This window comes from Erpetoichthys calabaricus, chromosome 9 (assembly GCF_900747795.2).
Source record: "Erpetoichthys calabaricus chromosome 9, fErpCal1.3, whole genome shotgun sequence".
Classification (NCBI taxonomy): Eukaryota; Metazoa; Chordata; class Cladistia; order Polypteriformes; family Polypteridae; genus Erpetoichthys; species Erpetoichthys calabaricus.
The window spans coordinates 175,281,611-175,425,789 of record NC_041402.2 but is presented as its reverse complement, the minus strand read 5'-3'; the positions used below and the strand labels follow the sequence as shown (position 1 = coordinate 175,425,789).

Genomic DNA, 144,179 nt, shown 5'->3' with positions numbered 1-144,179 from the left:
CTAATTTTGTTGTACCTTGTCACTCATGTGCAACAGTAAATCACCCTTAGGACTCCTCTAAGGTATGAGGTACTACCCTGGGTGGAGAGGAGGACCATGTCACCAATCATCTACTCTTCTATTTCTCCCACAGCACTGAGAAGACACCTATTGATGGCACTAAACTCTGCCCCTTCCGGTTTCCCAGCTACATATCATGGGGGCGGCGGAAGGAGGTGTCACTCTGCCAGCAGATTACTACACAGACAGATCTCCTGTGATATAACCTCGGTCAAATAGGGCAATTTTGCTTGGTTTGATTTGTTACCTTTGACAGCATTGGGCGGCCTGTATTTTTCATTAAAACTGTCTGACGTAAACAGGGATGACCAGGTTGGTGCCCCAACATTTCTTTGTCTGGGACTTGCAAGTCATCACTCATCCACATCCTCTGATTGTCTCATTTCTTAATCTGTCCTTCTTAGTAAGTCCACACTTCTGTCTCCACATTTCTCATTTCTACCACATCCAACTTCTTCTTGTGCCTCTGTCTTAGTTCATTGCATCATTGCTGGTCTTACCACAGTCCTTTAATCGTTACCTTGACTCTTTGATCACACAATACTCCCAATACCTTATTTCCAAGTGTTCCATCCACAATGCACTTTGTGGGTTATCTCTGTTTTCATTTCTCCATCTTGGGGTATCACTGATCCCATGTTTTTACACTTATTGTTCTTTTTTCAATAGCTCTCCCTACATTCTAGCTTCTGAAACTTGACCATTATTAAACCTCAAGTATCTTGTCTTCTTCATATTTATCTTCAATCCTTTATCCTCCCAAAGCCCTTCTTTGTTCTTCTAACTTGCTCTTCCTCCTTTCTGTTGCAACAAAACACAACATCATCAGTGAAATGCATGCACCAGGGAGATTGCTCAACACATCCATAATCACATCAAATGGATAAAGGGAATAATGTGAACTACCACAGCTATGCTGATAACACACAACTGTATTTATCAATAGCGCCTGATGACCCCGACTCTCTTGATTCACTGACACAATGTCTTACTTGTGTTTCTGAATGGATGAGTAGTCATTTTCTCAAATTAAATAAGGAGAAAACAGAAATTTTAGTGATTGGCAATAATGCATATAATGAGGGTATTAGAAATAAACTTGATGCATTAGGATTAAAAGTCAAGATGGAGGTAAAGAATTTAGGGGTAACTATTGACTCTGACCTGAATTTTAAATCACATATTAATCAGCTTACTAGGACAGCATTTTTTCACTTAAGAAATCTAGCAAAAGTTAGGCCTCTTATTTCATTGAAAGATGCTGAGAAATTAGTTTGTTTTCAGTCAGCTAGATTACTGTAACGCACTCCTCTCAGGACCACCCAAAAAATGACATCAACTGATTGCAACGCGTGTAGAATGCAGTTGCTAGAATCTTAACTAGGAAAAGAAAAACCAAGCACATCACTCCATTTTTGATGTCACTACATTGGTTGCCTGTGTCATTTAGAATTGACTTTAAAATACTGCTTATGGTTTACAAAGCCTTAAATAATCTGCTCAATCCTATATCTCAGAATGCCTTTCACCTTACACTTCAAATTGTAACCTTAGATCTTCAAATGAGTGTCTGCTTAGAATTCCAAGAGCTAAACTTAAAAGAAGTGATGAGGCGGCCTTCTGCTGTTATGCACCTAAAATCTGGAATAACTTGCCAATAGGAATTCGCCAGGCTGATATGGTGGAGACATTTTAAAAAACTCATTATTTTAACATGGCTTTCTCATAGCTTCTTTTTAGTTTAATCCTGATACTCTGTATATACATTTAATTATCATTATCATTCCTGGTGGCTCTGTAATCTGTACTAACCCCTACTTTCTCTTCTGTTCTTTTTCCGGTTTTCCGTGTTGGCGACCTGCGCCACCACCACCTAATCAAAGCACCGTGATGTCCCTACATTGATGGATTAAAGGCCAGAAGTCCACATGACCGTCATCATCAAGTTTGTCTATGTGAACCCTGAATACCATGAGGACTTATTGTGAGGTCATTGGTGTTAGGTAGAATGCCTACAGGGTCTGGGCGGTCTTGTGGATGTCTGGAGTTTTTGTTTTTTCTGTCCTCCCTGGCCATCGGACCTTACTTTTATTCTATGTTAATTAGTGTTCCCTAATTCTATTTTCTTATTTATTTTGTCTTTTTTCTCTTTCTTCATTATGCAAAGCACTTTGAGCTGCATTATTTGTATGAAACTGTGCTATAGAAATAAATGTTGCTGTCGTTGTAGACCTTTCTCTCTAATGTGCTTTCAGACCTCTTGACATGATACCCTAACATAAGGCTTCTCCAAATAAAAAGACCCCATATGCAAGCCTTTCTGTTTTTCTCAATTCTTTACTATGAAATGAACTCTGTCTATGGGAAAATTGCATAGAGATGTTCCTCTGGGGTGGCACAGTGGTAGCGCTGCTGCCTTGCAGTAAGGAGACCTGGGTTTGCTTCCCGGGTCCTCCCTGCGTGGATTTTGCATGTTCTCCTCGTGTCTGCGTGGGTTTACTCCGGGCGCTCCGGTTTCCTCCCACGGTTAGGTGGATTGGCGATCCTAAATTGGCCCTAGTGTGTGCTTGGTGAGTGTGTCCTGCGGTGGGTTGGGGCCCTGCCTGGGATTGGTTCCTACCTTGCTCCCCATGACCCTGTTTTCGGATTCAGCGAGTTGGAAAATTGATGGATGGATGGATGGATGTTCCACTGTCTGGCAGAAAACCAAACTACTCCTCCTCCTCCTCCTCTGTGGTGGTCTCTTTCTTGATCCTCATCTCTATTCAATTTTACTTTCACATTACAAATGTACCCATGTTAGGTCAGCTTAGTAAGTGAATCAAAAATTGTCCAGTATACGTGTGGTGGATATGTCATGCATTGGACTGACAGGTCATCTGAGTTTGAATTATATCTGTACCCGGCATTTTGGCAAAACTAACTCTTACCCTAATAGTGTTAGCAGTTATGTTGTCTTGCATACAGTGTGCAATGAAATTGTTACCAATCAGCTGACCTGATATACTCCTTGCTCCTATTTCCATACTAATGAAACTATTTCAAAATTAAATAGATACTATATTAGAAAGATACTGTAAGTGAGCAAACTTCCAAATTCAGCAGGGGATCAAATATGTATTTGCCCCACTGTAGACTTGCATTTTCATTTCTATTCAGTTGCCTTTTATTTTATTTTTTCGTACAGCTTATCCTTCATTTCTTCAATGTGAATTATCTGACAATCCTGGCCAAAGTCAACAAAACATGCTTGGGATACAAGTAGCTTTACGCTTTCTTGAGAAAGACACCCACTGATCCATAAGTCGAAGGATTAAGTCAGTGACAGCCATTTGTAATTGCCCCTGAAAAACCGCAGAGCAGCTTTGCAAGATTGAATTCCAAAGGCACCGTTTGGAAGTCCCATCTCTGGCAGTGCCTGCTGTTCATGAACTTATTCATTATTTTGGTAGGCTGAGGTCTCAGTATAAACTTATGGACCCATATTTAATTCTAGACTAGTACTTAAAGCCTCTGCATTGTGGTTTTTATACAAGTGTCACAGTTATGAAGTCATACCACTCCTCCTGCTTTTCAGTTCATCTCAAAATAGAATATTTTTTCCAGAGAACAGGTAGGCTAAACCAAAGGTGACCTACTTCTAAGCAATGAATTGAAACTGGAAGTAGATTGAGTGGTAAAGCTGTCACCAGCTATCAGCAGAAAAAATCAATGCAAGGCACTAAACTGCAGCTAGTATGACATACTGCAACAAACTATGAAGCTGCTGCAGGTTTGTCAGTGAATAGCATAACTGGTAGAGCTTATACAGTATATACAATATTGCACTGAATTAAGATAAGAGTATAAATTGTCTGGAAAAGATGTTGTTAATCATCTCAACCCCTAACTTCATTTCACCATGTTGAGTGGAAGCTGTGCCACTGAACATGAGGCTGATATGCTGGGGAGGTCATCCTTAATATAACTGCTAGAGACCCCAGTATTAGTGTAAGCTCCTTCCCATACTTGATTCCTCTCCTCTCAGCCTCAGTAGCACTAAGGAAACCGATTTGTCACAAAATTCACAAAAACTCAATTTGTTTCCTAATCATTGTATAGTATTAAAGGCATTAGCCCTACAAAGAAGATCCACCAAAAATAAAGCTTTTAAGGGCTTAGCCTTCCCTAGAATCCTGCGCCTTACGGTCAGCACAATTTCAGCTCTGCTTTTAAATGTGATGTATTAAAGAGGTGACGGCTCTTACTTTAGTCCTCATCCCAAACATCTGTTTAATCCTGGATTGCGAATACATTACAACATTCAATGCATGTGCCCTTTACAGTCCACTGTGGAAAGCAGGGAGTTATTGGTGAAATACAGTACGTGGGCCAGATAGGGCTTGTAGTGCCATGGGTCTCAGTACTTGATCCATGAAGTGCAAGGGAGCACTTCTTCATATCAAGCTGTTTATTATGTCTCACTTTCAGACTTCAATCCATAGATGCTAGTGGGCATCTTCCATCCATCCATCCATTTTTCAACCCGCTGAATCCTAACTACAGGGTCACGGGGGTCTGCTGGAGCCAATCCCAGCCAACACAGGGCACAAGGCAGGGAACCAATCCCAGGCAGGGTGCCAACCCACCGCAGGACACACACAAACACACCCACACACCAAGCACACACTAGGGCCAATTTAGAATCGCCAATCCACCTAACCTGCATGTCTTTGGACTGTGGGAGGAAACCGGAGCGCCCGGAGGAAACCCACGCAGACACGGGGAGAACATGCAAACTCCACGCAGGGAGGACCCGGGAAGTGAACAGTGGGCATCTTTATTTGCTATAATTGATGGAATGTGAAAAGCATCTACTGTCATCATCATGTTTGTATTTCTGTCTGTTTGAATGAAATAACTCAGCTGGCAATGGACAGATTTTGTTGAAATTTGGAAATTTGTTGACAAAAATCCACTTGTTAGGAACGTCTACTTTGAATAGTTTGCTTCTGTTGGGTTAATTTATTTTTGAAATACAATTATAATTTCAATTTCGATTTGTGATTTGAGCTATTATATTGCCACCATTTTGTTAACACTTTTGTTGATTCCTTTTGCTAGGACTGCCCTGCTGTCCTCAGAGATCGTAGCCTGTTAATCATGACACAACTAGATAAAAGGTCATCCAGGAAGGTTCTTCCTCATCCAGTTACTCAGATTGCAACGTCTTTAGAACCTTTTTGAAAACAAAAACAAAAATCTTTGTTTTGTTTCTTTGGTTTTTGAACTCTCTTCATTCTTTCTGACTTCAGATCTTGGCTTAGGTTACAGACAGCTGTACTCCTGGTTCTCACATTTGCTATGATTTTTTGACTATTACCTTGCCTTCCAGTTATCTCTGATGCCTTGTGCCTGCTGGGCATAATAAATACCATTATCACTTAGATATCTCAGACAGAGACATTTTTAAAATTTCAAAAACTAATTTAAAAGCTTTGGCAAGCTGTCCATTTTAGAACAGAAAAACATTTTGTGTGATTTGAATTACTCATTGTTTTAATGTTTCACTAGGGGGCTGTGCCCCCTGCTTGCTTCGCTTGCCAAGGCCTGCACTATTTGTCAGCCACTTTGCATCTCTGTCGCTCGCATTGCGAAGAGAGGGGCTGAACGTACACCAAGGAGACGCGGTCGCTCCTCTGAAAACCCCTCTTAAACGGTGATACAAGGGGAAACAAATATATATTTTTTACCTCCTCTTTGCTCGATCAGCTGCTGGCTTGTTGCTGCTGCTGTGCCGCATGATCAACATCTTGTGCAATGCGCTTTTGTTATATAACCTATGTCCATATATTTGATCTCTTTTTGCTTTTACCTTTTCATCAATATCGCATTGAATTTTGATTCTGTGTTTGTGAATTACATCGTGACAACGCAACATATAACTGGCCGTGAGTAAATATCGTTTCTTTCTCTTTACACAAACTGTGTCTGACAATAGCAATCACACAAATGAGAAAAGATTTCTCTCTCTCTCGCGTATGTGGATTTCACTTTCATCAAACAACAAATCTTTTAATTCTCGCGGATATGCCTCTTCATTGGGAAGAAACATGACTTTTTTTTTCCCTGATGGCAACATGAATTAGACGATCTACAAGTCTCCGACTTATAGTTTAAATCCGAACAATATTTTCGAATCTCTTTTCGCTGTTCCGTTATTTCACCGAGTAATAATTTCCGTTTGTTTGTACTAATGTGATTTTTATTATCATTGTTTTGAGACTTTCGAATTTTCGTATTTCCATTATCACTAACCTGCAAACCAAGCAAAAAGTGAATTACCTAGAAGTCAATGAAAGTGAAAAGTAGCACCCGAAGCATGGCTCTATAAGCCATTATGCCTACAGTGAAAAACGTGAACTTAATATTCATGCTAAAAACTATCTCAGTGATACATTAAATGAAGATTCTAATCTACTCTCTCTATATAAAATCCTAAGCCTAAAAGTGCAACGATTTTGTGCAACGATTTTATGTGACATTTTTATGTCACTTTTTTGTCACGCTTTAAATCGAGCTTAACAAATTCATAAACAAGAAGTTCACAATGCAATACCAGTAATCACCAACAAGAATGAAGAAGAAATCATCGACCATAATAAAATAATGCACACATTTAGAGATTACTATAAGTCTTTATATTCCACTGAGCCCAAAGAAGACAACACGCAATCTAATGTATTTCTGGATAATTCACAAATACCACAAATAGATGCTTTAAGTGCTGAGGAACTGGATAAACCTCTAACGCTAACAGAATTACTAGACGCTATAAAGTCACTACAAAGCGGGAAATCATCAGGCCCTGATGGTTACCCCGTAGAGTTTTATAAGAAATTCTCCACTCAGCTAGCTCCACTCTTATTGGTAACATTTACAGAAGCTAAAGACCACCAAATACTACCTCAAACATTTCGACAAGCATTAATCACCGTCTTTCCTAAACAAAATAAGGACTTGTTACAATGTGCATCATATAGACCAATTTTACTCCTGAATAATGATGTTAAGATACTCTCAAAAATCCTAGCTAGAAGGATGGAGAAAGTGCTGCCCTCGGTAATATCACAAGATCAAACTGGATTTATTAAAGGCCGACATCTATCTTCAAATCTCCGACGCTTGTTTAATGTTATATATTCACCAGCAAAATCAAACACCCCAGAGATATTACTATCATTAGACGCAGAAAAGGCATTTGACATGATCGAATGGAATTACCTTTTCACTGCATTGGAGAAATTTGGGTTTGGCCCGAATATTTGTGCTTGGATCAAACTACTGTATACCAGTCCAGAAGCTTCAGTTTGTATTAATAACATTTGCTCAGACTACTTTAAACTAGAACGTGGTACCAGACAAGGATGTATCTTGTCGCCACTGTTGTTTGCAATCGCTATTGAACCACTGGCGGTTCACTGCCGAAATTCTTATCAGATAAAGGGGATTGTCAGAGAAGGGCTGGAACAGAAAATTTCTCTATATGCAGATGATATGGTCTTATATATATCGGACCCAGAAAACACTGTCCCTGCTGTTTTAACAGCACTAACAGAATTTCAAAAGATATCTGGTCTTAGAATTAATCTGAATAAAAGTATACTCTTTCCAGTGAACTCACAAGCATATAATATTAAATTAGACACCCTACCTTTTACCATAGCAGATCAGTTTAAATACCTAGGGGTAAATATCACAAGTAAACATAAAGCTCTTTATCAACAAAATTTTGGCGTCTGTATGGAAAAAATTAAGCAAGACTTGCATAGATGGTCAACCCTTCATCTCACTCTAGCCGGAAGAATTAACATTGTTAAGATGAATATCCTTCCTAAACTTCTCTTTTTATTTCAAAACATTTCAATATATATCAATAAATCATTTTTTAAACAGTTAGATTCAATAATAACCTCATTCATTTGGAACTCAAAACACCCACGTATCCGAAGAGCGACCCTACAAAGACCTCAGGCAGAAGGTGGCATGGCTTTACCTAATTTTCAGTTTTATTACTGGGCAGCAAACATACTAGCCATAAAAACCTGGACACAAATAAATGCACATACACAGGCTTGGTATGCAATAGAAGTAAAATCCTGTAGTACTTCTTTATATTCCCTGCTCTGCTCTCCAATAAATGAAAGTTATTGCAAATATACTAATAACCCAATTGTGCTTTACTCACTCAGAATATGGAACCAAATTAGGAAGCATTTTAAGATGGAAAATCTTTTATCAGTGGCACCTCTGCAAGGGAACCACCTCTTTCAACCTTCGCAAGTATATCCAGTTTTTAATACCTGGAAAAGTTTTGGGATTAAAATGCTCAGAGATCTTTATATAGACAACATATTTACATCTTTTGAACAATTACGTTCAAAATTTAACCTCCCAGCTACACATTTCTTTTACTATCTTCAAATTAGAAATTTTGTTAAACAGAAATTGCCCGATTTCCCCCACCTTGCACCCTCCACAATGCTGGAAAAAATACTGCTCAATTCCGAGGAAACAAACACTATTTCCGCAATATATAAAATCTTATTAGAGTCCCTACCTTTCAAAGATCCAAGAGGACATTGGGAAGAAGATCTCTTAATCAATATATCAGAAAAGGAGTGGAAGGTAGCAAAGCAGAGAATTCACTCGAGTTCTATATGCGCAAAGCATAGAATTATTCAACTAAAAATTATATATCGAGCTCATCTGTCTCGCTTAAAACTGTCCAAAATGTTTCCAGGCCAGGATCCAACCTGCGAGCGCTGCAACCAAAAATTTTTAAGTGCCTCTCAGACAGCCTTAGTATCACAATCCCTCCTAACCCACTAACAGCTGTGTTTGGTGTCCTTCCAGATGGACTGGAATTGGAGAAGGACAAGCAAACGGTGATTGCATTCACTACACTCTTGGCACGCAGACTTATTTTGTTAAATTGGAAGAATCCTAATTCTCCTCTTATAAGTCAGTGGGAAACCGATGTTTTATATTATTTGAAATTGGAAAAAATCAAATTTTCAGTTAGAGGATCTGTACAAAATTTTTTCAAAACATGGCAGGATTTAATCAATATTATTTTAGAATAAGAGAAATAACTATTATTGCATTTAACTCCCTTCTCCATCTCTTATTTATATAGATATTTACTTCTCCCCTTCTTTTGTCTAATGTTGCCTTATTAAAAAGCTTAAAGAAATTTTCCTTTAGCTAAGCTCTCCTTCTCAGGGGTGGGGTTTGATTTGTTCTCAAATTTGTTGGGTTATAAATTGATCTGTTTGTATGGAATGATTACAATGAAAATTAATAAAATAAAAATATTAAATCGAGCTTATTTTAATATGTACATACACTATATATGTTTGGTATCATTCTTTTCAGAATTTATCGAACTTTAATTTGATGTTGTTAGATTTTCAAGTTCTTATTCCATTTTTTAATTATAAACTAAAATATCAAGAACCCATGTCCCATGAGACTTTGTGCCAAGAGATTTAACTATGCCTGGGGCCGGAAATAAAAGTCAAAGAGTAGGACAGCTGCTGTACAGGCTTTTAAATGTTTGAAGTGCTGTGTTAGATGCAGATCACACGGCATGGCAGCAGCAGCAGCTGATCAAGCACAGAGGAGGTAAAAAATAACTGTATTTGTTTCCCATTGTATCACCGTTTAAGAGGGGGTTTCAGAGGAGCGACCGCGTCTCCTTGGGGTGCGTTCAACCCCCCTCTTCACAACACAAGCGGCATAGGTGCAAGTCGGGGGGTTGGCGAGCAAAGCAAGTAGGGGGTAAGCCCCCTAGTAATTATATTTTTTTCTGAGATTATCATTTATCATTAAAGTGCCATGATGATCTGCTATCCATCACGGTCCATTACGGCCAATGATTTTAACTTGAGATTTCAGCACTGATTTTACCTCTCCATCAGGTATTTCTAGCAAACAATTTATGTGTAAAAAATATGAATTATAATTACTCATAGATCCTCTTAAAATATTAATTATAATTAGTCATAGATCCTCTGTAACTAGCAACTAACAATAATGCAAAAATGTAGTTTTAACATGACCTGAGTTGGAATATTGTCTTTGAAAACTATTTCAACTACTGCAAGCCTATTTGGGCTTGGTTTTTAACTGTAAGATACTGAAAATTGCCATTGAACAACATGTTTTTAACATACTCTGCTAATACATGTAAATTACATTCTGTTATTCCTGTTATTTTTGGAAATGAGTCATTGTCTTTAATAAATAAAAATGTGATATCTGTCTCTTTGATGTATAAATAAAAATTAATAAAAATGTGTCAACTTTCAAAACTGTTAACTAAGCTCCTGAATGTTATGCGATGTGTACATTTTCTAACCTGTTTTTTAGATATAAGTAAAAAAAATGAAGCTTATAATGGGTATATTTTTCAGGGCAGCTTACATTTAAAATTTAAATTTGTGATTCGTATTCTAGATTCCCAGAGGAGGAGAAAAGAGCCACTCCATTGGAGCCGAAGAAGAAATTTCAAACCTGAAAGACTCTACATGTTTTGGACTGAGGTGTCTATAATGTAAGTGCATGACCTCTATCTAAATCCTGACAACAATTCAGGTAAGACAAAATAGATTAACTTCAGCCATTTTAAATATATCCTTGTGTTTTTTTGTCAACCGGTCTTTTGCAACCCAATAAGGAGTACAATTTAAAGTAACAGGGTAAAACACAATATTGTTCAATACATAACCCAACAAATAAAAGGTGAGTAGGCAGTTTAGGTGACTCACCCAGGCCAGCAAGTGAGTGACTGACCTGCACACATCTGACTCTTGAGCTCAATGGTATTATTACTACAACCCAAAGGAAGCAAGGGAATGACTGCAGCCTGATGTGACAAAAATGAATAAATAAATAATAAATAAACTGCAAAAACAGAAAGGGGCCATTCTCATTTCAACACACTTATTCTTACATAGCACTCAGCTTATATCCTTTAGGTTTAGAAGTATAATAGGCTCTCACTCAAATACTCTCATATTCAGTCCTTATAAGTAATGTCAGCATGTGAATCTTCTACTCTTCTCTCTAAAGGAAAAACAAAATAGTATAATAAGGATCTCTGCTTCTCTAGTGCTGCAGGGGCTGATATATAAAGATAAAGCAGGACTCCTCTGTCTACAGAGGCTACTGCCAGCTATACTCAGCACCGCAGAGCTCAAAGAAGGTTCACACCAACTTGATACATCTTCTAAGATCTAACTACAAAATCTAGGTGGCCGAGAGCAATACAGGGACTTAATTAAAAGCAAGCTGTACTCACCTATTAATAATAGCACCATTTGTAAAGTCTCCTATCTTCAAATACATTTTAATTGCCTGCCCAAGCCAATTCCACTGAGCTCCTTTGGGTCCGTGAGCAAAGTATGTCCTTCAGAGGCAGCTGTGCAGGGGGCACAGTGGGCAAAGGTTTGAAACTGAGGGATTGCGCTTGTAGATCCTTGCTCATTTATTGTGGCAATAAATCATTGATCAGATAAATCACTAATTCATTGTGTGCCCCAGCATGTCCTGTTCAGTTCAGATATTGACTACCAGTGAATTTCATAAAAAACAGGCCATTCAATCCCATTGTATCTCAGAAAGTCTTCTACATATACATACTGATTCCTACTGTCTATGTAAGTTTGCTCCCAGTTAGTTTTGACCCTGGCTCTCTTTGTGCTGTGTCAGAGATGAGCTAGTGGCAACCAATATGTCACTTTCTCACCCTGTTTAGAAACTAGCTGTCTATATGACACTGACGCTTTCTCTGTCATTGTCGCTGACTCCCATTAAGTTCATGAGTTTTATTGTGTGTGTGTCTCACTTTCAAGTTCCACCACCTGCTGTGAGTGTAGCACTGGTTCACTTCCAAGTGAGATCTTGAGGTCCCTCACAGTTACTAATTTCTGGTGAGCATGAAAGTCATATCCGAAACAGATGTTGTTTCCAAGTGTTTGCCAAAGTCACCTTACATCACCTAATATGACTTTCTACTTCAGTCTATTCTGTTTGGAGTGTCTGTGATTGTTTCCATTTTTTTAGAAAGTCTGCTTCCATTGGGAAGCTTCCACTAGGATCCCTCATTAGGAAACATAATGTTAATTTTCACTCGTATGCAGATGACACCCAATTATACCTTTCATTTAAATCTTTTTGTTGTCTTTAATTAGTTGTGTTAGTGAATTAAAGGAGTGGATGGATGAGAACTACCTGTCTTTAAATAAAGACAGATAAAACTGAGATGTTAATTATTGGAGGGAATGACACTGATCACAACAATATTCTGTCATCATTAACTCAGTTGGAATCACCATTAATTTTACTGAATCAGCCTACAATCTAGGAGTTATCTTTGACTCTAGCATGTCATTTAAAGCGCACATTACAAAGTTGTCCAAATCATGTTTCTTCCATCTTAAAAATGTTGTTAAATTAATTCATGCATTTATTTCTAGTAGGATTGACTACTGCAATGTGGTGTTCACTGGATGTTCAAATTGTTCTTTATACAGCCTCCGGTTAATCCAAAATGCTGCGGCAAGAATTATTACAAGAACAAGAAAATACGAACACATAACTCCAGTTCTTAAATCCTTACACTGGCTCCCGGTTAAGTTTAGGGTAGACTTTGAAATCCTCCTTTTAAAATATAAAGCCTTAAATGGCTAAGGTCCGGCTTACTTGCCTGAACTTATCATGACTTACAAACTTGAGTGCACATTAAGATCTCAAGACGCCGGTCTGCTTATGATTCCATGGGATAATAAAATAACAGTGGGAGGTTGAGCTTTTAGTTAAAGGGCCCCCGAAGCTGTGGAATGGTCTGCCTGCTACTATAAGAAATGCCCCTTCGGTCTCAGCTTTCAAATCCCGGCTGAAGACTCACTACTTCAGTTTAGCACACCCTGACTAGAGCTGCTGATTAACTATACAGACTGCATCTCTGTTGTTAGTCATTAGCACTAAAACATAATATGATAGTTAGTTTGTTACTAACCCTCACCTATTCTGTATCTCTTCTTGGTACTCACATGTGGCACTTGGTGCCACTGCCCATCTACCAAGTTGTTTTGCCTGTCTAAGATAAAGTCATCCCTGATGGAGGATAGCAGGAATTGTTGGGTAGAGGGGTCCTTTCATCAGATTGGCTTTCTCAGCTGTGGAATGGCCAATTGGGGGAGGCAGCTTGATGGCCAAGGTCTCCAAGACTCTGAACAAATCCAAATCATATTATGTGATATCATCTACTGTTAAGTTCTGCTCCATACTTGCAATATTTTTATTTTTTATACTATATTGAGTATCACTTGTGTTCTGTTCTGTGTATTGTATTGTAATGACCCCCATCTTTTTGACACCCACTGCACGCCCAACCTACCTGGAAAGGGGTCTCTCTTTGAACTGCCTTTCCCAAGGTTTCTTCCATTTTTTCCCTACAAGGATTTTTTTGGGGGGGTTTTCTTTGTCTTCTTTGAGAGTCAATGCTGGGGGGCTAGCAAGATTGCAGGGCCTGTTAAAGCCCATTGTGGCACTTCTTGTGTGAATTTGGGCTATACAAAAATAAATTGTACTGTGTATTGTATTTTGCTTTGTCCTGGGTCACATCCATTGTGCCTCTGCAATTCTTCCCAGTTCCCTAGAGTGTCCCAAACTTTCTCATTTCTCAGTTTTAGCTAACCAGTCACACTCACTCCAACCTATCAGCCCCTTAGTCAACTCCAAGTACAAATTGCTTCCCAGTTCAAATAACAGCTCATAATATATTACTTAGTCACTTCTAAGTTTAGAGAGTGGATTCTTTTGAGTCGCCCGATCAGTTAACCCTTATAATTTTTGAGTCTATAATGTTTTATTTAGATACAGAAGGAGTTCTCTCAATTCTCTGGCCATCCAGTCCTTCCCAGTGTCCACAAGTCTCCTCCCAGTTCAGTTATTGATGGCCTTTATATTTCTGACTGTTCCTCTCAGACAAAACCCAAATTTATTGTGTGTGTGTACCATGGATGTTGTTCCCTTGACATAGTTCCTCCCATTGTGTCCTGTAGTTCAGACACTTCTTCCCTGTATGTATGAATTCATAGAGAGACTCCTCATCTTACTGGTCACAAAATCACTCCCTGGTGTCCATGAATGCTCTCTCAATTTAATCACAAACTGAACTATCTTTCCAGTTCATTATGTCCACTGTTAACTTAGTTTCAGTATGTCCCTAAATGTTCTCCTATTTCAGGTCATAACTTGCATTGTTTCCCAGTGCTACTGTTGATTTGAACTAGTCACTCCCAGTGGATTCCCATTTCAGACATTGACTCTTCATGAAATTCCCTAATTTCTCAGGGAGCTCATTCATACAGTCCATGAATTGGCTCCCTGTGCAGTCACTGACTGCTTTTATGTTTCCATATCTCATCCATTGGAGTTTCCTCTGAGTTCAGCCATTCAGTCCTTGTACACCAAGTCTTCTTCCAAGCCCATAAATACAAGAACAGACAGAACAACTCAAGCTGGCTTTCATAAAGCCTTTGCAAACTCTGTTTGAGCAGTTCAGATGAAAGACACTGCTTGAATTTTAAAGGCTTTGGAGGTCTCTAAAGAGATCCCTGGCCAGCAGTAAGAGTAAGGAGGCATGGGCATTGCTGCACTCTTAGGCATGTGCTGCTGGTGACAGCAGGCCTGGATGTGTAACGAGGCACATGCGAGACTTCCATTTGCATGTTCTGCACAATTACACTTCCTGACTCATCCATAACTGCTGCTCTGGGGAGCACAGTGTATATATCGCATGATCAATCACTGGAGTTTAATTCACTTTTCATGCCTACACTTTGCAGACTGGGACATATGTGGGAGCTTCTTACCTGTATGAGCAATGGTGAGTAAAACATTTTGAAAAATTAACTTAATTAGTTTTATTCAGCTAGAGGGCACACGTGTCAATGAACATCGGATTCAATACCTTCAGAATACATGGCACCCCTCCACTTATACCTTAAGATAGGGCATATGTTGCTTGGTCCTAGAAACACCCACTGAAAGGATACTCAGATAATGTAGTGTGAAGGGTGCTTTACAAAAATGATGGGAAGTGTACTTTGTTAAATATGTGTACTGTACAGAAGCAGTAGATCATGATATAAAAGGAGATTAGCAAAGGAATTGCCTCGGATATTTGAACAATAGAGAAAAGAAGGTGGAGGTGAGTGTGCATTGTAGCTGCCACAGTTCTTAAAGATCTTAAAGATTCTTAAAGGCTTAGTGATTAAGGCTGACATTGACACCACACAACCTTGAGTAAGACAGCATTTCAGAATTCTCCAACCAGAAATAATATTTTTTTCTATGTTACTTACCCCATGTACACTGCTCAAAAAAATTAAGGGAACACTTAATCATCCCAGTCTAACACCTTCAGGGATATCAGTCTGAATCAATATCACCTGCTTGGATGTAAATGCAAGTGACAACAGGTGCACTGGAGAGTCAAGAGCAAGACAACCCCCAAAAAGAGAACGGTTATGCAGGTGGTGGCCACATACAATTGCTCTTTCCTTATCCTTCCTGACCGATTCTTCTCTAGTATTGTGTTTTGCTCGTGTCCTTGTCACTACTGGTAGCTTGAGGTGGTACCTGCAGCCTATTCAGGTTGCACAGGTAGTCCAGCTCCTCCAGGATGGCCCATCCATACATGCTGTCACAAGAAAGTTTGCTGTGCCTCCCAGCACAGTCTCAAGAGCATGGAGGAGATACCAGGAGGAGAGCTGGACAGGGCATCGACCCAGCAGCATAACTGGTATCTACTCCTCTGTGTGAGGAGGAACAAGATGAGCACTGCCAGAGACCTACAAAATGACCTCCAGCTGACTACTGGTTTGCATGTTTCTGACCAAACTGTCACAAACAAACTCCATGATGGTGGCACGAGGGCCTGACGTCCTCTAGTGCAGTGTTTCCCAACCTTGGTCCTGGGGACCCCCTGGCCCTGCAGGTTTTTGTTCCAACCAGCTTCTGTTTTTAATTGGACTCCTGGGCTAATTAAGTGATGTGCTATTTCCCAAGTTCTGTGTTTTGGGAACAATATAGAAATTAGAAAACTAAGTTTGGTAAAAAAATATATACATATATACAGTATATATTAAAATGTACCAAGCAGTTATATGGGAATAATGTATTTTTTTCTTTTTAACAATATTTTCATCTTGATTTTCATTCTACTTTTCTAGGTGTTCTAATTGTAATCCATTATTTACTAATTAGTGGCTCTGATGCTAAAATAGTTGCAGCCTTTGATTATTCAGTGTGTTGTTTGCCAGCGTGTCTGCTCTGCTCATTTTTAATTGTCATTAATAAGATAAAACGAAGGGGAAAAACTGCACAGAGAAAAGGCAAAATATAATGAAATCAACAAAAGAGAGTTAAGCATTTAAATCAATAGCAAAAGCAGAAATATTTCTAAATGTCTTATAAAGGTAAAAATCATGCTGCTGTGCTTTTCTGAATGTAGAATAAAAGAAAAATAATACTAGCTAATTAAATGAGATCAGCGTTATCAGGTGTTGTCACTGATTATGACGCTGGTTGGAACAAAAACCTGCAGTCACAGGGGGGCCACAGGACCGACGTTGGGAAGCACTGCTCTAGTGGGACCTGTGCTTATAGCCCAACACCGTGCAGCTCGATTGGCATTTGCCTGAAAATTTCACAATTGGCAGCTCCACCATTGCCACCCTGTTCTCTTCACAGATGAGAGCAGGTTCACACTGAGCACTTGTGACAGATGTATAAGAGTCTGGAGACACCGTGGTGAATACATTACCCAGCATGACTGGTTTGTTGGTGGGTCAGTGATGGTCCAGGGAGGCATATCCTTGGAGGGTCACAGAGACCTCCACATACCCTGACTACTGTTTGGTACCAGGATAAAATCCTCAGAGCCATTGTCAGACCTTACACTGGTGTAGTGGGCCCTCAGTTCCTACTGATGCAGTTCACTGCCCGACCTCATGTGGCCAGAGTGTGTAATCAGTTCTTGGATGATGAAGGCATTGATGCAATTGACTGGACCTCACATTCCCCAGACCAGAATTCAATTGAGAACCTCTGGGACATTATGTATTGGTGCATCCGACACTGCAAAGTAGTGCCACAGACTGTCTAGGAGTTCACTCATGCCCTGATCCAGGTCTGGGAGGAGATCCACCAGGATCTGCAGTCTCATCAGAAGCAAGTCCAGACATTGCTGGGAATGCACACACGTACATGGGGGCCATACACAGTACTGAGTCACATTAGGAGTTGCTGTGCTGAAATTCACACAAGTTGGATCAGCCTGGAATTTCAGTTTTTGACTGATTTTCGGTGTGACGATGAATTAGCCCTCAATGGGTTGGTAATATTGGTTTAATCATTTACATCATTACATCATTTTGTTCTCAATGAATTACACAGTATTACTCAGTAATGATTTTCCACTTGAATATTTATCCGATGTGTGATTTAAGTGTTCATTTAACTTTTTTGAGCAGTGCATTTTGATACATAATGGACAAGAAAAAAATGTACATTCATGTGCTCATGCAGAATGGAGATAACAAAGTTTCTGATTGAGCAAGTGTCTATAGAGGAGGCCAGACATCCACAGGTAAAGGTTAAAATCCCAAGGTACTCCAGATGTGGCTTACTGCTATAAATACAAATGGAACAATGGGAGATGGGTCTACAATTCAAATGCTTGTTCGCATTTCAGTGTGTTCAATGTATGTTCACAAGAGTGTTTTCCAAAAGTGGTCAATTCAATCATATTTTAGTAAAAATATTGTGTGCCTTCAACCTAATAACATATTGATTGTACTACACAAGTAATGTGGCTTCTTCCATAGAGGTCTTTGATATTGCTTTGGCCACCATAAATGTCTATTCTTTCAGAACCTTTACTATCGCCATTCTCCATGAAAACATATAAGGTTTAAAAATTTTCTCAGTCATCAATACAAACTCCATGGGGTAAGTAACACATAAAAAAAGCATCATATTTTTGTGGAGTACTCCTTTAACAAGTGTTTGCTGCTGGAGGATATCAGATTACACAACTGAAATGCAGGCAATTACAAATTACATGACTCTCTCACAATTTCATATTTTATCATGAAACTTTTTTGAGGTTGACACATTTTAGCAGCCAATCAAGAAGGAGCATCTTTCCCAATCTGTCATGGAACAACAAAGATAATATTAAATATTTATTTGTGCTGGCTCCAAAGTTCCACGAAGTCCTGAAAATACATTTTCCTTAGTTGCTCTTCTCTGTTCTTAATTTTCTTGTAGATCTGATTAGGCAACTGTATCTTGTTTTCGTATTTGTCTCTGAATGCTTCCATCTGAGAAGGGGCCTTGTCTTACAGCTCTTATTTCTTCTAATATTCCTAGTACAAAGAAAAATACTTTATGTATGGCTAAATGCAATCTAAATCTTTGCGTAGAATATGATTATGTATCAAGAAATTAAACTTGTCTTCATATTGTTTCAAAGAAAAAATGATAGAAATTTAGTAATCATTGATTTTAGTGGCTGCAAAATACATTCCCCTGCAGAATCAGAATGAAGACCTTTACATAAGCAATGTCACATGCATGCACTTAGGGGACAGCTGAAGGGCTCTAGTGACTGCAATTCTACCGCCTTTCCAGGCTTTGGCCAATGCCTTTCACTCTTCCTCTCTCTCTGCAGATCGGATGATTGATGGCTGGAATACCACTGACATCACTTCTGGAGTCCATCCACCTGTTCCTGTCAGAAGCACCCAAGACCGGAAGCTATGCCATCTTGGGGTGGTTCTGTTTGGAGCTCACATGTGCAAAGGCAAATCTTGTAATAATTTCAATTTTTTGTTGATTCTTAAAAAACAATTATACGGAGTGACCAGGGCGGTACCCCAACTCTTTATTGTTGTCATCTCTTACTCTTACAGCATATAAAAAGCTTTAGCTTGTTCATCCTGAATGACACTATAAAAATGAATAAAAAACGAACTGAATGTTTTGCTTACATTTTGACTGCAGGAAACTTGAAGATAGAAAAGAGTCAACCAGTGACTTTGGATAGTAATGCAAATTTCAGTTCATCACTTACTCTCTGTATGACCATCATCAATTTAGTTTTCCTGCCTGTTCTTGCCCTGTGTTAGTCTAGTGTCCCATCCAGATTCGGATCCTCCCTTGCATCTGATAGAGTCTGACTCTGTGAGATCATGTGATGGATAAATTGGATTTATAAAATTGAAACATGGACTGTAAACTGTAAAATTTAAGGCTAAAAGGTAATTAACAAAAGCAGGTACATTAACTACTAAACTCTTCCTGGCATAAATTTGACAAATTTGATTTTAAAGCTCATCAACTCACTGTGTGACCATGAATGAATTCTGTAACTTGTCTGTACACACACTTTAGACATATGACAAATAATTGTTCTATACTTGCCATATCTTGGACTGGAGTTGTCTTCAAAGTTGATTCCTCCATTGTGTCTGTTGTTGCAAGGTTAGGCTCCCACTCCTCAACATCCTGCAGTAGATAATATTTATATTTTTTTACAATTTTTAAAATTTACATTTTAAACTGCGCGTAAATGGCATTTATCTTGAAATGGCATTCAATACATAATCTGTCATTGGTATAAGGTTGATTTCAAAGGTTACTGATCCATTGTGTGACCTGGAATGAGCTTCTTATTTTGTATGCAGTCACACTGTAGAAAAACAGAAAACATTTGTTATATACTTGCCATATTTTGGACTAGTGCTCCTTCCAAGGTTAGTTCTTCTCTGTTGTCCGATTCTGCTGGAGTGGGCTCCTGTCCTTCAAGATCCTGTAAAAGATAAAGAGGGTTTCGTAAAATGAATAGATTGGAAATACTCAATAAACAATTGATCGCAAGAGAAAAATTGATTCTAAACTGGGTTTGTAAAGCATTTTGAAGTGATACTCAACAAAGAATGATTTTATATAAAATACAACTGTCACCCTGCTGTTGGTGTAGCTTTGTTTTGTAAGTTAACTGATTTGTTGTGTGACAATGAATGAGTTGCCTACCTTATGTGTACTCACCTTTGTAGCAAAATAGAAAGCATTGTATACTTGCCATGTTTTGGATGGGTGTTTCTTCCACAGTTGGTTCCTCCCTTACTTCTGATGCTGGTGGAATGGGCTCCAGTTCTTCAAGATCCTGCACCAGATAATAAACAGGATTTCGAAAAGATTAATGGATGATTGGATTGTAAAGCACCATGAAATGATGTTTAAGATAGAAAGGTGTTGTATTAAACATTACAATAGTAACTGTGCATTAGTGTAACTTTATTTTGTAAGGTAAATAATTCTGTATGTGACATTGAATGAGGTGCTTAACTAATGTCTGCTCACATTGCAGAAATAAGGAAAACAATTATTCTTTACTTGCCATATTTTGGACTGGTGATCCTTCCAGGGTTTGTTCTTCCTTTACTTCTGATGCCGCAGGAGTAGGCTCCAGCTCTTCAGTACCCTGTTATGGAGAAAGAGGGTTTTGAAAATTAATAGATAGCTACAATGTAAACTGTGCCTGTAAAGCATGCTGAAATGCTGTTCAAGAAAGAAAGGCAATATACAAAGAAAATAGCTGAATGGATATCATTGGAGTAGCCTTGTTGATTTTAAAGATAATTAATTAATTGCATGAAGCTGAGCAAATTACTTAACTTGCCAGTGCTCAAAACACTCAAATGTGAAAAAACATTGCTCTAAACTTGCCATATGTTGGGCTGGTGGTTCATCCTCGGATGGTTCTTCCTTTGTGCCTAGCGCTAAACTGTTAGGGTCTGTCTCCTCGCACCCCTGCAACAAACAAAATGGGAAGGATAAATTGTATAATGTGCATGTAAACATTTTTTGAAATGATATGTGAACTAGAAACTCTGCGATGGGCTAGTGCCCATCCAGGGAGTTTTACTGCCCTGGACACTATGATTGCTGAGATAGGCTCCAGCTTTCCCATGACCCTGCTCAGAATATAGCAGGTGTGGAAAATGGATGGATGGGTGGATTAACTATGGCCATTTGTGACCATGGAGGAGTAACTTAACTAACCTGAACTCACACTTTCGAAATATGGAATACTTTATTCTGCACTTACACTGTGTTGGTCTTGTGTCACTTCCAGTGTTGGCTCCTCCATTAAGTCTGATGTCATGTGGATCGTCTGTAACTCACGAAGAGACTGTAATGGATAAAATGGATTCAGAATACTAACGGATTGATTTCATGCTGTATATTGCAGGCACACTGAAATAGCATTCAAGATGGAGTGTTTGTAAAAACAAACTTCATCCATTTTATTATCATAGATGCATGTTTGATTTAATTGAAATAGGGAAATCATTTTTTCTAAACTTGCCTGGCTTTGAATTGGTGTCTCATCCAGGGCTGGTTCCTCCTTTGCATCTAATTGTGCTGTTGCATACTCCTGGTCTTCAGCTCCCTGTGATATTGAAAGTGAGATTTAGAAAACTGATGTATGGACAGATTTTTGACATATACTAACAAAGCAATTTAAAATGGTTAAAGTAAAAAAGTCTTTAGATAAACTATTAGGTTATTGTTAGTCTAACTTTTGATTGATTGATACTATGAACTTAAGTGACTTCCTTTATTTGTCTAAGCTTACACTGTTGGAATAACTGATTGTTCTATACTGTACTTGCCTCATTTTCAGTTACTGTTCCATCCAGGGCCGTTTCCTCCTTTGTATCTAAGGCTGCTAGTGTTAGCTCCAACTCCTCAAGACCCTGTAAGTTATAAAGAGTGTTCAGAATATCAGTTGCTTGAATGGATTCTAAGTGGTACGTTTTAAGCACTTTAAAATAATTTTCAAAAGAGAACTCAACATCTTCTTCTTTTGGCTGTTCCCATTAGGGGTTGCCACAGCGGATCATCTACTTCCATATCTTTCTCTTCTCTGCATTTTGTTCTGTTACACCCATCACCTGCATGTCCTCTCTCACCACATCCATAAACCTTCTCTTAGGCCTTCCTCTTCTCCTCTTTCCTGGCAGCTCTATCCTTAGCATCCTCCTCCCAATATACTCAGCATCTCTCCTCTGCCCATGTCCAAACCAACGCAATCTCGCCTCTCTGACTTTGTCTCCCAACCGTCCAACTTGAGCTGACCCTCTAATTTCCTCATTTCTAATCCTATCCATCCTCGTCACACCCAATGTAAATCTTAGCATCTTTAACTCTGCTACCTCCAGCTCTGTCTCCTACTTTCTGGTCAGTGCCACCGACTCCAACTCATATAACATAGCTGGTCTCACTGCCGTCCTGTAGACCTTCCCTTTCACTCTTGCTGATACCCGTCTGACACAAATCACTCCTGACACTCTTCTCCACCCATTCCACTCTGCCTGCACTCTCTTTTTCACCTCTCTTCCACACTCCCTGTTACTCTGTACTGTTGATCCCAAGTATTTAAGCTCATCCACCTTTGCCAACTGTACTCCCTGTGTCCTCACCTTTCCACTGACGTCCCTCTCATTTACACACATGTATTCTGTCTTGTTCCTACTGACCTTCATTCCTCTCCTCTCCAGAGCATATCTCCACCTCTCCAGGGTCTCCTCAACCTGCTCCCTACTCTTGCTACAGATCACAATGTCATCAGCAAACATCATAGTCCACGGGGACTCCTGTCTAATCTTGTCTGTCAACCTGTCCATCACCATTGCAAATAAAAGAAAACTCAACATAAAGTGTATAAATACGAAATGTGATAGGATGCAATATTAGTGACATAACCTGAAGGTAAAAGAGCATTAGTCTGACCATGAAATCATTGCTTAACTAACCTGAACTCACACTTTCGAAATATGGAATACTTTATTCTTCACTTACACTGTGTTGCTCTTGACTCACTTCCAATGTTAGGTCATCCATTAAGTCTGATGTAATGTGGACTGTCTGTAACTCACGAAGAGACTGTAATGGATAAAATGGATTCAGAATACTATTAGATTGATTTCATGCTCTATATTGAAGGCACATTGAAGATGGAAAGATGATAAGTAAAAATGAACTTCGTCCATTATATTATCATTGATGCATGCTTGATTCTATTGAAATATGGAAATCATTTTTTCTAAACTTGCCTGGCTTTGAATTGGTGTATCATCCAGGGCTGGTTCCTCTTTTGCATCTAATTGTACTGTTGCATACTCCTGGTCCTCAGCTACCTGTAATATTTAAAGTGAGATTTAGAAAACTGATGTATGGACAGATTTTTAACATATACCAATGAAGCACATTAAAATGATTAAAGTAAAAAAGTCTTTAGATAAACTATTAGGCTACTGTTGGTCTAACTTTTGATTGACTGATACTATGAACTTGAGTGACCTGCTTTATTTGTCTATGCTTACACTGTAGGAATAATTGGTTGTTCTATACTTGCCCCATTGTCAGTTACTGTTCCATCCAGGGCCGGTTCCTCCTTTGTATCTGAGGCTGCTAGTGTTAACTCCAACTCCTCAAGACCCTGTAAGTTATAAAGAGGGTTCAGAATATCAGTTGCTTGAATGGATTCTAACCGGAGCGTTTCAAGCACTTTAAAATAATTTTCAAAAGAAAACTCAACATAAAGTGTATAAATATGAAATGTGAGGATGAAATATTAGTGACATAACCTAAAGGTAAAAGAGCACTAGTTTGACCATGAAAAAATAACTTAACTTGCCTGTGCTCACACTGCTTATATATGGAAAACATTGTTCTGGACTCACCCTAGGATGGAGTGGCATCATGTCCAAGATTTGCACCTTCCTGATTACTGGTGCTGCTGGGATAACCCGAGACCCCCTAGACCTTACACAGTTAACTGACTTACTGTATGTTGTTACCCTAAATGAGCAAACCTGTTTACAGTCACGCTGAAAAATACAAAAAAAAGAAACAAGCTTTTTTTTTAAGGCAGCAGAGCTCCAGAAGCCTGAGCAGGAATCCATCATCATCATCATCATCATCATCATCATCATCATCATCATCACAGTCATTATGGAGTTTGCACCTTCTTTCACTTTTTTCTTTCAGATACCTCAGTTTCTCTTTCACATCACAAATAAGTGCAGTATGCATCTTAAGTTGATTGGCATCCCTAAATTGACCTAGTCTGAATGAATATATTGATATGTTTGTCTGAATGGACCCTGTGATGGACTGCTACCCTGTCTTTCTACTGGTGCTGCCTGGGTAGACACTGGCTGCCTTGCGATCCTGATTTGAATTAAGTGGATCTGACAACAGATGAATGAAGCTTTTTATACTTGCCCAATGCTGAACTGGCGTCGTATCCAGTTCTAGTTCTTCCTTTGCATCTGATGCTACGGGGACAGGCTCTAATTCCTGAAGACCCTGTAAAAGATAAAAGTTTCAAAATATGAATGTCTTGAATCAGTTCTAAACTGTAGCACTAAATAATAATATTTAAAATAAACATTTTGTATAGTCAATATCCTAACAAACTAACACTGTGTCATTGATGTCAAAGTAAATTGCCTTTGAGCAAGTTACATATCCTGACTTGGCTCATACCATACAGCAGGAATGACAAACTCAGTTTCTGGAGGTCCACAATTGCTACAGGTTTTTGTTCCTGACACTTTCTCCATTATTAACCAATTACTAATGCTGATGGATGTAACTGTAGTCACTAATTAAGGAAGTGGCAGAAATGGAAACCTGAAGTCACTTTAGGAGTTGGACACCTCTGCAGTATAGATATATAAAACAATTGCTCTGCATGTGCACAATGTTAGACTGATACCCCTTGGTTTCTGCTGCCTGGGTATTTTCTAAGTCTCTAATGAAATTGCATAATAAAACAACTATATGGATAGATTTAATATCAGGTTTCTTAGAAAGGTATCTAAGGTAGGAAAGTATTAGAAAAAGATTTTTTTTTAGATCATTATTTGATATTTTTATTGTCATTTTAATTTTTTGAGCTAGATAGATAGATAGATGTGAAATGTAGTACCTGTATATGATAGATAGATAGATAGATAGATAGATAGATAGATAGATAGATAGATAGATAGATAGATAGATAGATAGATTATATGGACTATCTATCTATCTCTTTTCGCTGTTCTGTAATTTCAGAGTAATAATTTCCATTTGTTAGCGCTACTGCGATCTTTACTATCAGTTTTTTGAGACTTTTGAATTTTAGTACTTTCATAATCTTTAACCTACTCTGCATTTATGTATCATTTTGCATTAGAGGTATTGGTTGCATTATACGTTTTCGTTCTTTTAGGCTTTGAAATTAACACTCAAATACTTTTTAAACTTACACCTTTACACTTTTACTGTAACACATTAGTAAAAACAGTATTTGGAATTACCTTTTTGTCAATATCGCATTGTATTTTGATGCCGTGTTTGGAATTACAGTACATCGTGACAATGCAACGTATAACTCCCAGTGACTGAATATCATTTCTTTCTCTCTACATGAACTGTGTCTGACAATAGCATTCACACGAATGAGAAATGATTGAACCGTGTGCGTGGTTGTAAATGTTTTAGATGTGGGCAGGACTTTTCCAAATCTCTTCGCTTAAAGTCTTGTCTTGCGGAACTTGAAATTATCTGTCACGGGTCTTTAAATTATCTCTGAGGTTGTCTCGTCTCAGATTTTTCTTTTATAATTTCACTTTCACCAAACAACAAATCTTTTAATTCTCGCGAAAATGCCTCTTCATTGCGAAGAAACACTACTTTTCCCTGATGGCAACACAAATTAGACTATCTACAAGTCTCTGACTTAAAGTTTAAATCCAAACAATATATTTGATCTCTTTTCGCGGTTCTTTTATTTCGCCGAGTAATAATTTCCGTTTGTTTGCGCTCTGTGTGATTTTTACTATCGTTTTTTTTGAGACTTTCCAATTTAAGTACTTTCATTATCTCTAACCTGCTCTGCATGTGTATCATGCCGTTTTTGAATTCTTTACGATGTTATACTTTGTCATCTACTCATTTATTTCCGGCCCCGGGCGTGGTTAAATCTCTTGGCACAAAGTCTTGTCTCGCGGGACTTGAAAGTATCTCTCCCAAGCTAAAAAGTCTCATCTCGTCCCAGGATTTTTTTATTTTTATATATCCATAAATGTCATAAATACACTGTTTTACAATATGTGCACCATCTCTAGGCTTTAATCAATGCTTGAAAATGTATATATTCTGTATATTTTAACTCCTTTATCTTCATGTTTCATGTTTTGGATGCTGATGTGCAATTAGGAAATTAAACACAAAAAGCTTAGATTCAGCTCTACACGTTTCACCCAAGAGAGAGCAAATCAACGCCTCAGAAATGTCCTTGGGGGGACAAGCTCCCTGTTGCACTGATGATGTCAGAAAAAACACACACTTCTTCATGTTTCCCGCAGCTTTCTCTTTTCTTTGAAAGCTCTCTTAAGTAGAGCAATGTGTCTGTGTGAGTGTAAGGTGGTGGGGGGGAATGGGGTTGTTACAAATGTATATTTATATATGGTAAATGTGTTCATGGGATAAGTTGTGCTAGTCTAATGAACCACATTCTAGTGACTTCAAAAACTCCCTTTCGTACTGGGGCTGATGGAGGGTTCAAGGACTCTGTTGAGGCCGGCTATTCCATTTGTGCATTTGTTATATTTATATTGCAAAAGAAGAGTTCCTTTCTAATGTTAATTAATTTGAAGTTTCAATATGCTATTTAACACTGAAAAAAGTATAAGCAAAGTGAGTGTATCCAGTTACAAAAAAACAAGACCAAATAGGAGAAACTACTGAGCTATGGGCCTTCTGATGTGGGTGTCATTTCCCGCCTGTCTGCTTGGGTAACTCTGCCACTTTCACACTTTCCAGACAGTGCATTAAAATGTTCTTTATTCTGACCCCACATTACTCTCGTGACTTTGGACCTCTCATTCTGTCTTCATTCTCCCCCCTCCAGATGTGTGTTGTTTCTGGCCTGTGAGAACCTTTTAAATCTTCCTGATGTTATGGTTTTTTCAGCCACTTGACTGTGACTTAAGTATATTATGTTATTTAAGGATGATTTTGTTGTCTTTATAATTCTTATTCAGTATTATAGTGTATTTAATTTGGCAGTTTTGACACTGATCAACAAAAAAGACTCTTCAAATGTGAAAATATTGCAAAGTAGTCTAAGTCAATTACAAATATATAACACAAAATAATTGATCTCATAAGCATTCACCCCTTTCAAGTCTGAATGGCAGCCATGATGGCCCTAAGCCTGTTTGCATAGGTATCTCTCTCTCTCTTTTTATCCATCTTTTTCTTGGCAAAGCTGCTCAAGCCTTGGCACGCTCCATGGTGATTGCTAGTGAATGGCCTTTTTCAAGGTTAGTCACAAATTCTTTCTTGGATTGATACTTGAACTTTGACTCGGCCACTCCACATTCCTGTGTAACTTTGGTGTTATGCTCGGGGTTGTTGTCTTGCTGGAAAACAAATCTTCTACCAAGGTCCAGGTTACTTAAGGACTGCATCAGGTTTTCCTCCAGGACTTCCCCATATTTTGTTGCATTCATGTTATCCTAACAAGTCTTGCAAGCCATACTACAGTGAAGCAGACCTACAGCGAGATGCTGCTACCTTCAAGGTATAGGTTGTTTTTGATAATTTGCATTGCTTAGCTTGCATCAAACATGGTGTTAGAATTTTGGCCTTATCAGACTATAGAACTTTCTTCCAGCTGACTTCAGATTTTCTCAAGTGTCTTCTGTTTGCAAGAGGTTTTCTCTTTGCTACTCTCCCATTCAGCTGCCACTAGTGAAGCACTCAGCCAACAATTGTCTGCATAGTCTCTCTGATCTCAACCACCATAGCTTGTAAATCCTGCAGAGTTATTATAGGTCTCTTGGTGCTCCCCATCACTCATCACCTTTTTGCATGATCATTCAGTGTTTGTAAACGACCTGCCCTAGCAGATGTAAAGCTGCTCCATACTCTTTCCTCATCTTCATAATTGATTTAACTGGACTCTAAGGGATATTCAGTGACTTTTAGTGATATTTTATTGTCTCCATCCCCTAACTTGTACTTTTCAATCATTCACAGAGTTTGGTCATAAAACTAACTTACTGCAGTTTAAAAGACACTTTAGAATGAAGCTTTTGTTTACTTTAGCAGAAGACCAATTCATAGAAATTAATGGGGGCATGCTACAAATATCACTTCATCTTCGAAGGTCAATGCTTTCTAAAAGTGTGACCCAGATGGGATAGCACATTAGATGAACCAAGTGAACAGAAATGAATGAGTGAACAGACTACACCAGATCCTTTCAATCCTTTTTTTTTTTTAAATGTTATTATGTTGTCAATCACCCAGTATCTGTATAGAATACTAATTACCCCCTTAGATTCGTCAACTGGTGGAGCACATTTGCCTGTCAATAGCTGTGATTGGTGATTATCAAATGGACTCTCGCAGTGGCATATTGACCTGTTCATTGAAGGACAGCATCATCATCTTTTAACAGTTAGCAGGCATGAATATAATAAAGTTATGTTGCTGTACTTTATTTGTTTGTAGTACCAGAGACAGCCATACAGCATCTGGTGTTATCCCGGTAAGCCCTGACTCTAAGCTTAACAAGTGTAATGTTAATAGCTGCCCTACAAAGTGACCTGCAAGGAGGGTCTTCTTCAACCATTCCACCTTACAAAGCAAAAAAATTGATCCAAACAGCAGATACACACCATGCAATAACAAAATCAGACCCAAAAATAGAAGTGTGTGCTGGGGTGATGGAGGTCTGATCATTGCTGGATGCTCGTCTGCTATTCTACATAGGTGCTGAGTGATGCCCTGCTTCTCTTTTGAAAAGATTGGGGTACGTAGGTGTTACTAATGATCGTTACTCCAAACCACAGATGACTGTTCCTAGTAAAGCCCCAGAGCTCTGCAATTATTTAATGCTTCAACAATCAGTATGGGAAAAACTTCATTGTGATGATTAAAGCCAAAGTTCTTGAGATTTACATAAATTCAGATGGAATTTAAAACTTCTGCTCACACAGGAGTGGTCGCGAGGACACTAAGATTCACACCGTCCTAAGATGGCGATTTGTTTATTTTATTACAGGGACCCCAGGGACACACCAAACCTTGACCCAGCATGCACACACTCACACACAGAGACACTGATAAGTTGCTCAATGACTCAATCAATAATAAAGATAATAAAGTATATATTAATCAAATAATGATGAAACACATACACAAAAGCTCTTCGCAGTTCCCGGTGATAATTATTTACATAAACAAAACCAAACTAATCAAAAGGCACTACTCAGTAAACAATTAAACACTAACAATAAAGTCCAACAGAGTGTAATACAGCAGGTGCAGATGACGATGGAGTGTGGAATGAAAACACCCTGTGAACCGCCCTCTGAATGAAATGTAAAGTTTTGTCCTACCAGGTTCCAGTTGTAGCACAAAAGATTTGGTGTGATTGGGAACGCACCCCAGATGAAGACATATCCAACCAAGATGAAATCACATGGACAAGCTGGCACAGGACAACACGTGCATCTAGGAAGAACTGAAATCCACTGTTGTTGTAGTTGTAATCCAATTGTGTGTGAGGCGTGGAAACAAACACATACAGTTGATACTCATCATTCTCTGTGTCTACTTGGCGCCTTTTTAAAGAGCCCTCTTAATTACCCTTTGTCCCACAAACCTGTGCCCTCTGAATCTGCCCAATTGCATAATATTGCGAGGGTTGCTGGGAGTTGCAGGCTGTTTTAAGTAGCACTGCTATAAGCCCTATGTGTTACCTTAAAACTCAGAGGAGGGGTGCACCCTTTCTCCACAGACCATTGGATACTGAACAACTTTTTAAATAAAATGTTTTCTGATATTTTGTTTCACGCTTTCACTCAGGTAATGCTTAAGAGCTGAATGAATATCTAATCATTCATCTAACCATTTACTGATTCCACGTAATACATTTTCTGGATTATGCAGTTTGTTGTGTTTCTGCGAAACGTGGCTAAATAACACCATCCCAGATGCCAACGTGGAGCTACCCGGGTTTAGCACAGTTAGAGCGGACAGAGATGCAAGTACCTGTGGTAAGCACAAAGGAGGAGGACTCGCTCTCTATGTTAATACACGGTGGTGTCACTCTGGACATGTTAACGTCAAAATCTCCACTTGCTGCAGGGATATCGAACTGTTGGCCGTAAGTTTACGTCCCTACTATTTGCCCAGAGAGTTTGGACACGTCATTGTTGTTATTGTATACATTCCTCCTCGGGCAGACGTGGAGTCAGCGAGTGACATCATCCATTCCGCTGTTGCTAAGTTACAAACGCAGCACCCTGAGGCGCTTGTGCTAATCGCTGGAGACTTTAACCATGTGACGCTGGACAAAACATTACCTGCATTCTCCCAGTATGTGGACTGTAACACCCGGGGAAATAAGACTATTGATTTACTGTATGCAAACGTTAAAGACGCATACAGCGCCACCCCGCTGCCTGCGCTTGGGAAAGGAGATCATAACCTGGTTCAGCTTCAGCCTCACTATAAACCAAAAGTTAGAGTCCTACCTGTAACCACACGATCATTCAGGAAGTGGACCCCGGAGGCTGAGAATACTCTGAGAGAACTTTTTGGAACTACAGACTGGGATATCCTGCAGGGATCTCATAATGAGAACATTGAGGAAGTTGTTGACTGCACTACTGACTACATCAACTTCTGTATGGACATTGTAGTTCCAGTAAGAACAGTACGCTGCTATGCTAACAACAAGCCATGGATTACAAGTGACATCAAGGGCTTTTTGAATCAGAAGAAAAGGGCTTTTAAAGACGGTGATCAGCATGAGCTCAAGCGCGTGCAGAAGGAACTCCGAGTCCAACTCAGGGCGGCGAAGGAGCAGTACAGGAGAAAGCTGGAGCAGAAGTTGCAGAATAACAGCATGAAGGAAGTGTGGGATGGGATGAAGATCATCACTGGCTGCAGCTCGAAGCGGGGGTACCACCATTGAGAGAGACGTGAAGAGAGCAAACCAAATGAACAACTTTTTTAACAGGTTTGACCACCCTAACCCACTCTCACTCTCACCTCGGAGTACTGCACCCTCCACACATCCTTCTGCTGATACCAGCATAGGAAAAACATCCCCACCCATAATAACAACAGCGCAAGTGAGCAGAGAGCTGAGGAGACTTCGTGCCAGCAAAGCAGCGGGTCCAGATGGAGTATCGCCACGACTGCTGAAGGTCTGTGCATCGGAGCTGGGGGGTCCTCTACAGCGCATCTTCAACCTGAGCCTGGAACAGGGGAGAGTCCCGAGGCTTTGGAAAACATCTTGTATCACCCCAGTCCCAAAGGTATCACGTCCTAGTGAGCTGAATGACTTTCGGCCTGTTGCTCTGACATCACATGTGATGAAGACCATGGAGAGGCTGCTGCTTCACCACCTTAGGCCACAGGTTCAACACGCCCTTGACCCTCTGCAGTTTGCATATCAGGAGAAGGTGGGAGCGGAAGATGCCATCATCTATATGCTACACCGATCCCTCTCTCACTTGGACAGAGGCAGTGGTGCTGTAAGAATTATGTTTCTAGACTTCTCTAGCGCCTTCAACACAATCCAACCTCTGCTCCTTAGGGACAAGCTGACAGAGATGGGATTAGATTCATACCTAGTGGCATGGATCGTGGACTATCTTAAAGACAGACCTCAGTATGTGCGTCTTGGGAACTGCACGTCTGACATTGTGGTCAGCAACACAGGAGCGCCACAAGGGACTGTACTTTCTCCGGTCCTGTTCAGCCTATATACATCGGACTTCCAATACAACTCGGAGTCCTGCCATGTGCAAAAGTTCGCTGATGACACTGCTATCGTGGGCTGTATCAGGAATGGGCTGGAGGAGGAGTATAGGGACCTAATCAATGACTTTGTTAAATGGTCCGACTCAAACCACCTACACCTGAACACCAGCAAAACCAAGGAGCTGGTGGTGGATTTTAGGAGGCCCAGACCCCTCATAGACCCAGTGATCATCAAAGGTGACTGTGTGCAGATGGTGCAGACCTATAAATATCTGGGAGTGCAGCTGGATGATAAATTAGACTGGACTGCCAATACTGATGCGCTGTGCAAGAAAGGACAAAGCCGGTTATACTTCCTTAGAAGGCTGGCTTCCTTCAACATCTGCATTAAGATGCTGCAGATGTTCTATCAAACAGTTGTGGCGAGCGCCCTCTTCTACGCAGTGGTGTGCTGGGGAGGCAGCATTAAGAGGAAAGACGCCTCACGCCTGGACAAACTGGTGAGGAAGGCAGGCTCTATTGTTGGCATGGAGCTGGACAGTTTAACATCTGTGGCAGAGCAAAGGGCACTCAGCAGGCTCCTATCAATTATGGATAATCCACTGCATCCACTAAATAATGTCATCTCCAGACAGAAGAGCAGCTTCAGCGACAGACTGCTGTCACTGTCCTGCTCCACAGACAGATTGAGGAGATCGTTCCTCCCCCAAACTATGCGACTCTTTAATTCCACCAGGGGGGGTAAACGTTAATATTTAACATTATACATAGTTATTGTCTGTTTTTTTCACCTGTATTATTATCATTCTTTAATTTAATATTATTTATTGTATCAGTATGCTGCTGCTGAAGAATGTGAATTTCCCATTGGGATTAATAAAGTATCTATCTATCTATCTATCTATCTATCTATCTATCTATCTATCTATCTATCTATCTATCTATCTATCTATCTATCTATCTATCTATCTATCTATCTATCTATCTATCTATCTATCTATCTATCTATCTATCTATCTATCTATCTATCTATCTATCTATCTATCTATCTATCTATCTATCTATCTATCTATCTATCTATCTATCTATCTATCTATCTATCTATCTATCTATCTATCTAGGGCATATCCCAGTGATAACAAGGAGCAAGACTAGAACCAATCCTGGTCATGGTGCACTTAAGCATACATTCACATATAATTATGCTAGGGCAGTTTAGCCAGTCTAAATGGAATGTCTATGGGAGGAAACCTGGATGAATCTTCATTTAAACATGGAAAACATACCAATCCAACACAGATATGGACCCAGGTCCCTGAAGCTGTGAAGCATCAGTACTAACCACTGTGCCCCTGTGCTCTGTACTATATTGTAATCATTTTATGTACAAACTAGGCAAAGAGCCCGTTTCGAAAACGTAAGATGAAACGGGCACGAGTTTGTGTCAGCAGTGTATGAAGAACAAATGATAAGTAACGAAGAAGTTGTTTTGTAATGATTGTAGTCCGCTTTACTCATTACTGTACAGGCTTGTACTGTTAGTTGATGAATTTTCCAGGCCTATAGTATAATATTGAATGACGAATGTTCCAGTACAATATGCAATAGTAATAAGTATAAGCACCACAAACCTGATATAGGTGTATTGAATGAATGCGTAATTGAATCAGAATGTGTAATTAGGCCTCGAGCTGTAGTTGAAATCACCTTTCAGGCCTCTAGAGCTTTAATCGAAGTCGCCTTTCTCTTTGAATTTTTGCGGCCGTAAATCCGCCGCCTGCCGCAATGTTGGGGTTGGATGTCGGTCTCGTGTAAGGTTTTTCGGGCAGCTGCGCAGAAGGCGACTGCGCATTCGGCTTCGGAAGGACGTGAGTGAGTGAGTGAGGAGGCAGGCGAATTATGTATTATGATAACATGTGTTAGGATTTGTGGTTTTGTATTTTGCTGCATGCTGTTTTGCAGGTTTTTTTATTTGTAGTTGCAGCATATACATGTAGACTATATTATTGACTTGATTACGTTCCGTTTTCAAAATTACTGCATATATTTGCATATAAGTCGGGTCTTGAAACCCGAAAAATCAATCATAAAATCAGACCCCGACTTATACGCCCGTTCAAAAATATGACACTTAATTTTTTTTTTACATCTTTTTGTAAAAACACCAGTCTCTCAGATATATCAAATTTTGTTGCAGCAGCACAGTTACCAATTTCTTTTGCCACTTCAATGACTTTTAATTTAAAGCCAGCTTCATATTCTCTTCTGATCGACCGCTCCTTCGTAGAAAAGGGATGCTGTTACAATAAAGGTGTATGAGGGTGTGAGATACAACAAACACAAAACAGTACAAACGTCGCTTTGGAATAGTTCGGGTATTACCGTGTGGTTACATATGCACAATACATAGAAAATAAAGGCAGTGTGCTCCGTGGTTACTCTCTTAAGTTTTCCGCATTCGACTTACTGTATACGACTGACATTATAAAAATACCGGAAATTATACGGTAAAGTCAAGCCCCGACTTATACACGGGAGAACTTAAACACAAGTATATACAGTACAAAAAAAGCAAATTAAAGTGAAAAGTGGCCCCATGCTTTCTCAAAAACCTTTATAGTGTTAATGGGTGTCACATACATTTGTACTCTAATCTGACTTCACCTACCACACACTGTGGGCACAGGTGGAAAGATGTTTAATACAGAAGTCATTCATTTAAAAACAACCCTGACTCCCTTTTGGCCTCATAGTGAAATGCAGCACCAGGAGACCCTATTCCCCCCAGAATGGAAATTCTTTGAATGGATAATCATGACAGAGCTCACAACTGGGAGTTAGGAAAAGAGAGGAGAGGAGAGGCAACCATGACAAACACATGGGGTGTGCTGCCACTGCCTTGATTTTCCTCACTCTCAAGCTGTGAAAGCTTTGTTGTAAATTTTCAGTTTTCTTGTATGTTGCTAATTATCCTCAAAGCACCTCATCAGAATGGAAATAGAAAACTTCTGACCTTGGATGACTGTTGCAGTAAGCTGTTAGAACACAATGCTTGTAAAAAATAAAGGCTGTAAATTGCAAAGGCAAATCTAGTCAGCCTATGCCACTGACTAGTGGCAAGGTGACTCTTTAGCCTGTTCATTTTTTTACACATACAGTGCCTCACATTATCACAATCACGATCATTCATAAGGCTCACTAAAAAGGTTTTCATTATTTTTCAATTTTCTAAATTGGTTTATTTTTTCAAATGTTCATCCCACTCCTAAGAATTGAAAAGAAGAAACTAACATGAAAACTGGACTCTCCTGAGCTGCAGTTAGCCCTTCAGTCTCGTTGATTCATTCATTTACCTATTATCTTTAACCTATTTGTCAAGTTCTATATTGGAAGTGAAAAATTATTCGGGAATGTGGTTTTGGCAGTACAGTCATTTCAATAAGGATTGCACTTCAGTAGCACCCCATATTTTTTTTAGGCAGACTCCAATAATATTTCAGGGAGATGAACCCTGGCAAAATCACTAACCAAAGTCAGTCCACCCATTGATATTTAAACTTCCTTACTCCAACAACAACAACAACAACACCATTTATTTCCATAGCATATTGTCATACACTGCGGTGGGCTGGCGCTCTGCCCAGGGCTTGTTTCCTGCCTTGTGCCCTGTGTTGGCTGGGATTGGCTCCTGCAGACCCCCGTGACCCTGTAGTTAGGATATAGCGGGTTGGAAAATGGATGGATAGATTTTCATACAATAATGTAGATTAAAGTGCTTTCCGAGATGTAGAAAGAAAAGTTTAATAAAAAAATCTACTCTATATATATAAAATCCTAAGCCTAAAAGTGCAACGATGACGTTTTTAATGCCATGTTTTTTGTCACGCTTTAAATCGGGCTTATTTTAAAAAACTACATATATATGTTTGGTATCATTCTTTTCAGAATTTATCGACCTTTAATGTGATGTTGTTAGAATATCAGATTCTTATTCCGTTTTTAAATTATAAACTAAGAAATATCAAGAACTCACGTCCCGCGAGACGGGACTTTGTGCCAAGGGATTTAACTACGCCCGGGGCTGGAAATAAAACACAAGCAGTAGGACAGCTGCTGTACAGACTTTTAAATGTTTGAAGTGCTGCACAAGATGCAGATCACGCAGCACGGCAGCAGCAGCAAGCCAGCAGCTGATTGAGCAAAGAGGAGGTAAAAAAATATATATTTGTTTCCCATTGTATCGCTGTTTAAGAGGGGGTTTTGGAGGAGCGACCGCATCTCCTTGGGGTGCGTTCAGCCCCAATCTTCACAACGCAAGAGGCAGAGATGCGAAGTGGCTGGCGAGTAAAAATAAAAAAAAAAGATTAGGCAATGCTAAGTAACAATAGAATAAACTAAGGTCTGATGGCCAGAAGGACAGAAAAACCAAACAAACAAACAAACAAAAACAGAGGGCTGGAGAAAAAAAAAACCAAAATAAAATCTGCAGGGGTTCCAAGGTCAGGAGACTACCCAGTCCCCAGTAGGCAATACAGAACTTATTTAGGATGTAAAGTTATGTCTCAGCAGATATGTGACAACAGCACTAACTAGTGTGTCTTCATTTGTCCATTTATTCTGTTAAACTCTCTAATTCTATTGCTGTCTCCTAGGTGGGGGTCATATTCCAGAAACACTGGGAAAAGATAGGAATCAGCACCGTATATTGTGCTAGTACATCCACACTTACATAAGGTCTGCTAAACCCAACAGTTAGTTTATCATGAACATCTCTGTGATGTGTACAAAAGCTGAAGTACCTAGAGAAAGTGTGCAAATATCACACACACAGCAATCAGACTGAGATGGGATCCCAAGACCCGAGAATTCTAAGCCACTGTGCTAATCACTGTGTCATTGTGCTTTCAGTAAGTAATACAGTGCTGCCAGATCATGCATACACTCACACCAATATATAAATCAATATGCAATAATATTTAAATAGTAATTAATATTTAATGAAGATGTGATTTCCAGGAAAAAGCTCACTGAGCTGTAAATACCTGGCTGAATGACACATCTCATTTGGTTTTATTAGTTCCTTATCAATGGCACATCTGTCAAGTTGGAGGAAATTCAATCTGCTGAAGGCATAAAGAAATGCAGAAAGAAGACACTCTTTCCCTGACAGTCAGGTACAATAAGCACACTAAATGATATTTAGGGATCACAAAACAGGCATTATGGGATGACTGTCAACCCTAATCAGTGATTGTGATAGCAGCAGCTTGAAGATCACAAGGTGCTCCAATGAAGCCCATCTGAGATTAGCAAACCATTGATCTCACAGTAATAAAATAGGAATACTGGGTTTAGAGCTGGGGATCTCTCACATTGAACCTAAATGGATTTCTTCTCCTGCATTTTGACAAAAAAAAAAATGAAAATCCAAAGAACCCCCTCACCCCACCCCTACCAACACCCAGCCAGTGTCTCCTAGTCAGCATTGGCTTTTCTCCTGATTAGCATAATGCTGAAACAAAAGCTGTAATTTTATTTCCTCTGTCTGCGTGGTTGTGTTTGCAGAGCCAGGCCGGTGTTTCACCTACACATCTCATCCAGTTAGCTAGACAAAGCCTGACAAGCTGGCTGAAAATTACAAACTCTTATATAAAATTGGAGTACAACTTGACAAGCTAGCAGAGCCCTGCATACATACAGGAGAGAAAATACACCTCAGCAAGCACTGCTACCCCAAGCAGCAGGTGCCCCTTCATCACACATGTGGTCAGCTAGAACACATGATATCAAAAAGCATGCAATGAAAACACTCGATGGTCAAAAGCCGTGGATAAACTCACACTGACTTCCAGCCACAGAGGGGATTGCTGCTATATGATCAGTACTAAGAGAATAAATCCTGCCGTGTCAATGTCAAAAACTCTGTGGAGGGCAGAATGGAATTATGCCAACTGCCAGGGACACAGAAATTCAATGGGCTCACAAGCACAATGATGGGACACACAGAGGTCATTGCATAAAGTTCAGCTGACAGAGGTACATCAACTCTGCCCTCATGCCAGAGAGGGAACTGCTGTTATGAAATCCACTTCACGGTTATGTTCAAATATGCTTTAATGCACACATTGTACAATGAAATTCTTACTGGCATGTCTCCTACAGACTAATCATAGTTGTGACAGACAATGAATGTATCACTCTACATTAAATACAGCTTCCGAAATTATTTATCTATGTAAATAAAATGGTAATACCCTCTGCGTGTCTTTTGAATTTCACAGCTCTGTTTCATGTTATTTATCTGTTGTGCACACTAAAGATCTCATTTCGTCTCTCAGATCGCATTTTGTCTGTTTGTTCGCCAGTTACGCAAAAACGCCTGAAACAATTTTCATGAAAATTTGCACGTAACATGCGAATTCTACAAATACAGTGGCAAGGTCAATTTAGCAGAGGGCAGGCCCACCTACACAGTGTGTAGTGGATCTGAGGCTAAAGATTTGTGCTGGTACAGTATCTGGAAGGTTGCTAGTTCAAATCATGTTACTGCTAGAAGGGATCCTACTCTATCTGGACCTGGAGCAAGTCCCTTAACATTACAATTGCTCCAGAGTAGTTGTACAATTTTTGACAAATTCCCCTCGAAGATAAGTATAGTATACCAAAGGTAGGTTACTGCTTGACCAACTTAAAATCCAGGCTACTTGGCATTTTAAAAAAATGAATTGGGAAAATGGGTTGTAATGGGGTAGGGGGGTGCATCTAACTGCTAAGTTGAAGTTCGTTAAATTTTATATGGATACATTACTACTGGTGACGTAACCTACAATCTAGACTTTAAGATCTTTAAAAATTACCAATGAGAATCAAGGTCGAAATTGGGGTGGGCTGGGGTACAAAACTAAAACCACATTATCACACCAAATGGTTTAACTGATGGTAATTAATTTATGCATATTCTATAGGTTTGGGCCAGTTTACAGTTAAAGCTATGCCGAATGTTAGCAGTTTAATGGAAATTATGATGGGGTGGTGTGAGGAGGAACCTGTTATGGTTCAGTCAGTGTTCCCTCAATGGCTGGTGTTCAAATTCCTAATTAATGTCTTATTTGTTCATTTGTGAATCTTTTGTCTATGTTAATGTTGTTACTTTTGCTATTTAATTAAATTGTTTTTTGATTTTGTATATTATTTAATTTCTGTGTGTCTACAATTGTTCTGCTGTGCACCATGTTTTGTGTGTAGTTCCCTAAGAGGCTGGGCCACTTGTTAAACTCCATCAAGGGACTTGCCTCAACCCTACAGATACTGAAGAAACAAACAGTCTCTTGCGGTTCATGAGAAGAAACCGGTGTTGGTTAGTTTCGGTCGTGATTATACAGGTTGCTTTGTGGAATAACTGCTTTTTTTGACCTTTGTGTTCTGTTTATTATTTTGCTTTCTGGAGTGGTGTTTTGGGGATTTATTTGCCTTGGATTTACTTTGCTGTTTAAGGAAGCTCCTTCTAGGCCTTTGTGCCTTTCACAATTTTTTGTGCCGCAGAGCTTTTGGACAATAAATATTTTATTTGATAAAAGATCCTTCATCTGCCCTTTACATTTTGCATGATGACGGCTGACGGATCCTTGCACTTGTGGGGCTTTTTGCTACAGTTTTTGGGACTTGGCACTTACAGACCCTCTAGTTCCAGACAGAACCAACAGAAAAATCATGCATCCCTCAAAAAAAGCTATGTCCACTTTCACAAAATTTTATATTTGCATTTTTATTCATGCAATTTACAGTATAGGCTTCATGAAGGTTCAACAATTTTTTAAGGAGTTGTAATGGGAAGGCCAGCACAGAAAAAAAAACATGCATTACCCCCAAAACAGCTAAGTGGATGCTCATGAATTTCTGCATGTATATTATAATTAACCCAGCTTAACATACAATGTGTTATGACTTTCAAAAGTATTATTATGAATGGGGGTTCAATAGAAGGAACAACACAAACGGTAATATTGCCAAGCATTCAACAAGCCAACCAGCTTAGGAATGTGTGATTAAACATTTATTTTGGATACCACAGTAAAACAGGAAAAACAAAGAAGCAGCATTCATAATCCCAACCCACTACGGAGTTACCACACAATTATGGACTCCAATTATACTCAAAAGAACAAATTCTCAACTCATTAAAGCAGAGACATTGATAGAGAGGTAGTTGGTGGGCTCAGCTGGAGACAGGGCTTTTCTCAGTGTCTGAGGAAGTGAATCAGTGAAAGCAGAATAAATCACATTGGTCCCATCTACAAAGACTGGAAAAGAGGCCATGCAGTATCAAAAAAAAGGCTCTCAAAAATATAAAGGATAGAAATGGGGTCACTGCTTACGAAGGGTGCCACTGTTTTGCGATCAGTAATATGCAATAAACAACACGTGTTATCTCACCGAAGCCTTGTCATTTGACTGGGAACTGACGATCAAATAAACCTTAAAACAGATGGGACAGACTCTGGGTTCCTGATTTCTGGGTGGCCATTACAGATGGAGCCAATGCTGCTTGCTCTCCTCCCACAAATGTGGCTGCCATGTGATTGGTGACAAGAAGACAAATCTTTAAAGGCTTTACAGCAGAAAAGATTGTCAAATTAATGTAGACATGCAAATGAAAAAAAAAAAAAACAACATTCCCTGCTGTGTGGATGGTGATCAGGGATGACAAGAGGGTCACTAATGAATGAGAAAACCACAAGGCTCATTATCAAAGGAGCAAACGTTAAGCCATACAGCTCTGCAGCCTATATCTTATGAAAGCCTCTCCAGGCAACATTAAGTGAAAAGTATGAATTAGGGCATCAGTCACTCCTCATTGAGAGAGCTGAAAGGCAGCACCATAAACCACTGTGCCACCATATCACTGGTGGTCTGAGCTCTGAAGATATTAACTAAATGAGTGGTTTTAGGATACAGTTGCGATTAGGCTAATATACTGGAAAATAGGTGGACCACTTTATTGTATGGCTTTACAAAACCATACCTCTACTTCTACCATTCTCTATATAGCCTTGTATTTTCTGCGCAGTTTTTCCCTCCAACCACAAATAATATACACATCCTACTAACAGGGCATGGTGCGCTTCTTTTTTGCTACTTTATATGACACCCCAGCATCTTAATCCAAGTCTGTTTGTCTGCCTCACAGCTCCAGATGAGTTCAAGCTTTCACGCACAAGAGAATTTGCTTTGGTTTTCTTTTTTCTGACAAGTGCTTTTAATGAGTACCTTGTCTTACCTGAAGTAAAGGTTTCATTTATTTCAAAGGAAGTCATAGTGGCTCACTGACTGTAATGGTTGACTGCAGTTGATTCTGCCTGCCATTCTTCCCACAATTGTATTTATATTCTTAATATACATGGGATATTGGATTTGCTACAAAAATGTGTTGGGACAGATTATTGATCAAGACCATACTCCTGACCTATCACATAATCATCTTTTCCTATGTAAATCTGTCTGTGGTTCTGCTTACTCATGAAATACAGCAAGTGTTGAAGCAGAAGGGAGAAGTCATCCATCTTCTAAACCACTTATCAAGTACAATGCTGTGGTTAACTGATGCCAATCCTGCCAGGCAAGACAGCAACCAAAACCCTGAATGTAGCACTCCATTGTAAAATTATCAAAATACAGTTAAGTCTGACTAGTACAAATTTGTCTTTATTATTACTGACCTCCAAGTTGAACACAAAATCATGGGGAAACTGGATTCTCCATAACCCATCAGAGCCAGTTGGTAAAGAAATAGACAACAGAATTCAGGCATATCCATTTCAAACTTAAAGGTTTTTAAAAACGACCAGCTAACTGGTATGTTATGTTGTGCTACTTTTACAGGGGGGAATAAATGTTTAATGATGAAGTAGAAATGCTCTACCAGAATAACAGGTTATGTATTGTTTCTGGGAAGATTTGTTCTACAAGCTCTGACTTAGCCTGAGATCTAAGTTGTGACAAGGCTGAGTTATTTTTCAACAGCCCAAATCTAGAGGTTATTCTATCAAATAATATGAAGTGAAGACAACTAATGCTGTCTTTTACTATGAGGTTTGCTTTACCTCTGCTGGAGGCCTACCCCATGAAGTGATATATGAAATAAACCAAGCATACATCAGTGACTTGTTCTCATATATTTTTAATCGAAGTATAGGTAAAAAATGACAAACTGCTGGTGTGTTATTGCTTCAGATATTTGGTCTAAAACTGGTGGGATTTTTTTCAGTTCTGCTAAAAGTTCCAAACTGTGAACACTTTAACCACATGGGGAAATAAACAAGATCAAGAAAACATTTGGGGTTAGGCTGACAAGCCAGAACTTCTTGCTCTATGTATTTGTCAAAGATGTTTATCAGTCAAAAACCTTAGTTAAGGCAAAGACAAGCTGGAACACATTTTCCTAAGTATGAGAAAAACATTAAGCTATTCAACAATATCAGTTGGTGTAATCTCCAAATACAATTTAAAAATATGAAACTTTTTATTTAGTAAAATGAAGTGGATCAAGGACTTGTCTGGAGAGTTTTTCCTCAGCTTACTATCATGTGGATGTGTTCAATATATACTGTACCATCAGTTAGTAAAGTGGTATGCTAGATGGCTCAATTATACCTGGGGGTCTACCTAAGGTTCTCTCTGGTACATTCAATTGGGTTTTACAGGATATTGGCTTGCCATGTGATGATATTTAATGTGAAAAGAGGCATGTGATGTGTGAGTTTAGTGTTTCAAATCGGAAATGATCTCTTAAAAATGGGGATTCAATATGGTGGACGCTATGGTTGTACATGTCATTCACCAAGGTGGTTTTGGCCTACTAAGATGAAGGCAAACCAAAAGGTTGGCAGTTCAATCATTATCTCTGACATTGTTTCACTTATGAACATGTCCTATTCTGAAAAAAATTAAGCATGTTAAGTTTTGAACAGAAGAGGCTGTGTGTGGACATAGTCCAGGACTTTGGAATTCTTAAAGGCATGGATAAAGCCGATCCATCAGAATTCTATTAATGAAACAGTGAATCACATACTCAAGGACACGAGTTATTAAGGAGAAGTGCATATAGAACTGAAGCCAGAAAGAATTTCATTATGCAAAGAGTTGTGGGAATCTGGAACAAACTACCAAGTCATTTAGTCAAAGAAACAACTTTGACAACTTTTTAAGTTGGGGTATTGAAGGTACTGGCTAAACAAAAAAGCTTGATAGACTGAATGGTCCCATCATCTGTCAAACTTCTTATGTTCTTAATTATAGCAAATATTCAGAGGTTAAGTATAATTATACAATTTGAAGTGCATTCTGATTTTTTTCCATATAAAGGTGAAATATACTTTGTAGATTTGATTCCTCCTTCTTATTATCAAGTATGAACATGTTGAGGACTGCTAGGTGAACAAAAGTTGTTAGTAATAACCTTAGCCCACATTTTTTAGGAGTCTACCCCTTTCCTGTTCTAGAAAGTTCTTATTCACCACAGAAGAGCCTCGCGAAAACATCAGTAATTAACAGGCGAACAGATTCCTTCCAGTATTATGTTTATCTTTTCCATGTAATAGCACTTCTTGGGAATTTAGAATAACAATCTGTGCCAAGATATTTTACGTCAACACTTTAAAATTATTTCCAGTTACCTCACAAATATAGAGAAGAGAAACATTTGCAACCTCCTTTTGTATTCTTGATGATTTGGACACAGCCAGTGCTCTTAGCCATTGATAACAACAAAGTTTACTTGAGTACTGGCCAAGTGTTTATCTGCAGATTTCTGCTCAATCTGAAATGACAGCTACTTCTAAAAGCATTTTCAGCAGCATACAGAGTGAATCTTCTTGGTTCTCTGAGGAAGTAAATCAGTTCCCACACGACAGTGGGTACAGTGAATACAGATACGCAAGTCCTACTTGGGATGAGAGAATGCACATTTAAAGTGATCAGATTGGAAATCAGTGAATAACTCAGCTTCTATTGTTTTGGTGGTTCTGTACTTACTGTTGTAATACTTGTCAGCAGATCCTACATTTTCCTTGTTCTTGTTGGAATCACTGACTTCTGCTTAAAATTCTACAATCTGACTGGCCTCCTTTTGGCTCCATAGATCTATGTTCTCAAATTTCCTGATCACTACCTTGATGGCCACTGAAGAATAAACTTTGATGGGAAATACTGAACACAAATATTGTGTGTAGCAATACCGGTATAATTAGTGTCCTTCTAGGTTACATGTCCTGTCATTTTGTTCTTTGTGTTCCCACTCTGTTTATCACTGCCACCTTTTTAAATAGATATTTCCATACTGTGAGAACAAGAGTTCTTGGCTGTCTCTTTAAAGAGTTTTTAGATGGGAAACATGACTGCAAAAGAATTCGCCAAGCACAGAGTTTATAGGGACTTTGCAAGCTGAACAATGCATTTCCAGATGGTGGGTACAAGGCAATCTGAAAATTTTCAATGTGATACATATATGGTAAAATGTCTAAGCCATAAAAACAAGAACACAGAATAGCAATATACAACAGTGTGGAAACTCTTTGAAGATATTACCTTAAGACAAAGGCTTGGAAGACATATCATTAAAAAAGATGAGTTAAGAAGGGTGAAAGGTCCAGTAAACACACTGCACACAAGACACCAAGGAGTGATAAAGATACTTTAATGCAGAAAGAGGCAGAAATCAGACACACCATGCTCTAGTGATTTGTGACTCCATTTCATTCTTTAATAACCTGAGCTTGGTCCTGAAAACCTAAGCTGGATCAAAATGGTCATATTACCAACATCTCAACAATGGAATTTAGGCAATGTTGATCCCATCTCTTTTCTTGTTCCCAGATGCTACCTTGAATTGGAGCAAGGATTGGAAAAGTCTTGGCTCAACTGCACTGTAGCCTGTGGCATCACTTGTAGGTGAAGTAGAGCACTTAGAAATGGCATGGAGATAAGGTCACTCCTGAAGGGGATGCAGTGACCCCAACTAGACTCTCTGCAAAAGTGAGTAAAGTTAAATACAAGGTGGTGTGAAAGGTAGCAAAAGCAACATTGATGCACGTTGTACAGAAATAAAGAAGATGATAGGCTCTTCTTTGACTGTGCAAGGAAAACAGAAACATAGTTGGTGGTATTTACTATGTGCTATTATATCGAATTTGAGGCTAAGCCCCTCAGTACACATACTTAAGGGGCTTTAAAGGTCCTGAAATATTCTAAAAGGTATATACCTGAAATTGGGGACTTCTCAGCATTCATTGACTAATTCATACAGTTCCTTTCAGGAGATGGGAGTCTTCTATTCATCTACGCATCAATGGCAGGGACTTTGCCTTACGCTTGTGTTAAATATTTTTATTACCAGCTCTCTTAATCCTAATGGCATCTTGATGCCAGGCTCCTACTTACTATAACTGGAGCAATTCTCCACCTTCTCCAAGCTGAGGTTACCTCATTACTAGAAAACATCCAGAGGCAGGAATTCAAGTGACCTTATTTCTGGAATTTTCATTTCCTTTCAGGCCTTTTAAGAAACCATAAGCTCACTGCTGTTACTCTGAAAATGGTTGGAATCATTGGTCGAAACCTTCCAGAACTGGGGTAACCCAGCATCTAGACAAACCAAAGAATGCCTGCCTACCTGCTCATATGTTTCTCAGATGATCGAGTCAGCAGTGGTGAGATTCCTTTGAAGGTTGGTCTCTTACTGCTAGTGATTCACTAGTGGAAAGATATTCTTGTGGTTGCCAGCCGTCATTATAGTGGTGAAGAGTAGAAGGTGTTCTCTCACAAGTAAGCAGGTGGTGTGACAGGGCCTAGGGATCGTCAAAGACTGCTGCAGCAGCTTCATTATCTTGCCAGAGCAGCAACTATAGACAGCACTTATTGGCCTTCACAGCAAAAGATATCTGCCAATTCTTTGTTTGAAGACAAGTCAGGATTAAACACATATACTGACTATGCTCCTTAGTGTAATACAGGGAGTATTTTCAGCCTGTATTTAGTGCTCACTGGTGGTAATCAATGAGCTGGCACTTCAAAGAGTTTATGAAATGTTTTGTGGCTCTCACTCAAAATTACAGGCGGTACTGGGTCCTCCAGAGCAAAATGTGTGCCTGGTCTTCTCTCCTTTTCTTGTTACTTTATAAGGCTGGCACCAATGGGTCACGCCTCACTTAGTGCAAGAACATATTTTGCCTATTAACAGTGTCCACTGCTTCCATAAACATCAGCATTAGGGCCACTGGCATCCTCGCTGCTTTCTGCTGTAAACAGCTTTCTTCTGCTGATGATTTTCATTCTCCACACCAAACCAGAAACTAAAGAGGTAAAATAAGAGTTTAAGAGAAAGAAAAATAAAAGGAAAAAGAAGAGAATCAAATCATACATATCTCATAGACAGGAAAATATCTATTTTCAGTGGCTCCCACCAAAGTAAGATAGGAGACAGAAAGAGGATACATTTAATAAAATGACAGCATTTACAGTACACTAACTAACTTTACTCTCATTCTAAAATAGCACTATCATGTCTCCTTCTTTGTTCGTCTTTTAGGAGTTACTGCAGGGGTGGCAAACTCCAGTCCTGGAGTTCCGCAGTGGCTGCAGGTTTTCATTCTAACCATCTTCTTCTTTAGTTTTTGCTACTAATTAACTTCTTTTACCTTAATTTTAATTAACTTGATTCAGGCCCCTTAGTTATTTCTTTTTCTTTAATTAGCTGCCAAACAATAATGACACACAAAACAAGGTGCCACATGACCAGCTCACCCGTGCCCATCACACAATATCTGAAAATAAAGAAAGGTGAAAGTCTCAGAAAGGTTGATCTCTCAGGTCCCCAAAACATTTTGACAATGTTCTAAGAAAAAAGAGAAAATCAACAGTTATGGAAATGTCTGCTGTGTCAGAATGAGAGCAGCAACAAGCCATGGAATTAAATAACGAGTTTAATTAGCAGCAATAATTGGCTTCTCATTAAGAAACTGGTTGGAGTGAAATTAGTTGGAGTTTGATGTCCCAATTTAGCTGGTCAACTTGACTTTTTTCACATTTGATTTCTGTTTGGCTTTCATTTAATGAAGAAAATAATTAATCCTTAAAATAAATCCTTAAAAACTGAATCCTTAAAAAACATGGCTATTAAAATGAAGGGAAAACAAAGTTAATTAGCAGTGAAAACTGGCCACTGATTAGGATAAGGGTTAGAATGAAAACCTGCAGCCACTGCGGCACTCCAGGACTGGAGTTTGCCACCCCTGAGTTAGTGGGACAAAAAATTAGTGAACACATCTTTTCAGGTCAACCGTACTTTGTAACACTCCCTGATGACAATCACCTTTGATTAGTGTGGGCTTTTTTTGCTCACCTTACAAAAGAAACATCATTTTGAGGCCAAAATTGTGAAAGCTTCTTTGGAGCTGGTAATAAATTCAGGACCCTTGACGGATGAACTGGTCATCATGACTTTGTGAACCTTTAATTTTCTCTTAGAAGGTAAAATGCCTTTGATTTTATAATTCCAAAACTCAAATACAATTTTCAGGATATCGGACTGGTCAATCTGGATAAAATCAGGTCCTCCATTCATGTGATTATGCCGGCCAGTCATTCAACTTCACTTAAAAATAGAGAGTTGATGAAGGGTGGCCATCTTATTTCACTGCCATCATTTTAAGGATTTCCACCATTTCCCTTATTGGCAATATGAGGTTGTAAACTGGATTAGCAGTTTTGCAGTCAAAGGCATATCCCACTATAATTCAAAGTGCAAAGAATGAAAGGTTAAAATATTCTTTTTCCAGCATTAGTATTTAGAGAATGACACACTTGTTTCTGAAAAACCCAGAGGTTCTCTTCATCTGCTTGATCACTCTATCTACTCTTTCGTCCTCACTCTTCCAAACTATTTTTCACTGATGGAAGTTAAAGAGGACAAAACATTCTGTTGCTATAGCAACTACTGACTTCAAATCATTGAGATTCCTTCAGTAACAAATATTAGACTTCAATCATCTCTGTGCATTCAGAATTAAGCAAAACCCTACATTTTCCAAGACTTCATGTTACATTTTTTATGTATCTAAAGGACCAAACCTGAGGGCTGCAGCCACCATCATTGCTAGTATTTAACACAGAGTCTTCACCTGTTAGGAGCCAAATTAACTGCTTTGGTATCAAGAGAAACTTTCTATAATAACGGACTTGTTAACTGATTTGGCACTTTGCAGACGTCTTATTTCAAGGTTATGGTTATCATATCATGGTGGTCTATTGTTCAATGTTGAGATTTAAAGGGACTCCTCAATGATAAATGGCTCTGAATCTTGGTGATCTCAAGACAGGTCTAACTTCCACACTGAGAGTGTTCTTCTTTGTAGTTCTGCACTAAGCCGGCAGTTGACAATAAAACACAGATTTCAAAATATCCTTTGAAATACACCTTGTCACATGGAACAGCTGCTCAGACCTGCAGATGTCTGAAGAACACTGAAGGAGCTTTTATCCATATCTACAGAAAAATTCAGATGTTTCTCAGGAAAGGTCGCTATGATCTCTTAAATCAAAACTGGATCTGATACTCTTTATCCCATGAACCTGGTATTCTAAAATGGCCAAGCTGGATGAAATGTGATCTGGGCAACGATTCAAATGTTTAATAAAAAAGTGAACCACAAAGCTACAGTTGAATCAATGCCTTGATGCGGACATGTGTGGAAGGCAGGACTGCTATCTCACAAGAAGAGCTGGGTTTCTCTAATACTTTCAGCTGAGATTATGACTTCTTATAACTGGAGGATGATCATGCCTTTCTGTCTATCAGATACTAATGTGTTAGCTGGATCTCCATTCTTACTGATTGCTTGGGTCAATTTTTGGCTTAAACTTTGATTTCTTTTCAATCACGCTGAAACTCCCACTTCTATGATATTGGCACCTCATGTCTTACTTGTAGAAACACAACTCAGAACGTCACGGTAATGTGCTTCCAAACCTGAGACATATCTACAAGAACTACTTCATCCATCCTTGTATTTAGCTGACAAGATGAGAGACTGAAAAACTTAATTGACAAGTGAACAGCCAGATGGGACTTCTCACCTGTCTCCTTTTGTTAACAGTTAATGAACATTTAAAGCATACAATAATATTCCGTCTACTTAAAGGCAACATTTTCTTACTTACTGAGTGGTGTAAAAACACTGTGCATCAGAAGCTGTAAAGACATACTAATTGCAGCATAGTCTATACTTTGGTATGAATGTGACCTACCCTGCTTTTGCTTTCAGCCAAGTGGAGAGATGGAAAACAGAAAAATACACTCAAACCATTCCTTAAAAACATTCCAGATTTTCCATGAAATTCCCATGTTAGCTTTCCAACGACTGTAAGTCATCTGGGTATCCAGGGGTCTCCACTGGTTACAGCAGGCTGTTTTACTCATCGAAAAAATATATAACCTAGATGCAGTTGATTCAAAGAAACAAGAGGAGTTGGTCACTATTATCAGATTCAATTTATTAATTATTAGTTTTAGTATTATTCTCACTGCACAAAAAAACGAGAAGTGTAAGCTTTCAGATACAAGGCAGGAGAGGGGCTAGGGAAGAGAAATGGTGTACACTGCAAAGCTGGGAAGCATTCATTATGTAAAGGTGGGAACAAGTTCAGAGTTGTTCTGCTATTTACTGTAAAGACCTTACTCTACCACATACACATAAACACACATGGAAAAAAGTACTGGAGATAAATTAGAAGATCCAGTAAATGAAACACAATGAAAAAGACCAGTGCCTCCAGCAAAAGACCTGTCATAATAATGGCAGCCAGTCCTACAGACTTTGAGAGCAGTGTAGTAGTGAGGGCACGCAACTAAGCTGATCACTGGCCTTCTCCTCACAGCTACTTTAAACTCCATTAGTTCATATTAATATCCATTAGTTTTTTAAGCTCTTGAACATTTTATAATTTACTTTTGGGTTTACATGCTTCTGTTTATTACCCAATATTAAAAAATATCCTACAGTCAGGTGTGCCTTCAGTGGCAGACCACACCCAGTCCATCAGGCTCCTTCATCTTGAATGTGCCTATAAATTGTTATGTTGAAATTTAGGTGAATATTCATATCCATGCAGGATGTACAAATAGAAATGTACAAACAAAGATGTGCCTTCAGTGGCAGACCACACCCAGTCCATCAGGCTCCATCATCTTGAATGTGCCTATAAATTGTTATGTTGAAATTTAGGTGAATATTCATATCCATGCAGGATGTACAAATAGAAATGTACAAACAAAGATCAGACGATAGATAGATAGATAGATAGATAGATAGATAGATAGATAGATAGATAGATAGATAGATAGATAGATAGATAGATAGATAGATAGATAGATAGATAGATAGATAGATAGAACGAACTTGAAAATGAACTTAAAAAGATAAAGGACAAATTAACTAAACCTAATGGTACTTTATGTACTTTACACTGAAAGACAAACAGAGGTCACAGCCTTTGAGAGTACAGTTCTGCCTGCAGCCCCAAGGTACTCATGCCAGGCCGCTATTTTCATCTGTTGTTTTCCAGCAAATAGTGCGTCCTAAGGGTTTATGTCACCAGGGTGACGCTTGAATGACGGGAATCTACACAGACAAAACAGAAAATATAGCAGCGGATTTAGGGCTGCATGTAGGAGGCTACTATCATTTGTAATGAAAGGTGCCATTTTGCCACCAGTGACAACCTGCATGACAGTTGGAAACATAACATGCTACTGAGTTGGAAACATAACATGCTACTGAGATTAACTAGGGAAGCACCTGCACATCAAAGAAGTGACACAGGGGTGCACTAGGGGCAGACTGATAGGGACAAGAGACTAGTGGTGGATCTTGGAGATAATATATGACCACACTGAGAGTGTCAAAGACTGAATTGCATGGAGTTACATGGCTGCTTTCAGTGCTAGTTGGAGCCTAAACTGGCAATGATGTTGAGTACAAAGTAGTAGTTAGTGACTGAACCAGGACTAGACTCAGGAATGTCATATAATCAAAGTCAGGAGACTCCATGATAAACTATAATTGGACAAGAAGGTGAGTAAAAGTCAGTGCCTGAACTAGAAGAAAACTCAGACCCAACACTGCACTTACAGGCTGACCTTGAAGACAACTCTTTGATAATGAGTGGCTGAAGTGGCAGCGGGACTCAGTGGCAGAACTGGATGTGTCATTACCCTTGAAGGACAAGTTAGTGACTGAATTGGGAGGAGACTCCTGGACGATGAGAGTGGTTGAGCTGGAAGAAGACTCATGGCTTCAGTGTTAGACAGTGGCTAAACATGAACTGACCTCAGACATAAAGTAGGAGACTAGGAGTAAGGGCTTGGATTAGGTGTAGACTTGGGGATTTACTAGAAATTAACAATTCAATTTAAAATATTATGGTAGATGAAGTGGGGGGAGGGTGAATAGGAGTTAGTGGATGAAATGGGAAGAAATTAAAACCCACTGTCACAACTGGCAGAAGATTATCAGCTGCAATGGTAGTTTTATCACCTCAGAGATGAAGTTTATTGTAAAACGTGGAGTTAGGCTCTTGATACAATGATTATTATTGGCTACACTTGAACTAACCTCAAGGAGAAATCACATGCTGTTGTTTGAACTATGCATGGACTCAGTGGGAGTCAGTGGTAGAACTGGAGTGATCATGGTAGTCAGTTACTCCAAAAAAAAAAAAGAAAATGGATACACTGACAATCTGAAATAAAATAATGATTTGGGGGTGCAAAAGACCCAATGATTTATCTTGGTGGTAATATATGGCCATGCTATGAATCACAGGCTGAAGTTTAAACAAAACTGAAAAATAATCGGCATACATGAAAACAATCTCAGAACAATCTATGAGTCAATTGTTAAACTGGGACTAGACTAAGGGACTAATTAGTTGAAATGAAAGCCATTAGTTGAAATGAAAGATGATGCATAAATGTCAATGATTTACCTTGGAGGTGTGATTCATTCCACACTTGAGAGTTACTGGCTAAAATGGTATATGATCAAGAGACATTCTGGCAGGAAGTGGCTAAACTCTTAGTAGAACGAGACACATATTTCAGGCCTCTTTCACAATTTGCCATAGCAGACCTCTTTTTAGTAAATTACAACAATGAAATATATATAAAAAAATGAAAACAGCAGGTACATTAGAGACCAATGTTCTGTGGAATATATACAAGATTTGATTTAAACAACAGTAAGATATTCTAGAGCACTGGCTGGCTGTCTCAGGCAGAATGTCTGTTGCACTATTTGGGTCTTTTTCTGTTTGACACCTTGGTCCACATGCCCTTGCTTAGTTCCCACAGAGATTTATTAAAAACCTAGAAGGTCTTGCTTCAGGGGACAAGGCCCTCAACAAGGGAGGCATGCAATTAGTAAACTGTGTCTGTCCAGCCATGCTCACTATTGAAACAGAGTGTCTGCACTGCGCGCTTTTTTGACGTATGAAATGAAATGAAGCATGAGAAGGAGCTAATTAGCTGGAGGAAACTTTGAGAGACAGCGATGGTGAGAAGATAAAAATGGAGCCTGTGGCATCTGTTCTTGGCAAGAAGAACTGGCAAGCAGGACAGAAAGTAAAGCTCAGGATTCTGTGCCAACCAGGCTGGATGCTGTTGTTTACACTTTTCTTAATTCAAAAGCTGCTACTTGGCACTTACCATGCCAGTCAAGCATGGCAAGCCTCTGGAATGGTGCCTCAGTTTTCTGTCCCAATGGTGTCTGAATTAATAGCACACAGAACAGAAACAGACAGTAGTGGGGCAGCTTGAACTAGATGGGAAACCAGGACATACACTATTAACAGTGATGCATTGCAATCAAATGATTGATACCAGTATACTTGACTTGTGAAAATTTAGACAGTGCGAGTAAACTAGACATTTTCTTGTACATACAGTAATACTCTAGTGCATTGTAAAATTTAGCATAAAATAATACTTAATTGTTTGCCATATGGAGTTTGCATGTTCTCCCCGTGTCTGCGTGGGTTTCCTCCAGGCGCTCCGGTTTCCTCCCACAGTCCAAAGACATGCAGGTTAGATGCATTGGCGATTCTAAATTGGCCCTAGTGTGTGCTTGGTGTGTGGGTGTGTTTGTGTGTGTCCTGTGGTGGGTTGGCACCCTTGGTTCCTGCCTTGTGCCCTGTGTTGGCTGGGATTGGCTCCAGCAGACCCCCGTGACCCTGTGTTCGGATTCAGCGGGTTGGAAAATGGATGGATGGATGTTTGCCATATATTGTACATCATAGTATAGTATACATATAATATGTCTGGCAGGCATTGTGGCATAGTGGTTAAGGTTTTAGATCTCAAATCCTGAGGTTGTGGGTTCAACTCCCACTACTTACACTGTGTGACCATAAGCAAGTTACTTAACCTGCTAGTGCTCCAACTGGAAGAAAGAAAATGTAACCAATCTTATCTCAGATGCTATAAGTCGCAGCATAGGCCAAATAAGATAGCATATATACTGTAACTAAGCATAGCATGTCAACCCATCAACTACCATAGCCATAAAAACATGCATGAAATTTAACCAAGATGTATAGTCAAATATAAAACAGGAAGGAAAAAAATAATCCATATCTCAAAGACAACAGTTGTATTCTACTTTAAATGACTAGCAATATGATTAGCTAAGTATTATTATGAGGTATTATAGTATGACAGCGCATTAGAAAGGTATAGCACAGTATGAAACAATATAGCATTGTATACAGTAATCCCTCGCTACTTAGCGGTTCACTTTTCGCGGATTCACGACTTCGCGGATTTTTAAATACAAGTGATTGCCCGCCTATCGCGGAAGTTATCTTCCAGACCCATCAGCAACAGGAGAAAATCCGCGATATAGAAAGACCATATAAATAAACATTTTTATAGTTTAAGCCTTAAAATACCCATCCCACATGCTTTAAACACATGTAAACTTATAAAACACACTTTGTTAACACATATGATATGTGGATGTCGGGCTAAGGATATGAGTAACATCTCACTATTATAAAACATTTTAACTTCACGCAAGACAAGACAGTGAGACAGGAAAATTGGTGATGTACAGGCTTAAAATTATTGACACGCAGAGCGACAAGCAGCACAAAGCCAGCACAAAGTCCACTTCTCCTTAGCGTTCATTCAGCTCCCCACCCCCTTGACAATGCGAAGTGGCAGGAGCGTACTGCGCTTCCGGGGAGGGGTGGTTTGAGCAAAGGTGCGTTCAGCTCTCACACACCCACACACACACTCCTCCTTCCGAACGCGCAGAGCGACAAGCAGGCATTTTGGCAGAAGCAGCACAAAGTCCATTTCTGCTCAGCATGAGTTCAGCTGCCCCCCTTCACAAAGCGAGTGCAGACACATTGACGTCTGATCGCTGCGTGCAGTGTTGGTCTGAGGTGTTTAAGAATGTAGAAAGTGTTTAAGAGCATAGGAAGTGTTTATAAGAGCGTGGGAAAGGTTTATAAGAGTGTGGGAAGTGTTTATAAAGCCTTAAAATATGTATAAATAATAAAATAAATATAGGTCGCTACTTCGTGGATTTTCACCTATCGCGGGGGGGCTCTGGAACGTAACCCCCGCGATAGGTGAGGGATTACTGTATTATCAAACTCTGTCAGTAACAAAAGAGCACACAAGTTATGTATGTCAGTATTTAAGGCATCATACTTAACTTTAAATGATAACGATGAATACCAAAATGGAATAAAAACAAGATATAGTATAGTGTAGCAAAGCAAGTATTGCTTACTATATAAACACAAGAATCACTATAGTTAGTTTTAAATGCTTGATGGTAAGCAGAAATCTGTGAATCATACTGTATACATTTCTATAGTATGAAGAATCAAAAACTATCCATGATTCAAGAACAGCAGTCATGTTCGAGTTCAGTTATGCAGGAATGATGTTGAGTAAAAGCAAGTGGAATTAAATGAAGTATAACAGGCTGTAGTAAAGTGCAACACAGCAATGCACATTACACTAAGGTATAGTATAGGATTCACTAGTAGCAAAGCAAGTATTGCTTACTATATAAACACAAGAATCACTATAGTTAGTTTTAAATGCTTGATGGTAAGCAGAAATCTGTGAATCATACTGTATACATTTCTATAGTATGAAGAATCAAAAACTATCCATGATTCAAGAACAGCAGTCATGTTCGAGTTCAGTTATGCAGGAATGATGTTGAGTAAAAGCAAGTGGAATTAAATGAAGTATAACAGGCTGTAGTAAAGTGCAACACAGCAATGCACATTACACTAAGGTATAGTATAGGATTCACTATATTAACTACTATAAACTTGCTTATTGTAAATATGGTGTAGCAGAATCTATAAAAATGTTAATGTGGTAAATCTAATATTGTAACAACTAACTTTCTGCAGAGTTCCAAACAAGTGAGCCTATTATTGTAATAAGAGTACACTAAAAACAAAGCATAATTTCAGGAATGTTATTTAGAGCTTTGCAGTATTGTGTGATAATGTGTGCTTGTTGCATGATACACAAAAACAAGACATGAACGTGCACCACAGTCAGCTGGCAGTGGCTCATTAATTAATCAGTTGAGTACAGTTCCAGGCAGTATAATAATATATTATTATATATAATAAACAGTGATACCATTTGTATAAAAATCTAAAATGTTTTGTATCTGCCATGAAATATGGTATATAAATCTTGTAAAAATTAGGATTTTAACAAAATATTTGGATTTTGGGAATGCATGTTGAAGTACAAGAACAAGCCAACATTATTAGACTCAATGCAATTATAAAGGTCAAGAAAACATGAAGAGATACCATGACTCTAGCTGTGTGCCATACCAAGTGTATGTGACAGCAAAAGCTTTCCTGACATACTTTTTTGACTTTGCCGATCACTGCTCAAAACGTAAAAGAGCCAACAACGGAGTCATAAGTTGGTTAAATCTATTTATAATTTTCCAAGAGATTAAAATAAGGAATCAGGGCTGTCAGGAGCACAAGTACCACATCTAATTCACATCTGTCTTTTCAAAGCACCTGACTGTGACAGGAAAAGGAAAGTAAAGGAAGGAAATCTTAAGTGAGATATGCAACGGCCAGACAGGTTGCTGTGTTTAGCTGTCTCCTCTCTTTTTGATAACCTTAAGAGGGTTTTAGGAGGAAATCAGGACACTATGATTAACAATGTGTCCTCTGTGAAAATTTAACAAGCAGATTACCTTAAATGACCAAAGGCTGAGTGACATCAGCCCACTTACCAGATGTGACAAAATTCTTGTACAAGCTTCCACAAGCTGATAGGATAACCACTTAGGTGGAAAAAAAATACTTTAGAAACATAACCAGGAAGGATCAGAGTCCTAGGGCACACCAGCATAGAATTAAGTGCAGTCTGCAAGGCAGTAGACTAAGATGTGATACTAACACTGCAAGTATTAAAACTGCAGAACACTAGAAGAACCAGATCTTATGAAAATAAAACTGCAGGAAACTAAAAGTTGTCAAAATCAGAATTCACTGAAGAAAGCTAAATAATGCTAAGAACTGAAAGGATGTCTAATTTGGATTTAAACTTCTAGATATTGGTAGCACAACAAGAATCAGTATGTGAGGCGAAACTGCAGGATGCTAGAATCTGACAAGATCAGCCACTGAACAGAGGTGAAAAACTACAGGATGTTAACTACTCAAAGAATCTGACAATGCTGAGATCTAAAAAATTGCATTCTTCTCAACATGAATATAATATAACATCATATGTCATAATCTGACAGGTTCAGACCTCAGAATGAAATTGAGAGTTGAGATGCAAAGAGGATTAAAGGGTGGAGAAATTAGATCTGACATATGGTGGGCCTGTAGAACAGAAGCATATAATCAGAGACTAACTCCAAGGGATTAAAATCTATTGACAATACAACCTGGCAAAATCAAGCTCCTTAAAGGTAAAAAAGCATAGGAAATGAAAGTTTGTTATGGACACACTTCCAAGGATAAAGAAGAAGCATACTTGTTTTAGAATACCAAAATGTGACCTGTTTAGCCACTGCAGGTAGCTACAGTCTTGACAGTCATAGTACAGGAGACTGAGGCCTGACTGGATCAGTCTACAAGTTGAAGCTCCATATTATAAAGATGTGAACAAGCTCATAAATCTACAGAACACTAAAATATGTACTACAGGCTCACAAGAACAGTATAAAAGCACATGAGATTAAGAACATGACAGCAGCTATTCAGTATGGAGATGTGGCACTATGTGATTCCAAGTGATAGACAAAATCAGATTCTTAGAAGGTAAACAGTGAGACACTAAAATCGAAAACACTCAAACTTCACTTAAATAGGAAAATGTATAAGACACTAAAGACTAAAAAAGAAACAGACCAAGAACATTACAGAATACTGAGATTTGACAAAAATCACATTCTTAGCTAAACTTTTAAGAAATGTATTCATTCATTTTCTACCACTTATCTAGGAACGGGTTGTGGGGCTAACAGCCTTAGCAGCGAGGTCCATATATCCCTTTCCCCAGCCATACTTGCCAACTCATACTGTGGAATCCCAAGATGTACCTAGGCTATCTGTAAAATTTTCCTCCCAGCGAGTCCTGGGTCTTTCCCAGGGTCTCCTCCCATTTGGTCATACCTGTAAAACCTCACATAGGGAGGCAGCCTGGAAGCATCCATGTCAGATGCCTGAACCACTCCATTTGACTCCTCTCAATGACGAGGGTCAGTGGCTCTACTCCTAGCCTATTCCTGGATGTTTGCGCTTCTTGCCCTAACTCTAAGGGAGAGCCCAGCCATCATGCAGAGAAAGCTCATATTTTTAAGAAAGTAACTACCAGGTTTCAGAATATAGCAGGCTGGGACTTAAAAATAAAATAGCCAACTCAGTTTCAAAATGGGTAAACTGCACAAATCAGGATCTGTCTGCATTCTTTACTTATTTTTCTACATACTTTTTACTTTGCTAATCAGGTCAAACAGAGCATTTTAAAACTTTTGCACATACTTACTTCAAAAATACTGTTTTTTCAAGAACATTTACTACATTCACACGCAACAGAACAATTACAGATTTGGTAGTGCAAAGCTTATCTGTTGAATGCTTGAGAATGCTCCCAAAAAGTGTTAACTATTTGAAAACAGAATATTTATTCCAAATGTTTTATAAAGGAAATGCCCTGAATATTAACATCGCCCCGTCTAAGGGTGATATTTGTACAGTTCTGTCTTGTCCTTTATTTTATATTGTTAAAAACAAACTATTCAGTTAAAAACAGATTTATTGAACACAAAATCTACAGTATATCCGTATGTACATCATGTATTGTACACTCTGCTTCCAGGCAGTTCATTAATAAATCCCACACCTGCATGCACTTATGTTATTCTGTAATTGAGACTGAAAAACCGCTCTCCAGGGGTGGAGACGGCAATGATGTTTTATCGAAATGTAGGCCTACTGGATTTAGAGATTAAACACTGTTTCCTCAGCTGGGTTAAATTAACTTAATGACCTCTTCTGTTTTATTTAAGAGATGTTACTTTGCATTTCTATCATTCAAATTTGTTGCAGCTTTGGGGCTAAAAATTCCCCACCTTGAATACTTTATTACAGTATGTTTTGCTAAAGATATTTTACATTTTGGCAATTTCATTTTGAATGATCACGTAAGGTGGGCGGCACGGTGGCGCAGTGGGTAGCGCTGCTGCCTCGCAGTTGGGTGATCTGGGGACCTGGGTTCGCTTCCCGGGTCCTCCCTGCGTGGAGTTTGCATGTTCTCCCCGTGTCTGCGTGGGTTTCCTCCGGGCGCTCCGGTTTCCTCCCACAGTCCAAAGACATGCAGGTTAGGTGGATTGGCGATTCTAAATTGGCCCTAGTGTGTGCTTGGTGTGTGGGTGTGTTTGTGTGTGTCCTGCGGTGGGTTGGCACCCTGCCCAGGATTGTTTCCTGCCTTGTGCCCTGTGTTGGCTGGGATTGGCTCCAGCAGACCCCCGTGACCCTGTGTTCGGATTCAGCGGGTTGGAAAATGGATGGATGGATGATCACGTAAGAGAGTAATTTCCTACCTTTTAACCCTTTTTTATACCTTAATGTGTGTTAAAGTGGATGATTGTCATATTCAGGCTTCCTGCACTATATTAAAAGCTAGTTTCAATCTGCTTTTTTTACAAGTTTGTGCTCGGATGGACTGCCATGACCTGTAAAAGAACTGTGTGGACTCACAGCAGTGCTGTAAAGTTGCACCGCATTAATAATGTGGAAGAGTTTTCTGTTTTTGTTTTGCTTCTATGTACTTTGTAGATTATCACTTTTATGTTAAGTACCAGAAACCTATAACTTTCATTTTGCATGAGAGTATCTCTTTTTTTCCCCCAAGGGCCTCGATGTATCAGATAGCACCCTTGACAAGGCAAAGTGTTTTGCACATACTTTCATGATTAACGGTTTTAGGCAGAGCTGTCCATCACTGGAGTAACTGGACAACAGACAACATCTGAGAGAGCCTCTCCTATCCATAAGTCAGACTTCATTCACCTGGATGTCAAAGATATCCTCCATGCATTAACCTGTCTGCTTCATCTATAAGTCACCCAAGATAACTCCTGCCCTTACACTGAAGTTTTCTTTGCTGCTAATTTTCAGTAGGTTTTCTCAATATAAAGCAAGTCAAATTTTAGGGCCTTACATACAGACTTTATTATTAACTATTATTCACATTTAATTTAGTTAACTTTGCCATTATTCTATTTAAATAAATAATAAATACTGCTTTGCTTTAAAATTTCTATACTTTGTACATAATAAGTGATTGAAGTAATAAAGTAGACACAAGGCAGCTTGTGTGAGGAGATTACAATTTTCTTTCCCACAGTGTGAGCAGGCTGAGGTAGACATCCCAATAGAGAACAGCGTGATGGGTGTAACACATTATTAGTTGGTAAGTGCCATTATTGAAGGTGTATCAGCATCCATGTGTCTATGATATTCTTGGGGAATTAAGGTGTGTCAGCCATTAGTTCTACGCTATATGCAGAAGCACCTGCAGGTGTATCAGATTTCATGTTTCTAAGTTATTCTCAGGGAACTAGTTACATCAGCCTTTACACTAAGGTTATATCTGGCGAGACACATATTTTTCATGCTACAGCTTGAGAGTCCTATGTGAAGTACTGAGGAGTGACAGGTTGTGAAGGCATCACTTGTACAGTAATCAGTGCTTAACTGGATAGGGTCTATGTGTGTTTGTGTGTGTTAAGTTTAGGGTGTGAGAGTAGGCTAGTCCATAACTAACTTGGTGAGTTCCTCTAAACCCACAATAATACAATGTAGTATAACTAAATGGCAGGTTTATGTGGTCCCTATTGTCATGTAAACAGTACAGTGAACTTCTTACTTGAATGCGCTATTCAATGTGCAACATGTTGCTCATCTCTAGCACCATGGTTAGTGAGTAGAACCACCTTAAAGCTCTTATCTTCCTTGTCTTAACAAGACACCTTACTTCAAAACATCTGTCTCCATTACCTGAAAATATCTTGTCTTCCTTAAGCATCAAATTATATACAGTACTATCTGGGGTTGTTCATATATCTCTTCTTCTAGATTCAATAACTTATTTTTAATATCCACATTAGCTCTGTAATGCTTCTATCTTTAGGATTTTTCAGATGTGAACAGAAGTGAACAACAAAATATACTGAAAAAGTAAGAGATGTTTGAGAAATCAGCAGATGTCCTGTAATGAACCAGAATGGACAGTTGTTATATGCACAGAAATTTCAAGGGTGGTAGCTCAATTCAAAGGTATAAGAAGAACCAGAATGTAATACAATCGACTTTTCTTTTATACAAGTCATTTGCTGCGGTGGGCTGGCGCCCTGCCCGGGGTTTCTTTCCTGCCTTGCGCCCTGTGTTGGATGGGACTGGCTCCAGCAGACCCCCGTGACCCTGTACTTAGGATATAGTGGGTTGGATAATGGATGGATGGACAAGTCATTTGGGTGTAAACCAATGAACCAACCAGAGTAAATGTTTGCATTGATTGACACTGTATGTAAATTCAATAGTTTAAAAAATGAATCTCTTTTCATTGTTTCTCTGATGATTCTGACCATGCTATAACAGACTGCTTTTTAAGAATGCTCCCTCCAAGGCATTTTGCCGAGCAGTAATTAAAAGATACAATGAACAGTTTTTCTCCTGCCTGATAACTGATTTGTCATGTTAGGGGATGTTTCTTTCTTTAATTAGATGTTAAATTACTACCACAATTCACCTTGAAGTAGGGAATTTCATCTCAAAACATTTTGGCATTATGGTTTCATTATTATTTGTAATGGCTTCATCTAGGAAGTCCCACCTAGGAATTGCCCTGCTAACTTTGGATTACATTGTACTGGAGTTATTTGCAAAAAATATTTTTTTGTTACCAGCTGAACACTCCATCATTGTATGACATAAAAGAATTGTGCAATGTACATTTTTTCACAAGACTACTGCTGAATTGTGCTTCTTTATCGCTAAACATGTTTGAAGATTTCTGCTTTTAAATATTTTATGTTTCATGGTAATATTGCCTTTTGTGATCTGTAGGTAAATCTGTTGTGATTCGTTTTTAGGAATGATAATTATCTTTGCAAGGGATCAAAATGGTAGGACACCAATATCACACAGAATCAGCTCAAAAATGTGTCACACTTTAGAATCAGACGGAAGCCATAGGATACTAAAATCTGACAGTATCATGTTCCAATGGGGTAAAAAAACATCAAAATCTGTTCAGTTTAGCCTATAAAGGTTAAAATATAAGATACAGAAACAGACGGAATCAGCGGTCAAAATAATTCAGGTACAGAAGACTGAGACTTGACAGAATCAGTCTAAAACTAGGCAAAGCTGCATCATTCAGAATCGTCACACAATCTGACTCCTAGGGATAAAAGCACAGGTCTCTAAAATCTGACAAAATCAAAAGCAAGAAAGGTACATAACAATGTAGCAAAACCTATTAAATACACCCATACTACTAAATAAAATATCAAAGGACATTGCACTTACACAAAATCAGATGTCAAGAACTCAAACATACAGTAGACTTAATCACGACAAGATCAGTGCATAAAAACAAAGTTCTACTATACAGACTTGACACATAATCTGACTGAATAGGCTATATAAATAAATATAAATATAAATTACAAAGTAGGTGGAAATATGGCAGTCTCAAGAGGGTAAAACTGCATAAGTTCAAGATTTAACAAGATCAGACTTGAAGTAGGATACTGGTGTCACAAGAACCAAACTCCAAACTGCAGGAAGCTAAAAAATTAACTGAATTAGAAAACGAGATAACATTACTAAGAACTGAAATCTATCATGATCAGGTTAACGTGCAGGAAAACAAATCTGGCAGATTCAAACTCCATTGTAGTGCTATTGTACATTTATTCTCGTTCCCAATCTAACTTTGGTGGACTTCCTCAGCTGATTATTATTGCTTGGCACATACACCAGTAATTGAGCCGAGTCCCACAAAGAAAAAACCTTGTTTATCAATTATGTCGGCCTGTTGTTTGAATATTGTGCTAAAGCATCTCAATGTGGGTGTCTGTGAGTCTCCCACACAAGTGTTATTTGCTCTTCCAAGCTGTTAGCCACTTCTCATAAAATATTTTTGACTGGGTAAATAAACGTGCTAGCTCTTTTACAGGCTGCAAGGTGGATTACAATATTTTATTATTAATTTCACCACCTCCAAAAGGCTGTCCTATGCATCACCTAAAGTGATATTAATTAAATGACATATAGAAGGACCTGTCCATACTATATAATTCAGGAAAAAAAATGTTAAATCACTTTAGTAGTAAATATTAACAGTGACAGTGATTGGCAACTTACTAATTCATAAATCATGTTGAAATCTATCGTTAATAAGGACTGCTGTATAGGAAGCAGTTCTCAGTGGGAAATGAATGGGAGTTGTCACCAGAAGGTCAAGAGATGCACTCAGATTCATAGCAATACTTTAACTACTGCCCCCGAAAATAATCAGCGGTTGCTAAAAAATCTTCCCTGATATGGCTTAGATGAGGCTTTACCCTGTGACAAGTGTGCTAGAACCTTTTAGGAGCTTTCACATAAAATGTGAAATGTGCATATATATTGTTGTCATTATGTCTTTTAATTTATCTGCATGAAACACCTTCAAATGATTTAATTGAAATTTGGTACACTGGGTACAAAATTAAAGTTTTTTTGGGAAAGTTCCATTGTCTCTTAAGATATCTTGAAAACTGTGGTGTACAAATTTTTGAACTCTAAAAAATGCATTGCCAAATTAGCAAAATTGCTCGTCTTAAACCTGAGTGCAGCCATAATTACTGATTTACTGATGTGCAGCCTCAATTACTGATTCATTTACTGTTTCAAGTTTATCCTGAGATGGCTCATTTCAGATAGCATTTCTTTATATATATATTTTCACTTTAACTAGTCCAATAATCACTGCTAAATGGCCAGACCACCTGCACTTCAGAACATGTTGTTTACCTGAAGCTAAGCATGATTGGGACCGGCCAGTACTTGGATGGGAGACCATCGAGGTAAAGCTTATCCTGTGGTCTGTGAGTGGAACCCAAAGCCTCATTGCATTAACAGTGACAATGTGCTGTAAATATGGCGCCGTCCTTTGGATGAGATGTAAAACTGAGGTCCTGCCTATCTCTGGTCATTAAAGATCTCTGGGCAATTTTAAAAAGAGTAGGGTTTATCCTGATGTCCTTGCTAAATTGCCTATCAGGGCGTTGTCCACTCTGCCCACCTAATCTTTCTCACACCTTCACCAGTTAAATGGTAATGTGTGGTGAGCATACTGGTGCAATAATGGTTGCCGTTGCATCTTCCAGGTGGGTGCTACACATTGGTGGTGATTGAAGTGGTTTTCCTTTGTCTAAGTAAAGCGCTTTGAGTTGTGAGAAAAGCGCTATATAAATGTAATTATTATTATTAAATGAAAAACAGATTCCCTAATGCAAGTTTTTTAAGCACCTCAAGAGTTGCTTTTAGACAGGAAACTCTCCATCACTTTAACTGGTTGTGCGAACATCTGTCATACCAGTTCAGTTTCTTCCTGATGCTTCAAAATGTATTAGGTAAGTTAAATGATCTTCTGTAAAAGTAAAAAAGCCAGCAAGAAAAGGAGAAAAGTCACTTAACTTATCTAGAAATGAACTGAAAAATCCAACTCTGCAAGCATGGACCAGTAAGTCATTGTGCATACAGTGAATAGACATGTGTTCTGCATTTATACTAAAGACAAACTCTTGGCTACATTGCCTACAATTAGCCAACCCTTCCACAGCCAACAGCTAACAACAGTACAATTAGTATGTGGAAGAAACAAGTCCTTGACTTCTCCTGATGAGAGCAGTTAACACCAGACACCCACACCTAAGGCAGCTAACAGATTATAACAAACATTTGTAGATTTGACCTTTCCTATCTTTCTCTGTCAGCAAGGCATTCTTTCATGCTAGTAATAGTGTCTTTTGGTAAATTCCCAGTTATTGGTGGTGTTTTCCTTGTCAGTTGGAGAACAGACAGGTCAATGAACGTCTAAACAGATATCTTTGTTATTAGGCAACATACAACAAATCTTAGCAATACATCCATCCATCCATTATCCAACCTGCTATATCCTAACTACAGGGTCACGGGGGTCTGCTGGAGCCAATCCCAGCCAACACAGGGCACAAGGCAGGAAACAAACTCCGGACAGGGCGCCAGCCCACCACAGGGCACACACACATACACACACACACACACCAAGCACACACTAGGGACAATTTACTTCTTTAAAAATCGATACAACTTTTACATCACTTGAGCTGGCCTCTGCTGTCTATTAATAAACTCTTAGCCACAACAGGTCTAAGGGGTACAATTGTTATTTACATGATATTGTAAAATGCTATTAAAAACATGTACTTTTTGTCCTTGATTTAAATATGTCATTACAGTCTATTCTTTTATTTTATTAAATATTACTTATGATCACAAAAATATTAAAAAAACAAAAATGTGATCTCTGTCTTTGACTAAATAAACTAAAGTTATCCAACTTTCAAAATAGTTAACTAAGCCCCTGAATATGTCTGAAAATTACTGCATGTGTACATTTTTTAAATTGTTCTAATTTTGCTAATAAAAGATGATCTTGATTTTTAAGTCTCCATCACAAACTTAAAGAGACATTAATTTGGGAATAAAACAAATCTCTTCAAACTTAGAAGAGACTACAGTATTAAATGTAACATACAAAGACATCTTTAATGACTGCAGCAATGTCTTTCATCTTAATTTTAGGGCTCAGTGGTTGATGGCGGATAACTGCTTTTTAATGAATATTTTACGAAAATATAAATGTCTCTTGCAAGTAACCCAGGCTTCGCACATCTGTCTTTTACAACACACAGAGGGCAAAGGATGTGACTAACAAAAACTATCAACACTTACATTGATTGAAAAGATCATTACAATATAATAGGCTCTTGCAAAAGGGGCTTAAACATACTGCCTTCAGTTACAACTTTTATTTTAAAACTTACGCCTTTTTCATTCTCCCTGATCCACTTGTCTGCTGTTTCACATGGTGTGCTTTAGGTATAGCTAGTAGCTTTCTGGTAATCCTTAAGCTGTAGAAGGTCATACTGTAGCATCGCAATTGACTGCAAGGACTTGTACCACCCAAGCATAGCCGGTCAACCTGACCTGACACTGAACTGTAAAGAGTCTAGGGCTCCATATTGGCTCCTAAGTAAGCACTAGAGCTTTAAAGATCACTAGGATGGTATTCACCATTGAAGGCGCTATAAAAAACTGAATTAATTGCACAAGCTTTGAAGAGGGAGTACACCTGAGTGACATGTGGAGAAACATGACAAAACAAATGTTACATAGTGTCTTTGTTTACTTACTTTTTGTAATTATAGCAGAGTCTGGTTAAGTGACATTCTCAGGGTAACACAATGAAGATAGCACAGACTGAACTTTACAGTCCAACACCATAGACACTAGGGGGCGATACTGAATAATCAAACAACCACGGCAAAGACACAATGGTTATCATTGTCGTGTGGAAGAAAAGAAACTTGGGTATGGTACTCTTGGGATGCTTTATAGATACACATGTGTCAAAGATGAGGGGTGTTTGACTGTATTAGGAACAAGTAGGGAACATTTGCAAACTCGAATCCAAATGGTTGATAGAACATCTATGAGGATCAAACAACATGCCAAAGCAGGGCAGGGCAGGAATTCAAAGATAAACCATCTGAGAGAGAGACAAGGTGGTGGTTGTGGAGGAGGAGAAGGAAGGAGGCTACACAACAGGAAAGAAACAAAATGCTTTTATCCATTAGCAGTTATCTGAAGATGAGAAACACCATCACATACTCGTTCGCACACGCGTTCGCTCTCTTTTTATTTCTTCTGCTCCGTGTTTCCTAGCAACAAAGGCTGTCTGAGAGCGAGTCCTGAAGGAAAGCTGCACAGAAATCTAATTAATATTTCGCTTCCTCAAGCAGATTATTCCCCAGGGCTATCAGCTTGGCTCACAGTCCTCCCACACCCCATTCCAAACTCCAAAACTCTGTCATCAACATTGTCTTTAGCACAGTATCCAATACACACACACACACACACACACACACACACTGAGCCATCATAACCAAATTGCATCTACGAAACCCATTGTCAAAATTAGCACCTCAGGTATTAATTCCAGCTTCTTAATGGAAGCCTTGATTGTCACCCTGACAGCTAGCTAGCTCTAAATGACTGAAGAAAAGAAGGCACCAGCTTCCATGTTATATAGTGCCTTTACATTTGAAACACTAAAAATACTGAAAAGTCCTCTTTACCCAACACAGTAACAATGACAGTTAATTGCTAATGTCATCAGCTCAGCATGAACACTGAAAGCTGTCTCATTTCTTGGTGCTGGTTATTTTTTCATTTTTTCTGCAAAAGTAATCTCTTGGTCTTAGCATCTCAAATTGGAGGTCTACTAAATAAGGGCTAGGTATTAACACAACAAATGACGATGATCTCTAGAAATGTAGCCATGGTACAGGCCCAAAATTGAAAAATTCTGGAGTTAGTTAGTTGATATAAGTCACCATTCAGGGACAAAGACCCACTTACGGATAAAACTGAATTTCTCAGAATGGGAGTGGTACTAGCACTGGTACTCAGGGCAAGACCTCCTCCAACAGATCTTACTGAACAGTCGATCTCAAATTGATAAGGCCTACTAGCAAAATGATTTAGTGACATACCATGTTGTTAGATTAATCCCACCTATGTCTCAATGACTGACACTGAGGATGACATTAAACTTGCATGTTTCTTCAACTGTAAACAATAGCACTACATCTCTACCTGTATATTTGTAAACTGTCTTGGCATGATGTTTGCGGCTTGCAGGTGCTGTAGAAAATTAAGGTTAACAAATGGCATGTTCATGAGAATCTGCTATCTAGACAGGCAATCTCTGCCCAAGCATGTGGATATTCAATATGAATAATGAAATGCAGCTTCTGCTTGATTTAGCTAAATACATGCAAACAACAAAGAGTGAAGATGATGCAAGTGACTCCCTCATGAATAATCACTTAGCAAAGCATCGCAAACAAAGACAGGGCCCTTTCCGTGACGCAAGCATTTCCTCAAGCTACCCAGGAATGGTCAAACTCTCCCAGTCTTGAAAAGGGCTCCACAGAGACCAATTAGCAAAGCTCTGAGAGGTGTATAGAAGGTGTCCAGAGACTGGATACACATGGACATCACAGCTGGAATATTTAGAGCTTTGTCCCTATTTACTGAACCTGAAGCTTGTTATGTGGTGACTTTAGGGATTCACTGACTGAACAACAGTGATTTGCACACCTCTCCAGTAAAGGCTGTGAGAGGATCATAAGGGAGCTTCCCAGATATTCACTGACCACAGAATGGAATCCCCCCTTTCCCCACTAATCTAGTAAATGCCATTAATTATCACCTGCATCCACTGACCACATAGTGGTCACAATTGATTTGAGCCCATGTATGGTAGTGGGCTTCATATAGCAGTTTAATCTGTACTTAATGACCACACAGACATGATACTCATTCTTGTCCAGTGAATATCATGCAGGGCCTCCTCCTGTATTCACTCATCACATGATGGTCACCAATTTTTATGTACAGTGCATCCAGAAAGTATTCACAGTGCATCACTTTTTCCACATTGTTATGTTACAGCCTTATTTCAAAATGGATTAAATTCAATTTTTTCCTCAGAATTCTGCACACAACACCCCATAATGACAACGTGAAAAAAGTTTACTTGAGGTTTTTGCAAATTTATTAAAAATAAAAATACTGAGAAATCACATGTACATAAGTATTCACAGCCTTTGCTCAATACTTTGTTGATGCACCTTTGGCAGCAGTTACAGCCTCAAGTCTTGTTGAATATGATGCCACAAGCTTGGCACACCTATCCTTGGCCAGTTTCGCCCATTCCTCTTTGCAGCACCTCTCAAGCTCCATCAGGCTAGATGGGAAGCGTCGGTGCACAGCCATTTTAAGATCTCTCCAGAGATGTTTAATCAGATTCAAGTCTGGGCTCTGGCTGGGCCACTCAAGGACATTCACAGAGTTGTCTGAAGCCACTCCTTTGATATCTTGGCTGTGTGCTTGGGGTCGTTGTCCTGCTGAAAGATGAACCGTTGCCCCAGTCTGAGGTCAAGAGCGCTCTGGAGCAGGTTTTCATCCAGGATGTCTGTGTACATTGCTGCAGTCATCTTTCCCTTTATCCTGTCTAGTCTCCCAGTTCCTGCTGCTGAAAAACATCCCCACAGCATGATGCTGCCACCACCATGCTTCACTGTAGGGATGGTGCCAGGTTTCCTCCAAATGTGACGCCTGGCATTCACACCAAAGAGTTCAATCTTTGTCTCATCAGACCAGAGAATTATCTTTCTCATTGTCTGAGAGTCCTTCAGGTGCCTTTTGGCAAACTCCAGGCGGGATGCCATGTGCCTTTTACTAAGGAGTGGCTTCCATCTGGCCACTCTACCGTACAGGCCTGATTGGTGGATTGCTGCAGAGATGGTTGTCCTTCTGGAAGGTTCTCCTCTCTCCACAGAGGATCTCTGGAGCTCTGACAGAGTGACCATCGGGTTTTTGGTCACCTCCCTGACTAAGGCCCTTCTCCCCCGATCGCTCAGTTTAGATGGCCGGCCAGCTCTAGGAAGAGTCCTGGTGGTTTCGAACTTCTTCCACTTACGGATGATGGAGGCCACTGTGCTCATTGGGACCTTCAAAGCAGCAGACATTTTTCTGTATACTTCCCCAGATTTGTGCCTCGACACAATCCTGTCTCAGAGGTCTACAGACAATTCCTTTGACTTCATGCTTGGTTTGTGCTCTGACATGAACTGTCAACTGTGGGACCTTATATAGACAGGTGTGTGCCTTTCCAAATCATGTCCAGTCAACTGAATTTACCACAGGTGGACTCTAATTAAGCTGCAGAAACATCTCAAGGATGATCAGGGGAAACAGGATGCACCTGAGCTCAATTTCGTGCTTCACGGCAAAGGCTGTGAATACTTATGTACATGTGCTTTCTCAATTTTTTTATTTTTAATAAATTTGCAAAAACCTCAAGTAAACTTTTTTCACGTTGTCATTATAGGGGGGTTGTGTGTAGAATTCTGAGGAAAAAAATGAATTTAATCCATTTTGGAATAAGGCTGTAACATAACAAAATGTGGAAAAAGTGATGCCCTGTGAATACTTTCCGGATGCACTGTATATTAAAAACTGGGGGTATCATTAAGGGGCTTGTCCGACATTTTCTAACCACACCGCAGTGAACCATGCAGTTGTGGTACATTAGGATACGAAAATGACTGTACTTACATTAACTGCCAACACAAAAGACGTCTCTTAACCTGTCCTGCAGAGATCACAAAAATTGCAAATGGTGTTACCTGTAATTAATTAACAGAGTGACCCATGTACTGTAGGTGTAATAAGAAGGGCATTAATATTCACTGGTCACACAGTAATGACCACAATATCTGTCTGTTAAAGAAAAAGAGGTTGCATTTGTTTTAATAACCACCCACTAATGTCTCCTGAACCTGTACTGCAAACACTATAGAAGTAAAAAGAAGCATCATCAGTATTCCACGGACCATACAACAGTGACCCCCAGCATTGGTCCTAGTGGAATCACTGTTGGTGATCTTAAGGGACCTTCATTTATATTCAGTAGCCACTTTGCAATGAGCCCTATGTATATTTTAAATAAACAACATAAATTATAAATTAGCTTTGTTTATAATGAATTATTATTATTATTATTATATTCAGTGATCACACTAACAGCAGCCACATGACACCATTGATATTAAGAAAAGCTTAAGTGACCAGTCAAAACAGACCTCTGTACTTTGCTCAATTAAGTTGTGGGAAGAATAAAAGCCATTCAACTGCTTTTCTGGCCATTCATTTATGAATTCTGCACTTGGCCCATAGAAATAGTGGGAAATAATAATGGGCCTTGTTTACAGTCAATGGATATTAATTAGAGACTCCTGCATTTGGTCTAAAGATATTGTACATACAATAAGGAGAATGCTAATTTACTTTTCACTCATTTGCATCCCAGCGACTGTGCTGTGGAGACTTGGAGAAATGCTGCTTTATGGGAGGTGGGGTGGTGGTTGTGGGGTGGGCTCAGTTTAAGAGATTTTCTTTGCAGAAGCAGGTCACAATGGCTGCTCTACTTTTCTTCTCTCACTTTTTTTCGGTTCTTCCCACTAATCAGCTGCACTTTAGAGAGTCTCAGGCTCTCCTCTCTGTTTCAGAGCCGGATTGTTACCTCGCAATTACCGTCCTCCGGGAAACACAGTGGAAGTTTCGCCCCGGGGGAACAACCTTTGAGAATATTTTCCAGCTAAAAACAGCAACGCGAGGAGTGCCTGTCTGAATATTTCATGCCTCTCTTGTGTATTCTGTCCCTGTGGCATGAAGGTGTTCATAGAAGTGACACGCAGGGGTGACAAGTGAAGTTAAGGTTTGTCAGCACAAACCATTTCCTGAAGAATCACGACAAATGACTTTCTCAGTAGAGATGAGGGAACACTTTCACGAGATCTGAAATGCATTAGCGACTACATCTTGGCAAGAAACTAACTTGAGTGACCTAGTGGTCACTATGCCAGGATTTGCAAGGTGGGACCCTCTAATGGTCAGAGTTGCTTATTATTTTCTCCAGGCATATGCTGCAGACTGGAGTGCTAATTTTCTTCTCAATTGTTAGCTTGCCACAAATTGCCAGAAATGTTAACAGATAAAGTTGGGTTAATTTATGTTAATCAGTCTGTAACTGCTCTGTCTTTCTATGTGCTTAAACAAAAGCTGTGTCTTTATGTGTATACATTATGTAATTAGTAAAGTTTATAACTGCATTTTCCCCATGTACATTTTACAGCACCCTGAGGATGCACTTAGTGGGGAGCTATGCAAATGTCACCTAAACTGAATTGAATTATACACTGAACTGACGCAGTGGAGCTTAAAGTTTGTTTCAAAATGGTCCAGCATTCTTGATTGCCTATACATTGATAAACTCTTTTTAGCTTCACAATTACAGCTGGACACCACAAAGTGGCCTCAATGCTCTGCCTTGTAAGTTGAGGACTTCTCAAGCAGCTGAAGTAGGGCAAAATGCTCCTCAGGCTTAAGTGTGGGAAATCTTAAAAGATGAAAAAGGTGCCAAATGGATCAAGGCTGAGATTCTCTCCAGTGGTCAGTATGGATTAATGCAATGAAAATGCTGAGATCATTTGAGTATAATGAAGCTCGCCTGGAGTAACAGGTAGTCAATATGTGAATTTTCAGAGCCAGTAAACATATATATTCACTACTGAAATTGAACTTTAATCCACAAGTTTAACCTTGGATGCTCTGGTAGATTCAAATGGTAAATATAGGTCTTAATTGTTCAAAAGGCAAAACACTACAATTAAAAAAGTGAGCATATATTCTCCAGATGACCTGATGGGTCTCCAAGTGGTCAGTAGGGTTTTTAGTGTCTATAAATGTAAAACTGCTAATAAAGTGAAATCAAGGTCCACTAGTGGATCTGACCTGTGATCATTCATGTGGTCATTACGAGACCTTGCTAAAAAAAATATCTACAGCACAAACTATCTCAGCTATGACTAACAAGTAGTTACCATAATTACCAGGGATGGTGATCACTAACAAAAGCTTGTGGAAAATCAACATTGGTCATTTAGGGCCAACGGGTAGTCAACAAGGGTACTCAGTTATTTATGAGTATAACATGTCTGAAGGACCTGAAATAAGATCTTCAAGTGGATGCCAATGTAGTGTACAGTGTAAAAAGGCCTGGCACTGTCTAATAAGTAGCTGCAGTGACTAATAGACTTGACTAAACACTAATGAATGAAATCTCAGTTCTCATAAACAATCCAGCATTGACCAGCAGGGGTCTCCAATTGGTCAACATGGACCGACAGTGGTGTACAAAGTGTCTAATGAAGCTAAAATAACATCTCCAAGTGGATGTTATCCAAAAGGAACATGGTACCTTTATGTGGTCACTTTGGGTCCTTTTTTGGTCAAATACTAAAGGCTTACTGTGTCAATAGGCTTGGCTGTGGCTATTAGGCAGTCATTCTTGTTAAAACAACCAGACTTAGGGAGTTCTGATGAACTAAACCTGGTCTCTCAGTGCCCTAATGTTGATCAGCATGGACCTCAAAATGGTCACTGTGATCCTTAGTCCCTAAAAGTGCAGGATCTCGAAATGTGGAAATAAGACTATAGGATTGTATCAACTGGAACCTTGAAGCTGTTTACACGGATCCTCTTTGTCAAGATTCTGAAGAAGTACAGAATAAACAAGCGAATATGTACTTACTTTGTCTACCTTGGCCAGAGGTGAAGAATGCAGAGTCCTGACATGGGTGCACAAGCGGACTCGATCTATGATCAGGTAGGCCTCCACCATATATCTCATCCTATACACTAAAAACCAGTAATGTGTTTCAATGAGACCATTTAAGGGCAATACTTTCCAAAAGTCTCAGTGTGTTTAGATTTTATTCATAAGTAGCCAGCCTTGTCAGAGCTTGATGTAATGAGATAATAATTGCAGAGTTGGAAGGAAGCGGCAAAGGAGCCAAGCCCAGGGAACAGATGCCTGCCTTAGACACGCTCTTGTATTATTCAATCATCTGTCTCTTCCAAATATTGCTGAGCACTGCACTTCAGATCTGATGATGACACCCACCTACGGGACAGGTGACAACACAGCATCAAAGACTTTCTTATCTGCAGCCAGGGGAAATTTGGGTTCTGCTGACACAAAGGGTTTTCCTTTTCTACCAAGTGCAACTGAACAAGAAAAATGAAAACAAAAGTAAAACAATGGAAAAGCATTCCACCTCTTCTGACACTAATGAGAGACGTAAAGGCCAGTCGGCAACTCTGCAGACTCACAAGAGGTCACTGTGGTAATAGCAGGTTGTGCCAAACACCATCCCTGTCATTCTTTCCAATTATTGCAGCCACACTGAGACTCAGAATCACTCAAACTGATGTTAACTAAAAGTGTCTTAGTGGCGGAGGGTCACGACTCTGAAAGATTCTTTGGGGTGTCTTGAGTTGGACTGCAGGACAATTGGGACCAGCCTACAAGTGAAGCTCAATTTTATTAGGAGAAGTGAAGTTATGATTTAACTCAGAAACATGATACAAATGAAGTCAAGAGAACAAGTAGTTGTAGGGACCTAAGCTCATAAAAAAGACCTATGGGCTTAATTAGAAGTGACTCAGAAACATAATGGCAGTGATATGAATGAATTAGGTTGCAAGTTAAGGTTCAGCTGTGGAGCCGGGACTAGGAGGGAACTCATCAGTCAATATTTGAACCAGAAGATGACAAGACCTGTATTAGAAACACATCAGATGTCAGTATTTGGGATAGGATTTAACCTATGCATCTCTTGGTTGCAAGCATTTTGAACAGTTGGAGTTGATCTGTGCATATAATAAGAATTGATATGACTACTGGTAAAAAAGGAGACCTTTGTGGGCAGTTGTCCATGCTTCAGATTTTGATATGTCTGTCATTATTTCTGCTATGACATCTGGTAAGTGAAAGGCAGGGAGCAGTGTATGCACACATACTTAACCACACACACACAGTTCTCCCCCTTTCTCCCACTTTTGTCAGCATCTCTACTCACTCTGTTTAAGCAGCTGGGTGCAGAAGACATGCATCAGGAGTGTTGCTGCACCTGACAAAAATAGCATTGAGGCAAAATATAGCTGTGCAATGCATCGCAAGGCATCAATCACAGGCTCTGTGCTGCCCTTTCCTTCTGTAACCTACTTTTAAAGACCGTTAAGACACCAGGCACGCTGGAGACTTTAAACTGTTACCTTCGAAGAAAGATGAACATGAAGCACACAGTACTGCAGAACAGACATAGAGAATAGGACTAATTTCTTGCATGCAGTCAAATTCAACTCTGCATCAAATATTCAGATGACATCCCAACCATGTGAAGCTCACAAAGTCCATTCACATTCTGATTGACAAAATGTCTTCATGCATTTGTTCACAAAATATTAATGCAAAGAACCGACACACAGCAGATTCTTCATAGTGCTGCCTTTTGAGGGTTCACACATACTTTGAAGAGGTGCTATAACAAAACACATTATGAAGACAAGCTTTCACTTATAGCACATTTTTTGGTGACTGTGAGGTAACAGAGAGAGAAACCTGAAGTAAGCAGCAAAGCAAAACGAGATGCACAGAGGCCAATCGCAGAGATATGCTGCAATTCATGTCAAGCTCCACTAGAGGATAGTAAAAATACCTTCAGAATAAAGTGCTATCAACTTAAAAGACGACTTCTGCAGATTATATTAACTTTTTCCAATAGTAACAATACAGCAACAACTGTGAAAATGTCATGATAGTCTCTGGGTGGGGAAAGGTCAAAGGAATAAAAAAAAACATTAATAAACTTGCTAACTAAACTGGTAATGTGGTGCTGCTATGATTAGAGCTACTGACTCAGTCTTTGTGTTTATACAGTATGTCCTTGAAGCTACATCTTGTGCCTGCAGCTCCTTTGGTTTTCACTTGCATCTTTCAGACATGCTAGGAAACCTGATCGACTTTGTGTCCATGAGTGTGATGCCCCTCTGAAGAACTGGAATTTAAAAAGTTGCTGGGATAGGGAGATACTCCTTGACCCTGAGCTGAATAATCAAGGTCACCTCTCCCAGGTTGAAATATAAGAAATCATGGATGCATCCAAAATTGTATTCCTAATTTATGAAAGTGAAATAATATTTACTGATCATGGCTCTGTAGAGTGCTGATGTCTTGCATGTAGCCATAACTGAACTTGAAATTAAAAATAAAGTAATAATCAATATATAATCTGTGGAACTTTATAACACTAAGTTCTTACATGTCAGATTTCTTAATCTTTTTCCAGTAGAGTTCCATAGTTTTCTGCAGCATGAGCAGCAACACAGGAGGAACGCTACAAGGTGCATGTGCTAACAAATGCTACCATTTATGCAAAACCACTTTTAGTGCTCAGCACAGCGATCATACCCACCATAGGGAAACCCCCACGAAAACTAAATGATTTTCTTAATCCTCATACAACTTTCCCAAGTTTATCTTGAGAGCATCAGATCTGAGCCAGGAAGCAGATTTGAAAGGCACAAGTCCATTTCAGGGGTGACCAGACAAAATAAAAACAACCTAATTAACTTAAAACACCTGGAGAAACCCCTTGTGGGGACAACATGTCAGCTTTACACAGACAATGGCCAGATTGGAAATTAAGAACGGATTATTGACACATTATTATTATTATTATGAGGAAGCAACACTCTGCAATGTTGCACAATGCTGTCCTACTTCTAATTAGCACATATGCCAAACACAGTTTTTACAATTATAAGATGTATAAAGTTGGAATAAGAATATTGTGTTATGCTACAGTATGTCAATTGTTTTCACATAACTCAGTTGTTTATTGTCTTGTTTACGAACCTTGCTATTTTATTAACAACATCAGGTAATGAGATTAAGTCTCTATCATCATGTCGGCTTTTCTGTGGTTAGCTAGACTAGATGACAAAGCTGGCCAGTTACGTTTGTTTATTTTGAGCTCAGGTCAGCAAGTCACCCCTGCTGAAGCAGCGCAAGTTGTTTTGCTGAGAACACATGTGGCTCAGACTTTCATGCTACCAAGTCCTAGGCTTAAGAGCGTTTCCAAGGAAACTACTTCTTTAACTATGAAAATATTCATGGAGGGGGAAGCAGCAAGGTAAAGGGAGAAAAGTTTAGGGGGGTGGTGCACATTTTAGTACAGTTGAGGCAGCTTTTCTCCAAGGTGAGGGAAATATGAGGTGTATGATTATAAATAATAAAGGAGAATACGCACAATGATGGAATACTGCACACAAAACTAATCACAATAAGAAATAATGTACCAGATTCCATAAACAATAAGAAGGCATCACACAATATGCAATTCACACTCACATTTCTACCTTTATTCTCAGCCTGCTTTTTTCATTTATAACTGATACATTAAGTTACAAAGCAGGAAATAGTAGTGGATGGTCCATTCACTAGTCAGTACCCTACTGCCAGCTTACAGACTGAAATGTGTGGAGCTGGTTAGAAAAGCTGTTCAGAGCTGGACTAAACAAACAGAAGAAAAGATGCTTTGTTTGTGTAAACTGGGACATGTTTCAATGGTGTCTGGCTGCAGACCCCTCTCTTTGGGTATTTCAGCTGCTGGACCCTGTGATGTCCTTTGGAGGCCTGTGACTGGAAGTGTAACATGAAGAGTCTTATCACAGGGCTATCTTGAAACTGTGCCATTTTGTGGGTCCCCAGGGCTAAAACATTAGTTCTGTGTACAAACACATATGTGCATGTAAGGGATAAACAAACAAGTTTAAATAACTAAATGCATTTCGGTAATACCCAAAATAACACATTAACAAGGGTATGTCCTCTATCACAAATGATAGTTTGCTATTTCTACATCAGTACAGAAACAGAAACCTCCTTTAAATTAGTTAAATCGTGTGTGTGTTTAACTGCAATTCTGAACATATGTAGAAATGATACTCATTATCGAAGTTACATCCTCTTAATGTATGATATTAGGTTTTATTAGCAAAATATTACATTAACTTACACTTGTTTATATATTTATTATCAGAATTGTAAAGTAAGGTATACACTCATTAATTTATGATATCAGGCTTAATGAAGGTATGCTAATTTATTATCATACGAAGCATGAGAACAAACAGGACTGATTTAGGAACATTTGTTCTCACAGGTGGCGAAGTGGTAGTGCTGCTGCTTTGCAGTAAGAAGACTGTGGAAGATTGTGGGTTCCTCCCTGTGTAGATAGCGCTTTGAGTACTGAGAAAAGCACTATATAAATGTAATGAATTACATGGAGCTGGACAGTTTGACATCTGTGGCAGAGCGACGGGCGCTAAGCAGGCTCCTATCAATTATGGAGAATCCACTGCATCCACTAAACAGTGTCATCTCCAGACAGAAGAGCAGCCTCAGAAACAGACTGCTGTCACCGTCCTGCTCTACTGACAGACAGAGGAGATCGTTCCTCCCCCAAACTATGCAACTCTTCAATTCCACCCGGGGGAGGTAAACATTAACATTATACAAAGTTATTGTCTGTTTTTACCTGCATTATCATCAATCTTTAATTTAATATTGTATCAGTATGCTGCTGCTGGAGTGTGTGAATTTCCCCTTGGGATTAATAAAGTATCTATCTATCTATCTATCTATGGTAGAAAGCCCAGTTGGGGCCTGGTGGACTTTTGGAACTGTAACCCCTGCAGATAGTGTTTCTTTGCATGACTGGAGTTTTTTTTCTGTCCTCCAAGGCCATTTCACTTTACCTTGCTTTGTTTTTACTTATTCTTTAATATTATTGCCTTATTTTAATTGTTTATCTTTTCTTGAAACTTTTTTTTGTCAATCCTTTAAATCACATTGAGCAACATTGTTGTATAAAACATACTATATAAATAAATGTTGTTATTTTTATACTTAGCATCCCTATTTACCTTTACATGCCCACTCCACTAAAACAATGTTGCAGTCCTGGGGATCCACTGAACAGCATATTTTCAAGATAACCCCTGTGGCAAGACTCAGCTCCAGCCCCAGGTCCCCAAATCAAGTCACAAGGTCCTGTCACTGGAGGTCTGCAGTCAGACCCTTCCTACAAATTTAGAGACTCCCTGTCAGATTTGGATATGAATACAAACATTGTAACTGGATTCATCAAAAAGTGTGTGAATTAACTGTGTGCCAGAAAAAAAAAACAATCTTCAAATTTCTTATTAAGAATCCACAGATCACCAGTGACATCATTCATTTTCTGAAAGAATACAGTAAACTCTTTGAAAGCCTTTATTTGAACTACAGTTATTTTATCAAGATATATATGGGCATGAATTAGTTTAAGTTTATAGCTGGAGTCAGAAAGGGCTGCAAATTATCCCACCCAACCCCCACCCTTTTTATTTCTCTTAACAGTTGTTTTCATCACATGGAGAGCCTGCAAACGGTCTCACTTTGGTTTACAATTGAATATACACACACACACCCGACAGATCTGGCCTTTGGCGATGACATTGCACTCCTGGTAGAAACAGGCAGTAGGCTCCACAATCTGGCTATGAAACGTTGGAAAACTGCAGAAAGGATTTGTCTAAAGATCAATATGCAGATTGGTACAAAAGAATCAACAACACAAGTCACTATTGATTAACAGATCAAAAATGTTGATTGTTTTACTTATCTTGGCAGTGTTCTAGTAGTTGATGGCAGGATAGAAGCAGGTGTCAACTTCACAATAAGCACAGCCACTGTGACTTTCCAACATATGTGCCACATCCAGTCATCAAGGACTATCAGCTCCAGATCAAAGATAACTCAGTTCAATTCATTTTTTCTACCAACTGCTATTTACGGCATTGAGGTTTTGAAGGTCAACATGTGTGTCCCCCAACAGTTAGATTTATTCCAGCAGAGTTGTCTACTTAGGGTAATTTTTATGTCACCTGCTACAACAGGATTACTAATGAGGAATCTTATGTAGAGCTGGTGAAAAAAAAAGTTAAGAGGAGATTGTGAGGAAACACATATGGTACCTGGCAGACTACATCTTGGCTTACCAAACCAAAGACCATCCAAAATGACAAAGCACTGGATTCCACAAGATGACAAAAGGAGACCCAGATGGCCTAAGTATAATTTTCCAGGATGACATGCAGAGAGTCAACATTAAACAGTATCAATGTTGAAGCTACTGCTGGTGACCATTCCAACTGGAGACAGCTTATCACTTGATGTACCTGCTAAAGCACTGGCTGGGGGTACTAAGATATGGAAACAAAGGAGAAATGCAGATACAAGCTCAGAAAAGCATTCAAAGTAGCTAAACAGCATTACTGGAGTAAATTATTCCCTGTGTATAGCAGATGCCAATATTCTACAAAAACTTTGGCAAGATTAGAGATGCTTATGCACTGCAAAGTAAAGACTAATCCAACTTCGTCTACATTTTTCTTCAATAAAGGTAATACTTTCTATAATAATGCCCACTTTGATCACAATAACAAGCAACCAGTCATTTTATTGCCTGGAGCACCACATCTTCCGTTATTTCTAACTTAAGGAGGACTTTTAAAAAAGTTAATGTCTGTAACACATCCAGTCTGGATGGAATTTCCAGGGGTGTTTTAAAAATATATAGCAGCTATTTAGCTAACATCTTCAGTAATAACTTGTAATGTTTTACTGAGGGAATCTGTGGCCCCTGTTTCAAAAAGACAACAATCATCCTTGTGGCTTAGAAAACAAAAGTAGATTGTCTGAATGATGTGCTATATTTGATGAAGTACTTTGAGAGACTGTGGGACACATTAAACAGAATTTTCCAGAGAGTCATGATTACCTCCAGTTTGCATAGAGGATGCACTCCACACCATCCTGGTACATCTGGATAATAAAAATGGTTATTACAGAGACATTGCTCATAGACTACAGCTCAGCATGTTATACCAGAAAAGCTGACCACTAAATTGCCCAACTTAGGATATAGAGTCATCTTCTGCAACTGCACTTTGGACCGATACACTTCAGCGGTTGCAGAGGGCAACATTACATCCTCCATAGTGATCCTCAGCAAAGCATTCCAAAGGGTGTTATGCTAAGTTCCCCTCTGCACTCCTTGTTCATCTTTTACAGGCTGGCCAGACACTGCTCCAAGTCAATCTTTAAATTTGCTGAAGACATCGTCATCATAGGCCTGATCACCCATAATGATAAGATCACTTACGGAGAAGAGGTCTGCCTGCTGTGGCAATGGTGCCAGGACTACAATGTCACCCTTATTGTCAGTAAAACCTAGGAGATGATCATAGACTTCAGGAAGAAGAAAGCAGGCCATACTCCCATCTATATCTGTGAGAATACTGTTAAAAGGGCAAACAGCTTTAAATGTCTTGGAATAACCATCAGCAATGAACTGAACTGGGAACGTCAAATATTAACTACTGTCCAAAAGGCTCACCAATGCCACTACTTCCTCAGTCATCTGAGTAAAGCTCATATTTCTTCATTTGGTCTCACGACTTCTACTGTACATGTGCACAGTGGAGTCCGTCCTCACTAGGTGCAGCACATTCTGGTGAGGTACTTTCTCAGCTCAAAATTGTAAAGCCCTGCAGGGTGTAGCGGAAAAGAATATTATCCAGCTGCCTTCTGTTCAGGACATACATAACACTTGTTGTCTTGGAAAGGCAAAAAATATAATTAGAGACCACAGCCATCCTTTACAGTTGCTTTTCTTACTACTATCTTTTGGCAAATGGTATGGGGCCATTGTCACTCACACCATCCAATTCAGGGAAAGTTTTGAGGCATAGACTGTAACGTTACTGAATAGCCAAGACAGTTTTGAAGCACAGACTGTAAGGTTACTGAATAGCCAATCATTAAACATATATACGCACATACAGTCAGTTAGTCAGTCATTATCCAACCTGCCATATCCAAACACAGGGTCACGGGGGTCTTCTGGAGCCAATACCAGCCAACCCAGGGCGCAAGGCAGGAACAAATCCCCGGGCAGGGCACCAGCCCACCGCAGGGCACACACCCACACACACACACACACCAAGCACACACTAGGGACAATTTAGGATCGCCAATGCACTTACAGTAACCTGTATGTCTTTGGACCTTGGGAGGAAGTCGAAGCACCTGGAGGAAACCCATGCAGACACAGGGAGAACATGCAAACTCCACACAAGGAGGACCTGGGAAGCGAACGCACATACAACATACTGTATACACACACACACAAACATATATATATAGCAATCGTTTTCCGTTTTCCTCACTAGTCTGCAAGATGACCGACATCACTTCTTCTACAGCTTAAGGCAGGGGATTGTACATCACTTTACCCCACAAAAGCAATCACTTACTGTTGCATTCTTAGGGACAGGTGTGCTCTCCATCCTCAAACTGCCTGTGCTGCATCTGTGCTCCTCAGCCAAACTTTTGTCACACACAGAGAGAGACTATCCACACACCAGTCCTTAATTACAGTCACTCATACTGGGCCAAAATAAAGTAGCTAGTTAATAAAACAGTGTACCCTTGGACTGCAAGAGAAAAGGAAAAGGTTAAAATTCCACACAAAAGACACCCGTCTGAAAACTGAACCAGGGATGGCTATATCAACTATCCTGCAATCAAAACAAAAAAGAAAGTGATAAAATTCAAAATACATTTCTTCTTTTGTTGATCTCGGACGTTGGCAGTTGTAAAGTGCACGTCATCTGCTCGCGTGTTAAGGCACGTCAGAAAGGGTTGGGTCTTTCACTCTCTCTTCCTTGAAGGGCATTAAACATGTCAGAGATACAATTATTTCTATTTCTAGACAAATTAATTTTAACTTTGCGTAATATCTAGTATTTAATATTAATGGGTTTAATAAACATGATTAGAAGACAACAGAGGGCCTCATAATACACTCTATCTAAATGAAGCTCCCTCAAAAAGTGAATTGTATGAAGGGATAAGCTGTGTCCTTCTTTCTTTAAGTAATGTCTTTGAAGTGTTGTTCTTAAAGTAAGAAGTACTCTGTGGAGACATATGTACCATTGAATAACTAGTTATTGGTGAATGGAGGACTGGGAAGTGTTTACTATAGTCTTCAATTTCTAACATTGCTAAATTAAGGGTGGATGTTCTATGGCGTCTACCCTTACAGGTAGGAAGCAGTACAGGCAGACATACTGCTTATGTGTAGATAACTTCTTTAGGGAAAAATAGAAATGGCTAGGCGAGAGTGTCATAAGTATAGTTTTGGAAAGCAAGTTCTTTATTTGGCAACATGTGTTGAAAATGGGTAAGAAGGTGGTCACACATATTATTTAGGTACCAGATGTCACTTCTAGTATCCCCCATTCAATTGACATGACAAAGTTGTATTGTAAAAAAGGGTGGCTAGGTAGCTTCATGGGCTACAACTGGATTCTATAATGGATGCTGTCATTGTCTGGGTGGCTTTGTCTACATGCTTATACTGGTTTTCTCAAGCCACCCCGGCTTCCTCCCACGTTTCAATAAATGCCTATGGAGTTAAATGGTGACTCTGAACTGGTCCAAAAGGGATTTAGTGTGGATGATTGTAGGTATAAGGGTGGCCTGTGATGAACTGGTGGATTTCATGGACTATCAGCTGTTTCCTGTATTGCTGTTAGAAGACACAGAAGTTCATGGTCCTGAAAAAGAAGAACTGGAGTCTTGGAAAAAGCTGGATGGAAAGTGGTGAATATTTGGGAAGGTAGAAGAAAAGGCCTGGTTTGTGGGAAGTGCATATTTCATACTCTTCGCTTTTCTGAAACTGTAGCTCTGATTCACAGATTAGCCTAGTAATTATTTCCAAACATCACTGTAAATTTAAAGTTAGGAGATTTGACTCAGCTGTGGGGTTGTGACCTCATCAACCATGCTGCCTCTTCAAGGGCAAGGCTAAAAGCTTTATATCAAAACCTGACTTATGCTGCTTCAAATTCAACACAGAAACAGTTGTGAGCAGGTAGTGATAGTGGTGTAATGGTGTGAGAATACACTATGAACACCAAATTGAAATAAATACCTCCAAAGACAATGTTTTCAAAACTTGGGTGGCTAGGGACCATGGCAATAATAATCCATCCATCCATTATCCAACCCGTTATATCCTAACTACAGGGTCACGGGGGTCTGCTGGAGCCAATCCCAGCCAACACAGGGCGCAAGGCAGGGAACAAATCCTGGGCAGGGCACCAGTCCATGGCAGGGCAATAATAATGAAATGCTTGATTAAAGAAAAAGTTAAATAGAGTGGTAATCAAAGATCGATTTTGAGCTTCAAAGACAAGCATGCAAACATTACACTACCGTGACAATCTGTGGGGTGTTGTTTTTTGTCAATGAATCACTATTATGACAATAAGATGAGAATGTGACAAGCCACACGAGCAAATCTAAGAGATTAGGAGAATGAAATGCAGTCAAAGAAAAAGACAAAGTTCAAAACTAGGAGGACTACAAGTGGTAGATAAAATACTAATCAAAAAATACAGGCAAAAAAACAATAGTAAAGTTCAAAGCCAAAAGTCTAGGTTAAAAAGCATAGCACAAAGTTTTGGGTTAACCATAATTTTGGACAACCATGAAGTGCACAACTCTGATTTTTAATACCAGCATGGGGATGAAATCATGTATCAGACACTTGCAGCTGTCATTAGGTACCAACATAGCAAAGGTAAACAAATAAGCCATAATATAACATAAATAAGAAGTGAAAGCAATTAACTATATCAAAACAAAACTGAAAGGTAAAATAAGCAACACATTAAGAACTCTAATATCTTTAAATACCCAAGGGGTGAAAAATAAAGTGCAAACCCATGAAAATATCACGTGGAAAAGAAAAAAAAGTTAAAACCAAATATAATCCTAATAGATTACACAGCAGTATTTCTTGGGATCACTCCAAAGCCAAGTTGAGGAATGGTTGGAAATGGTTAGTTAAGGCTTAAAGATATGTGTGAAAAACCGGACTTATGTTGAGAACTACCTACTGTATGTGCCAGATTTTAAGTCTGTGGCTTGAAAAACAAAGCTGTGCATAAGTTAAAAAACAAACAAACTGAGGTATAGATACAAGGAGACACATATTAACAATTTACAGGGGAGACATTTCTAGATATTCTAATACTCATTTAGGGAACATGTTATTTTGATGAATTTCTAGTTTTTATGTAACAAAAGGAAGGAAAATCTTACTGTTCACTTTGCAACATGATTTTTAGGAAGGTCTTTTTATTTTTGATTTGGTAATGCAGTTGGCATACCACATTTATAATTGTTAACATATGGGAGAGAGACTGAAATTTTTTTAGAGGAAATAGATGGTGGCTTCTCTTCAAGCTCGAGTTCAACTTTATTGTCACTTGTACACAGAATGTAATTCTTATTTGAATGTCTGATCTTCATGTCCAGATGTTGAAGATACGCTATTTAAAACATCATACTGGGACATTCACCTTACATTGTGGATTCCATATGAGGACTGGCTTGATGTTTTCTATGTTTCTTACAGAGTGGGAAATTATTGGATGTATGATGGGTCTGTAGCCTTTAAAAATAAGCAGCTACACAGTATAAGAGCAACATGAGTAGTAGCACATGAGCCCGGAACTGACTGTGAAAACTGACTTTGTTGCCTGACCCACAAGTTCTGCACTGGAGTGAATCTTGTACACCAGGAGCTACTAGGAGGATTTTTAGCTTGTTGTCCCTTATTTGCTGAACAGCAGCCCCGAACCAGAAGTGATTTAAAGGGGACTGGATGTGAAAGTGAAGTGCTAAGAGGCTAGGATTTAAAATTCCATTTTAAACATAAGGCTACTGAGTGTGGAATTAAGAGGATATTTATTGACAAACGCACTTCAGCAATGAGATGAAAAGGGGACAGAGTTCATTAATAGAAACATAATGCAGGTGAAGAAAGGGAAATTTTGTGGTGGTACTGAAGTAAACGGCTATGTTAAGCACCCTGCTTCTTCGACAAGGGAGTTATAAACCAGCCCACAAGGTGGTAAGTTCACAGTTTTATTCCTATACGAGTTATTTGCTTAAAACTTATAGTCAGTTTTTCCGATTTTACTTCACATTTAATCAGTTGAAATGCAATGAATGACCTAAAATGGTGAAAAAGTAAGCAGTAAAAAGCAAAAAAAAAAAACTGAGGGGTTCTTAAACTTTTAAGTGGTAGTATACCTTTATTTTTTAAATAAACCATACTAAGCCACCTCTTATCTTCCACAGTGTGCTACAGAAAAATGTAATGGTTCAAAAGCCACTGAGAATTCGGTAACAGTGCAGCCTGTGCTTTATTTTAGTGTTATTAGTGATTTTAAAATCATATCATGTGTTTCCTCCTTCATGAACATACACCACACTTAATCTTTGGTTCATGTATGGTATCAAGACCGTCAAGATTTACACATACACTGTTGCTTCATCTTTACAGCTGTCTAGGAAATATAACTGCAAAATATTTATTTTATTTGATTCCTATTAGAAATGTATTAATTTTACTAAACCCAAGAAAACAATCTTTCCCACTTGTAAAAACATTACAAGTGAACCTATCCACAAATAAAGGTCATGATCTTAATAACAGATCAATCAATGCCAACAAGATTTTGCCACCTTAGTACTACACTACAGTAAAGAAGTTCAATTTACTTTGAAATACCAAATTGAAAGCAGACATTTGAAGAACATAATTTCCTCAAACTGTATGACATAAATTAATACAATTTTAAACTGTGCACAATATTCATTTCCCAAAAATGAATCCATAATTGAACCTTGCCCATGAGAAATATAGCCAAACTCCAGCAGCCTCCTATAACCACACTTTCTGGCTTTCCCCAGATTCACATCTGACTAGAAATACAGTTGTACTTCTGTTTTTTTTTTTTTTTGGACATTCTCAGGGTCTCAGTAGATTGTCTTCCAATTGCTGCTCTTTTGGAATTAACCCTAACTTAAACCAGCTTTGATTATTGGTGAATCTAACATGGACTTCATGGCTACATTGCTAGCACGATCCTTAAAAGCATTCCATCTTGCCATGGCACAGAGATGTGCTTCATTATTAGAAGTCAGAAACTATGTAATGCACTCAGAAAGCCATTTACTCTCCAAAGAGTGGAAGTTTTTGTTGGACACAGGAAGTTGCTTTCAACCACCAGATCTGATATATTCTTCGTTCTATTTCCTGTTTTTTCTTTACCAGCATGAGTGACAACATAAATATATAAAAGTGTGTAAAGTTATGAAAATTCTACTTACGTGTAGTGTTTTAACACTATATTATAAAGCTCTCCAAGGAATCAATTATTACTTCAAAGCTCAGCACTGGGGATGGGGAAGTTAATGTGACTGTTCAATTAAATAATGGACAGATAGCTTTACTCGGAGCTCTTAAGAACAGGCTAAGCCATCGTTCGCTGCAGTTAAATCTGCTACATTGAACATAGACGTCTGGCTATCTCTTTCTCCCTGCAGATCAACAAATTAGATACCAAGGCACAGTGTAATTAAGACGTCCATCATTCAGTAACATACGCAGCCTTATAAAGTGAAACTTATAAAGTTTTGTCCATTTCACAAAGCACCAAATTGTTTTAAATTCTACATTCTTGCTTTTTTTCCTTTCCTAGACAAACAAATCAGAATGAATTCTACTTTTACTGATTAAATAAGGCATGAAAAGGCTGCCTTTGTCTCACGTGGAAATGTCAAAGATGCACTATTTACTGATACCATTTTCATATATTAAATACTCAACAGTTCACTTAATTTAATGATTATACCACATTTACCACTAGAATGCCATCCCAAGTTATGTAAAGAGCACACACTTACCTTCCAAGCAGGTGAGAATGGTGTCTGCTTCACTTTCCAGTTCATTTTCAGCACTGAAGGCTTATTTTATTTCTGGGTACACTTAACTTAGTCAAGCCACCACATTCCTAGGCTTAATCCCCAAACACAAATGCCCAGTCCCAATTCAAAGATATACTGTCAAGTGCCAGGGAAGCAAAATCACTTCCAGGGAGTCACTAAGATTTGGATGAGTGAGTTGCTCAAACCCTTACCACCTGAGGAGCAGCAGGGGGGTCACTAGAAAAGCTGAAGTGGATGGAGAAAGAGAAGCACTTCTTGAAGAACACTCTCACAAATTGGTGCTTAACATGCCAGGAAATGAAGAAAGGCGCCACACTAAAATCACCAGGTGCAATCACATTTTATTGCCAAACATAAGGAGAAATTAAACACAGAAACAAGCAGCAGCTGTGGTGGCGGTAGAGGTAGACATAGCACAAAAGAAACAGAGGCACATTGATCAGTAACAGGGTTTCTGAAAAGGATTAGAATTTTTCTTGACAAGGACCCAAAATGCAGCACTGGTAATGTGTAGAAATCACCAAAGGCAGAGGCTCTCAAACTCATATAGCACTGGTCAGCTAAATAAACAAGCTTGGAAAGTGTAAAGGGACTAATGACTGGTGGTAAACAGCTAGACACCTACTCTTTTTGGATTGCAAAAGTGGGCTGACCCTAATATTGATGGCTATTTATCAATGAATAAAGTAGATTTATGGAACTTTAATGAAGGGGGTAGGAGGAGCATCACATGGGGTCCGTGGAGGGTTAGTGGATGAATATTCCTGGCACTTTTCTTCTACAGAGATGTTGTGGTGGAATGCAATTTGAAGGTGTTATTGTCACTGCCCAGCTGACAGTAACAGGAGCATTCTGGGAAATTGTACACTCAATACAAGTGATACCCATTCACTATTAGTCCCAGGTCGTCTATATATGATCCCCAGTAGAGTGATTAATTCTCAATAAAGTATAAAAATGTATGCAGCCAGTGATTCACTTCCTAAAGATGCTCCTTACCTGAATAAAACAACAGTTTCACATCTTCTTTTGCCATCTAAGATGTGTCTTTCCAAAAAGGACATTCAAAATTTAGCCAAATGGCATATTTTCTAAAAGTTACTGAAATAATAAACCAGACTTAATCTTAAATGGTATTTTTTGTCAGGCCGCTGTCCAGCGGCCAAGAAAAATACTCTCATGGGAGGATATAACAGGGCAGAGAAAGAATAACATGCTGGTAATGGTGATGAAAATTTTTTAAGTAATGGCAAAGGAAGGCAGCCATTAGAGTGTATTTTATTAAGTGGGCCCAACATTTATTCTGTGTGCACAAATGTAAGGAGATGCCAAGACAGATGACACGTGGCAGGATATAGCTACTATTGCGAATAAATGCAAAGAATTGTATGACATCAAACTGGTGATGTACTGGTGATGTACAGTATGTATCTTGATTAGAGATGGCACAAGAAATGATATTTTGATACTAATTTGGTACCAAAGGTCTGAAAACTGAACAGTTCCACCTCTTGTACAGTATCAGTAATAACGAGAAATTCGGTATTATGATCATGTGTGACTGCAAGTAGACAAATTACTTCAGAAGGCACAATAATGCATAGCAATAAAGTGAGTAAAAACTACATATAAAAATTACAATGGTGATGCTACAGCACCGCATCAATATATGTTGAAAACAAACTCGGCAAAAGTCCAAAAGAAAAAAAAAACATAACACAAATACAGAGGCTAATGTTGTTTTCCACTTTTACCCCATTATAGATTTAGATCAGGAACAGATTTGTGTGTGCTTTAAAAGTGTAATGATGTAATCGTTTAACTTGTATTTTCACGCCTTTGTACGAGGAGATGAAAAGATAATGAGATTAACTGCTTTTAATAGAGTCCTACACAATCTCAATAAAAGAATGGAGGCTATACATTTTATTCTCTGATTGTAATCAGTTCAAACATTTGTATAGTTCACATGCAGTTCAATATCATGGATCGAGGAGGGAGACCTCACATGCATCCACAGTTGTGTGTATCGTAGGACTGTGGGTAGTCAGAGGACTTGCCACAACAGCTGCAGCAAGTAAACATCAACACAAGACTCAAACAAAATGTTTGTTTGGCTTGTCTGCACCGGCGATGGCAGAAGTTGCTCCATTTGTCAACACCAAAAGTAAATTTTAGTGTTTCAATGCTTGGATAGACATGGGATATTTCCATATTAATATGACATTTACTGTGTTAACAGAGGTGTGTAATCACCAAAACACGCAGTTAGCAGAACTAAAAAAAACAGCATATTTGACTGTAAGATATGAATCTGCAGACACTAAATTTGTGTTATTTGTTTGGCTTTCGAAGATAAGCTATATCTCATAAGTGAAAGCACACATCATACTATATGAATAATAAATACATTGAAGAATTTAATACTTTCTCACAGTTATAAATTTTTTGAGTACAGTTAACGACAGCTCAAACAATTTTCTAATTCTGGATTTGTATACAGGGATGAACAATAACAAAATAAGAAACCTTAAAAGCATCAAAACAATGGCTATTTAACAGGAGATCTAAAAATAAATGACTAATGGTATACTAACATGTTTAATTTCACACAAGAATCTTTAAAGTTGGGACAAATATAAAAATAAAATGGGACGGATTTGGAAGATTAAATCACCACAAGTTTCGGACATTTGAAATTTGAATTAATGTAATTTGACCTTTAAATGCTACTCTTCAGTAATATTTTTTAACCAGCTAATGACAAAAATATAAAATATCACAGTAGCAAATATTACAAACTTAACAGAATGATTCACTAACAAAACCAGGCTTTGTTACCATGTTGTTACAAAACCAGCTTTAAAGAGTTTCTTTAAATGGAAATATCTGTGAATTATCTTGGAATTCACTAATTCAATTGTACATATATAATAATGTTTGAATCTTTATATTTAGCATGGATTTTAAACAGTAGTATTTAGCTACTGGACAGAAAATGTCAGAATAAATTTAAAATGTGCACTTGCTAAGACAAATCCAGTAGTCTATGAGGATACCATTCTTTATAAACGCTATGTTGAAATACCCCCAAGATTATAAACCTCATCCATTGTTACACTGGTGGGATCCCCGCCTCTGCCACACATTAAAGCTCAAGCCCTGCAATGTACTTTGATATTTGTGAATGCTAATACTTGTTTATTTAAGTGAGAGTTGGGTAACTACTTAATGGATATAACCAGATTTTTAAAGCTGTTGTTGACTGTTTGCATTTATATATTTTATATTGTATTAAAGAAAATCGCACAGTATTGTTCATTTCAATAATGGAGATGCTTTAATAAAAAAACATCAAATAGGATTTTTGTTTTTGTAGTGGTATCAAAAGGTACTGAGCGTTGAACACAAAAATTCTGGCATCATGACATCACTAATCTTGGTAATGGAAAATTAACAGAACAGTAATGAGCAGATGACTGATCAGCACAACTACAATCAGGGGCTATCCACACAGCCACCTTTTGTACAACTCTTAAACATAAACCTAGAACACCTTACTAACTAAGGTCAACTGCTTGCCAAATCATAATATGTTCCCAGGGGAAATGACATCCCAAGACATTGTATGCTATGCAATTATTTCCACTTTTTTCACAGCGTTGGAAGCTGCAAACGCAACTTTGTCGTTTACAGTTCAACACCATATTCAAATTGGCTACAATTCCCACGAAAAATTCATAACATTAAGTCTGACTATAGTGAGAAGTGTTGAAGTTTATACACATCAGAAGGCCACAAAGCTGACATTACTCCTTTAATACAGAATTCTTTGAAAGTAATGCTGCAGCTAGCTGTTCTACAGATGTTAGACAATCTGTGGAAAAAATGATAACCATTTTTGTAATGTTACACAGGTCACTCTAAACGACTGGTAAAGTGACATTAAGTAAAGCAAGGCACTACATTTGTTTGGACATTTCACCAGGACCAATGTGTACAGTGGCCAGATACAAGTCCCTGACTACATGTTGTAGTTGTAGACAGCAAGAAAATGTCTTCCCTCCAAACAATTTTAACACATTTTAGAGAATTTAATGAATGTGCAAAACTCCATGCAGAGGAGCACATTTCACGGGGTTCCAACACTACCATGCCTCTTACATTAGCTACATATTCTTAAATATTGATAAGTGAAAAAAAAACTTTATATTTATTATATTGTGGATGAATGTGTTTATTCCCATACAGATTATTTTAGAACTAGAATGGCCTGAGCTATCCTTGACAGTTTCAGGTGTTAATGATTTCTGCTGTCACATAAACTACCAAAACTTTCCATTCTTCCACCCAGCAGACATCTATTTCTGTTACAGTGCAAACTAAATATTAGAAATATGTCATACGCAAATTCATTTACAGTATTGGAAATTTCCTAGGGCTGCAAAAATGATAAACATTCCCAGAATGCCAACGTAGTATCTGAAATGCTATCAAAAAGAGCCATACAATTGACAAATTCTAGGAGGGAAGAGGAAAGGTAGAATTTTAAAATATCAAATGCGTCATCTTTGAAATTCACCAAAATTTTGAAGCCTTGGTTTGACTGTATTTTAAATGATGACTGGAAAAATACTTTAGATTTATTAATAGCAAATATATCAACTCATTTAAATAATATAATGAAATATATATCCGAGTGACAGAGAAAAAAAAAAATCATAGACTACTAAGTGTTGAAAAGTGGTATTATACTTAACACAGACAACCTATTAAGATGACCGATTTACTCAAATCACAAGTCAATGATACTTCTATTGCATATAGTGTAATACTTTTCAAGAGTGTAAGGGCTGGCCAGGGAAGTTACTCATTCACAGTCAAATGAAGAATAATTGGTGGGGATTGAGCCTGCACATCAACAATGTTTAGAGCCTCCTGGTCCAACGTGATCCTGAACTGAAGTTAAATTGTTTGAAAATGATTTAATCTATTATACACAAAACCATCTGTACTGTACTGTTTTTTCAACATTTATAGGAAGTGACTAGGCACATTAAAGGTAAAAAGTTAATTTTATAAATTAAATGAGCACCTTCATTATTTTGCATGAATTTTATAGACTGGATCTACAACTTCATTATTTTACATAGTACCTTCCAAAGTGAGTAGTATCTGTACTTGCTGTCAGGTCTTGTAGTAACCTTAATTGACATAATCCAAATGAGTCAGAGGCAGTCAGCAGTGTGTAAATTGACATGGTTTGGAGATGAGATGCAGTGAGCAAGTCAAGTAATGCAACATTAGCTTATAGATTTCTGAATACTTCCACTGTACTAAAACTGGCAATTGAACTGTTTTAGGATTATAAAGGAAATTAGTGATGAACTTGCACCCTTTTAATCTGATGTAGTACCTTCCCTGATGATTTGTAGAATTAAAGAAGCAGATAAAGGGCCACACTCATTCACACAGACCATTACCGATATATACAGTGTATTTGTAAAATGTGAACACTAGGAGGTGAAGTAATGGAAGTTAGTGAATGAAACGCCTCCTTATATTTTATGAAGTTACATTTCATATAGTGAACTACGTCATGGTGCTCCACAAGTACTGTAAAATTTATTCCCATATTTACAAAATAGACACATTAGCAGGAGATGTAACTTGTTTAGGGTCACAAGGAGGCAATGGCTTGAAGTTTAATGTTTGTACCACCAAAGTACCAACATATCTACTGTAAATATTAAAACTACCAATTAACATAACAATGGGAATATACATCAAAGACGTAAGTCATATTCATCACCCAATTGTATTGTTAGCACACATCAGCAATTGGGTTCAAACTAAATCTAACAATAATTTGAACAAAAGAGAGCCTCAGCCTTTCTGCTTGAGTCCTTGTTTGAGTTCAGGATTTGAACAGCATACACTAAGTTTTCATTTTGCAGTTAATGAAGCATTTTGGAATCATTTAGTTTAATGAATTCAAAGATGAAGACAGAGGCACAGCAGTGTCACACAGTAACAGTGTGGTAAATTAAAGTTGCAGCATTCCTTTTACCATTCAGTTTTTAATAGCTGGAAATAGCAGACCTATAGTTGTAGCTGGTGCAGCCACCTTGCAGGAAACATTAGTGTGTTGGAATCCAATGGTGAAACACCAGTTAATTATACAAGGCACTGCAGAGCACATAAAGACTCAGGTGATGTGGGATGTGTCTCAAATACCACCAGAGTGTGCTTCCACAATTAAAACTGTGTTTTAAATCATTAATTGGAAACCTTTTGGCTAAAGCACCTGGGAGCTTTGGCTAGGACTATACTACCAAGCCAAACGACATGCAATAAGGAACACTGCAACTTTAATGTAATGTGGAATTAAATGCATCACAATAAAAATAATTTAACAGGTTTTAGCAGAACACAAAGCAAAGCAAGAGGAAACACTTTACAAGATAATGTACAACAGAATTAAACTGTAGGCACAAACAAGCATTCATACTTTGGATGCACAACTGTTAATAAGGCACTAACTTTTTGTACATGATTTTTTTTTAAATTAAAATTTCTCACATGTATTTCAGTTAATATTGCCAGCTTTTAATTTGAACTCCCAATAATGAAATATGTACTTTTTTTTAAATTGAACTAAGCAAAGACTGAAATTTTTTAAATTTGATTTTTACTACACAAAATTGAGAAATGCATAGCATTGCATAAGTACACTGTAACATAAAATGATGCCAACCCTACAGCAGTCAAGAGTAGAGTGTTGATTTCTTGTTCATTAGTTTCCGTTTGTCTGTAGGCGTGAGGGTGTGTGAGTGTGTGCCCCATAATGGAAGGCATTCCATCTAAGGTAGGTTTCCACTGACTGTTACTAAGTTTCCTACAAGCCTTTCACGGGACACATAAGCCATGGACACAAAATGGATGGACAGGCATTTTTTTCTGCATATATTCTACAGATCTTAGTGGTAAACAATTCACCCAATGCCTATTGCGAGAGTTGGCAGCGAGATACCCATTACACGGCACATCCACTAACTCCTGAATAATTTAAGCTACATACACGTCTTTTCTTTTATGCTGAAGGGAAAATGGAACATCTGATGAGATATCCACACAGCTACAGGAAAGAGAGTACAAACTCCAAACAGACATTGGATATGATAGGATTTGAACTCAGACTGTAGGAACTACAGCACCATTTTGCTTATGTATCATGTAAAGATATATAAAAAACACATTTTGTTACCTATCAAAGATATATAAATTTGATAGACTGTCTTTTCAAAAGTTATAAAGTTCTGTTTGAGGTAAACCATTACTATGTATTATACTATGTGTATCTTATAGACTACCTACATATGATATACAAAAGCATAATTTTCAAAGTCATTGCTGAAGCTGAGACAGAAGAGTGTTTTCACTTAAATGCTGAAATACATATCTGAGATCACCTAGTGGAAATTATGGGGAAGGGCACTCAAAATTTAAAGCACAAGAATAAAATCTGAATAAAATTTCACTTTATGATGCTACCATCTTTCAAAAATGCCTCACATAGACTGGGGCAATTCTATTACTAGCTTAAGGAATTAATTCAGTCATCTGAATTGTAATATTTCTTACATTCTCATTCCTAAAGCTGGGACCTGGTTAAAGGCTGCCATGAACAAAGTTCAGCTTACAATTTTCATTTTCTATATATTCTTACTGAAAGAGTTTTAATGGTATCTATTCATTCATTTTTTAAACTCAACTATTCAGCACCGAAAACAAAAAAGGCATCACTTCTTTACAGGATGACAAGTATATTACAGGGTACACACACAATAACCCATACACCACCCATATATTTGCCAGTAATATACACATCTTTGGGATGTAGAATGAAAATTAGAGAGCCAGAGAAAAACCCAGGGAGACATGGTGACAACATGCAAACTTCACTTTTAGTTTTAATGTTAATATGGGGAAAATATTTAACCGTGATGCTCAATAGTGAGGCTGTAGGTTGGGATTATACTTAAATACTGTTGTACATTTCACTACAACTGTGATTACTATTGTATATCAGACTCACACAGAGCTTTAGATTTTATATCTGAAACAAACAAGGTAATGCCATAATAAACTAAAGCAGTCAGTGAACATCTTTAAAATGACAAAAGAATATCTCGCTGCCCTGATATGCAGCAATTTCTGAGTTTAGTTTGCACATTTTCCTAACATGCATGGGCTTTTCCTGAGGGTTCAAAGATTTTCTATCCAAATCAAAAAATGTATGCATTAAGTCGAATGGCAAACAAATTTGTTAGATTGTTTATGTAAGTGAAGGATCCTCACCCAGAGCCAGATGCTTCTGATGATATCAGGAGAGGCTCAGATTCTTCTATATTATATAGTAAGTGGGTTCAGGAAATGTATGGATGGACTTTAGCCACATGTTAATATGGTACTTATGCAATGCTGTTTTGCAAATAGTTTCTACGAGGTGTTTTGAAGGTCTTGACACCAGGCAGCAGTCATGCATTATACTATAAATTAAACTATAAATAGGCACATTATTGAGCAATATTCAAATTGCATTTTGGGATCCCACAGTACTACTTAAACCCCTGAAGAATTTTGCTTTGCATTCACATAATCTGCATCTCGAAAATTTGAGCTGAAAAGGTCAAATACGTACTACTTTTTTCAAGTGAAATATACTAAGTGTGCCAAAATAAGCAGCATTTGCTATACAGTATTTCTCACATGTGCTCCTTTTAGGGAGCATCAAGCTGGCTTTTGTTCTTGCTTGGCCTTTACTTCATTACAAGCAACAAATAGCGCAAAGCAGTGAAAACACATTTAGCAATGCAGTCTGCAACAAAGGAAAGTTTTTACTCTACCGTGCTGTCCGCTTCGCCTGCACCATGGCCTGGGGGCTCATCCTGGTCTTCTTCAGGAGCTTCATCATCATAATAGTCATCTTCATCTTGCTTTACTCCAGCAATGTCATGTTGGTCATCTCCTGCTCCATCTTCTGCTCCATCTTCTGCTCCTGCACCTGCTGCTGCTCCTTCCTGGGCACCCTGGTCCCCCCCTTCCTGACCCTCGCCAGCACCTGCCTGATCACCTTGGGTCTGGTCAATTCCCTCATTGCCTTCGCCACCAGACCTGCCAGCTCTTGACTGCTCTTCCAGGGCCCTTCGAAGCCTTTCAAGTTCATCCAAACTAATTCCATGCAACTGGGTAGCATCATCTCCTTTATCAAAAGTGGTCTGTGTGCCCCAAGATACTCTGCCATCCCCACCATCCTCAAAAGATGCTCTCTGAGAGCCACGGTGCCTCAGAGATGCATGTTCTAAATGGCGGGCTTGTTGATCCAGGTCAGCTTGGCTGGCATATAGGGCATCTTTGTCATCCTCAAGCTCACTCCCACTGAAGTCATGGTCAGCTCCATCCCTCTGACCTTGCACAGACTTCTCCAGTAGTTCAGCAAGGTCTTCATCACCCTGCCAACGCCTCTCAATCGAGATATCATCACCAAGAGAAAAGGTTGTGTCTTCTTCACCTTCTGTCAAGTGGTGCCCTGCAGCAAACCCTTCAAGGTCCTCACTTGAGGCAGCCATTAACCCACGACGCCTTTGTATATCATGGGAGTCATCAAACAACCCAGAAGCAAAGAAGTCAGAATCTAGATGGTCTCTAAATAAGAGAAAATTTGGAAAAACATAATTAGTACTGGGAAAGGAAAAAAGAAAGAACGTTAGCATTTCAAATTTTTCTCATGGTTTAAAAGAGACGTGTGCTGTAGCTGAACAGTGCCATACATAGAGTCAGCTGTTAACCTACTCAAGTGTCATGGGAGTGTAGCAGTTTCTTCAAAGGTCTGTAAAAAGAAAGTGGTCTCCAAACATGAAAACAGGATCCCATGCACAAGAAGTGCCATTACAATCAGCTCCAGCTGCTCGAGTAAAAAACAGCAGAATGTGAAGAAGCTCTCCAGAACAGAAGAATATGAAGAAGCTCCATGCTCCTCTTAAAACTCTTAGTAGGCAATTCTGAGGAACTGTTCTTGTGTAAAGGAAAGACCAAGTTATTGGGTTGGGGAAACATTTCATAAACGTAGTTCCTACATTTGGTGTGAAACACTGAGCTTTGTTGTCACCAAACCATTATTTTAAATCCATTTTCCATGCAGTAGGCAAACATATAGAAATACTGTATTTATGCAATGTTTCTGACAGCTCCACCAGTCTAGAGACAATAGCTTTGTGTGGAAACGTTCAGCAAAGGGAACATTTTGTCAGCATTATTAGTAGTTTATTTCTACTAGCCCTTGTGCAGAATAACTAGATTAACATGAGTGTTTCAACCGCCCTCCACCCTCATTTGCATACAGCAAATTACATGGATTTCACTTCATGGTTTAATTTATACTGTTAACATTTCAAGCTTGGGAATTTATTGAAAAGCAAAAGCTTGATCTGCAATGCTGTTTTAGAATGTGGTTTGTGAGGCAATTTATTAAATTCAGGAAACACTACCAGTCTCTGCTGGAAAAAAAGAATGTAATTTATGAATTCCATCTGCGGTGGATTGGCACCCTGCCCAGGATTGTTTCTTGCCTTGTGCCCTGTGTTGGCTGGGATTGGCTCCGGCAGACCCCCGTGACCCTGTGTTCGGATTCAGCGGGTTGGAAAATGGATGGATGGATTTATGAATTCCATGTTAAATTACAACCCTTCCATATCTTACATTACTGTCTTAAGCCTTTCTAGCTTTATCTTGTACATTCTAAAAAGGTCTGAACAGGTAGCTTATTTCCTTGAGTAGACTCTAACTACAGTCATGACTCGGTTAACAATGTCCCCATCTAACGGCGCTGCGCTTTCATGACAGAGCTTCCATTAAGATACAATAAATGAAATGACACAGAGGCCACAGACACGGCATATTATATCCAAAGTCAGAATGGCGAAAATGGCATAAGACACAGAGGCACACTCTAGCCCTTAATATACATCAACATGCTTAACAGTGAAATCGATCAATAGTGCTATGGTTAGAACCATATGCCTTCATTAATCAAGTCAAGACTGTATATAAAAGACACTATGAATGATAAAGGCATCAAATAAAATCCTTAGGTAAACAAGTATAGTCAACACTAAATATCCTAATGAAATACAGTATTACATTACATATATATGTGTACAACAAACACAAAAACAATTTATTCAGCGTAAGTCAGTTCATAAATCTCTATTCACTTAATATTCACTTAATATTCATTTTTAACTATGGTCTACTTGCTAACTTATTTCGTATACCTTTACCTCTTTACAGCAACAGCTAGAATCCACCCTATGTAATACCTCCAAAATTTTGAACACTTATATTAATATCAGATGATCATTTGCTTAAACTAAAAGGGTTAATTTCCTTCTGTCTGTGCAAGCTGACCACAAAATATACTAGCAAGGAAGAGGTTGGAAGCATGCAGTTATACAGCACATTGCCACAACAACCACACAACAAACCACTTCAGGACCACACTAGTTCAAATGGAATGGAAAAACAATGTGAGGTTTTTTTTTTACAGTGGCTGGAGTACCAATCCTGCCACCATCCCCCAAATTTTCCCTTGCAAGTTGGAGGACCTGCTTGCAGGGCTGGATGCAGATTAACGTCATACCCAGGACAGTGAAATCGCAGGTTAAGGGCCTTGCTCATGGCCCAAACGGAGTGGAATCACTTCTGGCACTTACAGGATTCAAACTGGTAACCTTCTGATTGCCAGCCTAGATCCCTAACCTCAGAGCCACCACTCTGTTACTAATAAGGGACTCAAGTTTTACAGATGTATATATTCCAAGTCCAAAAAGAACATGAATGACAGTTATATTTCAATTATAACTAATTTTACAAGATGAAATTTCATTAAGTACAGAAGATGCTAAATGTACGTGAAGTACTCAAAAGGAAAATTAAATGTAACATATAAAAACACTTGAATTACATTATTTACACTGCTGAGAAACTAAATTATTAAGTACTCCAAGCGCATGTAGTATAAAAGAAACAGTCATGTGTATTAAGGAAATAAAACAGCTTGAAATAGAAATAGTTTTAGAATATACTGAAATAACACTTATGAGGGGTTAACATATTCATAGTACTGTATATAAATATACTAAAGTTTATAGTATAGACGTTTTGGTGTCGGGCGATATGTCTCGTCAATGTCTTAACAGCCGCGATACATTCTGCTGTATCTGTGGCGAATATACACTTGCGCCTCAGAGACATTGGATGACTGCTCTTGTGAAGAAAGCTTATCATCTGTATTTCGGGTGCAAAATTGGTGATCAAGACAAGGAATGGGCTCCTCACATTTGCTGTGTGACATGTGCTGTCAGTCTGAGAGCCTGGTTCAGAGGCACTCGAAAGACGATGCCGTTTGCTGTTCTGATGATATGGCTAGAACAGAAAGACTATGCGACGGACTGTTACTTCTGTTTGACTAATGTGTCTGGTTTCTCTGCCAAAAACAAGAAGTCAATTGAATATCCTGATCGGCCTTCAGCAATGAGACCGGTGCCACATGACGACAATCTTCTAATTCCGAAACCACCAGAGGATTGGACCTTAGATGAACCAGATGAAGAAACTACAATGCAGGATACTGACAATGACATTGACCCGGATTTTGAACTGTGCACAACAGGTGATCCACATCTGATAACACAGTCCGAATTGAACGATTTGGTCAGAGATTTGGGTCTGTCAAAAGCAAAAACCGAGATGCTGGGTTCGAGACTGCAGGAATGGTGTTTGCTGTCACCAGGTACGAAAATTTCTCTGTTTTGAGGCCGACATCATGATATAACCAAATTTTTTGCACAAGTCGACAGTCTCTGTTTCTGTTGTGACATTGAAGGATTGTTCTCGGCCTTGGGTTGTGATCACAACCCATAAGAGTGGCGTCTCTTCATTGATTCGGCAATGTTAAGCCTGAAAGCTGTTCTGCTACACAATGGCAGCATTTATCCTTCAGTACCTGTTGGCTATGCAGCACACATGAAAGAAACGTATGAGAATATGGAACTGTTGCTGAAGCACGTCCAGTATAGCAGGTACAACTGGAATATCTGTGGAGATCTTAAAGTCGTTGCTCTGTTACTAGGACTGCAGCTCGGCTATACAAAGTACTGTTGTTTCATCTGTGAATGGGACAGCAGTGCCAAAGAGTCGCACTATTCTCGACAGAACTGGCTGCTCCGTAAAAAGTTAGTTCCAGGACAGAAAAATATGGTACATGAATCACTTGTCGACCCAGCAAAGATATTTTTGCCTCCTCTTCATATAAAACTGGGACTCATGAAGAATTTTGTGAAAGCACTGAACAAGAAAGGCGAAGGTTTTCGTTATTTAAGACAGATGTTCCCAAGAATAACTGACGCCAATATCAAAGAGGGCATTTTTGTTGGCCCCCAGATCAGACATGTTATGAGTGACAAGCAGTCTGAAGATATGTTAGTTATGCCAGAAAAAATTGCCTAGAAAGCCTTCAAAGACGTTGTTGACAATTTTCTGGGCAATTACAGAGCCCCAAACTACATTCAGCTGGTAGACAAACTTCTCAAAGCATACAAGACAATGAAATGCAACATGTCACTCAAGATTCATTTCCTCCACTCACACTTGGACTTCTTCCCCACAAATCTCGGTGCTGTCAGAGACGAACACGGTGAAAGGTTTCACCAGGACAGTGCTACAATGGAGAAACGATACCAGGGCAACTGGAATTCGTGAATGCTTTCTGACTACTGTTGGACACTGCAACGTGATGCACCAGACATTGAATACATAAGAAAATCAGGAGCAAAACACTTTTAATTCTGTAGATAGATAGATAGATAGATAGATAGATAGATAGATAGATAGATAGATAGATAGATAGATAGATAGATACTTTAATAGCTTATGCGAAACATAAACGTGACTAAATACGTTATTGTCAGTAAACATATGTCTATTTCTCAGAGTTCCTACGTGATACAGTAAAACCAAAACTATATTTGTGCATACCCAGTAGGTACCTGTCACAATCAGCAAAAACTTTTCAGGAAGCAAGACTTTTCAAAAAAATTGTTGTGCAGTGTCATCTGCTGCTCTGCTGGTAGAAAGGCCCATTACTGACAGATGTGATTGGCTCAGCAAGAAGGGAAACATACAGATAAGGCAATAAACCAGGAGACCTTTTATTTAGGTTAGCATAAAAACAGGTAAAAATATGTATATCAACTAGAGATACTGTATAATGATATTAAATAAGGAGGTTTTTTAATGAGACAGCCTCAGTACTTCTATGAAGAACCAGCTGATCCAGAGTACTCCAGGGTCACATGTTAAAAGGAACCTTATTCACAAAAGAGCAGAGAAAAGCAGAGGCAAGGGCTCACCTGGCACCGAGGAAAAAAGGTAATAGAAAAGGGAAGAAGGCTGAAGATTAGAGAGAGAGAGAGAGAGAGAGAGAGAGAGAGAGAGAGAGAGAGAGAGATAAAGTGTATGTATTGGGACAGATGCGGACTTTGTTGATAGCTAAGAGAGATTTAACTGTGATTAGCCTCATAAAGGGTGTGGAATCTTGATACTAGAGTTTACTACCTCAAACTCAGCTTTCTATATTAACAGACATTTCTGTGCATTTATAAGTGGATCCTTTAACAAAATCTTACTGGTAAACTGGTCTCACCTAGTTATGTATGAAAGTAGGCCTATTAGTTCACACAAGTAAAATGTGTATGTTAAGATGAGAAGACCAGTGACAATGTGACATATACACTACATAAATGGTGAAAACAAAAATTAGGTAATCAACAACATTTGAAATACAACTGGTTCCATTTCTTTTGTTTTTCCAATTGGAGCACAGACAGGTGAAAATGTCACAAAGTGACACTAGCCTTAACCAATACACCACACTGCCTGCCAAAAACTATGCCCAGCTGCCACAGTAGTAACGGTGTAGCAGTTTAACTGGCACACTGCATCACACACTCACCAACATACCTTTCAAATATGCATATTACATTTGTGCTCTCTCTACTTTTGTCAGATTTTAGAGTTTATACAAACATATTAATTTTGCTTCAAAAACCAAAAGAATGTTGTTTTACCCATATTGCTAATTGCCATAAATACAGTGCTTTGTAGCAATAAATACATTTTATTTTGGTATCAACAATTAGAGAGGCTTATTACATCAGCAGTGTAGGTAAGCCAAATAGCCATGTCATTTAGAAACTTCCCTCGACTTTCACTTGCTACAACTATTCACACTGCCAGTGCACAGAGTCCAATATGCCTAGTGCATGGTCCATGCAACATTTCCCTCACAAACAGAAATTTTACAAAAACAGTAAGAAAATGGATGGATGCTTAAAAGCACACCCATGGACATGTCTGAAGTAATCAGAGAATACATTTGAAGCCCCCATTAAGAAACAGTATTAAAAAGCGATCATGTCATCATTTTGTCTCCTCCGACAACATCATAACACTACAAGTTGAACATTTAAAACTTACATTTGATCAGTCCTATCATTGCGCTCACAATGCATGCATGAAGCTACTTATGAACTCTGTAATCAGGTAAAAGTGGTAATACCAAAGGCCTAAGTATGACTGTTTTTTTTTTTTTTTTTTTTTTTTAAATAAAGCATGATTTTTGCAGTCACATGCTGAAATTCTTCTGTCTTGGAGACAAAGTATTTCTATACATAGCTTCTGGTTTTCTTTCCAACATGTGGAGATGCTCTGCTATGTCAACATCTTCACCAAGAGCCACTTTTATATTTAATTGCTTTTTTTTTTCTTTTGTAGTCACATTTTTCTCAAATATTACTTTACTTTACCTTCTGGACTAATTTGTCTACTTGCAGTCATTCACAACTCCAGTACCAACTGCACTCGATAATACCACTACTGGGAAAAAGCTAAAACCATTATGTTTTTCGGACACTGGTATCGACTGGTACTGAAAGTATTGGTTCCTTTAACATCCATATTCATGAGAAACAGGAATATTGATAACTGAAAAATGACTCAAACATAAGTGATGCAAAAGGAACAATCAAACTAAGACTAGGTTTGGGCATTTCCTTAGGCTCATTTAATTAAATAGTGACAGTGATAAAAAACAAAGGTATTAAATTGAGAAGTGTTAAAATATTGTGTCCCACAGCTGGTGTGAATAGTGCTAAAAAGGAGAAGTCTATCAGGAAGAACAGTTGTAGAGAATATTCATACTTCTGGATCATTAAGAAAATTCATTGCACTATTTTGTGTAAAAAAAAAAAAAAGGCAAACGTTTGTGGACACCTGACCATCACAACTAGATGAACTTGTTGGACATTCCATTCCAAAATCAGGTGCATTCACATGTAGCTACAACAGCCTCCACTCTTATTTCCACAAGATCTTGGAGTGTGCCCATTCAGCCAAAAGAAGATTTATAAGTGAGCTACTGATGTTGGATGTGAAGGTCAGGCTTGAAATTGCATTCCAATTCATCTGAAAAGGTTTTCAGCAGGGTTGAACTCAGTGCTGTGTGCAGGCCCCTGGAATTGCCCCACACTTTATGCACATGGTTTTATCCACAGAAGCACAGTTATACTGGAACAAAAAAGTTGGAAGCATACAATTGTCTAAAATGATTTTGTGTGGTGTAGGATTAACAGTACCCACAGGTCCTAGCCCAAACCCTTAAAAACAGCCTCAGGTCATTACCCTTTCTCCACCAAACTTTACAGTTAAACACTATGCAGCCCAGAAGGCAGTGTTTTCCTCGCTTCTGTCAAACCCAGATTAATCTCAGATTGTCAGACAGTGAAACACGATTTATCACTATAGAGAACACATTTCCATTGCTCTAGAGTCCAAAAACAGCATCCTTTACACAAGTGGTTTTCAAACTTTGTTCCCTCAAGGCCCCCCAATGCACCATGTGAATATATGAGGGCCCCCAACACATTTGCCCTCCTATCTGTTTGCTGCTGTCAGAGTTTGTTTTCTCTGGATTCGGCACTGGAATGTTTTGATCTGCAATAGCCACATTTAAGATATACATTTTCTCTCCACACACAACAGGTCAACATAAAAGACAAAAGCATTGTGTATTGTGGTTGCAACGTTCAGGCAAGACAAGTAAGGATGGGAAGCCCTTACACCTGTGTGGCTTTAAAAAGTGAGCGCAGCAGCAGCATGTATAAGTCAACCTACCATTTCCTTTGTAAGACTGTTGTGTGATTTCAATAAAATCAGTAAAATTATATATATAAAAAAAAATAAGACTGTCACCTAAGGGTATCACCCTAAGGTTTTGATGACAGTGAGGCATGTCATCTTCTTTCCATTTGTCCTTATTGGTTAGCTGCGAGCAGCCCATTTCTATTCTAACCATAGATTAGTACTGTAGCTGCAGTATATATGAAACTCATGTTAAAGGGAGTCTTCAAAAACAGTAACATTCATTGCGTGTTGTATGTAACATATTGTGGCAACCCAATAAAGTACTTTGTTTAAGAAGAAGGCACAGCAGAACAAGGAAGTGGCTTCAAAAAGATCAGAGTATAATTAGTAATAAAAGATGATTCACTAATTATGGCAGCCCAATTTCTAGACCAAACTGGTAAAGGGGGCATTTGAAATGCTGGTGGAGGGCGGGGGCATGGTGTAATAAAGTCCTAAAAATCCACATCCGAATACAGGGCTTGCTCACTAAATAATATCCTTGTGAAGCCAGCGACAGCAACACAAAAGCAGTACTTCCACTGCTGAGCGCAATGATCACAGTACTTCTCACAGGTACATTTTTGCTTTCCATTAGTCCCCACCACAAAATGTATCTTTAATTAGCATGAGATGATAAAGCTAATTCACATACAATATGCAATGCTGTACAAGCTTCAGGAAATAGTGTATTCTCTGAACATCAGACAAAAAAAAAATACTGATCTTGGAAAATGTGAACATTTATTTACACACATACAAACACACACTATAGTAGCGGCCTTGGGTCTGGACCTGAGGAGCACGTCCCTCCAGGTTGTTACCATACAATGCGATGTGCATGGGCACCAACTCCTCATAAACACTGAGAGAAGGAGGCAAAAAAGTATAGATTATCACTCAGCATTAAAAATAGCAATCCTCACACTGGCATACCACATGAAACAGACACGTCAAAGTAAAATCAGATAATCAATGTGGCAATATCATAGCATCAGCAGACTTAATATATTGCTAAAGAGTAAGTTCAATCTCTCAAAAGGACATACATAAAACCTTGAATTAACACCTTAAATATCTTCTGTTGTTCATCAATGACTTAACGATTACACTCATCACATTAGTTATAGTTTCATTTTTACCATTGTGACTTTTCTCTAGCATCGTTCCAATATTTTTAAAAGTTAGTATATGAATAAGTCACTGGATTTGTATGTATATCATAGGGTTCATTCATAACTTTGTTGTTTCATTATTTTTTAATGTTAAAAAAAAAAAGTTACATGACAACGTCACCCTCACCAAAGTACTGCCTGAGGTAATTACCATCATCATCATCATCACATTCCAAGCGCTGATCAATAATAATAATAATAATAATAATAATACATTTTATTTATATAGCGCCTTTCCCATGCTCATGCACAATCACAAGAGCTTGAGTGGGGGAGCTTCATATGATGATTGGGGTAGGGGGGCTTAGCCTGGCTAAATGACCCTCTGGAGCTAAACCTGACTTATGATGTTCTACCCCAGGTCATACTGCCACTATTGCTGTTCACTGTCTCTTTTATTTTTCTGAACCACCACACTGTCAATGATAACTTTGCCGGGTTTTCTTTTTATCCTGCTGACAAAAATCACCTGGACTGCATGTGGTTTTCAATATAGCTAACATGCTCACCACCACACTGGCCAACCCTTCTAAAAGAAAAGCCTCCTGTTCCTGCTCCTTCTGCTCATTCCTTCTTTTCTATTACACCCGATCATGGTGCCACCCATTTTTTCCTTTCAGTATCAGTGCTTTGCACATTGCCCAGATTTATATGACAGGCAGCTCCCTGTGATGCCGAATCCCTCGCCAGACCCAACTGTTGCACAGCTGCCACGTGGCATCCAACCAGAGATACTACAGTATTTTGAATATTGATGAAGCAATCTATTTTAAAACACAAGTTTGACAGCCATGCTGTAGCTTGATTTTTAAGTATTGCGAGTATTTTGCAGGTATTTCGTTATTATTTTCATTCATCTTGCAGACTCCCTGAAAGTTTAATGGGCCAGGGCTTCCCATTTGAGAACGTCTACTTTACACTACTCCAGCCAACACTTGATATTGCGCATAGTGACCATGGACTTGTGTGCTGATGCTCCGCCATGGAAACCCATGTTATGAAACTCCTGATGCATATTTCTTGTGCTGATATTGCTTTCAGAGGCACTTTGAATCTCTATGGTGAATTATGTCACAGAGAACAGCAAATTTTTACATGCTATGCGCTTCAACACTTGGTGACTCCACTCTGTAAGCTTACGTGGTCTACCATTTTGTGGCTGAGCTGCACTGAGCTGCTCCTCATGGTATCTGCGTTTACAATTGACTGTTGCCAGATCTAACAGAGCAGAAATATCATGTGCTGACTTGTTACAAAGGTGGTCTCTGCTAACACTGCCACCTTTAAAATCACTGTACCCTTCAGTATGACCCATTGTACTGACAATGTTTGTCAACGGAGACTGCATAGCTCTTTGCTATATTTTGTGTACCTGCTATAATGGGAATGGTTGAAACACCTGAACTCAATCTGAAGTAGTTTCCACATACTTTTGGCCATATAGTATATTAGAAGAATAAAACAGACTGCATTCTTTGGCTAGGTTAAGTTCTGAAAAAAGAAACAAGGAAGGACAATGTGTTAAGAAAGATATTTGCTGGAGACAGTGCAAGAAGAATATTCTGAGATGATATAGCACTTGTTACTGCCCATTTTGATACTTATTAGTTTGGAAAAACAGAATACAGCTGGGATTACTCTCGTCTCTCCACTTTCACTTTTGGTACTAAACTGATGGTGAGACAGGAGTACTCTGACTGACAATTGCATCAAATAATGCCAATTAGAAAATCAAGTAACGGAAGAGTTTTAGACACCCAGATCTAGAGCAAGAATAACAAACAATAATAATTCTTTACATGTATATCGTGCTCTTCTCACTACTCAAAGCGCTTCAGTGAGTGGGAAACCACTTCCACCACCCCTAATCTGTAGTTTTCACCAAAACAAACAATTTAAAGATTACAAAGAGACTAAGAATGCCTTCTCATTGGTCTGGTCTCATTAAAATCAATGGAAATGGGGCAGGCTGCCACACTGATAAAGAATACTCTAAGTGAGACTGTACTACAAGTATAAACTTGATGTTTTAAGATCTGCCAATACAGTAGTCATGCATTATTCTGACAAATCCGGCACTTTGGGCTATCCAGAATCTAAATACGAACTCTGAAGCAGCCTCCCCTTAAAAATGAGGATGAAAAAAGTCAAGATGAAAAGCTAGAAAGCCTAGTGAGCTTTCATCCAACAGAACTCCTGGACTAAGAGTCAGCATGAATCACTAAATCAAGTTAAGGACAAAGCTGTTAAAAGCAAACAAAATATCAAGCTCAGGATGAGTGCAAGTGGATTTCTACAGGGTGTTGTCTCGGTCATGGCATATGGTTATATCAAGTTCAAACAACTGGGGACATGGATGGAGAAGACAAACCTATCCCACTAGACAGGTTAGAGCAGTATCACTATGTATAATGTTTATCAAAGAAAGGCAGAAATTCAATGACAAGTGCTTTGTATAAGTAAGACAGTAATATTGATAGAAATCAGTTGTATATCAATCAGAATACAGCTGTGCCAGTGCTGAATTTTATCACAGAATCCACTGTCATTAGATGGAATGATAACAGCAAGAAAGCACCTGAAGACTGATTCACTTTCCACACTCCCTTCTCTGTATGTGGTCCTTGGCCTGTCCCTATGGTGCAAATCCCCTGCTTCCTTATACCTGGTAAAATGCAACTCACTTGTCTTCACCAAAGCGATGACCCTTCGCACTCTTCAACTTCTTTCGAGTTATAAACCCTCTGTAGGTGGCCTGGATCTTCACAGCTGCTTTATGCTCTTCAATAGTGAATGTGTGCCGACCCTTTAAAAAAAAGACTTAGCATTTGAAAATTGTAAGTCTTGTTTACCAAAGCTCAAAGAATAACAGAAAGGTGACATGGAAAAAGGAGATGAACAAATTTCATTCCAAGCCTGTAATTCTAAATGGAACCTGAAGAAATTAAATAAAAAAAAAAACAGGCAAGTCCAAGTATAGAATACATTGGTATCTGCTAACCCGTAGTATTACGCGCACTTGCACAGTAAAGATTACATTACAAAAAACTGAGAATAATGAATTAATGCTGAAAGTCTGCTGGAAAAGTATTATTTCTAAGTTATGCGCATCTATTATTGTTTCTCTAGACATGGTTCCTTTTCCAAAGCAAAGCTTTGTGAATGGCTACCCCTAGTGGAGAATAACAAAAATAATGCTTAAGATAGTTTTCAAGGGGATAACTCTGAAGGTTGACTTACCAAAAAAAAAAAAAAACAAATAATGACTTGTAATTCTGTTATATATAAATATTAGGGAAGTAAAAATCCATAAATGAGTGTAAATCTTGACTTCATTTTTCATATAACAGGGAATAACAATGAAAAAATGTCAGGAGAGCTTCATGAAAAACTCCACTCAGAAAGGAATCAAACTTGTACCAGATCGCAGTTTGTATGTATTGTGTCATATGATCAGAGCCACGGCTTCTCTCAGTCCAGACCAAAGTGCAAACTTGTGTCCTTTCCTCCATGCGGATGACGATTAACAAACATTTTAGGCAGCTGAATCAAAGAGAAATCCTTTTGCTCATTTAACTCTTCTGAATCGGTGTCTTGCTTTTCTTGAACCCTGTTACATTTATAACAAAACACCAACAGAAACTTGTCATCAGGCACCACAAACTACTGTTGATTGACTGGCAAGTTTTTCACCCATCACCCATCAATGTTCTTCTCTTGTTTTGCACTTGTGCCTTGCCTTTCCATACACATGGATTTGCTGAAACCCATGCAACTCAAACCCCCTCCCCTCCAAGTTTTTGTATTTCATTCCATAAGGCTGCCATCCCCATTCTTTGAAAATGCCATAAAATTGTCTACAGCTGACTGTGCTTCGGGTCATTTTTAGATAATGTTTTACAATAAAGGCAAAAACTGCACAGAATGTTTAAAGGAGAATAACATCTATTTTCCTTTATTTTATAATATAGTTATTGTCAAAACATTTGATTCACTCATCACAGTCCACTTTTATCCAATTTAATAGTGGTTTGTTCTCTAGTTCAGTCCACAGGCCTTCTATATTTATAGGTTTTCATCCCAACCAATTTCTTCTTTTAAATTTATCTTATCTTAATTAAACTTGCTCTTATTTCCCAAGTTCTAAAAACTAACAACTTATTATGGTATTTTTTACTGAATGAAGCAAGAATTTACTGGCTAGATACACAACCATTCATTAGTTTTGCATTAATACTTTGATCTTTTTTCACGTTCTACTTATTTAAGATATTATTTTAACAGTAAAATAGCTCTTTTATCGCTCAATGTCATTACTATTAAAAGTGGTTAAACATGACAGAAAACAATTAAAATAAAAGTGACACAACAGAGTTAAGCATGTAAAGATATGGCAAACAAATATTTACATTTTAAACTTAAGACACTTACAGTACGTGTGCAATTCCTGAATATCCAAGATTACAGAGAAAACCTTTGAGCATGAGTGAGTATCTTTTATTCAGTGTTTTCTGGTAAACTACAACCTACAAATTCAAGTTCTTATTTTGGCTTGACAACAGATTGGTTTGATTTTTAGGATAAAGAACTTGGCTTGTAAGTCTAAAGAACATTTTATCTTCTTGCCCTATATTCGCCATTCTCTGTATTTTTCTGAACTCAACAAAACCGCAGTAAAATGTGGTGAAAATACATTAGCTATATTGCAGAACCCATATAGGGGTACTTTGAAAAGTTATTCAGCCCCCAAAAACTGTTTCCACATTGTATTGTCCCATATTCAAACTAACAGTGTATTACAATAAGGACTTTTCCAAGTCCTTTTTTTCAAGTCTGTCTTTTCTAGATGATCTACAAAACAGTGTATATCATGAAAAACTAAAAATAGCAAACTTATAACCTTTGATCAATTTACTAAAAAGAAGAAAAAATCAGAATTGTGAGATTTACAAAGTATTCATTCCCTTTGTAAATATAAAGCTAATTATGGATGACCAGCCAATATGCTGATGGTCAGTGCCTGTTGGCTCAACTGTTCTTAATGAATTTATGTCCAACTATATAGCAGAGATTTTCCACAAAGCAAACCAAAAAAAAAGACAAGAAAGGATTCAGGACAGAAGGATATAATCAGACCAAAGTGCAGATTTGGAGGAGGTTAAAAGACCATCTTAATGGTACTGAACATACCTGCAACCCCAGAGATCAGTGCAGTTTATAAAACCTGTAGGGGAAGGTGTCTTTAAACGGGGCAATGACCCATAGCACACAGCCCAAGCAACAATGGAGTAGCTTAAAATAAAGAACACTGATATTCTTATGTGGCTCATTCAGAGTCCTGACTTTAACGTCATTAAACATTTGTAGCAAGACCTAAAAACTGCTGTCCACTGCTTCTCCCCAACTCACCTGGCACACCTTTAACACTTTTGCAAGGAGGAAAGGGTGAATCTTTTTTCATCATGTTATGGAAAGTTAATAAAGACATCAAAAAGACAACTTGCTGTAATAGCTTGCAAGATTGTTCAACCAAATACTGAAAACCGGTGGTGAATACTTACAAACTGTTGACATTTCAGTTTTTAGAATTTAAATTTTAACTGTTTAAAATGTTTCCTCTTCTTGGACATCAATGTGATAAAGTGATTGATGTATATGAATAAAAATATCAACTGAAATGGATAACAAATATGTTAAGAGAAAACCAGGGCACCCACATGATGTGGACACATTGAAAACAAACAAATTTTCTTACTAACAAAACTGAAAATCAAACCCAAAACTCTGGCAGCATCACTTATTACTGCAAAATTGGAGAGCATCTTTGCAAATGATGACAACAAACAATTCTTCACCTATTCTGTGTATTTTCATAAAACCATTTAATTAGAATTAACACAGAAACTAATTTTTTTCCACTCATGTTTAATTAACTCTAGCAACTCTTCCTTAGCCATGGAAATGAAAATTAGTTGTTGAACAAATATTTGCCTTGTTCTTAAAAACAAGTTAGTAGTTACCTGGAAGGCACGGTTATTGTAGTATCTATCTTCAATTTTAGCACCCCACTCTGCAGAATCAAATTCAGTTTCTAAAGAAACAGAAAAATGACAGGCCATTTCTGGTTAAAAATATCCAACTCTGAGAAAAAGCTATTTATAACATTTCATTAAACTCATGACATGGATGGAAAAGCCCCTTCACTCCAGCATTGCTAAACCCAGAAGGATACTTGTTTTCTTTTTTTTCCAATCCACAATCCAATTCAGATGCTTAGTTCCTGGGAAAAAATGCATGAAAGTGGCTACATTCTTTTGTTTAAATGAATTTAATTTATCTGGTCTTTTCTCCCTGTGTCTGTGTGGGTTTCCTCCGGGTGCTCCAGTTTCCTCCCACAGTCCAAAGACATGCAGATTAGGTGCATTGGTGATTCTAAATTGTCCCTAGTGTGTGCTTGGTGTCTGTGTGTGTGTGCCCTGTGGTGGGTTGGCGCCCTGCCCGGGATTGGCTCCTGCCTTGCGCCCTGTGATGGCTGGGATTAGCTCCAGCAGACCCCCGTGACCCTGTGTTTGGATTCAGCGGGTTGGAAAATATATAGATGGGTGGATAAACTGATTATAAAAGTAACTTAATTTTTCCTAAAAAATGTATGTACTATTTGTACTTTAAACAGTGGCAGGATAAAACCTGATGAACCAGTACTTCAGCAAACCTGTCCTTCACAAGAACAGAACATTTTAATTTATCAAACCACTGCAACGCAATGTTACAAGAAGGAATTCTTCTTTCATGAGGCACGTTAAACATACTGCAAAAATTCTTCGCACCACTGCTATAGTACTGATTTAGCGACGAATCACCCACCGGTTGTTCATTGGAACTGTTTTAAATAACCCAGTGCCATTCACTCGCTCTTCATAACACCCTGAAAACCGTCATATTTCTGTGTCGTCATCAGTTAATTTCATTTCGACATTTCAAACAAGCAGCGCAGTCACTTCACCTAACAAGCTTGTCTGTGTCATTCTCTGGTCTCCCCCAATTTCTTATACACGTCTTTGCTTGTCAGTCATTGGTTGACTGTTTTACTCGATGTATGATAGCTGATGGTGTAGTGCGAAACATTTCTTATATTTACATGTCATGCAAAACGAAAAGCTCTCTGTGAATTGGGTTGCCTGGTCCTGGAATTAGTTCCAGACAAATATCAGTTGAAAATCCGCCTAATGGCGCTGTGGAACAGCCCAATGAAGGACACTGTTGACGACCGAGGAAGTTTTCTGGACTGTTGATGAATTTTTGCTAATGTTGATACTAGGGGGCTCCGCCCCCTGCTCGCTTCGCTCGCCAACCCCTGGTGTTGGGAATGACAAAGAGCGTGATGTATGAATGAGATATAGAATAGTGTGACGGTGTAGATGATGCAAATAGAAAGCAAACAATAAAGTGTGTGGCACAGTGTAAAGGTTTATTGGAAAATTTCTTTGTACACGCCGTTTAAGTGTAAAAGGTAATTCCAGGTCAGAACTTGTAAGGTCAATGAAGATGGTCATTATCGTGATCAGACTCAACTTTGTCAGAGCTTAGAAAGAGTTGTGTCTCTCCAGGAAGTAATGGAATGACTTGGGTATTTATGTTTTCCACATTAATATTTTTTGGACATAATATAGTGCGTTGTGTTAAAAGGGGCACTTGGTCTAATGAGATTGCTGTTCCAAATCTCTGTGTAACTAAGTCGTCGCAGATAAAGGCTTGAGGAATTGTAATAATATGTGGCTGAAGTCCATCTGTATTGGTGAGTGTACCATCTCTCAGTTGTAATAAGCAATTGTTATGATCTGGTTCTGGACATCGTATCTTTTTTACTAACTGTATCTTTTGAAAGCAATGCCAATTGTCTGCGTATTTTAAGGTGCACTGAACAATAGCCAAGTGCATGGCATCTGGAAGAATAGCTAATCACTGTTTAAAATCTCCTCCTAATAAAAGTACCTTTCCTCCAAATCGAATATTATTATTCATAAACGTTTGTAGAAGTTTATGAATGGTGTTGAGTAAGTGACTTCATGCCATTGTACATTCATCAATAAACAACATTTTTTGAAGACGGATGTCACGTGCAGTGCCACCGTTAATGTTCATAGTGGATACCGATTTGTAGGATCTAATGCAGTTGATAAAGATTTCACTTTCAGGTACATCGTCAGTTATAAGCCTCTGTAGATATTCAGTATATGAATGTAAAGAAGGCAGTCTAATTTGACCCTTTTGACAACAACGTCTAAATGTATAACTTGTATTGCCAGTTGTTTCTTCAGGGAAGTGAACTGAATGACAATGATTGCAAATGACATTCATTAATCCGAATGAATTTTCCTGGTGTATGTTTTTCTTGTGCCGTTTGAGAGGCGCGTTGTTGCATGTGTAGTATTTGGGACGTGTTGTTTTGGAGCTGTAATCGATTTGCCTGTGCTGTGTGAGACGCCCGTTGTAGCCTTCGCTGCCATTAACGTATGTCTGAGACGGGAGGTGTTTCGTTTTGAATCCGTGCCTGTTGCGATGCAGCACTTTGATTGATAGATTGCGTCATGTGGATCTACGATGTAGATTTGTGCATATTTGCGTTGTTGATTTGTTTCAGGGTGCACTGTTCCAATGCGATGCAGTATTTGTGCACATATGCGAAAGCAGTATGGGCCATTGCCTTTTGGTGGCCTGATATTTACTAAAAGCAAATGAACTATTGTAGGATCTCACGCAGTTCATAAAGTTTTTACTTTTAGGTACATCGTTAGTTAGAAGCTTTAGTTGAGCTTTGCGTTTTTGGAGTCGAGACATTTTTTCTTTTATAAATATGGATAAGTAAAAAGGAGTATTGCACTCACTGTTAATATGGAGACTTTTCTGCGGTTGAACGGTTAATAGTGCCTTATTGTAATGAGATCCACCTATGCTGCATAGCCGTCTATTTTGTTGTTTCTGTCGTGTTCGTGTGTTTGTTCCTGTTATCCTTTCCTTTTCGTTTTGTACCCGTGACCGTGTATTCATGACTTGTTTCTTTCTAAGGAGGGTCGCAGTCACTGTTAATATGTTTCCTTTTCTGCAGTTGAACGGTTAATAGTGCTTTATTGTAAGGAGATCCACCAATGCTGACACCTATGCTGTCTAGTGTGAAGGTGCTGACGTTCACTTTAGAATATGTGGCTTTGGGTGTGACTTCTTATGGATGGGGGGGGGGGGGGGGGGGGGGGATTGTTGTTGCGCGAGCGTCTTCTTTCTTTTTGTGTTCCTGTGTCTTGTTGAATCCCCCTCTTTGTGTGTGTCCCGTCCCTCGCTTGTAGGGTCTGTGGGGTGGTTTTGTGTTCTTTTTTTTGTGTTCCATGGACTTGTTGAATCCCCGTCTTGGTGTGTGTCCCGTCCGGTGCCTGTGGGGGGGGGGGGGGGGGGGGGGGGCCTTGCTGTTGTGCGCGAGCCTCTTTTTTTTTTTTTTTTTAATTTTTTTTCGGGTCTAGTTTCGTGTGCAATGTGTTTCGTGCTTTTCCTGCGTTTGACTTTGCGCCTCATTTCTCCTTTTTGTATGTGCTCACTCCTTTTTTCTGTGGTCTTGTCCGCCACTCGCGGCCCCTCATCCGCCTTTGTCGCCCTCTTTTCTCCGCCTTTCTCCGACTCTCGCGGACTCTTTTTGCGCCTGCGCCTCTCGCGGCCCCTCATCCGCCTCTTCTCGCCCTCTTTTGTCCGCTTTTCTCGGCTCCTCAGCCGACTCTCGCGGACTCTTTTTGCGCCTGCGCAGTACGTCTTTTTGCAGCTACGGCCCATGGCCGGATGTGCCTGCGTCCATCATCCGGTTTAGCATTCTCGGTTAGTAATATGGATTACTCCTCAAAGTTTTGCCTATTATCAACGTCGTTAATTTGGGTGGTTAGGGGCCCCCTTAAGTGTTTTTCTGCTCCCGACGTCCAGGGGCGGGACCCCCTTGGTGTTTTTCCTTTTGGGGCGGAGCACACGGCTCAAAAATCTGCACACCGCCAAATCAAAGTTATTGCACATACGGTCCAATTTTCCTATAAAACTGCACATCTAACAACCCTGCATGCGATGCGTTAATAGGATTATTTCCCATAATACCGTAAATAACTAGTATAATAAAAGCGGCAGTGAATCCCTTAATAAAGAAATCGCGCTTGCTAATTTTACTAAACTATCATGTGGCGACCCATCAGAAGCATGTAGTTTACAAAACATTGAACTAATACATTTTCATGATTATCTTGTGGAATACCCCAAAAATGACCGGGACCTGCAGCTTATATAACGAAAATCGTTACTGCAACACAGCCGTTTTACCACTAATAGCAAGAACAAGCCGAGGATGAGACTCACGGCCTGGCTCAAGGTTGCTTTTCCGCAAGTGACCAAATTAATGAATGCATTTTTACTGAATACGCCAACACGGCTTGGCATTTGACAACTTAATCGCATGCCCTTTACAAGAAATAAGTGCTGTACATTTGTATACTCACGTCTGAATTTCGACGACTGTTTTCGTTACTCAAGAACCGTTATCAGTTTCTGCCAAACTCTATACTAGCGTTCGTCTGCGTTTCCTTATAAAAAGCACATATATCCGAGTTGCTTGAAACATTGGCAGGAAGTGCTTAATTTCACCTTTGGTGCAGGAAATCTGTAACTGCATTTATTTGAATTTAAAAAACAAACAGCCTTAATCCTTGAAAACTGTACACAAAACTAACAATAACTGAGACCGCACGCACCACGAGATGCCGCCAATCACTGAGTGTGACGTCACCGCGACCTCGTCTGGGCATTCAGGTCATGAACGGGAACTTTCCCGCGAATTCAAACAGTTGATACTGGAAGAAATGCCTTTGTATATAAGGTACTTTCGCAAGCACTGCGCTTTATTGTAATGTCATTGACTGGGCATAAACGAAGTCTTTTGAAGACACTAGTGATGGGAAAATGAAACCTCATGAAGCTTTGAGGCTTTCCATCTATTTGTACCGAAAAAGATTTCAAGTGTAGAAGCCTCAGTCCCAGTATGAACAGTGACATCTGGTGATTAACTGAGGTCAAGGCAAGCTCTCAAGAGCGCAAGTGAAGCAGCACTCACTGTTTCAGTCTCATGTCACCAACAAAAGGTCAGAAAAAACGTTCATTTTATTCTGCTATGGTCCTTGTCCATTTATACTATTTAACTTTCGAACGCCGTTTTCCGCTGTTAGTCGCCATCTGTCACCAAAGCTCTCCAAATCTCTTTCTCCTCACAACCTAGCATTGTTAAATGAGAATGATGCATTTCATATAGGCTACCTGTTAATTTAGCGGCAAAGCTGTCAAACCGACGAAACGCTGTCAAACCAATAAAGCATGCTGTGAAGCACTGATGACGTTCAACGCTTCAAACGTCACGTGTCACGTGACAGTGGTGTTTTGACACAAACTACGACACTGTGATTCGACTCATTACGTTTCAGATTGACAGACACAAGATTCAACGCTTCGGTATCATTTTCCCAGCTCTGGAGGACACCATGAAGCGAAACATAAAGAATGATGCATGTATACTAGTGCCTTAATGGAAGAACTTTTCAGACAAAAGCAAATCAATGCGAAAAAAAAACTGTGTGAAATGTGACAATAAATAAATAATAACAACATGAAACGTGAGTATAAATAGTTAAATGTGTCACGAAATATATATTTTTGTTGCCTTTTCCTTGAAGTATTTATTTAATTGTCTTCATCTATTTTTTTCAGTCACACTTAACATAACATGATATACCCTCTAATGGAAACTGTCACTTTGACTCTTCAAAATTGGGAGGGCGGGCACCAGCGAATGACTATGTAAACCTTCGGCTGTTGCAAAGCTTCATAAGAATACTCATTTGGGTTAAAATGAAGCAGTGAAGAAATTATACATTTGTATTGTTTTGAATGCGTATTTTAAATGTTTTGTTTATTTTGAGATAATCTTTTTTTTCAAAAAATATTATTTTGCCTGTTGTTCCGAGGCTTTACTGTATCATAGGAGTACTGTATTATGAACCCTTAATTGCAATATGTATGTTAATCAGGATTAAGTACATCAAATCATGCCATGTAAGGATATAGACAGGAGGAACAGCACAAATGTACAGTCCCATGCCTCAGGCAGCATTATTTTATGTGCCAACCCTGGTGAGTGTTCCTCCTCATGCCCAAAGCCAGTGATGGCAAACCTTTTGAGCTTGATGTGTAACAAATTCTGAGAATGCCTAACTTGCCCCTGCTAAACAAAAGAGAAGCAATTATTTACATATACATTTATTTTAAAAAATACAGCCCAATCATATGTGGTGCCATATATTATAAAAGTGAAAGAAAAATCAGTGACTTACAATAGAGAAAATGATATGCGCACTGACAACTGGGCTTAAAATAGTGCACTAAAAAATTACTCTACTTTTAATATAATTGAACTGAAAAAAATATGGAACACATTGCATTTGATTTGACCTCAATTAATGACTTTTTTGTTGCTGAGTTTTAATAGATAAGTCTGAAATTGAAGGTAAGTACTTTGTGCATTTCAAGTCCAAGTAAGCAGCACTAACTTCATCTGTCAGTTGGTTTCTTTTGTCCATTTTCATTTGTTTAGCACTGAGAATAAGGTCTCGCAAAAGTGTAACACAGAAAATAAGATAGTTTTAGGAGGGATTAAGAGGAACAGTTAAGAGAAATGTAAAAAAGCACACGCTTAGAAATGCAGACTACTTTCCCTTTGAAGGACTGTAACCATGGAGAGAAAACAATGTCAATACTTCCCATTGCAGACTTTTAATGAGACAGCATACCAAAATAGTCTTTAAGAGGAATAACTTCATAACCTCTGCAGCAGTGTTGTTTATGGAAACAATGAAATGCACAATGAAAAAAAATTATGGCATAACCCTTACCTTGTACATATGCCATATGTACATGAAAATATCACAAACTTATAGTACATAGATTTTGAACTGGCTTCTGCCACAAAGTAATTCAATGCACTTCACACGAGCAACAAATGTAAAAGCTAACTTCACACAAACGCAGATAGTGCGCTTATTTTGGAGACAGCTGTTGCAGATATCGCACATGCTTCCGGTGCAGCGGTTAGAAGTCAACTGAAGTGTGTGGCTCCCGTGATGACAGATGATGTGCTGATTTGGATGGTGAGAATTAGTTTTAAGCTCTGAGTGGTGCAGGGTCTCATATTTCTTACATTTTTGTTCATTCAGTTTCTTTGGTAACTCGGGTCTTAGTGAACATTGGCGTGTCACCCAAAATGTCATGGCGTGACACCTTTGACCTGTGTATCATAGGTTCGCCATCACTGCCCAAAGCCCAACTTTAAATTGGCCACTATTGAATTTATTGGCTGTATACATGAATGGCCACGGCTTTCTGCCGTTTGTTGCCTGCCTTGTGACTAATGCAGGGCTACCTCAATGACCCTGAATTGGATTAAGTGGGTTAGAGAAAGATGATGATGATAGTGATGGTTGCATTCAAAAGTAATAATACTTAGCTTAGTTCTAATGAGCTGCTATAACACTGACCTTGTCTCTTTTTCACCAGCATTTTAAAGTAGAGTGCCGCAAAGGTTGGGATATCTGCCGGCTGTTCCCGGAGGATTTCCCTGGTCAGTCCTTCCAGGACATTTCCAAATCCTTGTGGAACTCGCAGGTTGGTATTTGACAAGGGCACAGCCATGGTTTGAGTCTGCAGGACTCAAGATTTCTACAAGACAATAAAGACAAATGTTAAGGCTGAAATAAAACAAATAAACAGACTGGTTTAAAGTAAGACTTGATGAGTGGTGGTAGAATCAAGGTAAGAGCAAACTACCCAATGAGACAGTGAAGTCACACTCCTGGTAGTAAATTAAAACTGGAAGAACATTTTGATACCATCAGATACAAAAGCACCACCTAAATAAATACACTCACTTTCTTAAAATTGTTTTTTTTTATTCTGCCTGATCTGGGTCCTTTTTGATAATATATTTGCTGGTTTATAAAATGACCAATGATTGACGATTGATTAACTCCAATGTATAATGAGTTACAATAGTCACACCGAGAAGAGTTCAAAATCATGCATAGAAAGAAAGGGACCTTAGCCAATACCCTGAGCTGACAGAAACTGGCTTTAACAAAGGAGTTAATTTGTTTATCAAATTTGAGGCCATTATCAAAAATCACACAATGATTGTTTACAAAGGGTTTACAGTAGGTTGTCAAGGGGCCAAGATTAATTTCTGTAGCACAAGTAAGATCAGAAGGTCCAAAACACACAATTTGTTTTTTTGTTAACTAGACTAAGAAAATTTTGTGACATCCATGTTTTAATATCTTCCAGTCATTCAAAAAACGTTTAAGAGAATTTGTTTTGATCTGTTTCAGTGGAAAATGTATCTTTGCATCATCTGCGTACAATGGACAAGGTGAAAACCAGCTGTGGATGAGATCACAGCATCACAAAGTACTCTCACACACTCATCAGGCCAGTTTGGAATTCTCACATAAAAACCAAATTGGCACATATAAATGAATGTCGTCATAATTTAAACAGTCGCTAGGCCAAAAATCAAACTCTGGTTCTTGAACCCCTGTAGCCCAGTGTTGCCCATGCTACACTGTGTGCTTACATAAATATACAGATATGACTAAGTCTTTAACTCTTTGCTTTAGTAGTGTCTTGCCAGCCCTCAAAAAATGCAGAAGAGAACTTTCTTTGTGTGTTTAAAGACATACAATGCTCAAAATAAATGATAAATAAAGCAAGATGCTTTGTTCTAAGACATTTTAAGTATTTCACACCCAATTATTCCAGACTACTGTTGATTATTACTGTTACTTAACATCAGGTATCACAATACTTTTTATGTTTTATTCAACAGTATGTTGACTTTAGAGGCAAATAATGTCTCATTTCTATGTCGTGGACTACTGATCAGATATTTATTGCTACTATAACAGATTTTGTTTGGCACAGTAGCTAGAAATACAGAATCACATCTCAGAGGACCTGAATTGAGGCCTAGACTCCTGAGTATCAGTTTGCACAGCACATTCTCCATTATTGGATGATTCATTTTAACCCAGTTAGTTCAACTACCCAGGAATAACAGAACATAAGCAGATACTGTAGTCCCTTTAAATTTTACACCGCTGAACCCTCCCTGATGCTTACTGATGTCAAAGTAAATGTATGCACATTTCCAAAGATAAGAAACTCTGAGGTTGAGGAAACAGTTTCCTTTAATTTAGAAAAACAGATTGTATTGTGTTTGTTCTGACACATTCTGAAAACATTCATGTTAGGTTTACTAGGGACTATAAAATGGTCCAGTCTAAGTGTGTGCATGAGTGTGCCCTGCAGTAGATTTGGGCTTGTAGTTACAATACACTCTCAAAGATGGCACCAGGCTCAGCCTACTGTGAGAAAATGTTGAAAAGATTTAGGGCATGGTTGACAGATTACACCTCTCAGTTGGCTATTGAGTGAAGTGGAATCATGAGAAGCAGGAGACTGTTTTTAAGGAGAAGGTGGCCTTGTCTTTTCAGTCCATGATACCACCATCACTCCCAAAACATTTCACATGCACAGCATTAGACATATTTATTTATTTGCCATCTTAATCTGATGTGCAAGCAATTTGACATTCCCTCTTTTTCTGTTATGCCCAAATGTGTCTTGTCAGACAGGAGGCACTGTAACCTAGTGTTAAAGTTTCAGACTTCACCCCATCAGGTCACAAAGCCAAAGACCCTTCTAGTTTCAATTGTGACTCTTAGCAAGCAAATTCCTCTGTCTATTGTGGTAGCATAGCCTACGATTGTGTATTTTTATATAGAACTCTTTATCTATTGCAAGACTCAGATCACCTAACATACACCACACTTTGAAGAATACGAATTGTTATTTTCCTCCAGTAAAAAAGTTAAACAAAAAAATCACCAGAAACATGTGTACCACGTTTTATGATCTACCGACTGCGCAACATTGTGCAAATGAAATGTGAATGTATATAATGGGTTGTTCAAATTAATCGTTTTCGGTCTCATTATTTATGAAATTATATAAATAAATAACGAATCCTGTGGCGAGCACCGCCAGATCTGCTTACAATTAATCAGCATAATCTATTTCTTTCCTAGGATGACACATTGGTACTTATTTCAGTTTAGATGAGTCATCAGTTGTAATTTAATACCAGAATTGTGTTTATACGAGAACTTTTACAAATTGCATTAGGTTCAAGTATATCGGGCTTGACCTACAGATCCTCTATTAGTTTTCCAGCTTCCTTTCTTTCGGTTACTTCATTTAATAAAAGTAATGAAGTGTTGCCGAGAATTTAGGGTTTTATATGTGCTCACTTCTCAACCTTCAAACTGACTTCTCGCGATAATGAAGCCTATTACCACGCGAGAAAAGGGCGAGGAATATCACATTTTAAACCCGCCTTGGCATATCACACAGTTAATGAAAGGATGTCCCGACGAGAATTCATATCTTTCAATAAAGCTGTATACGTATTATCCTCGGATGTCCCGATTCAGAAAGTGGACTTAGGTTTATGAGCTTCGCGTCTCTGCTCCGTGAACTCATCCGTAATGCCTAGTTCATTACTTGCACAAATTAGCAGTCGAAGGCTCCAATTCAGGTGGTAAGTGACGTAACGTTTTGAGCTACTGTACAACACACCTGCGCTACTGAATATGCCTGACTACTCAGTCCTACATACACACAACGTGAATTGGTCGCCTAACACAATCTGGCACTGCAAAGACACAAAAACACAAGAAGGTACACAAGCCCTTCCCATCAGTGACACAGAGAAAACGTACTATATTTAATGTCTAGCTCCGAGAGTTGCTTCATTTCTTTAAAATTGATCTGGAGTCGATACTCCAGAGTAACTGACAATTGCGCTTCAATATTTAACTTAATCACTCAAAAATGTAATAAATTGTAAACTTTTTTGCTATGTACAAATTAGTTTGCTTTTTACAAATTTTTAAAGTTGATAACACGTTAAAATATGTAATATCTCCACTACAGGTTCAGACACATACAGTAACCAATTTTAAGTAAATTTTATATCTAAATTGGTGCTGCTTCTTCAGGTTAGAATCTCCTGCTTGGTCGCTTTCTCCGTCTCTCGTTTTTCGTGTGTTGTTTTCGCGTTCCTTCCTTGTGTACCCGGATTATTCTTCTGGTGTAATGAATTTATTCCCTCACCCAAAACAAATACAGTACTTTGGTTTTCTCTGCTATTTCAAATTGACAATGTGCCGAAGTGACACCTGCAACAGACTTATGCTCTGTCCCTTGTCGCTTCCCCTAAAGTTGCCGGCTATAACGAGACAGGCCATCGCAGTGTGACTGAATCAGATTAGTAGACAGGGGTAGGCAACGTCGGTCCTGGAGTGCCACAGTATGTGCAGGTTTTTTTTCCAACCCAGTTCCTTAACGAGAACTCAATTATTGCTGATGAAGCACATATTGCTTAAGTGACATTTTGATGCTTCATTTTAGTGGTCTCGCTTGTTAAGGTTCTCCAACCTTAATTGCTTATTTCAATCTTAAACTGCTGCATTCAGTGTTTTAATTGCTCCTTATTAGCAATAAGATGTAAAAGACAAAGCAGCCAGCAGTTCTCCAGCTAGCTTTTTTCCAATTACATCTGTGTGTGTTCATCATGCACGGTTTGATTTAATAAAACACTTAATAGAAAAATGTGACAGACTGAAAATGATCTGTTTTAGGCTTCAAATCATTTGGATGATATCCTTGGAAAGGAAAAAAAATCTACGATATAAAAGCCTTACATTGCACAGACTAACAAGCCATAAAATTAAATAAGGTCTGAGATTGGCAATGATTGGTTTCTAATTAAGCAATTGGGTTGAATGAAAACCTGTAGCCACTGCGGCTCACCAGGACCGACATTGCCTACCCCTGTTTTACATCTTATTGCTAATAAGGAGCAATTAAAACACTGAATGCAGAAGTTTAAGATTGAAATAAGCAATTAAGGTTGGAGAACCTTAACAAGCGAGACCACTAAAATGAAGCATTAAAATGTCACTTAAGCAATATGTGCTTCATCAGTAATAATTGAGTTCTCGTTAAGGAACTGGGTTGGAACAAAAACCTGCACATACTGTGGCACTCCAGGACCGACGTTGCCTACCCCTGTTAGTAGAGATTGATAATAATATACTAGACAGCAATCTTCATTCAAGTTTAGCGCCTTACAGGACAACTACTAGGAAGGGGTTCAATAGTAAATTATTAAACGCAACATTAATACACTATATACATACGGTGACATACAACATACAATCTTCTTGTACCTCTAGATTATGATTATTTATATGGCTTCGGGCAGCGAAGACTAAAAGCAAGATTTTGTATTTATCAACCCTTTAATGGCAAATTATCACTGTATACTTTATATCCAGCACTTTACAAAGAAAATGACATAATGAATATTATATTTATAGACAGTAGAACTGTGTCACATTACATTTTCTAAATGTGTATAATGATCGTTCTTTATTCAATACCATGTCTTGCATCGATGACTTAGATCTATATTTCCGTCAACTATTACTTTATAGCTCTTTTGATCGCAGCACTACCACAAAACGACTGTTGGAACAACAGATATTTTTCTGCAAAATGCCACACATGCTGAACGCAACTAAAAAGTTTTGTTATATATACAGTGCCTTAAAATAGAAAAGTACTACAACACTTATTATGTAGTTTTATTACCAGGTTTATATTTTCGTTTACAAAATGATGTGTTTCTTGTTGGACTCAAAATACATCTTACCTCTTTTGCTCTGAAACGCCTGCGTCTGAGATAGTTTACTTTAGATTTGTTTTTTCCCTTTTTCGTTTAACCCAGGGCATTCAATGTGGTTATAGCGCTTTCTGTTTTCAGAGCAATTCAACGTTTCGCTGATCAGGTCGCACAACTTGTTGTCTGAGTCCAGTGTTGCCTTGACAACCTTTCTAGCACGCACGCTCCATTTACGGTTAGCAAGCCCTTCCTTTTTCCGTAAACGTGCAGGCCCATTCATTGCGTGTACGCGCTGAGGGAGGAGCGCAGAGTCCGAGGAAGTTGATGATTTAGAGCCGACAGGCGCTCTTTTTCAGTTTTTAATGAGTTGAGTAAATTCCAGGGATTGGCGACAGGGTTGCTTCTTGCTTTTGGTCCCTTTGCTGTAGTGGTGGGCATCCGTAAATCATGACCTTCTACTAGAAAATGAAGATAAATAAAATGAACGAACGGAAAAGTATGTTTATCGTATAATAATAATCAGTGAGCGTGAACTGTGTTTTCTATACTGTTTTAATAATTGGCTTTTTTTGTTTTGTATCCCCTGCATAAATGGAACCTCAGTTCAGTTTATTTAGTAATTCCCTTTCCATCCAATATCCGTTACATTCGAGGACGAATGAGAAGCCATCGATACTATATATAGCGTTATATTTAAACAGGGTTACCCTGTTGCCACGTTATCTGAAGGTGACATGTAGATTAGCGAAATGTTTCCCAACAAAGTTACCGTAATGTTAAAATGTTATTTTTTTTCATTAATTCCCAGAATGTTATCAGGGACGTTATCGAACTTTTGAAGTACTTGCTGTGTGCAGGTTTGGGGGTTGCCAGGTTTCTGAAGCAATTTTTGCTTTGTTACACGGGCAGAGATGAGCTAAACAACCCTGTGAACCTGTGCTAGAGGAGGCAGAGCTAGAAAATAATTATTTTTATAGACCAGAAATACTGAAATTCTGAACACAGAAATGGATGTTGGCGGCACGGTGGCGCAGTGGGTAGCGCTGCTGCCTCGCAGTTGGGAGACCTGGGGACCTGGGTTCGCTTCCTGGGTCCTCCCTGCGTGGAGTTTGCATATTCTCCCCGTGTCTGCGCGGGTTTTCTCCGGGCGCTCCAGTTTCCTCCCACAATCCAAAGCCATGCAGGTTAGGTGGATTGGCGATTCTAAATTGGCCCTAGTGTGTGGGTGTGTTTGTGTGTGTCCTGCGGTGGGTTGGCACCCTGCCCGGGATTGGTTCCTGCCTTGTGCCCTGTGTTGGCTGGGTTTGGCTCCAGCAGACCCCCGTGACCCTGTGTTCGGATTTAGCGGGTTGGATAATGGATGAAAGGATGGATGTTCCTCTGCATCTTCATCCACAACCGCTTGAATATTTGACCTGGGATTCTTCCCTCTTACCTGAACAAAGATAGCAAAAACCATAATGTAATATATTAAAAAAAAATAGGTAAAAACTCAAAATCATAAAACCCATTACTTGTAAAATAAAGGATAATAATATCAGAGGAGAACTGTTATGATTTAGTACAGCAATTTAAATATAGATTGTACTTTTCAAGCAGTTTGAAAGTTTATCCAGTTGCCAACAGAGTATGGTAATGTTAATGTTTTGTAAGCTGTTTGCCATCATAATTTCTAATTCTTTCAAATGCATGGCACGACACGTTAAAATGATTACAATTCACAGCAGATTGGCCACAACATTATTTACTCAAAGCACGGACAAATCACATACAGCATTTTTATTTATGAACTAATTCCAGTATTAAAAGTGGTCATAAAGAAAGCCACACATGATTTTGTTTTCTGCCTCACTTAACATATGGAGTGATGATCTTAATGTGAGCTTTCCTGTTTTGTATTGCAGAGCAATCTTCAGTTATGTGGGAGTATTTTGTGCAAAGTTAAATAAATCAATCAATCAACAGGTTACAGCCTGCGGTGGGTTGGCACCCTGCCCAGGATTGTTTCCTGCCTTGTGCCCTGTGTTAGCTGGGATTGGCTCCAGCAGACCCCCGTGACCCTGTGTTCGGTTTCAGCAGGTTGGATAATGGATGGATGGATGGTTACAGCAAAACAAAAGCAAGCTTTAGTGAAATGCAAATCAGTGCGCCTGGTTTGTAGGACAGGGGGCAGTGGAGGTCACAAGTGGTGGCCTGATCTTTTTTGAATTTAATGTTTTTCTCCTGTTGGAGTCAGATGCTTGTTTCACTATCCAAGGTATGCCTGAAGTCACCTATTAATTTACTGCACCCCTTCTATTGCCAGCTTATTTTCTTCTCACTCTGATACACAAAACCAAGAACAAACAAGAACAGTCAGAGTCAAAGAGAAAGCAAGAGTGGCAGCTAGGGAAGTGTGAGAGGAAGTGCTGATTACTTCTGAAGGAAGAGATGAGATTACCAGCTGGCAAATTTCAGGGGAATTACTGGTGCACCCTTTACAGGATGAAAATAATGACTTGCATTCATTCCGTCTAAGGGCAGTATATTGGCACATTGGTAGCACTGCTGCTGTCTTGCATCAGTGAGATCAGGGTTCAAGTACTCTGTCCATTGAGTTTGTACATTCATCCTATGTCCATGTGGGTTTCCTCCAGCTGCTATGAGTGTTGAGAATTTTGATCAAGGATCAATGCGCTGCATTATTAGTTTTTGTGCTCTTAGCTATGAAAATTCTAGGCCCGAAACAACTTTAAAAGGACACCACTTATTTTGTTAGAGAGGCCTCTTGCCTGCCTGTCCTTCTTACTTGCTTTTTTTTGAGTTTCTGCGAGTCAAGCTGTAAGAAAAGGTCATCATGCTCTCTGAGGAATCAAGCAGGCAAACTTTGTTTTGAGAAATGAAAGTGGGGAGCTTCTTACTGACAGAACACCAAACAAACTGCATGCAAAGCCTTTGGCTGTGTGAGTAAAGGGCAAGCTCTCAAGCTAGCACATAAAACATATAAGCAATTAAATGACATTTAGAAGCATTAGGGCTCATTAATACTTTAGGCAATACAATTAAAATACAATGTATTATGAAAAAGATACAGTAGCACCTATTAGTTAGCTTAAAGAAGCAATTGTTAAAGGCTTGTCTTTTTCCTTCTTTCTCTCAAGCATGAAGCTCCGTGTCTAGGTTGTTCGCAGCTTGTTTGCGCTGCTGTTTACTGGCACAGTTGCCTATTATGTTAGCCTTAGCCTTACAGGATGCTAGTGCAACAAGTAATCATTTATTGGATTATTAATTAGGCAGTCCAGTTTTCATATATGGGTCCTTCTGATCCCAACGTAATTGTTAAGAATTGAATATTTAAGAATTGATTAACTGAAAGGCCATCTCTCTTTAACAGCTCAGGATTAGGCCATGAAAATGAAGGGATGGGTAATCAGGTGATGATCAAACTGTCAAAAATATTTTTATTAGAAGGTTTATCAGGAAGAAAACTATTATTGGGATATCTTCAGGGGCAAGAATATTGTTATGAGAAGGTCTGGAACACCCAGTGATTGTTATGGGTAAAGGTGCTGAGTGGGGAAAACATCATGGGAAACTCTATACAGTAGATGTTGGGAAAATAGTCTGGAAGGGGGCATTTTCTGAGAAGAATTGTAATATATTCAGGGCTCTCTGGACACTCGGGGCTCATTTCTTGAATTGAGACAGGCTTTATGTGCTCTTCAATTGTTTTCTATGCTGTGCTGTAAAGTCTTAAATTCTGACTGACTTCCTGAAGACTCTGTTTGCTTTTTCTGAGATTTTACTCCACAACATGAGTTCATCCCATAGTAAAAAGAAACACAATTTAGTTGGATTGCCAATGCTAAATTGGCCCCTGATATATATGTCGGTGTGTGTTCACCCAGCAGTGGGGCTGGTGCCTTTACCAGGAGTTGTTCCTGCCTTGTACTTGATGCTTACTGGCATAGGCTCCAGTGTGGCAAGAAAATGGATGGATGAGCGATCCATCTATCTACAGTATGAGATTTTCTTACATCTAGTGCCTTTCACAGATTTTTACAGTGCAGGTTTCCTGATGTATGAAATGAATTTAAACACAAATGTTGTCAGAGTCAGTAATATCGATAGGTGCACATCCAAGAGGCAAAGAAGACAGAGAAATGCTGAGTGACTAAACTCACACAATGTCATTGGAAGAATGGCAATGTTAACTATGGCCAGCTCCATCGGGAGTTTGAAGGGGATCAGTGCTATTGATTACATGTGGATGTAGTAAAATGAAGTCTTCAGGATATCAAGTAAGTGAGGAGAAATGGGGTGAACATTTGGATGCATCTTTTTATGTTCAGCTAAGTCTTGTTACACACTGTTAGTTAGTGTCTGAAATAAGACAAGACAAAAATATGTATGTTTAGTACCGTAATTAAGGAAAAGATGGATATTTAATGTTTGAACATGGGAGATAATAATGCTAAACCTTACTGAGACTCAGTGTCTGAACTCACTGGTAATACAATCAGTTCACCTGTTATCAGTTTTATTTTGGGCAATGACAATAAATAATCATACAATTTATTAAGGCCTCTAGATAGATAGATAGATAGATAGATAGATAGATAGATAGATAGATAGATAGATAGATAGATAGATAGATAGATAGATAGATAGATAGATAGATAGATAGATAGATAGATAGATAGATAGATAGATAGATAGATAGATAGATAGATAGATAGATAGATAGATAGATAGATAGATAGATAGATACTTTATTAATCCCAAGGGGAAATTCACATATGTTTCTCTTTAGTTGTACCACCAGACTAAGTGTTCATCTTGCGGCTAGACACTTTAAAGAGATGGCCTTTTTGCCTGTAGGAGTCTATTCAGAGCACATCACCTCATCTTCGAGTAACATCTCTTATTAACCCAGAAAAGAAGCTGGCCACATGCTGGCAGAACTGTAGTGTAGCCAGTTGTTTAGTGAGTTGATGGCAGCTACAGCTGGATTTCAAATGTATTCTGAGGATGAGGAAATGAAAGATGATGTTATACTGAAAACCAGTGTTTAAAATTGGTTGTGGGAGGGGGATCAAGGTGCATGCTGGGGACTTGAATATCTGTAAAGAAAAATCAAGGAAATTGAATTCACGGCTGCACTGAGGCATAGTGCTAGCACTGCTGTCTCGCAATAAATGAGACCCAGATTCCCTTCCCAGGTACACCCTGTGTAGAGTTTGCATGTTCTTCCTGTGTCTTCATAGGTCCAAAACCTGCAGGTTAAATGAATTGGTGTCTCTAAATTATCCTCTGTGTGTGAGTGGGTGTTCACTCTATTACAGACTGACTCTGTGTCCTGGTGTTGGTCCTGCATTTTGCCCAGTGTTTGCTGAGATAGGCTCCCTCTGCCCCATAACACTGCCCTGGATAAATGGGCTAATAAAATGGGTGGAAATAGAGATTCTGGAACTTACTAGTCAACTTGGAGGTGTAGTAACTATGGAAGGCAATATGTGCCTGTTCTGATCTAGAGAATGTGTAAACTACACACTGGCAACATCTGGTGGCAGGTCTTCCATCACTCATCTGCAGATGCCACTGCACTACACCAGAGTTAGTTGTTATTTTGTCCTTTTTCATCCTGCAAAAAAATCCCCTATATATAATGCCCACCTTGTCCTCAATGTTCCAGAGCTATGTGTCCAACCTGTAACCAGCTGTGGGTAACAGAGAATAGTCACAGACCATAAGCCACCTACCTGCTCCTGAACTTTAGAGACATCTCAAAACACAATTTTTCCTTCAGATTCAGCCAGAAATTTCAGTATGTCAAACCATTTACTGAAAAATAGCCGTAAATTTTGACAGTATAATACTCATTTTAAAAGCCAAAACTAAAAAATATAATAACCCAAGACTTAAACAGCAGTTGTTACAAGAGAGGGTGCCCACACTGAGTATCTCCTCACCCATTATAATAATGCAGGAGAAGCAACAGATGCAGAAACAGTGTTATTTATTATATAAAAATACTAAGTAATGAAAAAAGGAAGATAGCAAAGTTAAAATATATACAAAAAGGTATTGAAACAAGTTTTGTCAACTTAATTGTAGTGGGTCATCCACAAGCCCACTCCAGTTAACCTAACCGGTATACTTTTGGTAGGAAAATCTATGCAGGCTGAGAGAGAAAGCAAAAAACTCCACACAACTAGCATCGGGGTGTGACATTCAAAACCAGCACCTTGGATCTGTTAAGTAACAGCACTAACCAGAGTCACCCACTAACTAGTGTAGTTCTAAACTACTTTCAGCATGCGGAACACAAATTTTCAGTTTTTCAAGAATCCACATTTTCAGGACCACTTGCTCCTCTAACACAGATGACCGCATAGTCGGTGACAGTATCACATGTGCAAAAGATGCCATTTCCAGTGAGAGGGCAGAAGCAACAGATTCTGAGTCTGTTTATGTACCATTCAGTGTGAGAATGGACAGGACTAAAGATAGCTCAGCATGGTAGTGGACACCACACACTCTGTTAGGAATGCATCCAGTGTAGTGTAAGGCTTTGAGCCCATGTCTAAAAGCAGGCCACCGATGAAGCGAAGCTGGTGGAAGTTTTATGCAAGACAATTTTCTGGCATAAGCTGTTTAGGTTCCCTTTGACCACTTCGGGGCCCCATCCCATCTTTTTAGAGAACAAGAGTAGGGGTCCCAAAATAGTCTTAGGGCCTCAAATAGGCCAGAAATGCACTGCTGCTATGGCTTATACAGAGTGACAGGCAAGTAGAACACAAATATAAAATGGGTGATGAACATACAACTCGTCATGGAGGGAGTTCTGCCAGTGAAAATCTTAAAGATGTAATTACAGTTGGTTAAGAAACACAATAAGGCACAATAAACAGCCACTTCATGCAAATGGAAAGACCCGAAAATGGCACAAACCTCTCAAACACATGGGTCTCTTCTGCATGGCTGTAACACAGGCAGTAACACAAATGTGTTTTGCAAAATTTGCGGCTTCGGTTTTTGTGGTGGCAATTCGCATTGTTTTAATATTGTTGTGCAGAGTGTTCAGATGCAAATCAAATCATTGCAAAGAGCTTTATTAGCATAAAAAGTTAACTTTATCACAAGAGTCCATTTTTACTTATTTTGGCCCTGGCAAAAAATGATCAGCTAGAAGTGTCCAGCAAGTGGCAGAACCGTCTCAGCTACAGAATTGTGTTGCCACCGTGTTGTGACGGCAGGTTGGTGTGAGTGCATCTGCATGCACAGTAAGGCGAAAACATTTGGACAACGGACTTGTTTCAGAGAGGGTAGCAAAGAAGCCACTTCCTTCCAAGAAAAAAATCATTTGACAGACTGAAATTCTGCAATAAATACAAGGGTTAGACAGCAGAAGACTGGTGCAAAGTTTTTTCTTCAGATGATTCATTCTTCTGACTGTTTGGGACATTTGGAAAATTGATTGTCCAGAAAAGGAAAAGGTGAACACTACCATGAGTCTTGTGTCGTTCCAACAGCGAAGCATCCTGAGACAATTCATGTGTTGGGGTTGCTTCTCATCCAAAGGAGTGGGCTCACTCACAATTCTGCCCAAGAGCACTAAAAGAACGGTATCAAAACACCCTCCAAGAGCAACTTATTTCAGCAATCCAGGATCAGTCTGGCGATGATCTGTGCATTTTCCAGCATCATGGTGCACCACATCAAGACAAAAGTGATAACGAAGTGGCTCAGAGATCATAACATTGAAAGTTTGGATCCATGGCCAGGAAAATCTTAATCCCACTGAGAATCTGTGGTTGTTTCTCAAAAAACAGATGGACAAGCAGAAGCCCCCAAATTGTGATCAACTCCAAGTTACAAAAAAGCCAAGAACGGATCTCCATCAGTGAGGATTTGGCCCAGAACCTGAAATTTATCATGCCAGAGCAAATTGCAGATAGATAGATAGATACTTTATTAATCCCAAGGGGAAATTCACATACTTCAGCAGCAGCATACTGATAAAGAACAATATTAAATTAAAGAGTGATAAAAAATTCAGGTAAAACAGACAGTTACTTTGTATAATGTTAACTTTTGACCACCTGGGTGGAATTGAAGAGTCACATAGTGTGGGGGAGGAATGATCTCCTCAGTCTGTCAGTGGAGCAGGACATTGACAGCAGTTTGTCGCTGAAGCTGCTCCTCTGTCTGGAGATAATCCTGTTCAGTGGATGCAGTGGATTCTCCATGATTGACAGGAGCCTGCTGAGCGCCCGTCGCTCTGCCACAGATGTCAAACTGTCCAGCTCCATGCCTACAATAGAGCCTGCCTTCCTCTCCAGTTTGTCCAGGCGTGAGGAGAAGTTATGAAGAAGATGGGTCAACACTGGAAATATCGACTCTTTACATACATTTGATGTATTTGCCAATAAAAACCTTTGAAACTTATGAAGTGTTTATAATTGTTCTTCAGTATACCTTAGAAACATGTAAAAATAAGCTGAAAATGCTGAAGCAGCAATGTTTATGTCACTGCCAAAGCTTTTGGCCACTACTGTAGGTTGGTGACGACAGTTGAAAGGTATGTGATGTTTTTTGGTGGCACACATTAGGTCCCTTGATATAAATGTAGCAATGCCAAACAATATCTTGCCAGTGTTGCCAGTTAGGTCCAACATGGAAGCACTGTACCCATAAATGAATGGGCTTACGTCAAAAGTCTTGTCCTGGAAAGGTTTCAGGAACATGGCAGTGAATGCAGCTTAATCTTGCGAATGACACTCATTGAAGTTGACATAAGCCATTGATCTGGCTCCCACTACCTGTTCTCACACATAGAGACAACTGTCCACTCAGTGTGACCTTCAGACATCAAACCAAGCTTTTATAGTGAAGAGGAGAATAATGTTCCATTGTGCTTTGCTGGCAGTGCTGACCAGGAGGAGCCATGACTGGGCCTCATAAAAGTCCACAGTTCAGACAAGCAGGTCACAGGCAAAGGTATCCAAATACTCCAGCATCACTTTTAACTTATTTAAAACGGGGTCAGGAGTATTAAATTCCTCAGTAACATTTCTGATGTGTTTACACATTGCAAATGTGTTTCAATTTCAGGAAAAAAGCCTGTTTTAGTCTGTGTGGCAGGAGTGGTGTGGGTTGTGAGGTTCCTTCACAGTTGCACCAGGAGCGCCAGTGCAGCCAGTCCAAGTGGAAGACCTGAAGAGGGAGCATAGAGCACAGTTGTGACAAGTGTCTCCAGCATTAATCACACTTCTACAGTACTTCTACTGCCTTGCAGATCAATATTATTAAGATCATGACGCTTGAGGTTTTTGAGACTTACCAGTGACAGGAAGATTCAAAGTATTGGCTGAATCTATAAAGAAAAAAGAAGAAAGTATTAGCCAAATATATTCTAGGCTGTCATTGGTGCCCAGTTCCATTCACCAAAATCAGGGTGATATTCTAAAATATGTAACATTTAAACACTTAATGAGTTGGCAATCAAGAATAGAGCATGTTCAGCATCATGCATTTTACTCTTGTGTAATGGATACAAGGTGACCTCAGCTAGAATGGAACAACTGCATTATGGGAAACGGTAAAGGTCACTTCAACATTAATGGTGAACTTAGTGTGTTATGAGTAATTTATGGGTTGAGTCCAGTTGTATTGCAGTCAGTCATTCTCAAACCCGCTATATCCTAACACAGGGTCATGGGGGTCTGCTGGAGCCAATCCCAGCCAACACAGGGCGCAAGGCAGGAACATATCCCGGGCAGGGACACCAGGGACAATTTAGGATTGCCAATGCACCTAATCTGTGGGAGGAAACCGGAGCACCTGGAGGAAACCCATGCAGACACGGGGAGAACATGCAAACTCCATACAGGGAGGACCCGGAAAGCGAACCCAGGTATCCTTACTGTGAAGCAGCAGCGCTACCACTGCACCACCATGCTGCCCAGTTGTATTGCAGCTTTCAGTTAATTCAGGATGCTGCTTGAATTATTACACAAACCTTAAAGTGCAAATGCATAGCTCCACGTCTCAAGTCCTTGCATTGGTTTCCAGATAAGCTTAGAGCTAGTTTCAAAATCCTCCTTTTAACACCTAAAGCCTTACTTGTTTATCTGAACTTATCACTAATTACAAACCAGAGCTCGCATTAAGATCTCAAGATGCCAACCTATTTATGATTCTAAGGATTAATAAAATAATAGTGGGAGATTGAGCTTTTAGTTACAGGGCACTAAAGCAGAAGAATTATCAGCCTACTAATATAAGAGATGCTCCTTCAGTCTCATCTTTTAAATCCAGGCTGATGACTCACTACTTTAATTGAGCATACCATGACCAGAGCTGCTGATTAGCTGTACATACTGCATCTCTGTTTGTTCGTCATTTATACAAAAATGTAAGTAATACAATATTTACAAACCATTACTAACCCAGATCAGTTGGACACCTCAATGTGGCCGCAGAGAAAATGGCTCCTCGCACCTGCACCCAGTTAGGCAGCAGTATTAATAAGAGCTTGCACAGGATAGAAGGGTGGCAAGAGGAAAAGGAATGAAACAGAGTGGAAGTAAATGGATGGAGAAAGAAGATCAGAAATGATGGTGCAAGATGAGTGGAAGCAAGCAGACAGGAATATGAGTCCGAGGAAAGGAGCTTTTGGCCAGCGCTCGAGAATGCTGAGGGTTGTACCTGTTGAGAATGGGAGCAGCGCATTACTCCCCCACAAGGCCGGCGAGGGCAGCAGGAGTCATAGGAGTGGATGCTCTGTGGATCACCATGGGATGGGTGGTGGGGACACAAAGGTTGTCTGCTGCAAGGTCTGAGTAGGATAAGCTGGAGACACGTCTGTTTTAAATGGAAGCACTGGGGACTGAGAATTTTTATATAGAAGAATCCTTCAGTGTTTTAACATTGTTTTATGAATTATTTATTTATTGGAGACTTCTTGACACACTGCACTGTTTTTGAACACTGTTTGTTTTTAGGTTTTAATAAAAGCAATTGTTCACTTTTTCACCTACCCCTTGCTGCTGCATAAGCTTCCAGATGGACCCGGTAGCGTGGAGCCGAGCTGCACCATCACAGCACTATGCAGAATTACAGAAAAGGAAGGGTAATTTTATTATCATAACTCGCACTATGATGTAGCTAAGATGTTTATTCTGCATTATGTAGGTTCCCACGGCACTGTGACTAACCAAATTAATTTCCTCTTTGGTCTCCATGAAAAAGGAACAATTACAGCAGAACCATATACATGTGCATGTTAAGCAAACTTTTCAGTGCTATTATTAAGAATCCAAGCACTTCAGTTACACAATTACATCTCCATATCCTTGACAGTGTAGTGCAGTAGTTGGCTTTCTTGTCTGTGCGGCTTTGCAATGTTTTACCTGTGTCTCTATTACTTTTTCTCCAGACAATCAGGTTTCTCTTTCACATCCTAAATCCATGTGCATTCGTTTAACTTCCAGTTCTATGTTGCCATTAGTAAATATGGGGGAATATGGGGGACATCTTTTAAAACTGATGTGTGCCCGAGTGTGCACAGTGATGGACTGGCATTTTCATCCTGTGTTCAGTGTTGCTGGAATAAATTCCACTTCCCCATTACCATGCAATACACTAACTGGGGTCAGAAAATGGGTGGACCATAGAAGTCTGAGATGAAAAATGTCTTATGTTGGTCCAGCTGAGGTGTTCAGATGGTTGGGACCATCTCTAAAGAATTGTATTTGGTTCTACAGAATTATTAATCTCCCTGCTTCGTAGTAAATGAAAGAAACCTTTCAAAATTGTGAATGGTCTCATTGTGTTTGTGCCATAACTTCCTTGGCGTTAACCCCAAGTGTGACTCTGCTGAAAATTCTAGGTAATTACAGTCCTGGGGTGACATGTAATAATCCGCTTTACAGTGTTAAGCCCGAATAACTCTTGGGACAGTGTACTGTTGCCATCTAATGAATAAAATAACATCATGCTGCAAAAAATAATGAATATTGTTATGCATTTTGCCAGTCTAAGGAAACTCATCAATATTCACAAGTGGGGTGGTGCCTTCAACCAAAACAAAGTGGCATGTAAACGAGAAGCTGTAAAGCCAGTTTTACAACAAACTTACACTGAATCATTAGTTGAATCATGCGACAGTGATATGAAATGGTCAATTTTATTAAAATCAAATAACATTTCATACATATAACAAATCAACTCCCACCCCTGAGAAAGAGAGCTAGGCCAGCAAAGTAAAACTTTATGCCAGTAAAAATAAGTAAATAGATACATTAATAAATGAATAAAAGTTAAATGGAGTAAATGAGGGGAGGGAATCCACTTCCTCAATTTAAATGCGTATTCTAAAATGTTATTGATTAGATCCTGCCAGGTTTTGAAAGAGTTTTGTACAGATCCTCTAAGTGTGAATTTGATTTTTTTCAGGTTCAAATAGTATACAACATCAGTTACCCACTGACTTAGAATAGGTGAGTTAGGATTCTTTCAGTTGAGCAAGATAAGTCTACGTGCCAATAGTGTAGTGAAGGCAATTACAGTTTGTTTGTCCTTCTCCACTTTAGGCCCATCTGGAAATCCACCAAACACAGCTGTTAGTGGATTAGGAGGGACTGTGACACCAAGGCTGCCTGAAAGGCATTTCTAGATTTTAGTCCAGAATGATGTTAAATGGGTGCAGGCCCTGAAAATGTAGCCCAGTGAGGCCGGAACTTGATTGCAACGTTCGCAGGTTGAATTTGCCCTGGAAACATTTTGGACAATTTTAAACGAGAGAGATGCGTTCAATATATAATTTTGATTTGAATAATTCTATGTTTTGCACATTTGGAGCTCGAGTGAATTTTGTGCATTGTTACTTTCCACTCCTCTTCTGAAATGTTGAGTGGGAGATCCTTTTCCCACTGTTGTCTTGGATGTTTGAAAGGGAGGGACTGTAAAATAGTTTTATATATTATGGAAATGCTGTCTGAGTCCTCAAGACTGAGCAATATTTTTTTCCGGCAAAGAGGTAGGTGGGAGGTGAGAAAAATTGGGCAGGTTCTGTTTAACAAAGTTTTTGACACAGATAGTGAAACTGATGCATACGGCATTATACAACCAAACTGCCGTGATATGCCTGGTGGATTGGATTTCCTGAAGGTTCACTGTGGCGCAAGAAGGTGTGTAGCGAAACGAAAAACTGATTGAGATCAAGCTGAAAGACAAAAAAGATGCACTGTTCAAAATGCAGCAGCTATTGTTTGTGGCTGGAGAAATGTGAAAGTCACAAAACTTTGTGCTGTGGTAGCATCAGGTACTGCTATTTTACACTCTTATGCTCATGCAACAGAAAAATATTATGAGAAAAGTGTTCAAAGAAATACGCTTTTACTGTTCCAATTGTAACATTGGGCTGAGAGAGACGTTAGTGAGCCCCCTAAGTGTTCATAATGCAGCAAGTGTCAATGTTCATGTCAGAGGAAATGTGGAAGTCACTAAGCCTTGCACTGTGTTAGCCTACATTAACATAAGGGGGCATTGATCGTGTGGATCAGGCACTGGCATTCTACCCTTTCATGTGCAAGCAACAGAAAAAAATGATTCTAAGAAAAGCGTGTGGAGAAGCTACTGTCCCAATTGGGATGTCGGGTTGTGCGTTGGTGGCTGTTTCAAAACATGTCACACGAAGGACGTGTACTAAATCCGCCTCTGGACAGCAGTGGATACCAGACAGACCTCCAACTGAATTTATGTTGATGTTTTGATGTTTGCATGTTTATTTTACACCTAATAATAGTTTTTCTTGATGAAAAAAATTCCACCTTGTTGACTAGTTTTTCTGGAGGTAAACGTAACACTAAAGAGATTAATACCAATGGCTTCATTGTATTATGTGTAACAGTAAGAACCCTTCAGAATCCTAAAGGGTCTTACTGCATTATGAGCAAAATGAAAGATTCTCACACTGAAGCAGACCCTGCACTGCCACTCACCTCCGACCTCCAGTCTCCCTTTAAATTCTTCATACTCAAGGCCATCACCGTAAACCTCGCAAACATAGTTTCCAGCATCCTCTTTCTCGATGTTTTTGATGGTGAGACTGACGACCCCTGCCTCCTTGTCTTTAATATATCTTAAGTGTAACCATTTAATTTCTGTAATATACACCTTGTCCTTTTTCCATGTCACTGTGGGGTCACTGTAGTTGGTTCTGAATTCCAATCTGACGTCGTCTCCAACGTTTGCTTTCCACACAGTTTCATCTGCAAAGAAAAAACACACCTAGGGATTACCTTTGCCACGTTGATGATATTAGATAATGCATTGGATCTGTCCACTCCATCTGCAGTAGGCATAAACTCAGGCTGAAGGTTTGAAACGCCTGCCACTGCCTTAGCCCTATCAGGCCATTCCTCAGTAACATGGAACAAAAAGAGAACAGCCCCTCTAACTTTTATACTACTGCAGACTACAGCACTTCCATAATGAATTATTAGTAACTAGCATGGACCAGATCAATGTCATTTTAACTAAATAATGCAGAATGTATTATGGTGGAAGTTCCTGTGTTTTAGTATAGCACTTGATGTGTACGGCCTTATCTGCATGGACAGCAGCCCTGAGCAAAGAGACTTACTCAATCAGCATAAGCAGACCAAACTGTTACTGTTACTCTTGAACCAAAATAAATGTACATTTATTCTTTTACTCTCTCTCACTTGCTCAGTCACTTATTGATACTCATGCTGCAAGAAAACACAGCACAAGATATGTATACTTTCTCTGATAATAAACTGGAAGTTCAGTGTATATTCCTATTATTCAGACCTCAGTGCCACTCAACACCTATTCCACTTGCCAAAGCAGGTGAACGCTCACCACAACACTACTGTTAAAAGAGACATTTAGGTATTCAGATATATGGCAAAAATGCATATCTTTCAACATTTCTCACAAATGTAAATATCCAAAGGGTCTGGTTCAAAAAGCGGACACCAAAAGCCCCTACTACAAACCCTGAACTTAAGGTTCGTGGGGGTGAGGCCAGGTACACCGGGGTCCCTAATCTTAAAATAGTGTAAGGGTGCCTAATCTTAAAGTTGAACTCTGGTGTATACTGATGGCGTCCGCTTTTTGAACAAGAGCCTATCCAAATGCCTCACCTGTCCAAAAATTTAAAATAAGTGAAAAGAAGAACAGTGAATTAAGGATTGACATGACATCACCTCCCTTTCTGAAATCCGCTTACTGCACTTCAGAGTCATTGAGGGGGGCAACACCAGGCGCAGTACAGAAAACCAAACCTTGGATAGAACGTCGGTCCCTAGCAAAGCCCACTCAGGTACACAACCACACTCACACTGAACCAGTCTGGAGCATTAAAGAATGAAGATCTCCGCCTCAGATACCATAAGTTAGTATTGACCTCTCACTGGGAGACCACCAACTGGCTTACTTAAAGTCTTTATTTTACAACCTGATAGTCCTTAAGCTCGCTGCATTAAGAATAATTGCTTATCTGGCCTATAATACAACACAATACAAATAATTTTTGTATAGCCCAAAATCACACAAGAAGTGCCGCAATGGACTTTAACAGGCCCTGCCTTTTGACAGACCCCCAGCCTTGACTCTCCAAGAAGATAAGGAAAAACTCCCAAAAAAAACCCCTAGTAGGAAAAAAATGGAGGAAACCATGGGAAAAGGCAGTTCAAAGAGAGACCCCCTTCCAGGTAGGTTGAGTGTGCAGTGGGTGTCAAAATATATAACAAAAATTTAAATATAACATATATATATATAATACTAGGGGGACCCCCCCCGCTTGCTTCGCTCGCCAACCCCCCCGACCTGCACTACGCACCAGCCACTTCACGTTTCTGCCACTCAGATTGTGAAGAGGGGGGCTGAGAACACCCCAGGGAGATGCAGTTGATCCTCTGAAGCCCCCTCTTTAAACGGTGATACAATGGGAAACTAATACAGTTATTTTTTACCTCCTCTTTGGTTGATCAGCTGCTGCCGACATACAGATCACATGGTGCTTTTGACATTTAAAAGCCTGTACAGCAGCTGTCTTTGTCATCTACTCTTTGTCTTTTATTTCCGGCCACGGGCGTGGTTAAATCTCTTGACACAAAGTCTCGTCTCGCGGGATGTGAGTTCTTGATATTTTTTAGTTTAGAATTTAAAAACGGAATAAGAATGTGAAAATCTAACAACATCACATTAAAGTTCAATAAATTCTGAAAATAATGATACCAAACATATGTACTGTATGTAGGTTTTAAAATAAGCCAGATTTAAAGCGTGACAAAAAACGTGACATAAAATCGTTGCACAAAATCATTGCACTTTTAGGCTTAGGATTTTATATATTTAGAGTAGATATAATATTCATATATAATATATAAATATAATAAAAAATGGGTGTTTGAAGTTAAGGAGGGCAGCTGGTGGCATACAGAACCCCCTTTTATTTCTGACTTGATAAGTGGACTGTGGTCTTCTCTCATGGAAGTCTTGGCATCGTATTTATTTTTACTCAGTCTTGCCAGCTTTCTCACCAGGCTGGATGGGGTAAGTGGAGGGCACCAGATGTGGGCTTCTCTGTTTCACTTATTGTTCCTTCAAAGTTAATTGCAATTGTTTATTTCGTACTTGTACTTCTTTTACCCAATTTAAAAAATAATCACTTCAATTAATAAATAAGAGTAAAACATTACATTCTTAAACCCTCTAAATCCAAGTCATGGTGGCTGTTCTGTTTCTGGTTTTCTGTGGTGACGATCTGTGCTAGCATCACCTGATCAAAGCACCGTGCAGTCCCTACATTATTGGACTGAAGGCCAGAGGTCCACATGACCATCAGCATTTAATTCTTTTACGTGAAGCCTGAAAACCATGAGGACTGATTGAGATCACTAATGTTAGGTAGAATACCTAGTGGGGGCTCGGTGGTCTTGTGGCCTTGAAAACCCTGAAGATTTTGTTTTTTTCTCTGGCCATCTGGAGTTTTTTCTTGTTTTTTTTTTTGTTCTCCCTGGCCATTAGACCTTACTTTATTCTTTGTTAATTAGTATTGCCTAATTTTATTTTTAGATATTTTTTTTCTTTCTTCATCCTGTAAAGCACTTTGAGCTACATCATTTGTATGGAAATGTGTTATAGAAAGAAATGTTGTTGTTGTTGTGGGAGGCATGGAAACTATCCCACAGCATGCTAGAATTAGAGCATATCTGAAAATGTTGTATAATGTACTGTATTGTAAAATACAGCAATCACAAAATGACACAAATAAATAACAATGTCATAATGCAGAATTTCTTGTAAATGTCTAGCACTTATAAAGCAAATCGATTTCAGTAGGTTTTGCAAAGCAAATCAACTTTCACTTCAAACTTTAAAACACGGCTCCCCAGTTTGTGTCTCAGCTTACCCGCATTGGACTCCCCGCAGAAGTCAAAGATAACCGCCAGGGTCAATGTCAACCAAAATTCTTGCATCTGCAAAAAAAAAGAATTTTTCAATTTTTCACACCATTGCCCTCAAAAAGAATTACAGGGAAAGCTGCTGTTTTTATTTATTTCTTGTTAATTTTGCTGCATCAAATCACTTGTTGTGTATGGCTGGCTCTTGTCATGGCCATGGCTGTTCATCCATTTGTCCATCTCTGTCACTCCCCCCTCCTGTGTGTGCATTGGTGGGAGAGCAAGGCCAATTTAGGAAAGGCAGACCCGGGGGCACGATGGCTCCTGTAGCGGCACCTTTAAAGACCCACCTGAATGACCAAAGTCTCTTTGTTAGTATGGATCTTGGCGTCATTTCAGTATGATTGTAACATGCCAGTAATGTACAATAAGCACAGTAGTGTGATGTAATCTTTATTTTTTTCCCTGTTGGTTGCTTTGTTTTCCCATCATCCACATTGCCCTTTGGCCTGCTGTGTGATATTTACATTCACATAAACTGCTATTGAAAGTGCCCACACCCAAAGACCTCTGTGTGGAGCTTTGGCTGTAGTTCCTAATTATGCCAAACTAGTAATTTGTTTGCAGTATTTGCACTCCTGGACAATTATCCTATCCAGATTAAGAGGAGTGGTGGGCTGGGATTTCACAAGTGGGTTTACTCTTTCATTTATAAAGTCCTGAGCTAGAATCTTTGTGAACAACAAGGGCTGACGCGGCCAGACATGTAAATCTTTATGACCTGTGTGATAGACGGCCAAGAACCCTGCCCCGCCAGGACGCCCGGAGGAAGGAGGGACCGGGAGAGCGTCACTTCTCTTCCCTGGGCACCTGGACGGTCCTTGATCACTGGGGGAAAGCGCTTCCGGGACACCAGGAAGTGCTGACAGACCAGGGATGGTGTACGCCGGAGTGCTTCCGGGTGCATGGGCAGCACTTCCGCCACACTGGGGAGTGCTGCCAGAAGTTCATCATCAGGCACCTGGAGTACATCCGGGGCATTATAAAAGGGGCGGGTGGAAGAGGTTGGAGCTTGCGAGGCAGGAGTGGAGACGGCCTGGAGGACCAAGAACTGAGCACAAAATTGTAGAGAGTTGTGTATCATCTCCTTATATAATATGTTACTGTGGCTGTTCGTTTGTCTGTCCAGGATTTTAAATCACCTGTAGCTTGCAAACCGTTTGACCTATTGACCTGAAATTTGGTACATATATACTACGTGACGCCTACTATCCACTTTTGGGGTAATGATTGAGCTCCAAGGTCAAAGATCAACCCAGGAAGGTCAAGGTCAAATAACCTGTAGCCTGAAATTTGGTACACATATACTACTCTGAAATTCTGCACTACAGCTTTATATTAAAAGCGAACAGTGTTGGAATTATTACTTTTAATTTTTTTTTTATTGTAGAATCAACTCTCGGTAGCAGGGAGCAGTGCGGCTGTGCGGCGCATGCATATGGATGCCGTTCTCATTCCCTACCACCTTTGCCATCACTTCCCCTACCTCTCCATATCTAAAATCATTCTTGAGGCAAATTGAACACTTAAGTGTCAGCTTAAGTGAAAAATTAAGGAAAACATACTAAGTAATTGCAACACAAACACTGACTTAATCAGTTTTAATGCAAAAAGATGCTGACAGAAGAAGAGAAGAAGCGGGCAGTTAGGCAGCATAACAGAAGAGCTGCTCAGGAAGCAGCAAGCGCATCAACCTCTGAGCAAACAAATGCTAAACGTATAGAGAAAGAGGATGAAAACTATAAGTCAAGTGTATTCACTGCATGATATCATGGAGTGCACTGTTACTGGTATAGTATAATAAACGTGTGTGTTGTGGACATTGCGGTGTCGTGTCTGTCTGTGGCCGGGCTAGCTCTTACACCTGAAACTACTTTTATTGTCTCAGCCACCATCGCTCTAGAGATAAAATCAATTTTATATAGCACAATTCTATACTGAATACTTTCAAAGGTTGCCACTCGTAACAGCTATTTTAGAATTTGTGC

The 144,179-nt window shown here is 39.0% G+C and overlaps 1 protein-coding gene across 1 annotated transcript; it reads right to left on the bottom strand.

Moving 5' to 3' along the window:
- Positions 1 to 24,213: 24,213 nt before the first annotated feature.
- LOC114658276 (uncharacterized) lies at positions 24,214 to 124,935 on the bottom strand. The gene is made up of 6 exons (XM_028810438.2): positions 124,739 to 124,935; positions 119,445 to 119,625; positions 111,864 to 111,934; positions 108,528 to 108,649; positions 96,277 to 97,075; positions 24,214 to 24,561 (listed from the first exon to the last, which is right to left on the bottom strand). Exons 2-6 carry the CDS (start codon positions 119,596 to 119,598, stop codon positions 24,370 to 24,372), a joined length of 1,338 nt encoding a protein of 445 aa, XP_028666271.2. The 5' UTR covers positions 119,599 to 119,625; positions 124,739 to 124,935; the 3' UTR covers positions 24,214 to 24,369.
- Positions 124,936 to 144,179: the final 19,244 nt, after the last annotated feature.

Bases quoted from the DNA above. Each gene is read 5' to 3' on its own strand.
- LOC114658276 (XM_028810438.2), bottom strand. From the start codon at position 119,598: ATGGCTGTGCCCTTGTCAAATACCAACCTGCGAGTTCCACAAGGATTT. The intron at 108,650-111,863 runs GTAACTACTAAC...TTTTTTTTAAAG, and splicing joins ACAATAACCGTGCCTTCCAG to GGTCGGCACACATTCACTAT. The intron at 97,076-108,527 runs GTGAGTTGCATT...TCTCTTATTTAG, and splicing joins CATCGCTTTGGTGAAGACAA to AGACCATCTAGATTCTGACT.